This window comes from Lagopus muta, chromosome 7 (genome assembly GCF_023343835.1).
Source record: "Lagopus muta isolate bLagMut1 chromosome 7, bLagMut1 primary, whole genome shotgun sequence".
NCBI classification, from domain to species: Eukaryota; Metazoa; Chordata; class Aves; order Galliformes; family Phasianidae; genus Lagopus; species Lagopus muta.
Genome location: NC_064439.1, coordinates 24640846 through 24758872, shown reverse-complemented (window position 1 = coordinate 24758872; position 118027 = coordinate 24640846). Strand labels below are relative to the sequence as shown.

Here is a 118027-nt window from a genome sequence, read left to right as displayed (position 1 = left end):
CTGTGGGGCGGGTGGGAAGAGGTGGCCATGCGGAGGGGTCCAGAGGGCGGTTGGTGGACGGAGGGGTTCTCTAGGCCCATCTGTTCGGCTTTTCAGTCGGAGCAAGGGGCGCTCTGCCCTTTGCGAAGCTCTTTCCGTCTCTGCCGCCCCGCGAGGTGTGAGGTGGCTGTAAAGATGGCCTCCAGCACGCCCACACCAATCGTGTGTGACCATCAGGCGCGTGCAAAGGTTTTCTTTTCGCCAGAAGATCTTCAAATTTTAATTCAACATAGAATCGTCACCGCGTATAGATTTCTATGAAACTGATGAGATTTATTTTTTTTTTAACTTATGTCAAAAAATGCTTTTCGGAAAAAGTCAAGGAGGAAATAAAGTTTTGCAGTGGCATTAAGCAACGTTGTGGGAGAAAGAGCTCCCACTAGATGAATTGGTAACACAAGGGAGTGGGACAGAAAGAAAAGAGGCGTGTAACTTAATAGTTAGAAATCAGATGGCTATAAGATTAGAGAGATGAGTCGAATCCATCAAGAGCAGTTTACGTTGAATTTAATGTGAGTAGGTTGACGTAAGAGGAATAAAGGAGCAAGTCTTCCTTCTTGGGGGAAGTCAGCTCGATGTGCTGGCTTCTCAGATTCAAAATGCAGGTTTTAAAAGCAAAAAAGACATAGAGAAGAGATAGAAATAGAATGGGTAATGTTTAAAAGCTATGTTCTTATTGTTTGATACAGTAACGAAGCAGTAGTCTCACAGAATTAACTATATCCTTTGTACCTTTTCCAGTTATATGATAAACACAATTATCTTCTACTGCTGTGAAGGTTCTTACCCTTACCCTATACTGCCAAAGCTGTCTGTACCTATCCTTATCCTCTGCTAGCCCAGGAACTAGTGGATAGTCCCAATGAGAAACCGTATTCTAGGAAAATGCATCTATTCATGGGCTGTTAATGTGACTTTGTTTGCACTAGCATCATGTGATGCAGTCACCACGGTTATGTTACAAAAAGGGTAGGAATAATACACCTCACGTCCACATGAACGTGTGCTCAGGCAGCAGAGCCACTTGTATAAATTAATTTTAAGAAAAGTCAGCAACCGTATATTTTTCCATTAGTCCAGTCTTTTCTTCTGGGAACATGAGCCAAATTTGCTTCTATAACTGCATTATAGAGACTTTTTTTCCCCGAGGATTTAGCACTGTGCTTAATCACAGCTTATGAAGTCCATCTAGTTTGTTTTTTCTACTTCACTGCACTGGCATCAAACTCGCTGTAGAAGCCATTCTGTAGTAGTAGTAGTCTGCTCACGCTAGTCCTGGAGTATTTTAAATAGTAAGCACACTTTCCTATGTTTTTAGTTTTGTCAGATAACACTGCTGATACAGTAATGTCTTGTAGAGACTAAAAACCATTTAGGATCATCTGAGAAAAGGCACATCTTTGTCTGTGTAGGGCAATGATTAATACACTGCAGTTATTAACAGTGCTCAGTTACATCAGATTAAGGCAAAGAGGAACTAGCGAAAGACTTTAAAATTTATATGGTATTTAGACACTATTCCACAACTCCTGCAAATCACAGAATTACAGAATCTTTAAGGTTGGAAGGGACCTCTGGAGACTGTCCTGCTGAAGCACGTTCCCTAGAGAAGGTAGCAAAGGAAAGTGTGCAGGTTGGTTTTGAGTATCTCCAGAGAAGCAGACCCCACAGCCTCTCTGGGCAGCCTGTTTCAGTGCTCTGTCACCCTCAAAGAAGTTCTTCTCATGATCAGATGGAACTTCCTGTGTTCCAGTTTGTGCCCACTGTCCCGTCACTTGGCACCATTGAAAGTGCCTGGCTCCATCCATTTGATACGTGCCCTTTAGATATTTATAAGCATTGATAAGATCCCCTCTCAGGCTTCTACGGGCTGAATAGTCTCAAGTCTCTCAGGCTTTCCTCATAAGGGAGATGCTCCAGGCCCCTCATCATAATTCCATTACGTCCTTCCTCATCAAAACAAATAGAACACAGAAGAACAGGAAGAACTGATGCATAAAGACAAACTAAATCTATGACAAAAGAAAAACTCACATGAACAAGAACAAAAATTACTCCTTCCCACAATGATTGGACAGAGCACTGTAAAATATCAGTATTTCTTCCTTTCCAGACACCAAGATCTACACTGTGACCTTACAGTCCAAGTGAACACAGCCTTCAAAGGCTGGTCTGCTGGGGGCACTCCCAGCCAAATTTGCCAAACCCACCAACAGCTACACAGAGTAGACATTGCCCCCCACAAGTTATTTTCCTTTTTGTCACCACCTTAGCTGGAATTAGCATACATAGTAAAACAGCATCGCACCTTTCTCCCAGGAAATGTTTGTCACATCTAGGCCAAAGAAGATGAAGGATATGTTCTTCCTTATTTTTAAGTGAGGTGCCAAGTGCTGATATTTTCCATTAAGCGTTTGATATAGGTTTCAGAGTACTTCCCTCAGGGAAAACCATTGCTTTGTAACAATCAGGGGAAGGTATGACAGGGAGAGTGGAGCAAAAACTGAGCTCCTATTGGAGTCTATGTATTTTTCAAAAATCCACATCTGCCTTAAATACCTTGGGACAGCTTTTCAAAAGCTACATAAGTGTTTCTTGCTTCACATCTCCATGCACTTAGGGAGTTCACGTTGGAAGTAATGGGAAGTTCAGAAATTTAAAGCCTTTTGGGAGTCACCGGCATTCTTAGCATGGTTGGGAGAGGCATCCTGAATGCAGTGGAAATTATACATTAAAGCAAGAGCATGGAAACAAGAGAACAAACTCAAAGATCAGGGCAGCTGCAGGCAAGCATGGAGCAGAGCTGCACAAGTGTATCCTACTGTTATCAATTAATGGGTTCATCTCTCTGGGGCAGAAATAGACTTACTGAAGTGCCATGAGCCATGGAAACCAAAGAGGTTTGGGCAGTCATTAGGCACTGTGCATTCCTAATCCTTGTTAGTTTGCTCTTACCTGAAGTTTTTAAAGAGGAAAAACTCTTCAAGTCTGGATGTATCTTTTGTTTTGAGGCACTTACGTGGGTCTGAGAACATCAATACTCTGCTCTAAGTGTATCAGCCTGATAGCTTCAGTGCTTTTATATCTCTTTTATCTTCCTCTATCTACGTTTTCTTTGTTGCCATTGCCCACTCGACTTAGAAACAAGTCTTTCCTGACTGCCTCTGAGGTTTTCAGGCAATGTCTAACACAAAATAGCAACAAAAAATTGTGCATTTGTTTTTGCATATCTTCTGATCCATTCACTACAACCTTATTTTATATTACAACCTACAACCAATGACTTATTTCTAGTGAGCTTACATTTGGGATAATTGCATTTGGAATGGGAAAAATAATAAGATGAAGTGTTTATATCCAAGTGGCAGTCTGGATGTAAAATCAGCTGTGGCAGAGTACTCGAACAAGCCAAGGTGCAGCCCTTCAATGATGAAACTTTGTCTCCAAAAGTTGCACTTGAGGCTCCTTAGGCAGGAAGGGGACGAAGCCTCTGGTGCTGCCAGACCAGGAGTTGGGAGTTTTCCTAGAAAAAGTCTATCAGGCTGTGGGTGTTGGTTTGTCTTTTGGCTTGTTTTGCCTTAAAAAGATTCCTCTAAAAGAAGAAGAAGAAGAAGAAGAAAAAAGAAGCAGAAAATGTTTTGGAAAGGGGTAGGAGGGCCAGGCAGTTGGTGCTGTATGGAGCCATAAGATGAGCAGCAGAATCTCATGCTGTATTGCTCATTGTCCCATCTAGAGCCAAACACTCGGACAAGTGGTAGTTTTCCTCTCCTTATAGTCTTGATTCATGTCTATCCTAAATACTTACGGAGTATTTATACTGAGTCAAATTAGTACTTACGCATACTCACAAATTAGAATATTTTAGAATTAAGTTTCATGTCAGATTTCAACAAACAGGTATTGTGGTGCCGTCTGTTTAGTCAAATGCTATTTGTTACTGTGTTTCATTCAGCACATTAGAGTTTTGCTGTGAGTAAGGATTGCATAATGAAGAAACAGAGAAACTATCAAATAAGAACCATACGATTTTTCCTTAAGAATATCGAAAACCATTTTGGGTAATGCTTTTCCTTCCTGGCTGCCAGAAGCATTTTTTTTTTCTTTGTGGTAGTGGATAACTCACTTAAACGAGAATGTGCTCATTAACCATTATTTTTGTTACAACAACATTTTATCTCATCTGGAATCATACCTGCTGGCTGCATCCTCTTCTCATCTACAGGAAAACAGGACAACCACTGGGGAATTCTGAATTATGTATTCCTTGAGCATTTAGTTTAACACAAAGGCTGACATTCAACTCACAGCTAAAATCACCAATCCTTCTTCCTGATTTATTTTTAAGGCTTTCTTTCTGTCCATTGGTACACATAATGCTCAAGTCAAGAATGTCAGACTGTACACCGTGAGAAGCTGGGCTGCCTCTGGCCTGCAGCTCTGCCCTCTGGATTTCTTCTACCTGTCTATCCTCCTTTCATTTTCTCACCAACAAAGCCTTGTTCACCACCATCTTACAACAAGAAGCACAGAATTTTCTTTGGAAAGCCCCTTACCATTCCTTCACAGCCAGCTGGAATGCTATGAAATGACACGGTGTACTGCAAAACCACAGCTGGGAAATGAAGATGCTGTCACTACATCTTCAAAGCAGGAAAATATTCTCTTGTCAAGTAAATACTGCATTCTGGTAAGAAGAGTAAGAATAAAACGTATCACAACCTTTTTTTTTTTTTAAATAGAGTTTGCTTTGCTAAGGCTACATACCCTTAATAAATACGTTCCATTTTGAGATACTCTGTGCATACAGCAGGTTATGGGGTCAGAACAGAGTCACAGCACTGAGACAACATGCTGTAAATAATAATTCTAGGAAAGCAACGTGTTTGCCTGTGGAGCAAATACTTAATTGCAAATGTGGGTTGTTGGTGTGACATAAAAGCTACAGAACAAGCTTTAACAATTAGCCAAATGCTAATTTACAATAAATGCACATTTACATAACTCTCCAGAACAACCTGTAAGAACAAGGAAACATACATGTGCCACAGAGATGGCATCGTTCAGTGAAACAAACAACGTGCTTCTTTTTTGACTGCACGTTTCCTTAGGTTTATGAATTTCTGTCACAGCCTTAACTGCTTATAAAAGTAGGCTTGGGGAGATGAGTTTCCCCTGTAGCTTTTACATCCCAACCTAAAATAGAATGAAAAACTTAGGGATCATTAAAAGTGAGACAAAAGAAAGGGAACCGCTAGTAAGTTTCAGCAGCTGGGATAATCTCCCTAGGGGAGAGGTGGAAACCATATTCCATGAGTCATTTAATACCAAATAAACAAAACACCAGAGAATAAATTGCAAGGCATGATTTTTCTGTTGATGTTGCTCGTTGACAGAGAGAGGGCTAATTGGCTTAACAGAGCTTTTCCTTTTTTCAGCTCTGTAGTAGTAGGAAGTGGGGACAATATTATGGATATAGTTTTTCTTTATTTCTAACTTGTCATGCTGATTCTTGTTGTAATGGTAATAAGATACGAGTAACTTTAGCTCTCGTACTGTGAGTGAAGTAAAACTTTACATGCAAGACAGAGCCCTCAAGAGTTGCTCAAATTCAGGATTCCTTTAGAAAGTGGCCTCCACTGATGTAATTACATGGAGCTTTAATCACAGTTCTGTAAAGTTTTGCTGGCCCAGCTATTAATAGCTGTGCCTTAGTGACAAGGCTCTGAGGAGAGTAGCTTTGTAAGCCGTGCGTGCTGCCAAAGCATGCCCTTGGTCTCCAGTGGAATCCAGGACACTGATAGAAGGAAACAAATAACCCCTCTGCATCAGTACAATAGGAACATGCCTGTAATCAAACATAATTATGACATCACTACCAATCAGAGCTGTTACACTCAGCCTGTAATCAAGAACAGCATTATTGAAGTATTTATTACTCTCAAGAGTAATCTGAGATTTTATGAGTTCTTGGAAATAAAAGCATTAATTGGTAAACCTATTTATATGTGTTATTTGCCCGGAAAGAGGGCTTTTTCCTTTGAGAAATCAGGACTGTCCCAGTGATGTGCATCTGGATATTTCCTTCAGATTCTTCATATCTTTAAATGACAAAAAGCCCACATATTACTTTCACAAGTTCTTTCCAGGATTGTCATGTGGAAACTTGGGCTGGCCAGCCACGTAGGCACACATAAGGTCCCTGATACTTGAAATACAGTGTAAGCACTGTGACACAGGTGGGAATGTAACCACTACATTCAGATCAGCAGTTGAAATCCCTGTCATCATGCAGAAACTGAAATGTCTGATGTAATTGTTCAGTGATTGCAAGCCCAGCATGAAACATCTCAAGGGGAAGACCTCCTCTTACACTACTGAGTTACAGCTTTGGCTCTTCCAGCAAATGAAATGTCTCTGGTATGTGAGAGGTAGTGGTGAACAACAAATGTATCTGTGTGAAGAGCGGTAAGTGATAATTCATCATATGAAGTGCAGGGAAAGGGAGTAAGAAATGAAGTTGTTTACATCAGACGACAGAAGCTATCTCTCAATTTTGGAAGGGAGAAGGAAAAAGATTTATTCTGTAACTCCTAGCTCCCAAAGGAACGGAAGGCAGCTCTAAATTCAGACACGGATTTGGGTGGGAAAGCAACGAAAGAAGAAAAATCTTGTTACCTCAAAAATAGCTACCTCAAAAGATTTGGAACCCAATTAATAAATTCACCTCAAAGCTCCCCAGGGAAAGGGGAACGTAAATGACCTGTTGAGTTGCTTTGGAGGGCATGCAAACTGACACAGACTACTCCCATCCCAAGCGTCTGAGGTTAAGAGTCAACTCCTCTGTTTGTGTGCATGAGGACAGCTCTGCCAAATACTTCTCAGGTACAGAAACTTTATCAGTGAGAAGGATCTAGAAAGCCTTGCAAAGATAACACTGCCCATGGCATGTCAGGCCTCAGGAAGGGTGTGATTATCATTCCTATGGAGTGCGACATGAAGCTGTCTCTGATCAAATGTCGGCAGAGTACCAGGCAGACAGGAGTTCCCCACCTTGGGCTGGCTCTGATCAGCATCTCGCAATGAGAAGCTTTGGCTGAACACAAGGATTGATGAAATCTCTCAGCAGACTAGCCCAGTTCTATTAGAATACTGCTGCCAGCTGCAGCCTTGTCTTCACACAGCCCTGGTCCCCACATCTGGGTGACGTGGTACTTTGCTCCTCTGCTTGAGCACGTCTTAGAGATGGGATGCTGCCTGCTGTGTCACTTTAAGAAAACTTAAAAGTTGGATCAGGTCTGATCCAACAGGACTCCTGAAGTTCCTGAAGTCTTTCATGTCTTTTTTTTATTTTTTATTTTTTTTTCCAGTGGCAAAGATAAGCAAGTCTATCAGAGCAGTGATTTTTCCAACTATACTGGGTTGTTCTTATGCATTATAATCCAGGGAAAAAAAAATTGGGGCTTCTGAGGTAGTATTTGCAATAGCAATAATGGAGTTAAACCTGGAATTTACTACATACACACGCACACACAGAAAAATAATCTAATAAAAAATAAGGACAACAAAACACAAGCCTAAATAAGTAGCACCTCTATGACAACCACAGGTTAGCTTTTTTTTTTTTTTAAAACTGACCACTGCACAAAAGCCCCACTTCTCAGTGCTGGCTGCACGAAGGCAGGCACAGCCACAGCTGCAGCCACCTCAGTGCCAGAGTTGTGTCTGCAAGCACTCACTCCTGCAAAAAAACACCTGGTCATGCCTAATGAAATTGTTTTCTGGAAGGTTCCCTGAGCTCTGCCAGCAGAGATATATGCCTTGTCAGCGAGAGCATAAAGAGGCAATTCTCAAAGAGCTCATGGTTTGACTTCCAAAAGCTTTCCTTAAGGGCAAAATTAATTATATATCATACAGATCTATTATATATTCTGTTTATACAATTATAAAGCATTATGGCTAAATAGTTGTGGTACAGGCTCCTGACGCAGAATATGGCTAGAGAATAAACAAGACACTCAGCCAGCTGCAGCGGTGGCTAACAACCTCCACTTTCATATCACCTTTCACACCAAACTCTCTTGAAGTGATTTATAAATTATGCAATTCAGTGGGCTTGTGTTACTGGTTTTACACAAAATGAGAACAGGCTGATTCTGGCACGACCTGGCTGGGATTGTCACACCTTTAAGAAACTGAATTTAAAATATTCCCCAGCCTTCTGGAATTGAACTCTTTTTCCTGTTTACTGTCATAGCAGCTGGGTGACCAAGTGATTAATCATGAAACTACTATGTCTGGCACCGTAACACACACACAGAACTTAAGTGCCCCTCCATATCCTTTTACTCTCGTGATACACAGAGCTCTAGCTGGCAGCAGTGTGAATCTGCCTGTCTCAGTATCTTGTCAATCCGATCAGGTGTTCACCCTGATTCTCTGGACCAAACTGTGCAATACTGCACACATTTTCTTTTCTCACTACATTTTCATATTATTTCAATGCAATGAGATGAGCTGGCACGCCACACTGTGTTAATGCCTCAAATTATCACGTTTTAATTTAATTCACTTTTTACCACTACATCATTTAGTGCTGACTCTTGTGTATGCTGCTACAGGTGTCTGAGAAGATAAGGTGTTTGGGGAAATCTCATGATGTCTTGTGAGTACAGCTAAAAAAAATTATTATGTTGTATTATAGGGTTTTCTGATGGTTCTACACACCCAAAAAGCACAATTCTTAAAGCAAAGGAGGTTATAATATTTATAAGAGAACCTGAAGTAAAAAAAGAAGGAAGCAAGAATGAAGTTGAGTATATATTCAGTATAGACTAGATTTCTATAGGCAAAAATGTATCACAAAACATATTTAGAAAGCTACAAGTTAAAGAATACATACCCCACTGAAATTGCCCCAGGACAATATCAATTCTTGTTTTCCTGAACGCTTCACGAAAGCGGTAGGATTTGAGATAACTTTGTAGGAAAGCTGAGAAGTTTTTTTGTTGGTTTTTTTTTTTATTATTTTTTTTTTTACGGTGTGTTTTGAGTATAGTTTGCAAGAAGAAAACGTGAAAAAAGGGAATGGCAGCACTTTCTGAGAGGATGCATGGGCAACTGAAAATGGCATAGCCAGCTCAGAACAAAGAACCGCATAGTGAAATACAAGATAAGATTACAAACAGGTGCCCAACGGAGGGCCCTAATTTGTATGGCTCCCATTTGTATTCAGAGTCACAGGAGAGAGGAATGCCAGGAAAGGATACAAAAATAGGCTGATAAAATCATAGCAAGAATTCAGGAAGGTTATCTTGACTTCAACATTTCAGTCTCAAGGGGAACCAGGTGTGTGTAATGAAAAGCAAGGATTTGTATTGTAGAGGTGACAGTTGAGTTAATGTAATCAGAAGAAATCACCTGAGAAAACGCACAAATCAGTGAATGGAGGTAAAATAGAGCCTGGTGAGATTTTTTTGAAAGAGAAATCTTGGCTGGAGATCCATTGCTGAAGGAAAGATTAAAGAAGTTGCAATGATTTGGAAAAGAAAACAAGAAAAGATTCCGTTAAAACAGGACAAGATTTCAGAGTTACAGTAGGATCAATAATGCTGCAGGCAAGAAGTCCTGAGATTCGTTCACATCATTAATAGTGACCTCAGAACGGCCGCGTGGAGCACACATAGTAGAAACTGAAGATGACTTGAGAAAAGGTGAAGTTGGCAAGAAGCCATCTGAGGTGATTGCTGCAGGCAGTGCATTATTCTATTTGAGAAGTTACGTTCAAGGGGAAGAAAAAAAAAATCGCAAAGCAAAAATGAAATTAAGTGTATTTCAAAAACATGGGTGGAACAGACATCTTTCTATGTATGCTGGGATCACCACAGAGGGAAGTGAAGAACAAGGGAAAATGGCAAATAGAAAAATATTCTGTTACTGATACAGAGGAGGAGTGAAATGAAAACATGGTAAGAACTGTCAAGAACCGTCAAGAAAAGTGGGAGAGTGGTTGAAAGGAAAAAAGAACACAGATTTGTTGCTAAGATCCTCTCTTGAAAAACAAGAACTGGTAACACAGATAAGATGATGGCAGAGGTGTGAAGTTGATGGCAGATTTCAAAGATGTTACTCCATGGTATACATTAACAGATACTACAAGTACTTAAAAAAACCCAACAATTCTTATTCCCGTATTTTATGCATGTAGAAGTCTACTCCTGCTGTTGCTGTTTTCCCAGCTCCCAGGCTTTTCTCCTATTCCTTGATATCAATCTGATAGATAGCCCATAGTGGGTATTTAAACATCATTTGTAGATCTGCTTTATTATTCTTGCATGTGTATAAATCAAAATTCTTGCAGCTTAATTTTTGCAGCGCCAGTGATTAGGCACATGGGAGTAGAAAAGATGTAGGAGCTCAATTTATCTACACTGTGTTTCCAAAAGCTGGAATATTCCATCCATGCAAGTTACCAGGTAAAACAGCTATTCCTCTTTCAAGTGGTTAACTTCCCAAATGAGAATTCTCATTTACAATTTCCTATCTATGTTTATTAAATTTAAATTTCAATGTTTTATAGCCATTTTGCATATATACAGGTTCACTAATGCTCAACAACACTAAAAATATCACACTTTATTATATGCAAGTGTAGAATTTTAATTGGTGCTATCTTTGTATCAAGGATAGCGGTACAAGAACCTTCTACACAAGCCACTATATAAAGATTAAATATAAGATTGATGAAAACAAGGGTCACATCAGTTTAACTTTTACAATAACATTTTCAGTAATTTATCCAGAAGCTGCAGCGCACTCGCACAACCATTTGGATCCTTTGATCTCAGCACCAGGCTAAACAGAAAACATGGATATTCCTGCAGTTAAGAAAAAATGGAAAATCAGTAGCTTGGTTTTTGCTGGTGTCTCTTCTGCATTACCCAGCTTTGATTCTTGAAAGCAAAGTATAGCCACAACTCACTGCAAATGGTCATCTGCAGATGAATGGCTGCTAAAGCTTCCCAAAAATCCAGATCTGAAACAAATCCTCTCTCCATTCTTTTTTTTTTTTTTTTTTCTCAAAGCAGATAAAAGGCTTAGGGAGGAGGAAAGGACATTTAGTTCAGAAACTAAAGAGACTGCAGGTAATAATAGCATTTTAGGAATAACTTACAAAGATACACGCATTTCAAGCACTTCCCACCTGCCTTTAAATTATAGCTTGTAGTGAGTGCATCATTTGCCTCAGTGGCTTGCACACTTGGTACAAAAGCACAGGGATGAGCCTACGTATAAACTAAAATTTGACATGTTCAGAAAGAAGCATAAATTAAAGTACAGAGCAAGTAGTTAGAAGACATTTAGGCTTGTCTGAAACGCACCGTTGTCTCTCGAGTTCTGCAGCATTCTCGTGAGCACACAGCAGCACTTCCAACAAACATCATCTGCTGACATCCCAGCTTTCCTAGGTGCGCTTTAATTAAAGGATTCAGCAGAACAAGAAAACCTAAATCTGTAGAAGTAAAGCACTTATTATAAAAGTACACCGTTACAAATTCACATGCCTTCAGAGAGAATGCAGTGATCACATAACAGAATTTTCAGAAAACCTATCTAGGTTTGTACAAAGCATACAAGCGGTAGATGAACTGCGCAACTACCTGAATGGCACAGTGGGACTGAACAGCTCTGCTAAACCATGGCTTCTAAGACAAACATCACTGGCAGCAGCAGTTAGGTCCATGCAAGGAAGGAGCATGATGGAGTGCCATGCAGCAAAAGGGACCCTTTGTGCAAAGAGCCCACAGACCCTTCCTCACACCTAGCACTCAGCAATGGGAATGAACCCAAAATGTCTTTCCCCCATCTAGCAGCAGCTCTGACATCATGCATGTCACCCATTATCCAAAGAGTGGTTGCTACCCAAGAAACTCGTGTTACTCCTTTCTGGTTTTAAGATTTAATTTTCACCTGCTGTGGAAAGATAAAACTAATTCCAGCTTAGCCTGAAGATCCTGCCTGCACAGGTGTGCTGCAAGAACATTGCTGTGACATTCAGCTCGAATCTGGGTGAATGCTTCAGATGACTGCAGTAATTATCAGAACAACCGGGTTTAGTTAACTGGGTTTAATCTGGAGCAGATCTGCCCGTGTTTCTTCTGACCTTTTCCCTCAGATAGATAAAGCTGGAAGAAAAGGAAAGGCTGGAGGAAAAGGAAAGGCTTGGCAATTGATTGATTGATGTAGAACATGAGAGATGTGTATTCAAGACTGCACTCTTTGTGGAACTGCAGGAATTAAGATTTTTAATTTAATATCTAAATTAACCTTCTAATCGCCATGTTTGTCCTGGATGGGCTCCCCAGCCATGGTACTGGTGTGCCATCAGTCACTGCCCAGAACCTTGTGGAGGAAGGCTGGGAGGAGTCTGAGGAAACCACAAGGAGATCAGCACAGGCAAGGGGTTGGAGCCAATGTTTATTGCTTTGTATAGAAACTACTGGACACACTGTCTCCCTCCTGCCCACCGAGACTGGGGAAGCTGTCCAAAACTCCTCCAGTTCTTCCACGGGCTGGAGAGGAATTCACCCCAGATTTTTGTACCTCACTAAATGATGACTATGCAGCTGCTCAGCAGCAGCAACCCATGACTCCAGGTTTCTGGGAGCCAAGCCCATAAATAAGACATCTAACTTCCCAGCCAATGGAAAAATATACTCAAATTGCAGCTGTACAATTAACAAATGTACAATTCAGAGTAGCATGGCTAAAATGGTATCTTACAGGCTTTATAGTTAGAAAGATTATCATGGTGAAAAGAGACAATAAAAAATGAAATGCTTACCCATATCCTAGGCTTACAGTAAAAAAAACTCCAAAGGGAGAGATCTCCTGAAAGAAAATCTTCCCCTGTGGCAGTCAGCTCTTAAATGGGGTCTAAGAGTCATACAGATGAATTGCCTTCACCTGTGCTCCCGTGGCTGACTCAGTCCTTGCCTCAGGTGATCAATCAGTAGTTCAGGAACTCAACAGTTCCCTGAACAGCTTTCTCACATTTTGTTTACATCGAGAAAAATGGAAAACATTTTTTGTGGGTCAGTCTAAACGAATTTTAGTTTAATTTTTTCAGTTTGGCAACTGATCTAAAACTCATTAGCACTGTTCCACTGCTATCACTCAATATTTTCTATGAATATAGCAAGCAATTTGCACACTAAACAGAGCTTGTACAGGAAATTAAAAGAAACATCAACAACAGAAGCCACACAGCTAGGACACAGAGGTACACCTGGGTTATTTCTCTGTGTGCTAGCAGTGTGATTGAAGCAGTAATCACATTAGGCCATCAGTAACATTTTTGTAATCTGCAATTTTTGAATTCCCATCCAGGTACATCTATGCTGCTCTTTTGTTTTCAGGGGCATCGCATAGGATTAACAGCAGAAGGAACCTAGTCCTCAAAGTTAATGAAAATACTGTTGGTGAAGGTCAGGAAGGCATGTTCATAACTACAGGTGAGGAGATTTAGATGCTCAGTGTGGGGCAGTTGTGCCCAGGCTTCTGAGATTCTTATCTACAGAAGAAAAATGCCTCTGGGTCCTGGCAGTGCTGAAGCCCCAGGCAGGCAGAATGAGGCAGAGCCCTTCTCTGGAGGCCCTGTCTTCTCAGACCAGTGCTCTTACATCTTTAATAAGATCAATAATCTTCCCCTGGTTTAGCGGCTCCATGAATTCTGATTAAGCCCCATGACAGTGGCTGTGTATTAAGAGTAATAGGCAAGAAGAAGACTTTAGTGTCTCAATCCATGAGGCATTAAAGCTCCTTCTTTAGGCAAACCGCTATTGATTTGGTCTTGTTTTTTTTCAGCGTGGCCTCTGTAAATAAAGCGCTGGCACACAGCACACTTACTGTGCCACTCCTCATCCCTGCAGACCAAGTGTCTCTGATGAAAACTTACTTTAATTGTTCCATGACTGCTGACGTGTTTAATTAAAGGCTTACATGGCTACATCTTTGGTGACAAAATGTGAGGCGATCACAAGGATAAATAAGGTAAGAAATCACAAAGGTATGCTCAGAAGCAAAACACTCAAATGCTCTCTAGTGCAGCCTTTCAGCAGAACACCAGCGTGTGAGTTTCTGCCTGACAGTTCAGTATTTTGGGGGGAGAAAAGACCAGCACTGACCGAATAAGTCATCTGACCACAGGAAGCTGTGTTGACAAAAATTCATACAGTAGAAATTGGAAACCCATGCTCCAAAGCGTTCTTGTATTAACAGCTTAATGTCCAACTCTGTAGTATATAATTTACGAGAATTCTCTAATACAATCCAGCCTTGCATATTTTGCCATTTATTATTCTTATTTAGAAAGTGGTAAAGACCAAACTATCTCTCTGATTCCTCAAGTCTTTTTTTTTTTTCTTTTTTTTTTCTTTTCTTTTTTTTTTTTTTTTACCATTTTTAATACATAGTGCCCATGGTAACTTTCCACAGATTCCACTGTTTGCAAATCCCTATTTTCAGTCCTTAGTGATGGGCCTGTTTGGGCTCGCTTCTTTTTGCAATTTTGTGGGGGTTTTTTGGAGATGGTAAAATTTAGGGAAATTAGATGTTTGCATGTCGGGTTGAGGCTCTTGAGCAGAAACATGGATAGAATTATATCGTTGCTTCATTGGTTTTTATGAAAGTGGCTTCTAAATACAGCTCTGGACTGACTCCTGATCTCATCCGCTGGGATTTAATCTAGGCAAAAGCATCCATAAATCCATACTCGGAATGTTTTGCTTTCTATAGACTCGTCTTGGTGTTTTAAAAGTAGATTTCTTTGTTGGCTGTGGTCCCTCTGTGACTATAACAGCACCTAAGCATCTTGGCGTAATAGTGTTATGTTTTTTGTGTATTGAAACCCTTTTGTTTAGGAAAAGGATTGCGTGGAAAAGTGTCCTGAAAAAAACTTGGTAAGACCCATTTTGGTTTTTAATATCTGCTACTCGTTACGAGTGCCCATTCCCCTGGGAGCCCTGGAAATATGTTAGATGCCAAAAGCTGCATATTTGAAACTGGTCCTATTGTAGAGCAAGTAAATATTATCAATATGCTTTATTTGGGAAGGATTCCTTGGCCAAATAAGGACTTTAAAATCTAGAAAGAGAAGAGAGAGTCTGCAGAATATGAAGATATTGATGAGGATGATAAGCAGTGTGTTACAGATTAGGTATCCATGAAGATGAAAGGAGAAGGAGCAGTGAGTGAGCCCCATGGTGGCTGCTGCAGTAAAGATGACCACATCCCTCAGAGCCTCTGCATCAGACGGGAACACAGATATCCACAGCCTGGGGAACAGCAGGAGGGGTGCTCTGCAGAGATGGAGCTGGGGGAAATCAAACCCAGAAATGGGGAAACTGAAATTTGTCTGATAGGGAGAAGGAAATGAATAATCGGTGCATGGAGACTGAAAGACGGGCTTTTAAAAAGTTATTTCAAGATGCAAATGCTTCCTCTGTTGTTTCCTTTTTGCATTTTAAAGTATTTCAGTATCAGAGCTGAGGCATCTAGAGAGGACAAACCTGCCTCGGGTCAGCTCAGAGGTGACACAGAAGAGTATTCAAAACATGTTTGTCAAAAAGGTAAGCCTCACCAAAGTTTGTTTTCAACTTGAACAGTCTGTTGCTCCAAGAACTATTTGAGACTACTCTCAATGAAGAACAGAGATGGAGGGAAAGGTTGATTTTTTTTTTTCTATGAATTTTTCATATGTACATATTTTTGCAATGCTTTTTAAGAAAGGATACTTCCACTGATTGTTTGGGTCAACAAGGAATAAAAAATATGGATTTAAAGAATGAACGGCACAAACCTGAGTACTCATCACTGCTTTTAATCCCATTGGAACAGAGTGACTCTCGAGCCGTGCCTTGGGTGCTGTTATGACAGCAGGCAGTGAGTGCCCAAATCCTGCACTGATGCTATGGCCCCAGATGAAGATCTCACCCAATGACCCCAACCTGCTCCCACATGCTCTGACTCACAGGCAGCCAGTTCCACACATACATACAAAAGGGCTTTGCCAGTTGTGCCATGGTGCAAAACAAGGGAAATCTCCCTCTTTGCCCGTTATAATGACTTGTGTGTTTCCAGCCTATTCTACCTCACAGCACAGCGTATGTGCAACAATGCTTAATTACAAAGAGGCCACGATGAAACCAGAGGAGCCCAGTAACCATGGAGATCAGTGATCAATAATATAATACTATTTGTTTATAAATTATCCATAGTCCCTATATCCTTCTGTAAAAGGCAAGTGAGATCCAGGCAACATGTTCAATTTATAATTATTGCCTAAAATAAAATGTGATTCTGTGGGTGAACACCTGCCCATTAATAACATTATTTTCAGATTGTTCGATATGATATGGATCGGTGGAGATAACTGTGTTTGGAGGAGAAATATAAAGCTGCTCAATAAAGTGGTGGCTGTAAAGATTCATCTGAAGGCTGTGATGTGGAAAGTACTGCTTTCAACCAGAAGTCTCAGTAGATACAACTGGGCTGTGTTACATTTGTGGTGCGAATGGGGAATGACCTAAAAGCGTATACACCAAGCACAAAACACAAACCATGCTCCCAGTTCCTTTTCCAGGAACAAAACCCTCATCGTGAAACTCTAAAGGTGGCAACTGTTATGTGAAGGCTGTCTCAGACAATGAGTAACACGACTCTGGAGGAGCTTTCAAATCTTTTAGCTGCTTTTCCTTTTGGATAAATTAAGATAAGTTCTGAGTTTTTTTTATTCCCCCCCCTGCTTTTATATAAACAACTTGTTAGTTCTACTCAGTAGTTTCCATTGGGAAAGCCAATAGTCATCAAAATTTGAAGTTCTCCGTGCTTTACTGTTCTGGTATATTGGGGTGATAAAACAAAATGATTTTCATCTCATTACTACCTATTTCAATGTTTCTGTGGTATTTCCACATTTTTAATATTTCTAGTTTCTTTTCAAAACCACTTTGTTAAAAAATGGATATGAAATGTGGAAATGATTTTTTTTATATTATTCAACAATGTTATGTAATGCAAACCCATCAATGACCTGCTTTGTGTTTCACTCCATGATGAGCTTTTTTTTCCTTTCAGCTGGGAATGATACTTTAAGAAATCTTCCACAGAATATGAAATCCGCCTCCCCAGCAGTATGAAAGGCACAGCGTGGGGAAACAGGAGCCATTTCACCACAATCTACTGTAGTATTTTAGTCAATGTAGAGAATGAACAAATATAAGGGACGGAATGATATTCCAGAACAAAAATATAGTTATGTGATCAGCACTGAGAGGATGAGAATTAACTGATTACAACGAATCCCTCTTTTGTAATGACTACGTAATATTTATGTAATTGTCATAACAAATCCCATTTTTATGGCTCCTCACAAGTGAAGTGAAAGCACTCCCACTGCTGCTGAGTGTGAGCTTTGGGGACACCCAGGGATGCAGGGTTCTGGTGGACGAAAGTCTGGACATGAACCAGATGTATGTACTTGCAGCCTGGAAGGCAAATGGTACCCTGGGCTGCATCAGTGGAAGGGTGGCCAGCAGGGAGAGGGAGGTGACTGTGTCCCTCTACTCTGCTCTTGTGAGGCCCCATCTGCAGTACTCAGTCCAGTCCTGGGGCCCCAGGGATATCTCATCGCAGTCTTCCAGTACTTGAAGGGAGTTTATAAACTTAGACAGATGATAGTGATAGCACAAGGGGGAATGGATTTAAACTGAAAGAGGGAAGGTTTAGGTTAGCTGTTAGAAAGAAATTCTGCACTCAGAGGGTGGTGAGACACATGAGCAGGCTGCTCAGAGAAATTGTGGATGCCCCATCACTGGAGGCATTCAAGGCCAGGCTTGATGGGTTCCTGGGCAGTCTGATCAGGTGGTTGGCAACCCGGCCCAAAACAGGGGCATTGGAACTAGATGATCTTTGAGGTCCCTTTCAACCCAAGCCATTCTATGGTTCTGTGATTCTGTGCCCAAGATCCCCTCACATCGGCTCATAGTGCCGCCCTGCTGGGGCTATCAGCACCATGGGGCTTCAGCATCCTAACCAGATGGATGGTTGAACCACGCAGAAAAAGGCCCAGAAAACAACACAATGAATGTCTGCTCAGCAGAGGAGAGAAAAGGTGAGACACTGTTGCCTAAAAATAGAGATGAGCTACAGCTGTAGGGCGAGCCCTGTTGATGAGAGCACACCAGTCGCACTCAGGCTGCTTGGCAGGCGTCAGGCACACACACAGCTTGTTGTTAAGCAGCATGGAAAGCAATCACGAATGAATAGACTTTCTCCCTGTCCATTTTTAGTCCTACTGCAAAGAAGAGGTCACCAGAATTCCTTTTCCCTGAGCTTCAGTTTTGGAAATAGCTGAGCTGCTAAGAATTGGAGGAGAAAAAAAAAATAAAGAAACAAAAGAAGGAAGGAAAATAAGAAAGGTAGGCAAGTGTAGACAAAAGATGTGAACTGTGTTTAGACATGTCTCCTTACCAAGAAGGATCACTGCTCTTGACCAGATTTTGTCAGTTCTTTCATTATGATGATTTTCTCCACATTCAGCACTTAAAATCCATCACTGGGAGAGGGATGAAGATGGAGAGCAAAGGGAAGGCAGCAATGAAAACAATAAACCATTTGGTTCCTGCTGGAGAACATACCTGTGTATAAGGGGTGAGAAAAATGCAATAGTATGTTTTATTTTGTGTTCATGAAATCAAGGATTTTCATGCAAATTTAGTACCAATATTCTAAAACATACTTTACAGCACAGTAGGAGGTTTCGTAGTTAAGATGGTACCACATTTTAAATTGGAAATGTGAATGTAATCCCTTCAGTTAAATGGAAAACATTTAAATACTTAACCTGATTGCTGCCAACTGCCATTTCGTACAATAAGTAATTATGAGGAGAGAGAATGGTTCTTAAAGGCACATAGTTCACATGAACCTACCGGAGACTCCGATCTGGAAATTGCACCTTCATCTCTGTGTATTGCCACTTGTCATAAAATAGTAATAATAATATGATGAATGTCAGAATCCTTTCTTTTTCTTCAGATGGACTATCTGGTAATGGAGTTATTGACAGCAGATACGGCAAAATGACAGGATTGGAGTCAGCATAGCCACATGAAGTATCTGATATCTGAATTGAAAGGACAAAAGAATTTTTTTCTGGTAAAGCTGAAGAATTATCATTTTATCTATCTACCCACCCCTCCATCATTTCTGTCAATAAACCTGGGATTAAAACACACTTCTGCTAAAATATCTCCATGATGAGGACAAGGTACAGGTGCCAACTGGCAGCTGAGTGTCATGAAGGATGTGTGAGCTCACAAGGACACCTTCCTACACATTTAGAGAAAGAAGCAGATGAAAAAAGACTGGGTGCTGGCCTATAACAAAGAATTCTAAATAAACCCATTTCAGGAAGTGGTCATTATAATTATTATAAATCCTGTACACCCCTGCTTTGAAGAGCTGCTCACTGCATAACTAAAACTGCTCTTACGGAATGACGTTCTCCCGGAATGCTATGTGTTCTGATCCCCACTGCTCCCACCGCGGCTGACAACAGAACAGCTCTTTCAGTATATTTGGAGCAAACACTCTACTGAACCCTTCCCAGACCGTGTTTTCAGGACTTAAAACACTGAACAAATCAAAATACTTATTTAAAAAATAAATGAATTCTCAATGACAGGCCTGATCTCAGCAGGAATCATTCACCAGGAGAGAAGCAGGACAACACAGCCCACTTCCAAGCACTGAGCTGAGGCCATGGCACGGCAGTTCAGTCATTCCTGGCTCCCATCAGCCAAAGCGAGGCTGAGCTGGAAGGGATTTCTGACCTTAAAGTTGGCTGAAGAGCTCCTCCTTCCCTTCTCTCCTGTGTGGATGGAAACAAGGATGACTGGGATTGTAATTAAGCACACTGGCACAAAGAAAGCATAGAATGGAGATGTGTGTCGGAGAATTTTCCTCTCAGACCTTCTGGCCTGGGTTGAGCCTGCAGACCATTAAGGCACCTAAAAGTTCAGGTTGGATGCATATGGGACAAAAAGTTCAAGGGTGGAAATTCTCAGATAGGGATCTCCCCTCTTCTCTGTTTACTCCATATTTCATCATCTTAATAACATAATAAACAGTGTCGAGAGACTGTCTCTAGGTCAGAGGAGTTTAAGATCAATAGATATATACAGGGGGAAAGGTAAACAGAGTAATCCAAGTGTTACTGAGTTACATGGACTACTCTGTTAGAGACTGACAGATTACTGGGTCCCAATCTCCAGACTGAAATATCAGAAGTGAATGGTATTTCAAAGAACTTTTGTACTATTTTCATTTAAAAATCCAATGGCAAGATCCAGCTTTGAAGTAGTTACTTTAACTTTACCACTGTGAGTGGATGCACATACTGCACAGTAGATGTATGTAGGGGAAGTGATTGTAAATCCCTCTATTAATTCAACATCCATTGCCCCTACAACAACTTCCCAGTTTGCCTGCTCCCAAGCCATGAGTTAAACTACAGTATGAATTAAACTACATGAAAATACAGTGAATATGTTAACCTTGCAGATAAAAATTTAGCTGTAACTACAGTAAGACGGATCTGAAATATCTACAAGTACTGTAATGCTATTTGAAATAAAATTTGGCAACCCTTTTTGGGATAAATTTAATGCATATGTTCTACTCCATCCTAGCAAGTAGGAGAAGTGTAAATGTTTTTTATTTGAAAGCTTACTGAAGGAGAACTGACCAAACTACAAAAGACATTAAAGTCAAACAACAACAAAAACATCCTTTGTCTCAGTGGGTAAGATAAATATTACATATTTGACAAAAGCCCTATCTAAACATATAATAGTCAAAATCAGAGCTACAGGAACCTAAAAATGTCTTTCAGAGCAGAGTAAGCCAAGCAGATGCACCAGCAGTTTCTAAAAACAGCTGAAAAAGGAAATTACAACATAGTTTCCAAAGCACCACACGTTGCTTGATTTTCTTGAGCAGAACAGACAAACAGCAGATCTCTTCACAAAAAGGGGTGACACTGTGCTCAAAATGAAGTCTCAACATCTTCTGCGGTTCTAGTCAGTATCAGTTCATTTAAACAAGTAGTTTCCTTCCCTTCCTGATGGCCCATTTCACCTGAGCCTATTTTCTGACCCCATCTGCTTCAAACTTCTTTTCGCTGTAATTTAGAAGGATGCCCAGATCCAACCCCTTGAAATAGTTAGATGAACATTTGGATACAAGTGGCTACTCTCATCATAAAGCTGATACCCACCCACAGTTGGATGAGGGATGTTTATAATTCGATACTCATGGGTTTTTTCTGTTGTTTGCTTGTGACCAGTTTCTTTTATGTTCTGTTATTGAAACGCATGTGCTGACTGACTTAAGACAACAGCCTTGTAAATGAGATCTTTGGTCTCAAGAGTTTATTTTATCTTTGAAGAAAGAAAAAGTGAGTTGAATTGGCTGGCAGAACCAAAGCCTCTCTTTCTTCTGTTCTAGGGCTGTTCCATCCTTCTGGGGTCATCATTACTTCCACTCCCACCACTAGATACTCTATTTTGTCCAAGGAATTAAAAAAGCTTCTCCAGTATCTCACCATAGCTGGCAGCACAAGGCCTGAAAGCTCTGCAGCTCCCGGTTCTTGTAGGAACCATGCAGCATGCTCACACAGTTTTGTTTTTGTAGGAGGAACACATTTGACAAACTGCTGAGCTCTGATATAGCAAAGCTCTTTGAGCAACTCTGATGTCTCATTAGAAAGTAAACTTTAATACTCATTGCCTTTCTGTGGTGAAATACAGACTAGAAAGGCTACAGCCTGGAAGGCTGCAGACTGAAAACAAGCACCAGCTCTGAGATGTTGAAAGGAGTACGCAGTTGTTACTCTACGCATTACACTACCTGTAAACGACAGAGGCAGTAACACGAGGGACCTTTCTCCTATCTGCTGCATGTACACAAAAAAACACAACACTGAGCACGATACCAACACCAATTTACTTCCCATTTGGATCACCAATACAATAGTGTTGTCAAATTGTTAGCATCTGCATTTCATTCAGTTTCTGCATTTTCCTTAAAGCCAGTTTCAGCTACTACAACAAAAACTTCTTTACATGTCCTTGCCACCCTTTTCCCCTTTAGTTTGATTTAATTCCACCATGTGTTCTTTGTTCCAAACAACGTAAAAAAAACAAAGGAAATATGAGGACTCTGCCATTTCATAGTAGGTAGATATTTGTACAAAACCAGTAGTTTCCAATTGCCTCAAAGTAATTGCATGCAGAACAGCCAGGCTTAGTGAAGACCTTTAGCACTCCTCATGAAAGCAGGAACGTTTGCCACTAATGCACTAATTTGAACGAAGCAGGCCACTAATGTGCCTCAGAAAATAAAGTTTGAAAAATTATTTTTGAGAGTTTTATTAATTGTTTAAACCATTTATACATGGAGGAAAATGCTTCCGCATACAGAATTGCCTAAGGACTTCATCCACAGAGGTCAAAGCAGTGCTTTGGATCTCATTGCTTCTTGGATCTTATTCCTTCTCAGCAGGCTCATCGGCACGTGCTGAAGAATTAAAACAGTCTTACTCACACAGAACAAAGGGAATATCAAACACAGAAATCTAAAATTTGCTCTTTAGAACTAAGCAGTGAGGCGCCATGCCTTGAATTTCCTTCTTAAGACTCATGGAATCTGAAAATGATGGAATTCCAAATTGATAAAAAAATCAAGTTGTGCTTTGTGGGCAGCAGTGCTTCCGAATTAGCTGGCTGTTAACAGGAACAAGGTAGTGCCTTTTCTCCCCTTCCAGTAGGAATGAATACTTATGTTGCTTCCTTTGGATGGCTCTGCTCTGATTCAGCCAGAAGGAAGGCTTGTTAGCAAAGTGCCTATGCAAAAAGGTCCTCTTTGCAGAACGAAGGCTGGGTCTATTTTCTGGAACAGTCTAATCTCTGTAAAAGATATTGAAAAGAAATAGGCAGTTCTCTAGAAGAATCAAAGGAAGAAAATATCTAAGAAAGAATATGGCCTCAGTGAATAATGGGTAGATTCACAATGCTACTTCAAGGAATGTGACACTGATGGGAAGAAATTAGGCCTGATGTACCTATGGCTAACTTTGTGAGCTCGTTATGCTCATGGAAATTCATCACAGCAGATGGACTGAGCAAATCCAACATGGCTTATTAAACTTTCCTCTTCCTTTTGTGCCCTTTGGCACGTAGAAGGAGACTGCCTTTGGGTTTTAAGGACTTACTTGCCAGGCTCGGCCTCTGTTGCTGTAGCAGACAAACTCTGGCTTTGAAAGGAAATCTGGTTAATCTGGAATCGCCTTGTCATCAGAGGAACTGTTGCAGTTACCTAAGAAGGGAAGGAGTTAGCCCCTGTTAGTTGCAATTCTGGTTCCTCTCTGTACTCACTAGGTTGAGAAAACCCAAAGCAAGATGAATGATTATGTCATAACAAAAGGGCGGTGGGGAGGAGAGGAAAGCAGTTTCTCAAGCACAAGCTTCATGCTATTGTTCTGAGCAGCCCGTTCGTCCCACACAGGGAGGCTGCTTCGGCTTTTTGTGGACGTGACAGGTTCTCCAGCTAACAATGCAATAAACTGCATATTATTTTGAGCTGCTGCAACTAGCATGGTGAATACACTCTTTGCCTTTCACCCTTTTTTGTTTTTTTGCTCTAGGGTCAAAACCTCTCATCCGTGACCACACAAGCATGCACTGCCAGCTGTGGTAACAAGGTTCAGGTCGTACTTTATAGAAAACAACAGAAAGGGGATCTGTAACCATCTCCTTGACTGACCTCCTTTGCACAGTGTTGTCTGGTTCCACTTCTGAGTTTGTCACCAGGGAGCTGTCTGTAGGGATGGGCTCACACTCAGCCTTCCGTAGAGCTGCTCTGGATGCAATTATACTTTGATTTACCTTTGAACATGTGGGCTTTGGTCTCCTTTTTCTACATTTAAAATTAGGCTGTTCCAGAGGCCTGTATTTACTACTTTTCCAGAGGAAATAAGAAGTGTCTTGTTATGTTTGATTTATTAGAAAGCTCCATAAGGAAGCCATCACACAAAGCAGAGTACATCTTTTGCAAGGAAAATGTACAGAACTACAAATGAAACTCAAAATATGCCACGAACCAAACTCTACTTAAATAAACTATTTAATAAAAGAGAAAAGGCCGAGTAAAGTGTCCACTAATGGCAGTAGCAAAGCTCCCATTTACAGCATTCCACCGGCACAGGATCATACCTCAGGCTTTCATCATTAGCTCTGGAGTTGGCAACCTGTCTTAACTCTGATGTTGCTGATATCAGCTATGAAATATCTTTCAGTTCAGTCTAAACAATTTACATACATACCCATAACACAATGCAAACAGCTTTATTCCAGTTCTTGTTTTAATATACAGAACATATAGAAAAGACTGGCCGGGGCGTTTTACTGCTTAGATCTCAATATTGATTATATTATAATAGTTTATACTTCCATTTTTTAAAATCAGTGGCCTAATGTTTTAAGGACAACCATTCAGCTTTTGCTGACAGTGACTGATAGGCATTTACAGTGCTATACACTTTTATATGAATTAAGACTGTTTGAAATCTTTCATTTTCCAGAGATTCTGTACCATCTTCACGTTATTAGCAGGCAAATCCATAAATCTTGCTAATTTATAACAGTCTAAGTGTCTTTTTTCTTATCCCAGTGGGAAGAAGTTCACCTTTGTGGTCTGGATACCATTAAGCTTCAATCTACTTTTTATGGATGATGTTAAGCAAGGGAAAGCCTCAACCCTTGCTAAAGAGAGGGCAGCGAGGAGACGCACTCCAGTACCCCTGCTCGTTACAACTCTCGCTATGTGCAAATTTTCATCTTTATGGAACATGGCCAAGGATGCAGGCCAAATGCTTAACCTACCGGCCATATTTCTCACCATGGGTGAACGCAACCTCGTCCTCACACTCTTTTGCATCTTCTTTTCTTTTAAAAGGACACCTTACCGGCTTGCGAGCACAGCAGAGCATGACTCTGACAAGATATAATTATTTTAGATGGATTATCTAGCTTTAATCAAAAACAAATGCAAAAAAAAGTTATGTGCTGTCAGCTGACAAGGGAAGAACGAGTATTGTGAGTTTGCTGGCTTCTCAGCAGCATCGTGCAAGCTCTGCTTCCAGTCCAGCTGAGCTGGAGAGACATTTCAGGTTTGAGATGAACATCTTGAACGGAAGCATTCTGTTTGCTGAATGGTTAATTTTTAAAGGAGAAATATAAAACAATCATGGAAATTAAACAGTGCTTCAGGTATGTTCTAACTAGAAAAATAGCAAACAAAACAGTTTTAAGCAGCTTTGTAAAATTAATTATTTCCTCTGAAAGGTCTGAGTACTCCCAGCTCACAGCAGCAGTGTCCTCGGAGCAGTGTATCAATACCAACCAACCACTGCACATCACCAACACAATGCACAAAATACAGCAGATGAAGGTGTCACAGTCTCACTGAATACCCTGATTCTAAAGTGACACTGAAAAGATTTTCTAAATTGAACAATTTCAAGCTCCCACGAAGTCTCAATGGTCACTGGTACAGAAAAAAAACAGGTCGAGCCAAGTATTAATTGTCACACATTATTTGACAATTATTTATTGGTATGCAGTACACTTACTTTCCCTGAAGCAAGTATTTCAGAACATTTAAGAACACAACTGTTAAACACATACTAACAAATACACTTATATACATACATTAAAAAAGATTAAATCTTAAACACGAATATGTAACAGCCTAAGACATTCACAATGCAATTTTTCCATCATTTATGGTATTTCTCTCAAATACCTGCAGAATGTAAGTCTGAAAAAATATATATTTTGAGCTACCACAGAGCATAAAAATATATGGAATTACCTACTAAGGTTTGGCACGATATAAATACCCCAAGAGAGAAAACAAGTGTAATCTTTTGTGCAACACAGAGCATTATTCACACAAATCATAGTATTACATCAGAGAGCTGCTGCTCATACAACAGCAACTCTGGTTTTACTTGGAAAAAACATGCTGGAAGCATGTGAGCTAGGGACACAGTGGTCTGTGAGAAAGCATGTTTAGGTACTTAGCCATCTAATTTAGCTGGATAAGAAACAATGTAATGTTTTCCTGTTGTTAAACATTGCCATCTGTATCTCTGGCACACAAATTAAAAAAAGGAGGGTGTGACCATTAAAAGTACGTGTCCTGAGATTTCCTTCTTTAGGGGGCAAAGAGGTTAAAATGGAAAAGCTGATCCGTTTATAAATCAGGAACACATGTGGTAGTGAGAACAAACAGCAGCCAACAGGCAGCCTTATAGGACTTCCCCAGGCAACAGGAATGGCACAAAACGAGGGCACAAAAATACCATCCACAGGGAAGAGAGTGGAGCAACCCATGGCCACCTTTAAACTGGTAATCAATCGTACCAAGTACTCCAAATTACTTCAGCACTCAGAATTAACTCTGAGTTTCAAAACTTATCTCTTGGAAAACTCTCTGTCCAGTAGTACAAAGAAGCATGCTTTACTATTAACACTGGCTTCTATCTGCAGAAAATCAAAGGTGATCTAAAGAAACACGTATAGCAGGATCTGCATGTTTATAACCAGAACGGAAAACAAAACAGAGCAGTTGTACTCAGACTTCATCTTTATGAAATGTTTGTGTCTACAGCCTACCTACAAGAAGCAGATACCAACATCCAGCATCAAACTGAAACAGTTCTGCTTGATTTCTTTGTAGATAAACAGAACCTTAACATAGTAAGTTACAGTCCACTTAGATCTAAGGAATATAACACAGCACTGAGTAACAATCCTTTTGATCCAATGGATCTTATATCAGTGGTAGGCCCCCCAAAAAATTAAGCTGCTCAAACTAAATCTTTATCTTCACATTCAGACTTTTCCCTTGACACACAGAAAAGATCAAGAAAACATTATGGCTCACAAAGAACAGAATTTTCAAGCGTAAAGTCGTACCAAAATCTTGATAAATTGTCATTGATGTTGTAGGTGAGCAGTCGGTCAGGAACATCATTATGGGTGCCCTGCACTGCTAACACATGTGGTGCCAGGGCAAAGGGTACATCGCTTAGAAGGTCTGACATGAAAGGGCTGCTTTCCAAATTTTGGCTCCTTTCATTTCCCACCTCTGCTCTCGATAGAGTCAATTCCGATTGGTGCCCTGTATTTATCTGAAGAGAACAGAAGAACAGTAATTTAGATGCTACACATCAGGCAGATATGGCTTCCTCTCATGAAAAAACAAAACAAAAAGTAGTTCCAGAGTTTAGTTCAGCTAGATCCGAAATAGCAAATCTTAATGCACATTGATAGAATTCTTTGAGGTAGGTTAGTTTGAATCAAGGCTGAAAACAACAGGTTTTTTTCTTGTTTTTTGAAAGATTATCATAATTTCTCCTATTTAATGTTACTCCGCCTTTAAGAAAATCAAGGCAGATGGAACACTGTCTTCAAGTTTAGGGGAAAATACACAATTCCATTTATGAACTGACAAAGCTCCTTTTTGGATAGAAAGTTATGTTCCTTGTACCCTTCTATACCCTTTCAGAAGTCATCTATAAATGTAGGACTGTTTAAACAAACAACAAGAAACCCGAATTACCAGCTCCTGCTCTAGCTCTTTCAAATTACTACTGATCACGATCTCCAATTTAAAACAGAGTTGTTTCACTGACTCGTAAGGTCTGCTAACTGTGCTTTATAGAGCATTAAAAAAGCACAGTAAACAAAACTATAGCAGACAAACTAAAACCTAACGTACAAAACTCATAAAACAAAACCAACAATGAAATAAAAAAAATCCTGACTTACAGAATAAGTTAAGGTAATTTATGGAAAATGCCATCAGATTGAATGGTGAACACAACAGTCTTACAAGCTTTGATACTGGCTTACCAGAATGACTTTAGTAACCATCTATCCTAAAACTTTTACCATTTTAAAAACAAAGAAAAGACTGTTTACTCTGCCTCTGAAAGCAAATCTAACTTATTCTACTGTTTCTGTCAACCAAGTGCTATTCAAACTAACAGTTCGCACACAATCTCGAAGAATAAAATGATTGTCATGGGGATTTCCATTTTATATAAGTACACATAGAAAAATATTCCAATTCGACTCCTTCCAAAGTGCTTAACAAGTCATATAAGAGCCAAAACCATTACACGTTGATTTCTGATTGCAGTCTGGACTTCTTCCTTTCAACCCTCCATGCTCAGCATACATTCAGAAAAATCTGTGAGTAGGGAAGAGAAAGTACTGAAAAACCACAAACCGTAAGACAGTAAGTTCAGGAAAACTCCTACAACCTCTTGTATTTGTCTCCTGTAATTAGCAGAGCTATCTGCAAATTGAAGACCAGCAGCTCTCGCTTTCAAAGGGATCTCAGCTGCTGTAGTTGATGATCAGTTAGCAGCACTTAAGTCTTCCTTCTTAGTCTTCCTTCTTGTCATGGCCAAGCAAGCTTAAGGCGTTGTAACAAAACTCAAATCCATTTTTCTGATAGAGACAGACTGGCTTACTAAGAACACTGTTGAACACACAGAACATTTCTTTATAACAGTAGTTATACTTACCTAAAAAAAAAAACAAACCACCAACAACAAAATCCTTCACCACACTCGAAATATGTACCTAAACTCGTAGCTGCTCAAAGTTTCAAGACATCCTACACTGTTCTGCTCTGCTCAAATCTGTTAGACTCCTTCCTGAAAGAACAAAGCTGTGGAGCTTTCACTGAGGTGCTGGTATTTGCTTCTATTACATCAGTCTCATATTCTAAAGAAGAAAGTGGAGCCAGAAAGGCCCAAATGGAAAACAGGAAAAGGTTACATCTAGGAATCAATTAAACCAGATCTTCAAAGAGCCTCCCCCACTCATATGTTCCAGGGAAAAATGATCTCCTGCCGTCTATTCCCATAGCTTGGACAATAATTTGAAATCCCTACAATCTAATGTTTATTTTATTTGGCAAATTATGCTTTTAAGAACATCTTTTTCTGTCTTAATTGTCCTACAAGCTGGATGAACTCAATTTACAATGGAAATCAGAGAATCAGCTGGCAAATCTAACTTCAAGGAGAAAAAAACTGCACAGTGCATAAAGCATCCCACATTTTCTTCTTCTTTTCTTCTTTTTTTTGTTTTTCTTTTTGTTTCCAGAAGCCTTACAGTTGTTAGAAGGGTGCCAAATGGGAACCCCCACAACTTAGACCCCTACTGCACAGAGAAACAATGTACTGATAATAACAGGACAAGAATGAGCTTCCCTCATTCTCAGCCCCGCTTCATGTTTCAATGCAAGATTGAGTAAGAAAGGATAAATTAGAAATATTTTACTCTTAAACATCATCTTACGGCACTTAATATCTATATACTGGTTGTAAAGTTCTTTGCAGCTTATAGATGCTAATACTGATTGAATAGTCAAAACAACATCATAAACAAAGCCTGAAATGGAACATAGGATATGTAAGCCAGGAACAAAGGGGGAAAAAAAAGGCCAGTCAGTGTAACAAATGCCATAATCTGACCTCTCATTCAATAGTTTTTTGGTCTCAGTCCACCCATGCCCTCATAAGATCTTGGATGCAGTATCACAACATGAGCTCACAGCAGAAATGAGAAAAGATCTCAAGATTTCCTATTCCAGTTCCACACATCAACCACTACTATCTTTCCCAAGAAAAACAAAACCAAAACATGCCTAAAATAGTTTAAAATGTTCACATTCACAGAAAGTCGTATTTTAGACTGTCTTATTGTACTGATTCACCAACAAATTATACAATGCAAAAGATACATGACCTGGGGAGGATGGCTGTGTAATACAATCTGCAAAACCCACGGGTGATAGGAAAACTCCAGCCAAAGTCAGCCTGGCCATACATCCCTGCTGCCATGCTGTTCAGAGAAGAACAGCTTAAAAATGAGAGGGAAATTAAAGTATGCCACAGAGGTGAGGGAGTGAGGCTGGCCCTTCTGCCTCCTTATCTCATTCCAAAAGTACAGCTCCAGGGTGCAGAGATGAAGGCAGCAACAGAGACAGCAAGCGATACCTTGCCCTGAAAATAGGCAGCTGGAGAACTGTTATGTTTGCAGTTTTAATCCTTGAATACTGTGGATCTCATCTTTTTACCTGACGTACAGTGTCACATGCACTATGGCAGTGTCTGTTATCTACCAGCTATCTAAACAAAAAGAAAAAAATGTTCCTGTCCTGAAAAATTCAGGGTGAATAATTATCTGAACCCTCTTACGATGATATTCAGATAATGGCTTCATGTGCAAGATGTTATCAAGCTAGATACAATTTTGCACTTCATAGAATCATAGAATCACCAAGGTTGGGAAAGATCATCCAGTCCAACCATCCACCTATCAACAATATTTCCCACTAAACCATGTCTCTCAGTGCTACACCTCCATGTTTCTTGAAAACTTCCAGGGACGGTGACTCCACCACCTCCCTGGGCAGCCTGTTCCAGCTCCTCACACTCCTTTGGAGAAGTTTTCCCTAATGATCAACCTGAATTGCAACTGGTATAACTTGATGTCATTCCCTCTCGTCCTATTGCTAGTTACATGTGAGAAGAAACTGACTCCCACCTCGCCTCAACCTCACTTCAGATAGCTGCAGAGAGCAATAAGATCACCTCTGAGCCTCTTCTCCAGACTAAATAATCCCAGTTCCTTCAGCTGCTTCTCATAAGACTTGTGCTCCAGACCCTCACCAGTTTAGTTGCCCATCTAGGGCACGATTTTCTAATTATAAAGACAGCCACTCCAGTTAAAAGTCTTCAGTACAGCCAACCTGACCAGCAGGCTTTTACAGCATCTGTGGTAACAAAACAATGAACTGGACGCTCCAGTAGAGAACATCAGGCACCCACCAAGGCTAAAATTGCCCAAGCTGGTTAGAATGCAAACACCAGCACAAAGCCACGCTGCACAACCAAAAGTCAAGGTTATGAAATGGCTCATGTTTTCATGCATGCATTCCTCAAGCACACATAGAACTGCAAGTCCTAGAGAATTTGATATCCCACATTAGTCACACTGGTTTCTGCTTAAATGTCTAATTTATTTATCCCAAATACAATCCATTCAGAGCGTATTCTCTGGACATTAGCTAAATAAAGCACTGCCAAATGCTATGACACACAATCCCACTATGAGAAATATTAATTGAATGCACTTAGAATATCATCAAACAATTTACATTTCAGCAAGCACCAGGGAGTTGAAAAATCAGTTAAAATTACAGAAGGTATAGTGCTCAGATTCAATTCCAATAAGCAAGGTGCTCTCCTCACTCTTGGCTTGGAATCCAAATGAAGAGGGGATAAAAGAAACTGTGTGTAAACATACATGGTAGTTGGCTACCAGATACCAACTGTGCTATGACAGCAATGGCACTGTATGTTATTTCAAAACCAACAAAGTATAAAATTATCCTCTAAAGTAAATTCCTCATCTTATGCTCTTATATTGTTACTTTTCGTGTTCCTCAGATGCATTTAAAAACATCCAATTTGCTGCAGCTACATGTGCTAACGACAAAGTCTGCCAAGGAGTCTCGTAAGAAAGAAAATTCATGGTTTGCAGTGTACTTGGAAACCAGATTTACAGTGCTCTGAAGAAGAATCAAAGATCAGTGCTAGCATTATTATTATACACATTATTGAACAAGCTTTTCTACCAAGAAATGATTTACCTCAAGAAATTTGTACTTTCTGTAAAAGAGGCTTTTTTCTTTTTTTTTTTCCCCAGAAGCAGATCCATTTCCCTTAAAAAGCCAGCCGTAAGAAACTATCGACAGGTTCCATATTCCAAGCTGTCTAGTAAATATTCAGCAATATCATAACTCTGCAAAAGACAGAGACTGATAACACTGCTGCTGATACAGAAATATTTTCTTCAATTCAGGCAATTTTGCAGTATTAGGGCAAATAGTGTATCCTAATGCATCTTCAAACTTCGGTAGCATTGTGCAGTTAGCTCTGACGTATCAAGAAGGAGAGATTGTCTTAGTGGATCGTTCTTCCAATTGTGTCTCAATTGATGCTTTTATGATATTCATTGGGCCTTTTTAGAAAATCTGTAGGGATTCCAGAGGCATCACCACTAATGACAATGAATGGCTTTGCCATTACTTTTTGTATTTGAAAAGAGGAGCAGGTGGGAAAATAAAAAAACACTTGAAAGGCTTGTTTGCACTTTGTATTCAGAAGTTTAAGCTTGAAATAAAGGGCAGGAGGGGTGGAAAAAGTGTACATGACATCATAGTTTCTAATGTCACAAGAATGCAAACCTGAACAACAGCAACAAAAAACCCCACACCCTGCACACCAGTAAGTTTGTGGCCTATGTCTTCACAGAACATACACAGACCAGTAAAACAGGAACACCACTGAAATGGCACAGAAACCTCATGTGAATCTTGAGAGCTGAATGGCTTGAAGGTTTAACGGGCTGTTGTGCTGTTTCTACCATGGGACAACAGAAGTAGACAGAGGGAAGAGTGCAGGACACCTCACACTGGCTGCAATACCATAATACCTGGTGTTAGCAACGGTCAGAGAATTTTTTAAGAGGAATGCAGGCATAACCATAATGCTAGTGGCCATCTGACACACAGAGCCAGGATGGAGTTCTCTCAGAGGCTTTTAGAGCTATGGTTGCTGTCAATGGAAATCAGCTTCCCCGGTCGGTTTGGGCTCTTGTTTCCCAACTTTTTATAACTCCCATTCTGTAACACAGCACTGAGCTGTTTGTCCTAAAGAGCTGCTGCAAAGTTCTTGTTATGAGCCTGCCCCAGCCTGAGCATTCAGTGTTTAATAAGTGTTCCTTGTCCCTTCCAACAGCTAGAAATGATAAACAGAGAAAGCACTGCGGGACTGCTATCTGAACTGCTGATATCCTGAATGTTCCATGGTTAAGATACATTAGTTTAATGGTCCTGGTAAATACTAGAGATGCTTGTGAGTTTTATTTATTAAATACCTGTAAAATGTGATTTCACCCTGGAAAGTACTTTTAAGTACCACAAATGACTGCAGATCTGGTGTGTAACTACCTCATTTACTCATGCTAGAGGAAAAACACTGTTTTCTTAGTTAACAGTTTTGCAAACTTCAACTGAAACAAGATTGAGCTTCTGTTTTACTCGACTTCCTAAAATGCTGATTCAACACAAGAAACAGCTGTCTCAATGTCTTAATTTCCAAACATAACTACAATAATATTTGTGTCATAGGAATTCGGAGTACCTAAACTTTTAAAATGAATATACCTAGATTTCTATGTACCAAAACACCATCAAACTGTATAAACCAAAAAGGCAGAACTGCAAAGGTCCCAAACCAATAACTGATCTAAATGAGAGATGGCTCTGCTCTGAGCTCTGCCATAGACCTGGAGCTCTGCCACTCAGCATAGAAAAATGTCATGTAGTCAAAGAAGCCTGATCTTCAGCTGAGCATTACGAGAGGTTTGCAATACCAGGCACAAAAGCTTTAAGCCCTGCACTAGTGAGGCAGGGCCCCAATTTCTTTTTTCTTTAATAAAATTCATTTTCTTTTACCCCTTTCCTGGAGCCAGGGGCATTCTTGCACACAAATGATTTTGCCAACAATAAGACATCAGAAATCAGTCTATCTGGGAGCAGTTTGGCACTATATCACGAGATCCTTCTAAAGCAATATGTTTTATGATAAATTCTTTGAACAATTATAGTTGTTCTGGAAGCAGAACATCATTCCTGTCCTTATCCCTCCTTTTATCCCAGCCCATTCTGGCACTCTGTGCTACTTCAGGATGCTTATGGGCTTTTATGCCCCTCAGAGCAGGGTTCCTGCTCCTGCTGCCTCCCCATGCCTCTAAGTGCTCAGGGCACTGTCCTATCAGGTGGATTTTGAACATTTCCCCCTCAACGTGAGCGCTGTGATAAGAATGATCTTAGAAGTGAGAGTGGTTCAGCCTATCAAGTTCCCCTGTTCCTATGAAGCAGCACACAAGCTATTCATAGCAACGATCTCACACAGCACAATAAGCAACACCAACAATATTCAGCGTGCCGTGATTGTGCCGGTGCCAGGAAATGCTGCTAACTGGGCCAGATCATGGCTGTATTTTTTTCTCTGTAGTGTGTATGCTGAAAGATTAAAAAGGTCATGAAAATTACTACAGTGAGTAAACGGTGAGCCAGAAGAACTGTGATTGAAAATACAGGCGGCTCTAAGCACCCAGCTGTGCATCCCACAGCCACAAATCTGAAGTGAAGGACAATATGCTGCAACGCAAACAGAGGAGGATGATAAATGCTGATGAGGGATTTCTTCTGCGACTTCAGTGCAAAGGCACAAAAAACTCAGATTTATTTTGTTACCCTCGTTCCTGACGTAATACTAACCTCATACTAACTACTAAAATGCAGTCATCTGCTGAAGCAACTGAACCATGAATGAGTACTTTGTATGTGGGGAATAATTTCTGAGTAACTGGAATGCAAATATTCCTCTAAAAATACTCTTTTAGTAGAGCTGAAATGAGGAGCAAAGGTTGTGTTTTAACTGTTCATTTCTTCATATCTTCTCAAGATATATTGATTTTTCTATAAAACTGATTGCACATTTAAGCAAACAGTATTTAAATAATGAGTTTAAAGTTAGCAGCTACGTTCAATCTCTGTGGTTAATGACAGGATCTGAGTTTCTCCACATTGCTCTAGGTAAAAAAAGAAAAATTCTGAAGACTTTTGGGGCAGCTGATGTCTGACCAAGAGAAGCAGATGGAGTCCCTGCCTCCATGACTTTATCTCTTGTTCCCAATCCCTGCAACAGCAGAAGCTCCAGAATGGCAAGCTAGAATTACAGGAGAAAGATAAATTTCCTCTGAAATAGCACATGGTCATGGAGCAGAGCCTCTAAAAAGGAGTGACAATGCTGCATTTTGCTACATTATTGCATGTGTATGAAAATGCAAGGACTGGAAAGAGTAAGGAAGAACTCTACCTGAGAAAAGAACGTAGAAAAGTTAATTAAAAAGAAAAGGTTAGTAAGAAAATATTTAGCAAGCACGGTTTTACTAAAGAAGTCAGTAATTTTGTCAGCAAAGTGAACCAAGAAGGAAAAGCTGCCGAAATCAGAAGTTACAATGATGTTTTCATTTCAGAAGAAAAGTAAATCTCTCCATGAGTCTAGACAACGGCATGCCTCCCTACAAGGTAAATATCAATGAGAGGGAAAATACAGATAGGTAACTGGCATCTACAACAAGAGGAAAGAGAAAGGGAATGACCTTGAATTTGGCTTTCTGAAATTAGTAACTGTCCATAGTGATTACAGAAAAAGATTAGTAATTTGAGCCCACGTGAAGCCTTCTCCAGTGTAACTGCAAATCCTGTTATCCGTGGTCCGTCCTCAAGTTCTGTAAGACAGCTGATCCTCTAGGTCTTCTCACCAGCATCTCTCCTCAGTTTTAAGGCATTTCAGGCAGATATACTAATGCAGTACTGTACTAAGGGCTTTACTCCAAGGTTTTTATCCTGATGTATAAAATCAGTGTTTGTGGCAAGTCTAGCAATATATTGCAGCTAAAAATTAAAAATATTCCAATGCTAAAAAAATGGTCAAGTATCTACTAATGCAACTTTCTACCTGGTCTCCCTACAGAGATTCAAGCCAATAGAGAAAGGAAGGATGGATATCTGCCTGTAAGTTATGCCATGCACAGTGTGTAATGGTAGCACCTGTCAAGAGCACCTTCTGCACAGAGAGGGCTTATCCAAAATCAGAGCTCACAAAACAACAAAGTTGTCCTCAGCACCTACTGCTTAGGCTTTTGTGACACATGGATGAGAGCAAGATGATTTTCAGAGAAGAGGAATAAATAAGACAAAAAGAAACAAATACTGGTCATTTCTTTCAGCTCTGTGGACCTTGTGGTTCTCTGTAAAAGGAAGATAACTGGACCACAGTGAAAAGAAAGGGCAATTTTTCAATACTTAAAATAGATTCATTTTTATCAAGCATTGACAAAAATTGCATTGTGACACTAGAAAAGTATTCTAAACATTTATGATCATGTGGAATCAAACAAAAAATTGCAAACAAGCCCATTTTATCTTCATATATAATTAAAAAGCACTTCAAGACAAATTTTGCTATGAGCTACCCAGTGGAGAGTCTTTTTAAATTCCAATACAGTGAAGGAGTGGTGAAGTTTTGAGAGAAACTTTTTAAGGTACAAATTAAAGCAAAGGCACGCTGTGGCGGAAGGATCAAATCACATTGATGGAAATTACACAAAAACATATTCCTGTATTATCAATACTTGCATTTTGGACTGCAATAGGGCAGTTTTCACATCATTTTTTCCTTTAAAACAGACTGGTTACTGCTGGTTTTTGTTTTATTTATTTTTTCCCTGATAGTGGCAGAGAAACTAATCTAAGGACACTGCTACTTTCCTTACGTGACGTTTAGAGTAATTATTAATAAGCTGACCCATACTGTGGTCTTTCAGCCACCATTTTGCGCTAATGCATCACACTGTAAATATCACACTTCCATCAGGCTGTGTTAGCACATTGTTTCATCAAGTGATGTATGATCTAAAATGTATTTTAGATCAATTTTAATATTTTGAAAGCCCAGAAGGGTTACTCCCAGAGGCAGGATGACTGACCAATCAATGCATTGACAGCAGCAAAGTGAACCAGCATTACTGGCTTTTAGTCCAACCGCATGCGTTTGGGCAAGAGATACAGGGTAGGCAATTGTTTTATCTAGGGATTAAGTCAGTCAGAAGATTTCAAAATTAGACAAAGCCTGAAAATGTAAACCATCTGGGCATCCAATTTTAGCATCTCCTTTACAACTAATAATCCAATGTAACTGAATAAGCACGCAATTACAGTAAGCGTACAATGAATCTTTGCCCAAACTAAATAGCAAGGTATGCAAACTGTGTTTCTGCATACACGTGCCTTAGTCATCATATGGAGCATATGTACCTAGCTCTCACAAATGCAGAGGCTGCCAATCAGGACAATTTTACTATTTCATTAACTTCTACATGTGGGTGTATATGGTGCTCATTATAGGTACTAAACAACGAAAATCTAACACGGCTGTGTGCCATTCTTTCCCTCCAGGAGGCAGTTCTCCCTCCTGTTGCACAAATCCCACCGATGCGCAGATCAATCCCATCCCAGCTCCCAGTTCCAGCATGGCAGTGGGGATCCCAAATGTCTCTGCTGGGGCTGTGCTCCAAGCTACAAGTGTATTCTAACCACACAGAATGTTCAAAGCTTCTTTTGAAAAGAATGTTAAGTATCCTCAGTTCTTGTCACAATGAAACCGCAACATAAGTTAAACAAAGGGACTACATTACAAGTAGCACTAACTTGCAAAGTACCACAGAAAAGTGTTTTGTAATAAAGCTGCATTACTTTTTTTTTTTTTTTTTTTTTTTTAATGAGAGGAAGCTGGTGGCAGCCACGTTAATTCACACCTCTCCATTCCCAATCCAGTTCCCTAGATCTAAAAATATAATACTACCCTTTAAAAAAAGGACACTGACATCATTCTTGACATTACTATAATTACTACAGATCTGAAGTAACCTCCATTGTCTATGATGATATACAGATGAGTTTAACTAATCACTTTAGGATTGAAAAAACTCCTAGAAGGCAGTACTCTTCTAACACATGACCAGCTCTTACTGGTTGACTCTAGGTCACTAGATCCTGAGAGTTTATAAAACACTGCTTGTGAAGCCACGGTAACTTATCCTTTGTGATGCGCAGAAGCAGACTTTCTTATGGATGATCGTACTGCTTAAATTTTATGCATGCATGTATACATAATACATTTATACATAACACGTACACACCCACACACCTGCACCCCCCAGGTTGCCCACCTGTGGATGGCAAGCAGAAGTCCCCTGGTCAGTACGTTCTGGAGATCTTCCTAGTATGAGAAGACCCCTTAGATATTTTGATTATCAAGCAGGCAGCAATACAAACAATGTAATTAAGCTTTATGAAGTACAGATGCTATTAGAGTGTAAAAGCTGATTTTTAGCTGACTGGGCTGTTTACCTTCTTTCCCAGTAAGATCTCAACCACGTAGTATGACTTCCTTATCATACAGTAGCTCTGCTTTGAAGGGATTCTCAATCTGTGTATGCACAGTAAATGCAAGTCCTCCAGCTGCGTATCATACACGCATGGAATGGAGGGAGCTACGAACAATGATGTCCATTGCAAAGCATCAACACTGAAAACAATTAATCTCTTCAAAAGTTTGTAAAAACTTCACTTCCTATAGCTAAAACTCATACACAAGAGTCGCGTAAAGCAGATCTTTCTTCTGAAGGCACCAGCATTCAGAGAAAAGTATGCGCTTGGTGACCTGATGTTACAGTCTTATTCCAGTCCCTCCTAAGAGTGGATAATTTCATTAAGCGATTACTGCTTACATGCCCAATTAAGAAGAGAGAAAATATGAACCAACACACTTTAAGGGCTTTATAGATGAAGAAGAAATACTTGTAGTTAATACGACATATGACAAGCAATTAATCTAACCAGGACACAGCTAGAATCCCAGCTTAAGAAGGCTTTCTTTTTTTTTTCCTCTTTTTTTTTTTTCTTGTTTTAATAACATTTTTTATAAACATTAGCATTTGTCAGAGTGGAGCACACTAACCACAAACACTGGCCAATAATTGTAATGATTTTGATATATCAACCACTTTCTCTAAAGCAAATGTGGGGAACTTAAAATGATGCAGTAAAACTGACCCAGAACATCCATTTTGAGCCTTTAAATGCAGGAACTTTGAACGGAAAACTAAGAGCTGGGTGACTAAATGAAGGCACAATCAGTAATACCTCGTTTTCTGCTAACTTGTAAAAATATTCATGACAGCCAGGGTTTAGTAAAAACTGGACAATACAAGGTCTGAAAGAATGAATTAGTACACACATATATTAAAAAGGAAAAGAAGGTAACATTAGCATTATTCGTATCCTGGAATTCTATCAGACAATTGCCAGGTGATCTGCTCTAAAGGAGATCTTAAAAGTCTAACACATTCAGCAAGACTTGCTATTTCTTCAGAACAGTAAAAGTAACAATAAATTCTTTTCTGTTCACTTTTTTACTGTGCGCACAAGCTCCACTATCTCTTCCTTGACATTTTATATCTTCTGTCTTCCTCATTGACAAATACAGTCAAAGAAATTGCTATTTACAGTTATGTAGAATCCTTAAATAGCAGAGCTTTAGAAGGGATCAATGTAATGAGGATATTATCTGCAAGTTCTGATACAAAAGTTTGGGGTTTTTTCTAATTTATTTGGGAACTCAGCCAAAACAGTGCACTGTGCAGTGTCTCCGTGCAAAAAGCCATGGAAAATTGTAAATTTACTTCAGGAAACGTGGCCCTTCTATCTGCTACATTCCCAGTTTGTAATATTAAATTATGCCAAGAAAGGTCACAAGAGCTATAACAGAATGACTGCAATTCATAACAAAGGCTATGTCCTATGAAGATAAGTATCACAGCAAGGTATATAATTAAGAGTGGCTATAACAACAACATATAAATTAGGTACTTATGGATTAAGCAATCCCTTGGAGGATTCTCTCTTGCCCTAGAAAGCGTGTAACAAGCTCCTTAGATAGAAGGCAATAGCAATTGAGTATCTGAAGGAGAAATAGGACTATAAAATAAACCAAAATCCAACACGCAATAAGAGAAAAAATCTTAATTCACAATCTAAATGCAGCTCTCATTTTTGGTGGTTTATTTTAATACACTTACTGGTATGGTTTCCAGCCATTAAATCTGCTGACATGTGTTGGCTAAAGAGCGTACGTCAGATTATCCAGAAGTGCCATATCAAATAAACATGAACTGCTTCTTAAGGTGACAGTAGGGAGATGCAAAACACTGCAACTATTATCAGATTTTTTTTCTTTCTTGCATCAATGTAATAATCCCAGGTGCCCTGCACACCAGACATGCAATAATCTTCATAAATCCTAATTCACAGCTATACCATCTGTCAAAAATATTTTTCATGCCTCCTAATAGACACGCTATATAATTGCTCTCACAGTAGGACAAAAACACACGGTTGCACTAATTTGCTCTACCAGTGGAACAGCTCATTACAAAAAATAACCCCATCACATTACGGGGGCTTCTAGCACTCTGCATATACAAACCTATACACTTCCATTTGGTTACTTTCTGTAACCTTGAATTCCCAATGAAAGCAGATAAAGATTGAATTATCTGGAATGGAAAACCCACAAGCATGAAAAAAACAATCCATAATCTCTCTTTCTATCGTGATGGTGTTGCAGTTACAACTAGATGCTTTGCGTTTCACTGTCACAAAGAGACAAATCTAAGTTCCCAGTCCTGCAGAGCACTGAGCACTTTGGCCCACATCCAGAAAAGCACTTAAACATGCATGCAACTTGTAGTCCACAAGCCTGAAGCAGCTTCTGTGGGATGGCACATGCTAATGGGGATGGTGCACACCTGTGGGTGCTGTGTGCTTGACTGTGCCCAGAGCACTCATTACCCTGCCTGACCTCCAAGTTCCCTAGGATTAAGTGGGCATCAGAACCCTTGCAAGCTGGTGATGGAGAAGATGCTTTACGTGGGACTCTTCACAGCAGGAGATTCCGTCTCCACTGTATAGCAGAGTGAAGCTGGTCAGTGAAAACACCAACAAGGCTGTAGATACCTGCAGTTCCTCTAACAGCACCACACGCAACATGGAAACCTCACAAAATAATGCAGATTGCAGGGACTGCCACTGCTACAGGAGCTTCTGTTAAATGTTGCAAGTTGCAGCAAAACAGTCTTGTCTCAAGATTTAATTTGTGCATTAGTTTTATATAAATACAGCAACACTGCACAAACGTATGTACTTGAGAATTCAATAGCTGTGCAGAAAATGAATCCAGTAGTACCTAAATGGGAAATTCCAAGGACTACAATGGTTACAAAAACATACTCCAGAAAACATGTTCTTCAAAAATCAAACGCAACCTCATTTCCTTTTCAGATAAGGAAGTGACCCATAAACAAAGCATGACTTTATTCTTTAAATCATATTTCTAAAAGAACCTATTCATGTTCCACAAAGTCAACACCTATTAAGTTGTCAAATGTATAATGTGTTAAAACAGAAGCAAATTTCCAGCAACTTTACTGTTCAACTATGCATGGAAAATATCTGGTATTACATTGCAGCTTAACAAATCTATTTCAACATACTGTACTATGTTTCTGAAGTATTCTTGTTTTAATGATAAAAAGTTTATTATTTCAATTAATGTCCCACGCCTCTAGGACATACTGAGTATATAAAACAACACTTTTCCAGTTTTCTTAAATTGGCAGATTTCTCCCACAAATTTATAAAAATACACTCACTGCTGTAAACAGAAATATTGCTTTCCTAACAGCCAAAACTATCAATTTCATTTCCATGGTCTCTATTCAATCTGAGAAATTGAGAACTCCTCCAAGTAAACATGAAGTTCAAACACATGAAATCCACAGACTGGAATTAAAATGCTGTCTCTCAATTTAACTGGCATTGATTCATACAAGCATTTTGGTGACATGTAAGCCTTTCAATATAAAAAATAAATATTTGTTCTATTTTCATGGTAACACTTGCTATTTTATTTTGAAAACTGCTTCTTTCCTCTAACTCGTAAGCACGCAGTTCCTACTCTGAAGCTCCACAGAAGTGCAGTCACTGGCAGCTCACAACACCTAGTGAGAACACCACAATAAGGGAAACTATGTCTGTGCAGTCAGTAACCACAATACCATGGCATTTTACCTCCTCAAAATGCCAAAACACTTTGCTCAGATGTCCCTGGATTCAGAAATCAGACTAAAGTTTTGCTATTAACTCGAGCTGATTTATAATCCTATGTTATCAAAAGGCAAAGCTTTCACGGATGGTGAATGAAAAATTTCCATATAAGGCACAGTTTTTAATTAAAAATTAAAAATGAGAATCTAGAGTGCACCCCCACAGGCATTGCCCAATCTTAGATTAGCAACAGTGACACACACACCTCTGATACTCCAAAGGCTTACAAGGGCTTAGCAGTAATAAATGCTACAATGGTGCTGGGATGAGAGAGAGATATGGTTAGTTCTGATATGAGAAAGAGACAGGGAAATAATGGATTAAGGGGAAAAAACAGTGCCACAAAAACAACAAAAAATAAAGTGAAATGTTATCTTGTAAATGTCTAAGATTATGTAGCAATGGAAAACAGGCTCATGCTTATTGCAAAAGCACTTTTAAAGCAGAAAAAAATGCGTGTAGGCTATATGCTGAAATCTTTTGGAAAGGTATACATAGATTAAATATTAAATAAACAAGAGGACGTTCATATTTACAGTCACACAGCACTGAAACAGAAAGCAAACACAGTGAAGAAAGTCCATTATACTCACACGTTTACAACACGTGAGTTACAAAGGTGGCTGTGGAAATAACTTATGTAAACGTCTGACATTTTCCATCACTGCACTACTACTTGTACACAATTCATTAACACCCTAGCCACAGTTCCATTGTTGCAAATCTCAAGTATAAAAACAAGATACACAGCAATAACCACACAGTCCAGCCTTATACCTGCATTTTTTTCCATTCCATATTGGTGGTCATTACAGTATTACCATCTAAATTTTAATGCTTCTTTTATGATGGATGGCAAGAAAGGCTGAGTAAGCACTTAATCAACATATATCAACATGCTGAAACCTTCTACAGCACACTCACACTTCTCACATGAGCTGCTATCAAAGCTTCTTCATGCATGAGTAAAGTAGCAGTCTCCTACCTGTGGAGGCTGGTTGTACACTGGTCTGGTCTCAGGAAATGAAGCTTTGTCCTTTGCCTCTCTATTTTGGTCATCAGCTGTGTCACCTATCAAAGTCAGAAAATACCTATTAAGTCACTAAAATCCTTCATCTTAGGGAGGAAGAAAACATCTTAAGTCTTCCTAAAATCAAATTGCACAATTTCTTTAGAAAGGGAGAACTCTGCTGCCCAAGTTACATTTTACACTGAACACAAGCATTGAGAAGCAGTCTCTAAAAACTGCGAGTAAATATGTCTCTAACAGTTAAAGTGAAAGTTACAGAGAAACAAAGAAAAAGAAAGAAAGGGAGCAGGGCTTTTCTTTTTGAAGACTTTAGGACCATTAAGTCCTAACAGTGGCAACACCTCAAGCAGAGGAGACATAGCAGTGGGAGGATCTGGTGTAATGGCCACAGCTGAGCATGTGTCAGTTATGTCTCAGGCCCAGGTCAAACTAGGACACGTGTGGCCACTCCATTCTCATGTACAACCTAGGCTCTGCACAGGGCATATCTGAGCACGAGTGCCAAAACAGAGGCGTAACGCATGCAGAGCATATGCAGATCCCTAGTTTTGTCCATCCAGGAAAATTACTGGAGGACAGGCTGGCCACTACTTTTCTCCCACGGCACGGACATGGCTACCTCTGCCCAGGATGGCACTGACAACACAGATAGCAGTTTACTTAAAAAACTGCAGCTGGTGCCAATCGCAGGTGAGCAGATCTCAGCAATAAACTAGTGACAGAGTAATTAAGTGGTATTAGAGAGAGAAGTAACATCAGTAACTTTTTCAAAAATGTGAAGGCAGTAAAACAAATCTACCAATAAAAAAAACAACCCAAACCAACCCACTCAGTTTATCTTCTGTAATTGTCTTTGTCTGAGAGAGGCTGTACAAGAAACTGTGAAGATCCTGTGGTTTATCTCCTTATGCTGTTAGTGCTACTCAGCAAATAGTTTGTAAGAAACAACGTAGAGAGATGAAAAAGATTCAGCTGCATAATTCTGGTTTTGTTTTTATTTGAACGGATGGTGCTTTCTGCAGCAGATTATTTTGAAAGCCTGCATTCTTAAAAAGAGTCCTGCAGCCACAGTTCTAAATGAAAAGGTTCACGTTACTTTAGTTTTACTCCTTTGGTAAGCCTGTGCTTGTGGCTTTGCTAGAAGCAGGGCACCTGGAAGAGCCCATCAGGACAGCAGCCAGCTTCTGCCCATGCCCAATGAGCCTGGAAGCTGTCATACACCCCAAAGGACCCTTGGGTACATTGCAGTACCTAGTAAAATATCTTATAAAAACAAGTAGAGATATTTAGTTATTGGGTATGCTTTTAATGTGTTTCAATAACTGTAGGTCACTAGTCCATACTAGCTCCATTAATGTCTAGGCTTGTCACAATCCCTTCTGGAACTGAAAAATGCTTCTTGGTAAACTGGTAATTCTCTATATAAAATACTCCAAAGTATTCACATTCACATCATCTCTTCTAAAAAAGAAAGGTAGTGGGAGGAGTGGAAAAAAAGAGAACAAAGGAGATTAGGAGTCAGTTCATCTGCACATCTTCCCCACAGTACTCCAAAAAAACAAAATTCATAAGCACCTATAATGATATAAGTAATGGCCATGAAAATAAACTGCATCAGACCTTTAGTTTACATGCGTAATGAAGGAGACGACTGCAAAGAAAAACTAACTGTGGCCTTGTAAATGCTACCTGCAATGAAATGTTGCAAAAACTCGAGGAGGCATGAAAATAGACAGCAGATGCAGGAAGGAGAGACTGAGGGATGATTTTGATACATTTGCAAACAAGTTTAAACTAGCAAATTTAGCAAGATCAGCTTCACCAGAAGCAAGGCTGCTTAAGAATCAACTACCTGAGGAAGCAGCAGAATGTCCACCTCTGAAGGATTTTCAAAAGAAGTTGAAGAAACATCTGTTATGAATGCTTTCAGTCCTGCCAACACAAGGAGGATGAATGACCTTTTGTGCTCCCTCCCAGTCCTACATTCAATAAAAGATGCAGGAGGAAAAACACAGGATACCCCTCCCTGAGATCAGGATTTGTCAGGGGAACTTGTGCTGGCTGCAGGGAGCCTCGTGAAGATGTGAGCAGGCTGCAGCTAGCTGGACAAAGCCTAATCTGGAGTGAAAGGGCAGAGCCGGTTAGCCGGTCAGCAGCAAAGGGACAGCTAATTGAGATCAGTGAGATGACTCACGTTGGGTACAGTCGGGTGTATGCAGAAGCATAGCAAAAGAGTGTTACAAGGGAAATTCTGTCTCTTTGTCCTTACAGATCGTCCTTAGAAAGCGCTTGAAAGTTTTTATACTCAAAGAAACTGAAGATCAATTTGATATGTGCTAATGCCATCTGGAATATACTCTTTTTCCTGTGATTAGATTTCCTTAAGATGAAAATAAATGATAGCTTGAAATCAGAACCAGAAAATCAAAAATGTAAAAATGATCACAAGAAAAGAACAAGAATAGCTTACTGGGAGAGAAAAAAAAGTATCTTTTCACTTCGAACTCTGGCATCCAGCTCCCACAGGTGGCAAGTTCATACTATCTACGGTTTTTCACAATTCAAGCTGACTTTGTAAAATGAACTTTAATGCAGATCTCTTGCTAAAACAAAAGTGCAAATGGGAAAACCTCAGCATCCTTCCAAGTTTTCAGTTATACAGTCCTGCAAACATAACACACAAATATTTATAAAGATGAGTATTATTTGAGTTACTGAAATTATAGGCAGCTCTAGATTAAACTACCTAAGATGTCCATGAGAATAGAACAGTCTTCTGGAGAAAACACTATGTCTGGTTTTCTTCTTTGCTTGGTTCCTATTTCAAGTATCCAAATAGATTAATCATCCTAATTTCTATTAGCCCAAGTGATTAATTAACTTTCACATATCTGCCCAAACCCAGGCTCTCCTAGCTCTATCAGTTCCCAGCCTTATCATGTTTGCCATAACCAACCCATCCTGTTTTGCCACCCCCAATTTTTTTGCTCAGCTTGCCTTGGTTTCCCATTGACCTCAGTTCTAATCTCTTCCTTAACTGCAAGTCCAAGTTTCTCTTCCCTTGCCAGTCTCGCTTCTCAAATGCTTCCCTCTGATCCGATTTTCCCCTTCTCCCTACAATTTCTTCTTGTCCACCCAGATGTTAGGAAGGTGGAGGAAGGTGAACCCTAGACATCACATGAGAGCAGACTTTTGGGAGCGGGACCTAAGACGGGTAATTTTGAGCACCTTACAAATTAAACTTTATAGTCCTTGGCCTAAAGAAAAAACACTCTTACAGATTCCTGATACAAGTAGGTATGTAATTATAATTTTGCCAAACTAAGCAATGGAGATCTGGCTCTGAAAAAAATCAAGAACACACAACCTCAGTAGGCAGGGCTATCAGCACTCCCCATCCAGCCTTTCATCAGAACTGAATGGTAAATATGTTGATAGATAAAGTCAGAGGGACCACTGTAATCATCCTGCCTAACCTCCAGATAAATACAGGCAATAAGATTTCTTGAATTAATTTGTTTGAACTAGAGCAAGTTTAAAGCTGTATTTTAATGAAGAGATAACAGGCAAAATGATTCATTTTACAAGACAATTAGATTCTGGCTCATATATCTTTTGGCTTAAAAGCATTATGCAAAGTTTTAGTCATAAAACTCATATTAAAAAAACTGAAGTCATGTATTTAATACATCATGTACTATTTTGAGAATCTAAGCATTAGTAATGAAGGATGTTGTGTGCAATGTAATTTGGTTTAAACATCAGCAGCATAATTAGTGATATACAGGAGATCACTTGGTGAATTTATCAGGAAAAAAATCATGCTTCTTCCTGAAAAATATTCTCTTACTAAACAATGGAAATATATCTTCACATTTGAGAAGAGAGCAGTAGACAATTATCTTGCTTTCCAGACACTCTCAATTCTCAGCCTTGGGAGGCTGTTTTTAGGTTGTATTAAGCCTCTTTTGGGTCCAAATGAATGATGTTGCAATTGAAGGTCAGACACAGGTTTTTCTTCCTCTCTTTGCTGGATTCCCCAAGTTCCACCAGTACCTTCTTCTTTTCCACAAACTGCAGACAGGTGTTGACCAGGAAAGAAACACCCAGGTCAGTTTGCAGTATGTACAACCCCCTCAGATCTCAGAATTTTTGGCATCATCAACAACTGGCTTTTAGCCGCCTATCCAGACCTCAGAAACTCTTGTATATAAAGGTTCAACCACAAGTTTGGCTTCTACTCAACAAGGAAGTGGGGTTTCTATTTATACTCTTTCCTCTCCCAGCATTTTGTCATCCTCACGCTGTGTAGTCTCTTGATCAACAGACAGCACTTAAAAGTCTATCCCACCCTCAGCCCAAAACAGAGAAATTACTGTAAATACATGTTAGAGCCTTCTTTAACTTAGACTGCCATTTGGCCTGGTGTGGATAATCCAATAAGAAAGTGAACCATGTGTAACACAGAAAGCAGTAATCAGATACCAAATACAAAAATTTCCACCTTTAGCTTCAAAATGAAGATTGTTATTTTCCATTATACTCAGTTGTTTTAAATATTTCCTGCTTGTCACCACTTTTTCTTTCCTACCTAAAAAATGACAGGAACAAATAGTATTCTGACTTCTGGTTGGAAATAAAAAGACAAATAGCTCTAAGAGAGGATTAGTAGGATCTGAAAACAGGAGATGCTGACGGTATGGAAGCATAGAGATTTTACTGCAGTTTCTCACCCCTTTTTCCTACTCCGAAACCTTCCCCTCCTTCACGGAGACAGACAGCAATTTTAAGTCACTAACAGAATGTCAAATTTCAGTTCATTGACAGATGCAACACTATCATGGTATGAATTCTGGGGAGGTATTCAAGTACTGTAAATCCCTGTCTCCTCTGAACATATGACTCTCAGGTTATTCTACAGCCTCACTTCTGTGCAAAGGGGTCTGATAGCACTGCTCTTCTCCTGCCTTATTCTGTAGCTTCCAGCTTCTTGAGCATCCATTTGCTTCCAGTCTAACTCCATCCAAAGTGATTTACTAAAAAGTTCCTCTTCCTTTCCTTGTGAATATAGCAGACAGGCAACCAGCAATGGATGCCACTTTGCTGCCGTTCTCCTCACCACTATTTCCAGCCTCAAGCTCAACTGCTGTGGCTCCTTACAAGAGAAGTCCAAAGCCATATTTAGTGCCAGAGAAGAGTTCTGAGCTGCCAACCTGGAATATCAGTGAAATATCTTTCCCAGGTACATCCTGCCCAGAGTGAGCTGCGGACTGTAGTGGAGTCGTTCCAAAGAACACAGATGGCAGCATCCAGAGCACAAAACTGCGCTGATTTTGTGGGACCAGGACTGTTAAAGAAGGCAAAGGAAAGAACTTTAGAAGTATTTGCTAATGATCATGCATTGTATAAAAGTACAGCAAACTGTAATAAATTGTAAGTGATTTGACACTTTCCATTACAGATTAACATATTACTCACTGATCTATTTCAGTCAAATAAGGCACTAGACATGTGCTGTCTTCTTCAGTGGGAGAGATGGGACACAGATGGATGGGTGGTTCTCTTCTCTTAAAACACAACTACCAGTTCGTACAGCATTTGTGCCATGCAAACTTCACATTAATTCTCGGCAGCTTCTATATGCATATGACCAAGACATAGTAGACTCATAAGAATATATATAGTTGGCAAAACAATGAAGTCATCTTAGTTTCAGATCATCTGAAACCATCCTGGTTTCATATTAAAGCTTTTCATATCAACAGCAGTTTCATTTCAACAAGCTAATAATACCTCCTTAAAATCCAATATATCAGCAAAAAGATTCTCCACAGCTGCAACTTTCAGCAAACCAAAAGTTTAAGAGTTCATGAAGCGTAAAAGTGAATGAGAAGGAAATCTGTCTAAGCCATCCTAAGGCATAGGTCTGTGTTAGACTAAGCAGGCCCACAGTAAATCTTTGTCAGCCTTATACTGAATTTCAACAGTGCTTTTATAGCTGGTATTAAGATACCTATAAATGAAGCTTTTGTAAGAGTAAAACTTACCAGTATCTTCTGTAATTCTGATGAATCATAAGAAAATGTATATAAACACTGCAGAGTGAGGATTCTGAAAAAATACTTTCTTCAAACTTGTGAAAAGGGAGGTGGAAAAATGTAACAAGGTAAACATTATCATAAGTGTTTTGCATTTGCAAAAGGTCCAGACCTTAGTAAGAGAAAAAGCAATCATGATACCTCCACACCAAGCAAAAAGAAACTCTGGGGATCAGTCCCATTCCATTTTACTGGTCTGATGCTTCCATGCATGTACCTTCTCCAATACATGTTCCTACCAACCTTTCCCAGTAGCCCACACCTTCCTTCACCACTTTCAGCAGACCTCGCTCTTCTATTCCGCTGTTTGGAAATCCTGTTCTTGAGTTCATTACTTTATTTGCTGTCACACCTTCCTTATCTTAGATTATTATCAGAGTCTTGCTATCCAACACATCTTTAGCACTGAAGCAACCAGTGCAGTACAGATGTGAGTAAGGGCTTACAACGGATTCAATCACTTTATAAGCAAGAAGTTGAAAACACCAGTGACGCCACAGAAGTGTAGGTCCTCCAAGTCACCTGGCCCAACAGTCATGCTTATCTGGATATGTGTGCCCATGCCTAAGGGAGAGCTTCCAAACTCTTCACTACTCATCCCATGCTGAACAAACTGACAGTGCTCTACACCTATGATATGCTAATATTTTCCGTGAACATTGTCTCTAAAAAAGTTTTACTTGATTTCCTGGCACACACAGACTAGATGCCATAGGTGAACCTGCACACAAATTCAGCTGCTGAATCTGAAATTACTAAAGAATCTACAGTCCTCCCTGTCATCCACCTTCTCTGTCAATAGAACGCCTCTTCTTCATATAAAAACAAACACAACCTTCTAAGCCCAATTGAATCATACTTCACTGGGGAAAAAAGCCACTTAATGTACTTTTTTTTTCCCCTCTTGTTTTTAAGAAAGTTTTATAAATTAATTAGTTTTACTTCAGACTTACTGAATAATAACTAAGAGCTTACTGCCATGGTCATCTAAACCAGCTTAATCATCCCGTAGAATAACTAGATTGTTTTCAGGTTAAGAATAAAACAAGAAGCCCCTTAAATTTTTTAGATGTTTGGAAAAGTTTAGACTTAAACTATATTATCTCTTTCCACCTCATTCTCAAATCTGCTTCCTGGGTAGTGACTCATTATAATCCACCTTTGTTATATGGATAGTCTGGTATGCAGCAATTGCAAAAGAAGTGGTTTGAAAGCTCTCTTAGGGTTACAGTTTCTTCCTGGATCCTTTTTGTTTTTCCAAGAGAGGGAGGTAAAGATAATATTCTCTGCCTTTATTTGCTCTATTTCTCTTGCCTAACTGCATCTTTACCTTTTATGAGGATATGAAAGTCTACACAATCTCTCTTGCATTTTCTTACTTTGATTGGAAGGATGATAAAAAGTTTAAACTCAGAACAATAAAAGTCTTTACCTCCTCGTTCCTGATGAGCAAGCAGTAAAAGGCTATGTGGAAACAGTAACAACAACAAACTTAGCTGAAGACAATGGTACAGCTCACAGAGTACAGAGCTAGCGAGCAGCAACCTTCTCTTAAAAACATTTTAACAGCATTACTTTCATGCTACTTGCTCAACTAACCTAGAGAGAAACATTTATAATAACGATCAATTTTTCACAATGAAATTAAGATTTTTTCACTGTCCACATGTCATCCTGAGGCTGAAGCCTCCTCCTGTTTTGTTCATGGTAAGGTTCATTCAGCCTGGTTGGAAGAAAACAGCGCATTGGAAGCCACCTTGGTCAGCATAAAAGAGCTTCTCCTAGCATGTAAAAATCTGCAGTATAGACTCCCTGATCAGTCTTTTGGTTACACTGTAAAACTTCACACCACTAGATCCAGCATGTATTAAAATGATTTGTCTATCAAAAATTTCAGTGTGAATAGTCTCATATTTGCATGTGAGAGTTGCTACATAAATGCAAATCAACAAATATTGCAAATTTAAGCTGGTTTCCTAAGGAATTAGATTTACATGACCAACTTCTGTCCCTGATAAGGAAGAAAAACACTGTCAAACATGACTGAAATGGCACAGAAGAATAAGATTTTTGCAAAACATAATCATCTGTAGATGGGCAGTAAGATGAGACCAATTCTTCTTGCTGAAGAAGAATCCCACTGCTCTCTATTTTTCTTGGCCTGTTGGCAGCACAATTAACAAATACTGCTGTGGTTGGTGACTGCAAACGATGACAAGGGAAGGGTAAGAAGCAGAAGTCACTACATAATGCAGAGAAATATCTATGGCTATTGTAGAGGGATAGGGGGACTAGGAGATCTTCAAGGAGCTCTTTGAGAAACTGAGGGTTAGGATTATATGGATTCACCGATACGCAGTTTGTATGTGAACATGTGACTCACAGGCACTGATACATCTGATGACAAAAGTTAAGTCATAATATCAAAGCTTTTCTTCAACACGTTTCAGACAACAAAGCTTACAGAATTCTGGCTCAAGAAGTTTCCTACCCTTCATTTTTCTAAGTGATTTTCTAGAAGGCAGTCTTACTGCTGGGATCAATCTATGTATATAATGGCAGTTGTAAGGGGAAAACCTTATGTTACAACCACTGTTGCTTTTGCATTTCAAACATGTGTCTGCAGTATATTTATGAGCATAGCATACTTTGTTTTCCTCTAAAAAGAAGCATAAATGCTATGGAGTTTGTGTAGTAGCAAATACATGCTTATGAATACATCTAAAGGTCTCACACAGTGAACATGAAAGAAGCAAAACCTCCATCCAAAAGCAATTAGAAGACATTATTCAGGCACCTCTGCCTCTAAAGCTCCTTGATATATTAGTCCTGGTTTACAACATTAATTTCATTTTATTGCTACAACCTTCTGAACTACCTCAGCCTCAGGAAGGAGATCTAAAATCTAAAGGCAAACCAACAAAAGAGGCTAAGAATTAGGCAGTTTCCACAGAAAATAAAACGTAAATCCATTTACTCTGTCCTCAGAAGAGGAAAGAACAGTACAGCAGCTAATCTTCAGGCAGACTTCTCTCATGAACAGCCAGCTTCACAGATGATTAAAAGGACAACACTATTTTATGTATTTATTTATTTATTTAGAGCACGTAGGTCAATAATGTGGATTAACTTGGATTAAAGTGTTATTTTCCAATTACTTCTGTGCTTTAAGCTGGTTTAGTATTTCTAGGAACTTTATTTTAAAGCCAGCTTTGTAGGAGAAACTACACTATGGAACTTCTTGTTTGCCTTTGACTTGTATGTAAACAACATGGAAATGTCAGCTCTAACACATTACCAGTATGCTATTTCATTTGAAAGGCAATGAGACAAACAGCATCAAATATTCACAAATTTTTAATATGCATGGCTTCAGCGCAGTAAAATGTTTTTAACCACTGCTTGGATCTTCAATTACATGACAATATTACACAGAGTTGCATCAATTTATAACAATTTAAAGCATCAGCACAACAAAGCGCAGCAGAATTCCTTAAAATCATGCAGAGTGGAAAGTAGAAGCCATTGTGGTGGACAAAAAGGGACAAACCAGAATTTCTGAAAAGACAAAGAAGCTTAGTTCACATAGTCTAAAAAAAAACCAACAAAAAAAAAGAGCCACACTAAAATATCCATTTACAAAGATAACAGATCAAAAGATTTGGCTGTTATGCTTTTGCATGGGTTTTCAATGAAACAGCAAAACATTCGCCTGCACACAAAAAACTGACACAAACACTGCTCACAAAGCAAAGAGAAAAAAAAAATCAAAAGAATTGTGCAATATTCTTTTTTTTTTTTTTTTTCATTAAAAAAAAAAAATTGCTGGGGCTTTGTACTGCATTCTTATCACAAATGGAAAAAATGAAGAAAGGCCACAGCTCCTTGTAACTTTTATTATCAATTGCTAGTGCTGTGTGATGGCAGTGATCAGATATTCCTACGCTGTATATCAATCCCTTCCCAAGGGCAAGTTCCCAGGAAGGAACGCCCAACACATGGAATTTTTCTGCAGAAAGCTGCCATACAACACAGAATAGAATGAGTACCTATCTCAAAACCCAGCATAACAAAAACAGACAAGGCCACCGTACAAAAACAAACTACGCATCTTTAGCAACTCCCTCCTGGCTACCGTTTGAAGAAGTACTATTCAGTCTGCAGTAACATCACTACCCCAGGGTGAGTTTTCACAATGTGGCTGAGTCAGGCTCACAGCTCCACGTGCCAAAAGAAGCAGCCCTGCCTCTCCTCTAGGTGAAATATTAACCAACACGTATGGAAGGTTTGCAATTTTGATGCATTTTGTTTAAGATGCATTGAAATGAACCCTGAAGATCAAGAATTTTAAGAAGGGGAGCCCAGAACAATCACAATTATACCGTTTCCTGTTTCTAGCCATGTTCCTAGCCATTTAAATTCTGAATTCAGTACTCACAAAAGCACAGACCAACAATATCATTGTGCTGTTTACGTATAAGACAAGCCCACAAATTAACCCAGCCCACACACAAAGGGCTGCATTATTGGATCCTATTCAATTGGCTGAAGACTAGCAGATGAAATTCTAGGTCACAAAGACCTGAACGTTTGTGTATGATTGGCAGCTGCTGTGGTGGATTAATGATTCTCAAAAAACAATACCACATCCAATTTCCATGATGCAGTTACAGCATAACACATACTCTACTAAGGAACATATGCTGTATTTGGAACCTAGAATTCTCATGCCATAACCTGCCTACAACTATTACATAGCCAGGTATGCAATGAGAAGTGGAAAAAAGAAATACAGGAACGTAAGCACAAAATGACACTCCTTTGTCCCCCAAAGAACACAGCTTCTGCTCAGAAGACAACTGATTTCAAGTCTCCTTCTAGGTGGAGGTGGGGAACACAGGCTGGGTAGCAGGACAGGTCCCATACGTGGATGTAGTCAGAACAACTTGCCTGGCATAATGGCCATCCATTCTGGACCCAGTGAAGCTTCCCAGGGCATCAGTGCAGCTCTCTAGTCCAGAAGGACTTCTGGCTGAATGTGCTGTTGCTCTAGCGAGCAGTCCCAGCTATCGGGTACCTTAACAGTGCTGCCTGATGAGAAATTAGGAGGTGATCCAGCAGGTCACTCATGTCTTCCCTTCTCTATCACTCAGCCCCTTTGAGCCAATTCACATTATTAGGAGAGCACAACAGTAACACAGAAGAAATACAACTCACAAAATTGCAGAAAGCCAAACAGCAAGACTGTACAGTTTGCAGCAGGATTAAGGACCTAGCCTTCCCTAAGGAGGCCAAAAAATTCAGCCCAATTAGCCTAAGATGGGGAGAATTTCCAGAGGGAATACTTCTGTGTAAAATGTAATAATTTGCTTTCATTTATTTATTTTTTGCCTGGATAAGGGGGAAAGCCTGGGAAGCCACATGAGGCCGTTTGCTTCCCCTGAGGTGAATTCCTCTTCTCTCTCCCTGGAAGGCCCTGCCCTTAATGTGACCTAAGCCAACAGAAATCCACCCACCTTTTTGTCTGAAACCGAACTGGTTCACACAGAAGCCCAGGGGACACTGGAACTGGGGAAAGGAAGATCCACTGGAGCAAAAGTAGCACCTTCGTTTTGGGAGGCAGCAACCTCATAAAATCAGATTATCCTCTCTCAAAATCGCTCCTGGCCAAACAACTCTGAGCAAGGTCAGACATGGGAGAAGATAGCATACAGGACTTTGTCTTTGAGATATCCCACTGTAGTAACCATTAAAGCTTTTGTGGTTAGACAAAATTCCTTTGCTTCACTGTCCTGCCCCAAAGGGATTAATAAGGGACTAAGGCCTAAAACCAGTCTCCACTTTCTAAGCACCCTGGAGGTTAGAAGACAATGATGGTTTGGAACTTGCTAAAATGTAGGTGTGTACATAAGCACAAACTGGAGGCTTGTTTATTGGAAAGGAGCTGCAATACAGGCACTGAAGCTAGGAGACCAGGTTCCCCATGCTGCTACTGCCCACAGCGTTCCCCAAAAGGTGGCAACTGTACACCTGCTTCTCACGCAGGGATGCATCTTTTCATCCTGTGACTAAATTGGAAGAACCACTCCCAAATGAAGGTGCCTGCAGCTAAACACTCCTGTAAGCAGTATTTTCTGCAGCATTCTCTCCACCTGAATGCCTCCCTGTGCAGCCTGCTGCAGGGGGGCTGCTATGCAGAGCGTTTTGTCGACGATCTCTGGACGTCCCTTCCAGCCTCTACAATTCTGTGATTCTGCAGCAGAAAGGATAAACCTAACCTAGGCAGCTCTCATGAAAGGCTACAATCAGAAGAAAAGCTCTGAGACACTGACAACAACTTCAGATGAGGGTTGTGAGTGTGTTTCTACAGCCCTCAGCCACTAAAGTGATTTGGGAAGAAGAAAATGCTTCAGAGCACAAGAGATGCTCTATCCTGCTCCAGGTACCAGAGGTCCATCCCAAATTGCCGCCACCCCACATGTGCTTCTTTTTATGCATCAGTGCAGATAAAACAAGGTCTGCGGTGAAAGAATGAGCTGCAAATATGAATCTCTGTCTAAATCACAGGAAGATCCAACAAACAGCAGGAAACAGAAGCAGATGCTTGCTTGGACTTACACCTTTTTCCAATTTTATGCATAAAAGAGGGACTCTAAGTTTCCCTTACTCGAAATTATTTCTAAATTAATAAAAAGTACTGTAAAAAGTAACAACAAATTGCTCAGAAGCATGACTTCCTTCTCTGCATCTGAAGCTTTAATCAGTTTCCTTAGCTGCAATCAAAAGTAATGAAAACACGTTACATCTTGGAATTAATATCTCTTTAATACTTTCCCAGAACCATAAATTAAAATCTCAGGACAGATCAAAGGAACATTACCGCTGTGTTAATACGTCACAAGAGATGTCAGATTCAAAACAGGGGCTCCCAGTTGCACAGACCCTGCACAGAGTTGCCCAGCTATGCAAATAATGGCTCTTTCATCACCTTACTTCTAACGTACAGCGCCAGGTGAGCGCAGCCACAGCCTGAACCCCAGCAGCACAACAGAACCGAGTTCAGAAAACAACCCGGCCGTCCTTCTACATGCCAGCTAAAAATATCGCTGCCCTACCAACACTCTCAGTGTTCCCAGGGGTCCAGCAGGAAAACAGGATTATTTTCTTATCTCAGCCCACATGGCATGAATATATTTACCTGCATTAACCTACGACCAGGCTGCTCTCATCTGAGAGCCCTACCTACCATCCTCCCAGCCTGCTCCCCCCGAAACCAAGAGTCATTTGTGATAATTGGTGCTAAGTGAACCAGAAATAAGAGAATGGTAGGGATTCAGCTGACTCATTAATACCAGTGTAACGGATTAACCCTTTTACATTGTCTTCCCCACCCCCCCCAATTAGTCAGCATCAAAGAGACTTGAGACTGCACTCATTGGAAACATAAAATGGGACAAAGTGTTTGAAAACAAAGGAGGACATCGAGGAGCAACATAACAAAGACTGCTATCTTCAGGGATCCCTTCATACAGCTGGGAAAAGTATTTTAAAAAAAAGTTAGGCTAAATGTTATGGGAAGGGCAGGGAGAGAATGACACTGCTGGTCTGGAAAGAGTGGAATGCTCTGGTCTGTACAATTACCCACAGCTCCATAGCAAACTGGTCACGTATATGAGGAATGTACAGCGCAGCACGAAACACACAACTGGCCAGCTCCAAGTACAAGCTACTTATTAACTGTGACTATGAAATTGTTGACGAAATGTTTAAACTCGACCCTTTCTTTATTTTTATTTTCAAACACGTGGGCAGCACTTTCTGATTTGTGATGCGCAGCAAGATATTTCTGGTTTAGTCAAACAACACTATTTAGAAAAGTCTCTTCTACAGCAAACTGTCAGTCTGAGGTTTTACATCAGATGAGATGGAACACTTATTTCCCCATGTTAACTTGCTTTAAAAAAAATTCTTCTAAACGCATAACTGCCATAACTGCCACTACAGATTAATGACTGCCCTCGGTGCCTCTGTTTGCTTCTATTTCATCCCATAAAATACAACCACTTTTATTTGTCAAAATAAGCATACGTAGAGAACTGTGACAGATGCATTGCCATTTAGACAAACGTCCCAGACAATTTAAGAAAAAGACCTCAGCCAAATTAGTAACAATATTTTGGAAGAGCGCAGCATTTCTCACTGTGCAGTGATGCACACGTGCACCATCACCAAAACCTGGATTGCTGCACACGGTAACTTGTGTGCCAGCGCCCAAGACTTCAGCTCTGTTTAATGCAATATATGTAAGAACATTGCTTGCTTTAAAATGTTTCATCATGGAGTAAATTCCTGTCTGCATAAGTGCTTCTCATCCTTTTAAAAATTCAGTTACAGTTTAGTGAGTACTCCGCTCTTAAGACATCCATTGGGCATTAACATTTGTTTCACACAGTCTGTCTCAATTATACTGCAGCTGTCTCCCAGGGCAGAGCTGGCCATCTCCATCACCAACAGCCACTGCAGAATCTGAAGTTCTTGATTAAAAAGCGAATGGTTTTGTGAGCAGAGCTAAAACTACCGCAGCTGCTCCATTTCACAAACCCAGCACCATTCAGCCAGGAATAATGGCACCGACTCGGAATTGTTCTTCCTGAGAGTTTTCACAATAAAAACAAACCACACTACTTCCAAATTGTCAAAGACTTAAAAAAAAAAAGAAAGAAAGAAAGAAAGAGAGAAAGAAAAGGAAAGGAAAAAAAAGTCTCCACTATTCTGGAAACAAGTGTTTTCTTTTTACTCTGGGCTTTTGATTTCTACGTCAGTGTTCCTCTATGAATTAAGAAACAAACTGAACACAGCCCCTCCCCCAGGCACGCACACACACCACGCGGGTTCCTGTAGGCTCCCTTAATAACTGTTTACAGCAAGTTTGCAGATTTATTAAATGAGAACTGCAGTGCTCCAACCTAAACAACCCCCCCCACCCAATAGGACTATAGGCCCTTGGGCTAATTGTTGCTCATGCTGGTACGTACCAAATTCAGTGACAGGATAACTCAGGGAGATATTATGATAATGATTATTATTCACATACATTGATGCTACAATACAAACTGTAATTCCCTTCACAAAGGCAAAATACAGCTCAGCTCCTGATCCCCTGCACTCCAAAAACTTATCTATTTTTTTTACAGCATATGAAACAAAATGTCAGTATAGAAAAGTGCATCTAAGTAAGCCAGAATACGCATTTGAGAAAAAAAGTTCTATTTGATACAACGCAGTGCACAATTTTTGTATGCCAACTCCTTTTCTTTTAGGTAACTGCAGCAAAATGTAACGATTCACAATAACAAAAAGTACAAGCCACCAAAACACAGCCACTAAAAAGGTGGAGCAGAATTTTCCAGGTTTGTCGAAATGACTTAAAGGAAATATCAAAACCAAAACCCTTACATAGGTTTCATACAACATCCTAATACAACTGTCTTAGTAGGCAACCTATCATGTGTCCAGGAAAACACAGCTAAATTACACTTAATGTTTCCAAAATAAGGCATGGCCAGTTGGATTTTTAATTTTTCAGTTATCTGGCTACATGAAATCCATTTGTTGCCTTTGTAAAAAATAAGCAGCATGCAGCTGAAAACACTTTCTATTTGATTCAAATGAAACTATTCAGGAATTTCCCTGAAGTTAATGCTGACTGACACAAAAATCAGAACCCTTTCATGGTGTTAAAATTCCCTCATTTCCCAGTTATGTGAAAGAAAAGTTGTGCTCCATTGGAGAATTTTCTTTAAAAAATTGCCTATAACGTCCCTGTCACCACTTTATTCAGGTGTAAACCTTTATCCCTTAGAAGTATCAGGTTAAACACAGACTGGACATTATAAAATGCTTCAGAACGTTGCCTTTTCAGCATAGAAAAAGAGGAAAAAATCAGAAAAAACAAATCAGATCTACTTTGCTTTTCCTGGAGCTGAAGAAGGGTTGGTTTTGTGTGGCCAACTAATGAGGACAGTTTTTAGGCTATAGATATCACTGCACCGTTTTTAGCAAAATTAATACTCTGGCTGCCTTTTAAATTCAGTCTGAGAGTGGTAACTGAGGATGATAAACAGACACCACTGGATATCTTCTGAATATTTCTTTTTAAAAAACTCACCGTTTGGAAAAGAAAGGAGGTGGGTGGGTTTGGCTTCACAAATCAACACCTTGCATCTGAAAAGGTTATCAGATTTAGAATTTGTTTCTGAAGTTTGTTGGTTTTTCTTTTTGCCCCTACTGTAAACAAAAAAGACATTCTGAAAGATGAAGAGAAACTGAATGTTTATCTGCAAGCAAACAATAATCTCAGATTTCAGTGGAAAGACTACTTTAATTCTGGAAACCTTACACGCCATGGCACAGAACTGATAAGTTGGAGCTCTTCTGTTTATTTGTCCTTGATATAAATGTTCTGCCCCTATGAAAAATAAGGATTTCAGTGGTCTAACTGCAGCTGCTGTCACAAAGCCATTCTGCCACTTTCATTTTTGAAATCTCTTCCAGGTAGTTAAACTCAGCACAGATTCTGAACTCCTTTAAGCAAAGCTATTTTTTTTATTTTTTTTTTTTACTTTATTTTTAAATCTACTCCTTAATAACTGTCAAACAGTATTTCCACCTTAGCAGGACTGCTTGCAAAATAGAAATATGAATTCTCAATACTGACAGTAAGAACGAAGGCTTACAATTTGAATCTATGTTTGATTTTTACTCCAGGATACATATTTATCTCAAGACAGATAAGAATCCTGCTGTGCATTCGACTTTCACCACTGCTACTTCAGAAGACAAGGAGAACACAGACTATGTGGAGCCCACGTGCCAGGGAGAAGACTTAAGCTTACCATGGCAGCATGGAGTCCAGTCCCAGCGACCCAACATGCTGATGTTCCCCAGCCTTTTCCATACAAAAATGCTGCTGAATTTCTGGTTTTTACAGAATTATACACGCTTCCTGATACACTATAATTCAATAAAGAGACACAGCATTTACAATTTTCCCCAAAGCAGGGCTTGCAGTAATATTCGTTCCAGTTTCAGATTGAAAGAACCAAATGAAACCATGTACAATGCAATGTGTGTGCATCAGCCTCTACTTCAAGGTGGTCTGCTAAGAGGAGCAAGCAACTCAGTGCAACCAAGTGGCACAAGGATGTAAGTCTCAAAAACAATTACATCTTCCCAAGTTTCATGAACAAAACAGATGGACAGACAGAAATGAATCCTGACTGCAGAAAAACTTTCAGACAGATCTTTCACTAAATGATGGGATAAATCCAGAAGTGTTGGGGCTGCAATGATTCCGAAAACACCAATGTAATTCCCACTCTCAACTTCATTATCATTATTATTTATTTGTGCATTTTTAGGTCATGCACAACGAGCAGAGGGGAAGAAAGAGAGACTGCCATGACCTACATACTGAACCCATATTCCCTTTTGAATATTCACATCCTTATCTCCTCCAGCTCCTCTAAGGTGTTTAGAAAGAGACCAGGGTACTTTGCTGTTCTCCCATTTCAGAGCTCAGGTGAGAGCAGGGAAATTGTCTCACTTGAATTCATCAAATGTGGGGGTGGGATGGAGAGACAAATATTACAAGTTTTTAGTGAAAAATCCATTTGATGTCTGTCATGTTATGCATATTGCATGGCAACATTTTTACACTCCATGGATTACTCTTATAAAACTGACTGTTTCTGAACAGGGAGACTGAGAAAGTTAAGAGTCTGATCTCTTTGTTAAATTTAATAAATGCTTCATCAAGAAAATTATGTAATCAGGAGGCTTGGAATCAAATGAAATGCAGAATCATCACTGAGATACAAATTAAATAAACTTTTTTTAACCGTAACAGAGTATTACAAAACTACTATTGTAGTTTTTACTTTTGGAAATACTCTCCAATTCACTCAGATGGAAGACCTGCTACTACAGCAATGTCAGTAAGATAAATCAGGTGACATTCCTTAAGGGCTCAAGAGAAAGCTAGTCCAGAGTGTGTAAACTGAGGTCAAAAAGGAGTCAGCCTCAAACAAGTCTTGAGATGTGCCATTTACAAACACATTCTTCATAAACAGCTACTTCAAAAGGAAGCTAACAGTGGCCAAACATTTAGAAAAAATAAAAACTAAACACGATCAATATATCTTTATGAACACGAAAATGTGCTACACATCCACAGCAGTTAGTGTTAGATATTCAGCAGGTGCAAAAATTCGTATTGGATATTACAAGGCTAAAAAACACCTCTTCTGAAATCTCAGCTATTTAAGACTGATAGGGATTTTGTGAGCAAATGCCAGGTACAACCTGCAAAGTCTAGCTGAAAAATAATATCAGAATCAGAAATAAGTTGACCTAACAGTATTCCAAGGGGCAAGAGGGAGGGTGTTTGGATTCCGTTCTTGCTCTGTTAAAATACCCAGAGAGCAATGGAATCACCTGGATACCATCATAAACTCTGTTAGGAAGTAAATCTTAATAAATGTTTTGAACAAGCTACGTACATTGTCGCTTACTATGAAAAGCAGTGAAATGCCAAGCGTTTTTTCTTCCCACTTTGTATGTTCTAAGGTGGAATTCTGACTGAAATAATCCTGGATTAAAACCATTCAAGTCACATGAACTCTTTGTTCTCAATAATCTGCACTTCCTTTAATTTGAAAAAGGCAACACTAATACTGGTGTTTGGAAGAGTATAACACTGTTGGATTCAAAATCTATCACAAATTTTTTCCATTACAAAACCCCTGATAAAAGTCCTTTCCAGTATGGACAACTGAAAGACAATTTCAAGAGACAATGGATTAGCTTCAGTATTACAAAACAAACATTAAATATGGGTGGATATACACTACAAAGCAACACTAATATCTTTTTACTGTGATGGAACACTTTCTGTATTCTACAAAGTTTACCCTTACTGTTACCTCATTCCGTTACTCTTCTTCTACTACAGCTTTCAAGACATGGGGGAACAACCTAGAGCATGGTTGTGTAGGATGTACTTTTACAGTTTGCATTCTTTTCTTACTGATTATGATAGGTGACAAAATTTTGTTTCTTCACATCGCATTGACACAAGTTTGTCCTGAAAAGGCAAGTCAGTCTGGAAGCAGGCAGCGTGCATGGCAAACTGTGGAGCTGGGAGAAAAGACTGAGAGGCTGAAGTCAGTGACACACACAGCAGCTGAAGAAAGCAAAAGCATACAGTTTCAGCCCATGTTATCAGAGCCACTGTGTAGTCAGGCTCCCACTGTTACAACTCAGAAGGACACCCCCAGTTTGCAAAGTGACCTCCTTTCTCAGCCGAAGATTGAAGGCCAAAATGCTTCAGCAAACTTTCGGTCCTATTTCTTGCTAAATGTGTATCATTTCAACAAATTGGCAAGGGCTGATTTTACCACTTGAACACCTTTGAGATTAGAAATAAAGTTACTAGAGCACAGAATCAGCATATCACAGTCTGCAAGCTTCTATTTAGGTAATGAAATATTTATTTAATGGTAATATATGTTTCAAATCTCTTCAGCCTAAGGAATCAATGTAAACATGAAGTTACTGGCTATGAAAGGGTTAAATGTTTAAAAATTAATTTAGTTATGGTACAGCAGAAAATGTGCCATAATGCAGCCTGGGTCCATTTATAAGTCAAGGCAAATAGGAACCACCATTTGGGAGGGCCACGCTCCTCTGAGCTACCAGACACTCCCCAAGCTTACATCAGCTGCTCTCCATGGCAGTATTCATCTGCCAGGGCCATTGGTAGATAAACAAGAAAGCCATCCCTTGGTTCGACACCTTCTGCTTGACTTTGCACTTAATGAAGCCCTTCTGTGCATTTTTATCTCCCTGCTATGCCACTTCCTTTCTATGCTCTCGTTACTGCTTTCCACTTTGTTCAGCAGCAGTACAACGTCTCTGCGTTTTTACTGCAGCTCCAAACACGTGCCCTCTGAATGGTATCTCAAGCTGATTTCACAAGGCATTTACGTGAAGTAACCCAATTTTGTTCCCTACAAATGAGGCACACAGCCATCCCCACAGCTGGGCCAGATGAGGGCCTCAGAACTGGCTGCAGTGCTGCTACTTTACCCGATGTTCTGCTGAGAGCTGGGTTTGTTCAGCAGGCAGGAAACGCCAACACGTGTGTGTGCGGTGTAGGAGGGAGTGCCTTGTTTTGTACCAGCTTAGTGAAATGAATCAAATCGTCAGAAAAGCAGACAAGCCACTAGACTGGTGCTAGGTGCAGGAAGAACAGGCCTGCAACCACTCTAACTCAGTAGCCCTACCTGCGCCTGAAGCAGAGGCTGCTTGGGTGAAGATCTGTGAGCCTGGCCTCCACTGGTCACTGATCTCACCTCTTTTTTTTTTAAACAGAAGACTGGTGTAAGAACAGTACGTGAAGCTAGAGCTGGGCTGTGCCTTGGAACTGAGGCGAGTGTGGGTACAGGAAGACAAGTATTGCAGACGGTATCACTGATAACTTCAAAAATTAATAAAAAAACAGCAACGCATTGAGCTCAAATATTTCATCACCTATCACACATTAGTCGTGGAACTTCATTACACAAGGTTTTATTATGCAAACGTACCAGTGAAAAAGCACCATTTCTTTGGTGCCATTTTATATGCAGTATATTTGTGATGGGTTTCTCCAGGGGCAGGTACTGTTTTCAAGTTCTTCATCTTACTTTGAAATTATCCAGAATTAGGACATTCTTTTAAAAAATCTTTAGAGCAGAAGCTCCTGGCGTTTTGAAGTTACAATAGCAGAGCAGCACCCCCACGGAGAAAAAGAACAAAATGAACTAAGGTGATTGAAAAAAAAAAATCACCTTATGCTTGTCCAATGGAATTTAATGTTACTTTAAGTTGCAGCCTGGGATTTAGTTCAAAATGCTATGTTGTGCATACCCTAAATTTCATTTGCTTTTGATTCTACAGGATACTCCACAGGATATCTGTACATTTCCAAACAACTATTTTAGGACAGTCACAATTCCCAGGATGTTTCCACTGTTGCCCAGAATTTCACTTTAATTACCTCCACAGTGGACAAAGGTCTTAAAACATCGCAGAAGGGAAAAAAAAAAACCAACTCAGAAACAGTTATAAGTATGCAAACCAGAGACAAAACAGTGAAGTTAAACATTAACTTCTGGACAAGGTTGGCATGCTCTTACCTGATGGCAGCGTGTTGTGCTATGCTCATTGGGCCAGACTGCCCTGACAAAAGACTACCTTCATGTAGCTGCACTGGCTCAGAAGCAGATACAAAATACACCCCAAGCCTCTGCAACTCAGACATATTTATTTGACTTCTTTTTGTGCCTGATTTCCAACAAGCATCTATTCTTGTGGGCAACATTCCTTTCCGGGTAAAAGAAACGATGCAGATCAAGTTGTTTTCCTCCCACTTTGTTCCCTCTCCATCCAGGGTTTCTGGAGTTGATTTACATTAGAATTACATTTGCATCTCTCTATTTTAAATCAGGCCCATTATTTCCTTCCTTTTAATTGTTTATGGTGGCTGAGGAAAGAGGAAGGATTTATTTTTCTTTTTTTCCTTCTCAGATAACTAGAAAAGTACAACCAAGTAATGTATGCTTTGTAATATAAAATTTAAAATCACCAATTAAACAGAGTAAAGAGCAGCAGCATCAAACTTCCTGGTATCATTAGAAAACTTAGTACATCTATCAAAATTCTACTGAACATCTATTTGGCATTAGTCTTCCTGAAAGCAACTCCACTACAAAAAAATGGCCATGTAATTCGGGGACTAAATGGAAATGTGCTCCTTTCCCAAAAGCTTTGACATGTGATGCTTGGAAAAGCTGCAGAGGAGCCAGAAATTCCAGATAACAGAGCTCTTCCACATAATGTTACTGCTTCCCTTAATTGTGTTTCCCTTAAAATACCTTTGTATCCTCTCATGGGGTTTGATACTGGTCCTATGAAAAGCAGTTAGCTTTAGCGATGCAAGATCAGGCCTACTATAAGGAAAGTTCTACTACCCATATGCTGCAAACAAGTTTGAGACAGATAAACTAGATGATGCAATATAAGGAATTCAATGAAGGTACCTAAATTAGAGCCTAGTAAGTTTATATGGTTACCAAAACTATCTGGGGGGCAATTCAAGGTATTGAAGCAGAAACACAAAATGTTTTGTAGCAAGATTTGACTTTGTTACAAGAGCTCTTGATTTGTTTATAACTGCTTTCTCTCTGAATGTAACACAACAATGCTTCTTTGCTTCCCTGTTTATCCAACTTAGATCACTGCTATTATTCTGGTGCGGAGGAAAAGGAAAGGAAGAAACATTAATCACATCCTTACTTGCCAACTTTGAACTGATAGTTTGAAAGTAATTAGATTGAATAAGGATAGCTGTACCTAGATCATCAAGCCTACAATTACATTGTCCCTGCTATTTACCACAACACACACACAGCTAGGTATGTACTCCTTTTATACAAAACAGTACCACTCGTCTGTTTTGTTGCTGTTGTTGTTTTAATCTATCAGTTATCAGAACATACAGACAGATTTCTTTGCAAGAAAATAAGATCAGTCTCCTTCCCCAAGCCCCCTCTTTTTAGTTTAACTTCATGACTTCTGATCTATTAACTGCCTCAGTTTTGTGATTCTTTGTATAGTCTTTATGCTGCAGAGACAGATGATGTTTCTTTGTTAAATGCTTTGCTGTTTCCCGTTGTGAGAAATTAATTGACTGTTACTATTCAAGTCCTAACAAACAGCATTACTACTGTCCTTTGCTAATTACGCCATGCCTGTGTTTTACATCACATTTCACACTACATTTGTTTTTCTACTTTATATTTTAGGGAAGCTTATTTGTAAGAACGTGCATTTTTGTTCATATTATCTTGACCTAGCAGACCAGATCTGATTGCTTTTTAAACGTATGCTAATAATTGCCTTGGAAACAACAGACAAATACAAGTGCTGCATTCAGCGTGACTGCAAGAAAAGTTAAATTGAGCTGCCACTTTGAATAAGCTCAACTTGCCATTTTTAAATGCATATTTTCCTATGGTCCCAGTGATTATATAATGGATCTACCTCTGTGGTACTAATGTCTGATGATCTCACACAAAAAAAATAAGCCTAGCCTGTTGGAGAACTCAAACAGTAGATTATGGCGACCATAAAATGGCTGGTCAAGAAAGAGTGAAGGGTAAAATAGCTAAGACAGCCTCTTAGTATTGCCATGCACACTACTCAGGCAACTAGCAGTAGTTTGTCAAAAATATACAGGATCTTTCTACTATTTTTGCAACAATTAATTCATATGAATTCAAAATAAAAGTACTAATATACGTAACTGCTAAAAGATCAAGTCATAAAAAAGAAATTGTTCTGGCTTTCAGACAAAAGTGTTTCTGAAAATTAGCTTCATAACAGGGTGCTGTAAGAAAAAGAGAAAGATTAAAAGGAATGTATTGGCCAGATTGAGGAGGAAAAGCAACAGACATCTTTTCCTTTTTGAAGGTTAGATCAAGAATCAGCAAAGATTTTGACTATATGAAAAGACTGGTTCAATGCTGTAACAAAAGTTCATAATTACATACAGTCTTATCTAAGACACATCTTTGATTATCACAGTGTATCTTTTAGACCAGGATTTTGGGGTTTGTTCTCTCAATTTTAACATGGGAAAAAAAGCTGAATCAGTAGGCCTAAGTGCTCGCTGAAGTACAGAGTACAAAAAATTTTGGTAGCTGTTAGAATACAATAAATCTGTGTTAATGGACAAATAACAAGTGTCTCTTAAAAATAACTGCAGCAGTGGTTAGCTGCACTTGTAAAGGCCTAATAACTCGAGAAAGACAAAGTCTACATGCAAAAGTAGGGTAGACAGCCAGAGCAGGCTGACATATTAGGCTTTGGGTCACAGAAGCCCTTTGATACTGAAACTGGAAGCAGCAACTCTGAAAACGAGTGACAAGTGTTAAATTATTCTTTGGAGCTGAGTACAGATTTGCACATTGTTCATAAGAGGTATTTGTTATTTTATCTGATGGACATTAAAAACCATGGCTTCAGGAAAGTTCTTCGTTTTACAGCAATTACAAATGACTCCCTCCTCCCTACAAGACAATGAATCCCTGTCATCTCTCCTCCCACCACATCTCCTTTAAAAACATCAACCATCTTTTTTTTCTTTTCTTTTTTTTTCTTTTTTTGTCCCAGAATGGTTCATTTTACCTACATTTTGAGACACTGTCTCAGCTCCTATCTGGCTGTGGAGCAGCAGCTTTGATTTCCACACCTGAGGAAGGACTCGTCTCTCCAAAAAGCTGTTCTAGTTTTCTGGTTATTAGAAGATATTACCTCTGCCTATGACAGTTGCCCTGCCTAAAGGTCTTCTACCAAACAAACTCATAAAGTAAGTAAAATAAAACCTAAATGAATAAGAAATAATTCTGAAAGACAAACTCTATGCCAGTTGCAGAGAGATCAGGTTACCTCAGAGTTACAACTGTTCAACATTTCCTTTCCAAAGCAGAAGCTTCCAATACATGTAAGGATGTTTTCATACACTGTGGTTTACTGAGAGAAAATCTGAAGTAAAAATTCAAAGACTAATCTGCTTTTGAAACACAAAGCAAATTTAATGAGATATCTGTAATTTTGAGTTCAAAGATGTTAGAGTGAATAGTCCATAACATACAGCAAAGACCATTTTTAAGGACAGAAAGTGACATAAAGGTAGATCTTAAATATTCCTATCTGAAAACAGCCTGCTGCCATTAATTAGAGCCATTATTGTGATGTGCACAGACAAACAATTAACACAGTGTAATCAAGCCTTAACTTCTGCATTTCCAGAGTTCAGTTCTCAGTTCCATAACTGACACCATCTGGCCCAAGCTTCGCATATCGTCTCTCGCCATGTCACAGGACAGTAAGCTGATCTCCTTCTATGATAAAGTCACCCGCTTCATGACCACGGCATCAATTCATATGCTAATTCTGTAATCAAAAAGTCTCCATGGAATGCACAAAAATTTTCAGTTCTGATCCCTACGCTGTCTGTGTGCATAGCTTGAACATCATTTCAGCTGAGACCATGACAATTTGCTCTAGATAACTCAGTGACTAATGCCAAAGTCATTCTGAACTTTTCTCACTACACCTCAATGCTGCCCTTTCCACATCAGCTCTTTACTCCGACTAAGCCTTCACCGTCTTCATTGCTGCTATTTTTCTTTCCAAATTTGTTAATGAAAATAACATCATCAGGTTTCTCTGTGATAAACTTCCTGATGCCATCAGCCATAAGTGGGAAAAACTATAAAACAAAATCCATAACAGTTTTCAAGACAGTTCCCAAAATTCTGCTACCAAATTGCCAACCGACAACAACCACCACAACTTTACTTCTGAAAAATCAAGCAAGCAAACAACAACAAAAGTTCATATTTCTCTTTATTATGCAACTCATCTATCTTTCAGATGACGAATTCTTGGGACGGGGTCTTTTGGTGATACGTACTCACCTTTCATAACATAGCATAAAGAAGTTAGCTACTAGACAAAACCAGGCCATCACCAAACAGGAATGACAACTACACGCTGGTATTATTTAAATAAGAACTGCAACATAGCTTTTATTACAAAGACTAATGGAATGGGATGAAAAAAAGAATAAATAACTGCAGCTATAATTTTCTGGAAGCTAGGTGCAACGTTTTTTATTGCATCCCTGAAAAAGGAAAAGTGTCTGGCTTTAGCCTTTAACACATCCATGTCCAATAGAGAAATTAAGCTAGTTTAGCACCTTGTATTTTGCCTAACGGACTATTTCTGCTCAAGCTATAAGGCTCTGCACCAGCACAATAAGATTGTATTTAAAAAAAAAAAAAAGTAGAAAAAAGAGTTTTGTTTCAGCAAGGACTTCAGAATAAGATTCTCAGAAAATAATCCAATATCTGTTCCTCTAATGACTAGCCAGCAGGAGTATTCAGGCACAGTGTAATCACTCCTCCACCATACCCAACACTACTGCATTAAACTGTAATTCAGTTGACCTGCTGCTGAGAGTCACTTTTTACATTCGAGTTCTGTGGATGATGATAGTGCACTCAATGACGCTACAAAACAAAGAACATGCCCTTACCAGCTGGACATATCTATCTACTACATAGATAATGGGCTTGATGCTTGATAAACATGAAGATTACTTCAGCAAAGCTCTACAAGAACACCGTTTATGCAGGAAAGTGGTTACTTTTCTTTCTCATTCTGTACTTTCCTTCATTTGATGCTTGCATTTTGTCTGAAAATTGGACTGCTTACAGATTTTTAAAGTACACGTGCACATCAAAGTGAGATTGAATTACTGACAAACTACAACATAATTTTTAAAATTATGTCTGCTGAAGTCTGAAATATATTTTGGTGTCAGTATTTGCATGGCTTCTTTAGGTTAGTGAGCAGTGACAGTACCACGAGTAGTTGCTCTGAACTGCCCTGCACCCAGTGGTGTGTTCTTTGAACAGGGCTTGTGAAGGCTGAAGTTTTATACTGATCAATTAAAGCTGTATGGGTGTCAAATAAAATCAGCTTTTTTCAATTTTAAGGAAAATCTTACTTTAAAATGCACGGGCTTGGGGTTTTTCTTAATGTTCTTATTTCATGTGGTAATTGAATGATGGGATTCTCACAAGCATGAGTGAAGGAACAAATTATTCTCCGCTCCAGTGTGTTGCTTGCTTCATTTGAAATTAATTAGCTGAAGCCTAGATTCTAGATGTCTTCTCATAAAGCACCAAGTGTCTTTAATTGGCAGACTTCATTCTGTTTACTGCAGCATAGAGTCCGTACTAAGTCACCAAAACCACTTGTGCTATTACCAATGTAAATATTGAGCCTTTACTGCACAAAAAGCTCACTCCAGCTGAGTCCTGACTTGTACAGACTACAGACAGCTTCAAAGTTTAATATCATGCAGAGATTTCAACTTCAATAAATTGATAAGACAGAAATCAGAATTTTCAACATTATAATAATTATTTTCAAGAGTACACTGCATGGATGTATGATTAAAAGCCAAAACAGACCTTAACCCTGTAGTAACACTACAATGACTTACCGAATACAAAACTCAACCAGAGATCTCAGCAAAGTCCATTTACTTTTAATACATTATTTGGGACCAGCTGAGCACAAAAGTGAAAGAAAAGATCATAGATGAGATTCTTTGCTAGCTAAACATGCTTATCACAGGATGTAGTAGGAAATTAACCTGGTTCACCATGCAAATTTACAATTAAAGCAAACAAACAAAAACGAAACCATCAACACTCATAAATTAGGATACAATTCTAAAAGGAAAACAATTAGTAGTAAAAGTATGGATTTCCCCATACCTTCCGAGTTGGTAGATGCAGTCCTTAATGGCAAAAAAATAGATAACAATCAGACAAGCTCTTTAGCAAACATTTAGATGGAACTATTACAGACCAAGAGTACAACCTTTCACTGCAGCAGACTTGTGACATTTCGTGAGCAAACAAAGAAAAAAATCAAAACCAAAAGAGAATCATTCAAAATATTCCACATGTGCAATTTCAGCGGCTTTCCCAAAATCAGCAGCTAACCAGAGATACGATGGCAAAAATCAAATGTAAATATATCTGACAACAATTTATTACATGCTTTACCTATTTTACCTTTTAAGTTGACATCTACAGGACTTCCTAGTTAATGGAAAACTTCTCATAAGACTTCTAACATCCAGTTCTGCCAACCTGGTTTATCTTGCTGTGTTTTATTAAATACAGTGAGGGACAAAAAAATGCCATCTCTCCAACTTTTTTGTGTGTGTGTCAGCTACTAATACAAAACACTTTCCGACCATGACAAAACGGAAATGACAGTGGTCTTAATGTTAACAGTGTTAAAATAAATCTTTACAGAATGTGAGAGCACCTATGGCTAAATAAATACTCCTAAGCATCCCCATTCAGCTCAGGTTTTGAACAATATACACACAGTCATATTTTGCTATCAAAATCACACAGCAGGTCTTTCTGAATTCTCTCAATCAAGAAAGTATTCATATTCAGTATATTCAGCTGTAAAAATCAGTGACTTTCTTTTTCATTTGGTTAAAGAGGTTTCCTCAAGAAGTCAACAAATCATTTCATTGGCATGTCCCCAGATCCTCAAATGTTTGTTTCCATCCTATTCTGAACAATCTCTTTATCTGAAGAGTGGGCCAGAACTGTAGATGCCGTTACTGTAAGAACAGTAAATTCCAAGTAAGCACAATATGAAGAATAGGAAAAGATATTCAGATACCCTGCCATATGCAATGCTACAGAGTGCCTTGATAACATACAAGATCTGTCAGTGAAGATCTACAACTAGATCTACATCTATATCAAAATAGATCTACATCTATTTTTTTTCCATATCTTCTGTTTATGTACAAATAGGAAAGGAGATGATTCTAGATGGTGTTCTAAATCAAATAATCTGTCTCTGATCACTTGATCAGTGATAAGCTGCAATATAAAACCAATTAAACACAACTTTGCTTCAGTTTCTAGAGTGGGACTTGGACACACAACTCAAGGAAGAAAGTCTATAACAGTATATGCTTTTTAAGGATGGCAAACTTTGTAACTGTTCGAGTTAAATACTAAGCTTTAAGGAAAGCTCCCAATTTCCATCAAAATGCTTCACTAAAAATAATCACGACAGGGAAAATGATAATGATTGAAAAGAGATTTAAGTGATCATGTTACTAAACCAGCAGGTTTGGATTGGGGGTTTGATGTCCAAAGAAGGCATTTAATGTGAGTTCCTTTCTTTGAACATGCTTAAATGATTGTAAGACATGTGACCTGCAGTTCAAACACAGCCTCCCTGTGTTATATCTTACAGGACTGACACTATAAAGTAAGGTACAGTACAAATTTTGTAGCAGTTACTAGTCATAAATCAAGGTTTTTTAAGTTCTACTGGTCTTATGAAGAGCCCTGTCATCTCTAAAGTCTTTGAAACCACCTGGTTTCCAGACACAAATGAGTTACACATTTGCCCTTGAGTCTGAGGATGTGCTGATATAGCTATGTACTGGCAGACAAGCTCGTTTGCAAACCTTTCTACACAGGCAGGAGTCAAGGCAACCCCTACTTGGACCAGGTAGCTCCACTGCTGTGTCACTGTGCCGAGGTAATCCAAACCTTGCTATCAGCAGGGCAGCAGCTCAAGCACAGTTCCAACACTGTTGCATTTTAATAAGTATGGAAGTCTCATGTACAGAAAACCTGCCTCCAAAATGAACTCAAATCTATCTGGACTTACTACATAGATAACCTAGAGGTAAGTTAAACTGACTGCAAAAGCCACAGGCCATTCAGGAAGAAACACTTTAGAAAATCCACAGCAGTATCACTGTTATTCTCTTTCCTACAAGGTTTTACTAGACCAAATGTACAGCAATAAGAAGCTTAAAAACGCAGCCATGGCCTTGCTCTTTGCTTCTCAGGAACAACCCACAGCTTCACATCCTGGTTCTGATACGTATGAGTAGCAATAAGGTACTGTACTCAAGATGTAAGAGGGCTGGCCTAGCCAAACCTGCTGACATGCTCTTCTTGCAAATTTTGGTGTTCATCTCCCCCTGGTGGACTACGTGCAGAGAAGGGGATCTGCTCCACCAGGGAAGTCCTCTCCTACAGAAGTCCTCTAGAATCCACCTAACTCCACTCATCTTCCAGTTATTACAGAATCTTTGACCTCAATTCACCAACTGGCAAAACCAGCAAGACCATCTGAAGTAAGCAGGTTCTGAGACATCAGCATGGTCAGCATGTTGCCAAGAGGAAAGGGGTAGCTCTTTTTCTGGAACATACACGTGTGCTGAACATGCAGAACAATTATTCTAACAAGTACAGATTTCTAACTAAGAAATCTACTAACAAGTAGATTTCTTCAAACTTATCTGCTGTGGCACTGGAAGACTGAGTTCAGTTTATGTATGGATGGGATTGATTGGTAAAAAATAACGCCCACAATGAGTGTAGACATATGAGATCTGGATCAATAACACAGGAGAACAAACAGAACCAGAATTCCTAATAGATTTACTTGTATATTCTCTGAAAGATGCCAAAATACTGTGCTTCCAGTATTGTGCAAATGCTACAGGATACTCATCAACTGAAGCATGTAAGGACAATGAAAAGTCAATCAATCTTCCTCAGCTGATAACAGCATTAAGCCTTCGCCAGCACAGCCAACAGAAGCTGTCTATACCAGACCTACACTCAATTTCTAGATCTACTCAAGACAATCAATCTCATTAACTTTTTGCAGCTCCCTCTCTTTTATGCAGAACATTTCCTTATATTACTTTTCCTCCATATTCCCTGCAATCCCTCAGTGCTTCAGGTGAAGGAGCTGAAAGAGAACATATGGCTAAATGCTAAAATTAAAATTAAAATTAAAACTTTTGGAAGGCAGCAAAATAAGAAATCATTTTTCTTTTTTCAATTCTCATGTTTGGAAAAATGAGGTTCAACCTATCCATCTTTTTACATGATACATCCAGCAGGACTTTCTCTAGGTTCTTCTTGCTTTGAATCTACTAATAATATGAAGATTTCAGACAATGGGCAATAGTTTTTGGCATTTGCTCTGCCCTTATTCAGCTATTTCCAAAAACCTACCTTCAAAGTGTGGGTAGCACACTTCAGAGCGAGTCTCAACTACAGTCAAATCTGAACTTACAGCAGACAGTGCTTCATGCTTTCATTCTGCATTTTTAAGGCCCCCAAAATTAAGTGATGTTTACTTACTAGAAGGGCTTAAAAGCAACGTAGACAATGTAATGGGTTAACTCCTTCAATATCAAACTAGGTTTATTAACCACACTGTGTTATTCTTACAAGTCACCATAGTGAGCAGACAGTAGGTATCCCCAGTCTGAGTTAGCACAAGCTAAGACTTTCCATTACAAACTTTCAAGGTGACAACTGTTCTCTCTAGTCAGCACTTGTGAATTCCTAAGTACTTACATTTTATTAAAAATAAATTTGAAGTCACTATCTGTACGCAATATTAAACACCTTATCTCAATGTGTCAAGTATACAAAACTGTTTAACTTTCTACCAACTGCCATTAATCATATCAAGCCTTTGCAGTTCTTAGTGAAAGCTAACTCAGTAAACATGGAGGGAAAAAAAAAAAAAGGAAGTCTGTATATGAAGAACAGAAATACAGATGACTTCATTTTTTCTGGAGATTTACAGATTTTTTTTGCAGCCTGACAAAAGGTTCCAACTTCACCTGAGTCTGCTGACAATCAGCTGTCTTTAATACCAGAACCAGAATAAGTTTTCCAACCTTCTTCAATCTGAATTCACTGTGGGACACAGCACATGAACTTCATTCCTCTGAAAAAGCCTGCTTTCACTCCATTTGTGAGAAAGTTCTGATTTAAAAAACATGCTTTTTTAAATGTATTAAGGTGATGTAGTAAGCACTTCAAGCATACCAGTAAAACCACCTACACTTCAGCTGAGAACACCCAGCTTGAACACCAAATTCGTAATGGGCACACAGATGCATCCGTAGACACGCAAACATTATGTCAGTATTTTCATAAACATCAATCTATTTAAGGATCCGCTTGCTTTGGACATTTGTCTTTTAGTTAGGTTGCTCTGAAGCTTCCAAACAATAGACCGGTCTTTATTTTCTACTACGTATCATAGAATGATAGAATGGTTTGGGTTAGAAGGGACCTTTAAGATCATCTAGTTCCAACCCCCTGCTATAGACCAGGTTGCTCACAGCTCTATCCAGCCTCTCCTTGAATGCTTCCAGGGTGGGGGCATCCACAGCCTCTCTGGGCAACCTGTTCCCAGTGTCTCAACAAGAACTTTTTCCTAATATCTAATCAAAATCTACCCTCTTCCAACTTAAAACCATTTCCCCTCGTCCTGTCACTACTTGCCCTTATAAAATGCCCCTCTCCAGCTTTCCTCTACTGCTTCATCCACCTATTCTCAGTAACCGCCGCTACAATTCCAGGTAGCAATGTGTGCTCTCACAAAAAGGCAGTGACATTCTGCTCCTTTTATAGGACTTCTCATAGCCCATGCTTTTTTTAAACGTTTCTCTTTTATACTTATTTTTTCTCTTAAAAGACTCACTTTGAGATCTCAAACCATCCAGACACCTAGCACAGAGATTTGCAAAAGCAAGCAACTTCCTTCTTCTGAATGAAACATCTATGAAACATCATTGGCTTACCATACACACAAGTCATCTTCCAGCGCATGGCTGCTCTAACATAGGTGGGCTCAAGTTGCTCCTACTCAAACACATCCACTCACCAGAGACAGATTATGAATTCACCTTATGTTTTTTAAGGAGTGCAAAGCTTTTGTTTAAACAAACAAACACAAACCCCCTCCAAATATACTGAACCAATACAAAAGAGGTGGTATCAATGCACTATAACAAGATTTCACTTGTGCTTGTGAGATAAGCTTAGCTACAGCTACTCGAGATTTTGTAAGCATAAAAAAAGGATCTACCAGGTCTACCAACTGACATACACAATGTTGTTATAGCAATAAAAGAACACCTTGCTGAACCACCCAATTTTAAAAGAAAAATAACATAAGCTCAGCATGAAAATCTAAGATTTTTTGGGTTTTAATAAAGTTTTATGTAAAGGCTACAACGAATGAAAAGGTTTTGACAAGTTGAGAACTGCTCCTAAAAGAAAAAGTTAGCTTAGAATAACAATACGTACCCTTTCACAGGTACAAAAAACATAGGTTTTCACACTTGTGTGGCTCGTGTGTTTTTCTTTGTTACTCATTAATAATTTTATGATTGCTGTACTAATTAAGCTTCAGGGAAGTTTCAAGAATAGAGCTGCTAACCCAGCTCCATGCAAGGAAGGGTGACATGATTGAAGCAGCCGCTCATGCCACTGTTGCCCACCAGCAGCCCAAAGCCAAGCACTTTGCTGGGCTTATCCAAGAGCAACTCCTGAGCTACATTGGTGGCTGCATGATTTCAGACTAACCCATCCCCAGTGTGACACCTCTCAACCAACTCTAAGACCAAATTTAAAGGAGTGATCTGAAGGGGGCATTAAAGGACTGACGCAAGGAAAAAAAAAAAAAAAAGAGAGAGAGAGAGAGAGAAATGAGCTAAGGTTAGTGAGGAGAAAGTCAGAGAAGACCAGGTTTTATCAGTTTTGCTCGTAATGCAGCTACCAGCTACTGTGAAAGGGGTTCTTCCTTTCAGAGCCATTGTCCATTGCTTATTACTGTAGACTGCACTTGTGTTACTGACAAAATACATAATTTTCATACTATTTAAAAGCAGGCAAGCTAATGATTCACTAGATGATGATACATTTAGAAAGCATAACTGTCCTATTTAGAATTTCAACTTTTTCATTTAGAAATGAATATTCAGATAGAAATACTGTACAAGTTTACGGGTTGTTTTTTTTTTTTTTTTAATTTATATCTAATTAGCTTTCACTGGAAATAAAAACAAATATGAAATGTATAGTTTTTCCTATCAACAAAGAAATATACTATTTAGTTTCCAAAATCACTTATGTTTCTAGCCCAAGAATATATCGCATTTCTTTGTGAATGATCCGTGGAAAATTATTTTCCTCCTTAAAAACCAATGAGCAAAACATGCCCAATTCTTTTGGATAAGATAAACTTTATTTTGTACCACAAGGACTGCTCTGAAAGTAACATCCATTATTATGTTAGTCCACGACATCAGAGGCAGATGTCAGTGGAACAGCAGTAAGGCTGCAACAGATGGCAGCACAGGGGCAGCCTGACAAAATGGCGTCTGACATGGGAGCGTGTACAAAGCAAAGGTGTGGAACTGAATTTCTCCATATGGAAAAAATGGCACCCACTGGCATTCACCGATGCGTGCTGAATGTTGATGGAGAACAAACAGTGGATGTGAGCACAGTAAGGTGGTGGGTGGTGCATTTCAGGAGTGGAGACAGCAAGAGCGGGTCACTTTTGCCGGTGCAGATGTTCGTGAGTGCAGCATGCAGGCTCTTGTTCATTGCTGGCAAAAATGCACAGCTAATGGTAGTGATTGTGTTGAAAAAGAATGTTTTGTAGCTGAGAATTTGCTCTGTCTAATAGTGTTGTTGTGCTCTTTGTCAATTCCATGAAAATAAAGAGGAAACTAATGCCTGCTATGTATTTTTCTCGAGTACGGGCACCACTCAGTGCCATAACTCTTTTTTTTTTTTTTTTAGATAAATACGTAACATTCAGCTCTCATTACATCACACTGATTGTTAAAGAGTAAGGCATATGACATAAATGTGAAAAGGAAACGAAGGTATCTTCTAGAACTATTTATAGTAATCCAGTCACACTGAACTGATGGTATTTCCTCCTGTATTGAAAATGCAGACAGCTGCATGCAAAATAGATAGCACCAACTTTCAATTTACACCTAATGCAGAAAATAGTACTGAATCCTACTAGTACAGAAACTTAATATTGCTTTCAGTTTACAACTGGAACGAAAACTTTACTGTGACCAAATTTTGCAAGTAACAATCTGTATGGATAACCATATATTTCTGTGGAACATATTCACATATAAAAACTACTAACAATTACATTCATTTTCTTAAGAATAAAATTTTAGCATTGGTAAAACATTTATTTCAATGAAAGCACTTAGATACAAAATAAATTGTTGGCAGAATGAAGTTGTTTTGTATTTTAATTAAAAGAAGCTGTAAAGCAGGGTTTGTATAACACATCGTTTCTCCCAAATGTCTGGAATCCAGCCAACAGCTATTGGTTTCTCTAAGATTTAAGTCTCCTGAACAGCAGAAGTTGAATTCTGAACTGGGAAAGGTAATAATTTGCATCATGTCTTTGATAAGTTATGCTTTTTCTACCTGTCTACCTACTCATTTTAAAATTTGTTAGCTTTAGGGTCAAAAGGGCACTCTAATTTACATGGACAAACTAATCTAGTGACAGGCCACCTGAAATTGGTTAGTTCAAGAGTAAATTAAAGCCATACTGGGTCCCTTTCACATTTCTTCTCATGTTCCAAAGCATTTACAAAGAATTCAATTCCAGTGGTTGCATCATATGCAATATTTAAAGAAGGCATTATCGTGGAAGATACCGACACATCTCACTACATCCTAGTATGCCTATTGTGAACACCAGAAAGAAAAGATGTTGTGACATTGGATCAGATATTTCACCTTTTTCAGTCTTTTGCTCCTCTGCTTACATATTGTTTGACTGTTCAAAGATCTCCCCTAGAAGATCTCACAGCAGCAAGTCTGAACTGTGAAACTCTGGTTTGCTTCATTACCTTTGAATTTACCTTTGAACCTTTTCAGCTTTTAAGACTGTGCTGAATCCTTCTCCAGTGCATACGCATATTTTAATTTAGACTATTCCTTCAATTCACTGTTATGAAAATAGTTCATTAAACTCAGATTGGGAACTAAAAATCATAAACATATGGCTCACTAGAAATATTCTGTTGAGAAGCAGGTGGTACACATGCAGCAAAATTTTAGTAATGTTCCATGAGAATCAATTCCACAATGTAGTATTTCCTCCAAATTTTATAAAACAGGAAAATAAAGGCAAGAATTATCCCTCCCATGCTAAGATACAGCCAGACTTTAGGGGAAAAAATGTAACCAGACAGTCAGTTTAGAATAAACTAAACATAACAAAATCTCTCCCATCCGAATGCTGTTTATTCAATTTGTATTTACTCAAGCCATTCAATACATCTATGTTGAAATTAACATAAAGATCCAGGACATCTGGATGTTTCAACCATGACTGTATCTCAGATTGTTGTCACCACTGAGAACCTCAAGAGCTCTACCAACTAAAATAATTGCACATAAGGCCAATTTGGAAAAGTAAGAAGGCCACAGACATGACCCTCAACATGCACACCTGCAGCATTTCAAGGAAATCTACAAACTGTACCTAAACTTCTTAACAAACCTCTCAGAGAAACGTCCATCATGCTTAGCTTTGAGGTGCACTGTAAGTACAAATAAGATATCAATACACGACTCCATTTAAGAAGGAAAATTATTTTGTATTAACTAGTATGCCAGCAGAATGGAAGGAGTATAATTTATACATACATAGGTTATATACTTTCCTTTGGATAGGTTTTTGTCTTCAAGTATAAAATCTAAGACTCTTTTATCTATAATAAATATCTATAATAAATCTATAATACATACAGCAGAAGCTAGAAATATGTAGAAGTAGACAGGATTTAAACAACAGGGACTTTTGCACATTTCTGCCTCTGCCTGACTAGCATTCAGCATCTTATGGCCATGTTACTTATTTTGAATACTTGCCCATTTTACTACACAACTAGGTCTCCTACAGGTGATTCAATTTATAATTCAGAATACGCACCCCAGTTAGAAGTGCTGGGTGTTGTGAAGGGAAGAAAGATGGACAAGATTCATGCTATGGTCTACTCTGGCTTGCAGATTATTTCTGGATGCACTTCATATTATATTGATCTGTTTAATTACCTTGAAGAATACACTCTCTTAAAAAACAATCTTCCTGTTTATTTCAACACCAGTTCTGTTCTTCTGAGTGGTTTAACAGCAACAAAAACTATCTGAGACATAGAGTAAAAATAAGAGTCAAACAACTACTCAACAGTACACCAGCTATCATCTGCTTGCAGAACATTGGTACAGTGCATGGCTCAGTTCTTTCAAAAGGGGCAGAAGACACAGGACTCCTGCCTGACACATTAGGTGGACACACTGGCCCTTAACACTCCAAACACCACATAAAAGTACTTACACTATTTTAAGTCACACAGACAGACAACATAATTAATTGTAGGTTGCTCTTCATTTGGCAAAGATAATAGACTACAATTGAGGAAAGTCATCAGCAGGAAAGTGGAAAGAGAGGCTTTAAAGAGGCCCTAAAAGCATGTTCTTTATATCTCACTTTAAGCTTGATCTTCAGAGCCTAGATCAAAAGTGCTGGGACACATTCTCACCAGAAAGGTCTTAACTTCATAATTCATTCTCTGCTCATTAAGTTCATTGACTTTAGGTACAGAACATAAGCAAACAGATGTCTTATGCTGTCAGGAATGTGCTGATGACTTAGAAAAATGTAAACCCACAGGGAGCAGAGGATTCAGAAGTTCCACTGAAACCAAAGGAGGGTGCAGGAAAAGAAAGATAGCAGACAGCACTTAACACGTATGACACCTTCTGAAATCAGAACACAAAAGAATAGAGAGAACATCTTCAGCTTTGAGTCGATGCACCAAATCTAGAGAAAGGAAAGAAAACAAAGTCTTTCTTTTTCAAGAGCAGCTGCTACGAAGGTAAATGCATAAGATAGGGAGCTGAAAGATATTTGTGCTTAATGTACCTGCTGCTCAATGTGAGCTCGTGTTGCCTAGCCAGTAAAAAGTACCAGGAGAATATCTGGCAGGCACAGTGAAGCTCTTTTAATAATGGAAGGAAGCCTGATTCTATTTAAAAACAACTTCCACAGTTGTTTTTAAGCTCCAAGTTTCAAAAAGCATAAAGGAATAAAGTTTATTAAAGATTTTACATTCTGAGGTTCTTAATAATTTCTTCAGAACAAACAGAATCAAAATGTGCTAAACAGCTCTTATTTATTTTCTTATTTAAACACCAAAGATGACCCCTCTTCCTTATAAGCCTCGTTGTCAGCTCTAGTGCCCGTGGAGAGGAAGAAGGTCCATGCTGGTTGGGTCACAAAACCAGTGGCAGAGGGAGCACAGAGGAACTCTGCTGCTTGGAAGCGGTGCCTGCTACCCTCCGCCCAGCAAGGCTTATTTTAACCAAGCTTTGATGGATAATAAATGTGTTCACAGCTGTGACAAGTTGAAGATCATACGTCTGGGTGATATGCAATTATTTTGCCTAAAGTTCTCCCCCTTATTACTCCTAAAATTTTCTTAATATTTCTAAAATGTTAATTTAGTCTAGTAGCAAAGATCTGCGAGTATAGAATTTGACTGCAGTTTAATACTATTTAAAATGAAAAGCATATTATAACAAACCATGGCTCATTATCTTCATGCAGTACACATTTTGCTATCAACAAAAAGATTAGAATGAGTGCGATGTCTGGAAAGGCATATCCAAAACAATAATCTAAAAAAGCAGCTGTCTCAGAAGCCACAAAATGCATTAGGGATCTAAATTCATTAGCTGTAGCTTCTGCAGATGAAAACAAGCATCCCAGATCTGAGTGGGAAGCAGCTTAACTCCTGCCTTCCCATGCAGCACGCTCCAAGCACAATGGGCACCTTCTCTTGAAAAGAAAAATGGGACCCTAGAGCAAATCCCACCTTCTCTCCTTCATCTTCTGACCAGCCTACTCAAGATGCAATGAACGTGAGCTTTGGGCTCCACAGCCTGAAGGTATTCTCCAGCTCCTGTTCATCACAGGAGCCCTCCCAGTCAGCTATGCTCACACTTGCTTGAGGAACCTTTCTCCCTTCCATTTGAAGCTGGATCTGGTCCTTTCACACAGAAAGGAAAAGGTGCCTGGAACAGAGTTAAACCATCAAATGTAATGCTTACAAGTTGGCAGCAAGCACATGTCTCTTCGTGCTATTTATGTTTATTTTTAATCATCTCCATTAAAGAAAACAAAAATCAAAGAGCACAACAGACACAGGGTAGGGAGTAGACACCAATATTCCATTTTCCTTACTCCAAGGTCACTGCAATTCGATGATTAATGCAGCGTAACAGAAGCTCATATATCTTGCACTACTGGAGTAGAATCACTGTGCAGCCAAAGTAAACAGAAGTGGTCCTTCCAACTGGACTGTTTCACACGTTGATGCTAGAAGATGTGCTAAGCCCATGCAGAACTAGACTTTGAGGTTGTTGGATGAACGCTCCAATAAGCACAAGTATGCATTTCAAGAAGAACATTCTGTAACTTCAGGTTTTGTTTTGAATCAAGTAGACGGATGTGTTTGACATACAGTGCTTTGACTCTGACAATTCAGCTCCACAGCACACCAAGAATACAAGCTTTCTCCTTTGCTAGTGGGTCATCTTAGGCAAATATGCTCAAAACATTTTGAGAACTGGATTTCAGAAATGCTGAATTCAATTTCTTGGATTGGCCTTCCCTAATTTTGTATAATGCAGCGCACAAGTTGGAAACTGCTCCTGGTTCTCAGCTCCAGTTTACAGAGCAGTAAAGTAGGAGAAAATTTTTCTAAGTTCATAGCCAGTACACACAGCTGAAATTTATATCCAGTTCCCCATCCAAATGAAGGGTGCACTGGTATGTGTATTTAATATCCATGTTTTAAAATATACTGACTGCTTTCTACAATATCTGTACTAATGCTTCAATAAGGCAAATCTTCCTTAGAAACAGCATTCCAACACTGCAAGACTTAAACTTGAAATTATTCAGGAGGAATTCAGGCAGGTTCCCTTTAAAAAAAAAAAAAAAGAAAAGAAAGAAAAGAAATAACTGAATTCCCATTCTCTGCCTCTCAAAAAAGGGGAAGAAAAATCATGAAAACTGAAAGAAGAATAAAAATTAATCCTATGGGTTCTAAGTTGTTCCTCTCCCTTACTCACCCTGTAATAGGAAACCTATGAGCTTGAGCTCCTCAATAACTGCATGTCTGTACAGGTCTCAGTAAAGAAAGCTTTAGAATGATATGGTCTATCAGACCAAATCCTCTCCCTGCCCCCCACTCCCCTAAGGAAAATCTCTGCGACTCTGAAACATTTTAAGGAAGTTTGCCTGCTTTCAACTGAAAAAGTGAGTTTATTTTACATATGTAATGGTAGACAGATGCTTAAAGACTTGGTCATTAGTCTGGAGGCAGCTGGAGGAAAAAAGAAAGACAGACACTATGCCCACTCTCCCCTCCACCCCCCTCTGATCTCCCCATCAAAGCTAACCAAAAGACACCCTCACAACTGATAGTACTACTTTGAGCTCCCTCTCCAGTTTGTACTCATTCTCATAGACAATATTAAAAAAAAAATAAAGAAAAGAGTAAAGAAAAGAGTGAAGTGATCGTGGGCACCCATCCACCGTAAAAATAACTGCGGAACTGACATCATGCACCCCTAATTTATAGGGGGGAAGTGGCATGAAAAAACTGAAGCACATTCAGCTGCTCGAGCAGTGATCAGAAAGCACGCTGTATTTTTGGCAAGCACCAAAGATGTGTTATGGCAAAAGCAAAAGACATAACACTGAAGTACAAAAGGAGGGATGTGTGTAAAATCAGCTCAACATAACTTTTCCTTCACAGAAAATTAACACTGATTAACACCTGTGTCAGGCTGAATGACTTCCACCAGACAGCGACTACAGACACCAATACGAGGGACCCATTTGGAAAGAAAGATCTCTAACTATGCTGTAAATTTCTAAAAGACAGACTTTGATCTGAATTTATCATTTGCCAGGATAGCAACTTAGACTCCTGCAAGACATTTTCCACCACTCTGTTTTTCAGTTGTAAGTTCATCTTACAGCCTCTTGAGTCCAAGTCTGATTTTCCTATCCACCTTCAACACTTTCCTTTGCATCATAAAGCAAAGAACTTTTTACTCCTATGAGGGATTTAATGACCAGTATAAGTTGGGAAACAAAGTTTACAGCCGACATCTGAATATCCCTACTTTTGTGTTATATTTTGCTATTCTAGGCAGCCATTATTTTTATTTCTTACATTCCAACCACAGATTGCTTTAAGAACGCATTACAGACCAACTGACTGAGACACTACCTATGGGAGTAAAGCTGTCAGAACTCAGGTGTCAACAACAGTCACAAATACTATAAACAAAGGTTAAAGAACACTGGTGTCTATGCAAATACATCATTGCAGAACAATCAGGTCCAAGGAATGCCTTGATCTTTCCAGAGGAGAAGTTTCTTGTAGGGTAAAGAGGGATTAAGAAAAATAAATAAATCACGGGAAAAAAAAGAAAAAAAAAAGAAAAAAAAAAAGGATTTTCTTCATCTGTATATTCTACTGCCATTGCTATTTACAAAAGCTTTAAAATCAGTAGGGTGAAACCTCTCAGGAGCATTCAGGAGACGGGCATCCATAGAAAGTGACTATTATACATCAGCTTGGAAGGCAGTTAATATGAAAAACAGGAATCCAACTCCAACCAATATTTTCTTACAGGGCTAGCAGCAAACTGTCAGATGCATGTGTGACCTCAAAACAACCTTTTGCCAGATGCCTCTTTAACCTCTTACAATTACATCAATTTCTAAAGAGATTGGTACGTTTTACCATTTTCCTCTTTTGGTTATGCAACTTAAAAATATGTGCTTAAAAGACTGACTAAAAATGCTTCACTCTGCATTTTTTATCTACCTTAAAGCTCCAAAATAACAATCTCAAATACACTGGCAAATATTTTAACTTTTTTTTCCCACTCCAGAAATAAAACTGCTATAAAAGTTGAACACAAGAAGTCTTTAGCATTTTTGGGGCCAAGAGAGTATGAAGCCTAACCATCAATTTCAAAAAAGCATTGTTTTAATGTCGTTTTAAATAAATGCTTACCATTAAAAAGTAGATTAAATAACCTACATTTAAAATGAGTAGAACCCAACACAGTGATTCAAAATTTGCCTGCATAGAAACATTTAAGAAAGGGCATTTTGGTAAATTTAAGTCATTTACAGAAAGACTTTTTTTGCAAATTTAAACTTTAATGAAATATAATACATATCATGAATGTGTTTTCTGGGGCTCGGGCCTTAGAAAGCATAAAGACAAATGTAATAGAAAAATAGGTCGCATACACTGAAGTGCTAAAAATTCTAACGTCTGACTTGTGGCTGAGATAACTATTTGAAAATCTGGAGGTACGTAAATAAGCAATTAAAAATGCTCTGCCAAAAGAAATCCACGTTTTGATGAAACAGTAAAATGGAAAGACTGGCAGTACTGCACAAAATCTAGAAAAAATATATATATTTCCTTTGAGAAATATACCTACTTGCACAGCACAACAATGAATTTCAGTTGTTCTGTAACCCAGTTCCTTTAATCTGCATAAGAGATGCTGACTGAGTTCACTCAACCAAATCACTACTGGCTTTCAGAATACAATCAACACATGCTTTTCAACAGTATTAATATAGCATGAAGCTTGTGCTCCTAATTATTCATGTTTTTGCATTCTGTTTTTCCCCCTGCTGTAAAATATGCAAATTTACTTCTTTGTATTATTTAGGTCCCACATGGGCCTCAACAGATCAGCTTGGAAAGAATTACAAGCCAACATCTAGATACATGCTGTCAACACTTCAAGCTTCATTATTTTTATTAGACTGGAATTCCATTATAAATTTGATATTAGGCTTTAAAAAGCTTTTTATACATCTGATGAAAACCTACAGTCTAATAAAATGTTGTACTGATAATTACTATTACTCGACTTTCTGTGTGTGTGTGTGTGTGTGGGCAAATGAAGGAGAAAGAGAAAAGCACAACTAGGAGATGCAAGAGAAATCACCATCTAGTGGTACTACTGAAAAATGCAGTTTGTTTTTGTTTAAAATTAGTACCCAAGAGAATTAGTTTGACTTCATTACTGAATGAAGGGTAGCCATTACCTCCTTATGCAACTAAAGATCAGTAACAGGAGAGGACTGTTTCTTCTCTTTCTGAATTCTCCCACTCCCTTTTCAGTCAACTCTGACTGAAAAATTCAGTGCCCAGATGAGCTACCACCTCTTTTTTTCAATATAGAATGCAGAAAGCAGTGATTTGAAAAACAGGTTGCTTAATATAATCAACACACACTCCTCAACAGTATTAATACAGCATGGCATGCACCAAAACATTTACTTACATTGGCACAGGCTAATGCATATATTCTTTAGAAAAATATATGTGTGTATTAGAATTCCCCAGAAACCTCAGATTGTCTCAAAGTTAACATTAAATATTTTCAAACCTTCACAAGAAAATGAAATGGCAGCTTGCTTATTGGAAAACAGCAGGGTTGGAAATAGCTACACAAACACTAAATGCAAAAAAAAAAAAAAAACCCTTAAACCCACCAATGCAGAAAATGAAAGGACACTGAAACCTTCTTTTCTCCAATGGGCACTAAGCCTTGTGGATTTCTTAAATGTAACAGCATATTATTTTAAAATACTGCAGCATTCCAGTCTCTGTGACTAGCACCACTAGAAGCTCCTTAAATATTAATGGCCAAACAGTGTAAAGATTCACAGGATTGTACTACAGATTGCTATCAAGTCACAGAAAAACCAGCAGCAGCAACATTAAGGTCTTACAGATCTCTTGGTGCATTTCCTCCTTGAGGTACGTGCATGCAAGAGAAAAACCAAACAGCTATGTGAATTGCACTAATCAAGCAGCAGGGATGCAGTCCTTAGATTCAGAAGGGTCAGTATATCATGTTTCCTTTTCAAAACATACTTAATTCTTGAAGATTTTAAAACTGCAGATTTATCTCAGAAGTTCTTCCAAATATACAGAGACCTACATTATTGACATGACCGTATAAACAGTATTTTACTTATGTACTTACACGTCAGGAAACAACTAGGTGTACTTTAACTCATGACAATTTATCCAGTTTTTCCACAGCAAAAAGCACCCCAAAGAATATCTGTATGTGTAATACATTAATGGAACACGAAATGGACGGCGGGGGGAACAATACGTGAACTGATCTTCAGAAAAACAGAGCCAAGAATTTCCAGAACTAAAGACTGACTGGTGTTGATCATTTGACTATTTCATATCTTCATCACACAGCACTTCCTGATTAAGCCCGTTAAAGCTGAGCTTGGTCACTGCCACTAGACCTGCTCTGCTCTCCTTACTCAGGCAGCACAGTACAGTGCCTCTCAGAGCTGAGGTCTCTGCCTCGGCCTGTCTGCCCTCACATCACCTTCCCTCCCCTGCAGGTTCACCTGCCTTGGGGTGCAGCTGCCCTTGCTGCTCCCGCACACCTGGCTTGTTTCAAATTTTGCTGGAAGAATAATCAAGACTCTGCACATCAGCATCTTAAAATATACCTGAAAACAAAATGAACGTTGAACAGTAGTTTTGGAAAAGCACATCCAGGGCTCCATCCAGGACCACCCAAAATTCAAACCATATCTCTGAGATCAATGTTTGCAGAGTTTCTGATTTGCTCACCAGAATTACATGAAACCAGCACTGCCTCAATTTTTCAATGCCTGATTTTTGACAGAAATTACAACTACGGATCACATGCATCTTTGTTAACTGATGAGAGATTTTTAACTGCGTTTAAAACCAACACACTAGCATTAATGTGTTTTCTTCCACACAGCTACCAAGAATCATCAAAATGGATGGTAGACTGGAATTCATTTTGCAAATAAATTGTAATTTGATTATTTCTTGATAGGTCTCTCTGAGACTTTTAGTAGGGTTCCTGAAGGCCCTCAATTAATGGTGCATGGTATGAAAAACCTTGAAAAGGATTTGTGACAGGCAGGCTTCTCCTGACTACAAAAAGCTTCTGTGGAAATCAGAAGCTAGCATTCTCTAAAGATGTATTTTTTTTCCTCTTTTCTCTCCATGAAAGAGAAGCAAAATGCTTCCTCTCTTCTCCACAGAGTATTAGTGAACAAGGCTATTGTTTTTTTTCTTTTTTTCCTTACATGCTTCAAATGAAAGACTGGGTTTAGAAAACAAACTGAATCACACAACATTTAGCTCTGACCCCCCGTTAAGACTGTTTGTTCACTGCCTAAGGCAGTATTCACACTTATAACTTAAAGATGCAGTCATAAGAACAGCTTTCCTATGATTACTACTAAGATAAGACTTCAGTACTGATGTTCCAGAATGCTTTACATCTCATTTTGAAAAGTTTCAATATCTCCCATCCAAGCAATAAAAAACAAACTAGGAGAATAACTATTCCTAGACAAAACTTCTACGTAAGTATCTACTTAGGTACTAACCTATAACTCTGCAACTGCTTCTGACCAGCAGCACAGTGATATGCTTCACTGACAAGACAGGCAGTAATTGTTCTGCCAAGTAAAAGTTCAGATGAAAAGACAATGTGCTATCTCATCACAGCCTGCAAAATTAACTGCGATTCAAGAGAAAAGAAATAGTAAATAGAAATAACAGAAGACTCATGCATACTTGATAATTCTTCAGTTTATGTTTAAGAGATTACTTTAGTACGGATTTACAGGAATAAAGTTTAAGTAGTCACTGACAGTATTTCAAGAAAAGGGAATGAAGCCAAGTTAAGTACAAAACTGGGGTGAACGGTTGTTGCAGATAAGCAACCTTTATATGCAGAGCTCTCTTTCTGTTGCAGAATTTGAAACTCTGGTCTCCAACCTTTTGGGAGATGATTGTGGTCTCTCCTTTAACCCTTCCACAATGCAAGTGCTGGAATTATTTAACGTAGTCATCAAAACCAAGGTGAGTAGACAAGTCCATATGAAGAAAATCCAGTGGAAGACAACTGTTCAACATAACAGTCACATATGTGAAACTGGATCTATTTTAACAATTGACAGCTAGCTGTGGCTATTTGTTTTAAGAACGTGAGTAAGTTATCCTAAGAATGAGCTCTAGTAGTCTCACACTGTTAGATTTTGGTAACTCAGCAGCTCTCCTTACTTCAGAATGCTCAAATACCACTTACATAGATTCCTATAAGGTTCCTGAATATAACTCAGTTAATCAGAGCAACAGAAATTGAACACTGATGATGACAGTTTTACAAGGAGAAAAATACAAACTTTCAGAAGAGGAAGAAGAAAAGGATCAGTTACAGCACTACAGCAATAAATTCTGTTTCTCCTGTGTGCTTGAGCCATCCTACAGAACTTGTGACAGAACTTACTTAATGGTGTAGATTTAGCCTGGCCACAGACAAGTACACTTCAGATTAAGTTTTGAATAACAGAAAGACTTGGAAAATCCCAAACTGCTTAGTTTTCATCAAACTAATCAAAAGTCATATTCTGAATCAGAACATTCACCGTGTGACTGGCAATACACAGACACATCTTGCCTTCTAGTTTAAAAAGACTTTGGGGATAACATTAGAAGGAGGGAAGTTAGAAGCTGTAACAAGATATTCTCTCTGCAACTCTAACCATAAAGTTAGTAACTCTGAGGTTTCTTGTTCTGAAAAGAAATAATGTTTCATTGTTTAAAACATGAGGGGAAAATAAGAAATTGGAATTTCCATGATCTTCAAGAAGAGCTTGTACCTATTAAAAAAAAATAATAATAATGTGAAGAAATAAAGCTTTAGCTATTTAGTCTGGAATAGTGTAGGCTTACTTGTGGAAAAGCAAGAATTCTGAGTTGTTTTTGTTACGGCTTCTTTTAACTCTTTTTCTCTTAGTCTAAGCATCTCAAAGACCTTTTTACACTCAAAGATTACAAGAATCATTATATACAGAAGCGTCGCTTACCCACAATAACAAATCCATCTGCTTCTCTCTCTTGCACTGTAATTTTCTTTGAATCTTGACCTTTCCGGAAGAAGCTGAACATAGTCTCTTTTTCTCTTCTTCTAGCTTGTTATCTAGAATGAAGACAATTTGTGTTAAATACAAGACAGCAGAATTTAGCATAAAAAGTTCATACCACCCCAAATACCAAATGTATGGTATTACAGCTAGATCTGTATTACCAGATTTGAAATATCAGGCATTAGCATGTTAGATAGAGTTCCTTGTTGGTATAGCAATTGACTTCAATAAGCAAAAAGTTTAAATTACTAAAGGGTTTTTTTTGTGAAGAATGGAATAAAACCATTTAAAACAGACAAACATCTTCCTAGTGGAAAATTAAAGAAGAAAACTCTCTTCAGCATTTATTAAGCACCTTTCCATATTCTTTTGTGTTTCTGAATTGTTGTTACACAAATTTTCCCACCAGAGTTTGCTCTCAAGGTTTTAAACCCTAGAGCCCAAAACATGATCCTGAAGGAAATGTAGTTCTATAACATAGCAGTACTTTAATTAAGCAAATCACACTGTATTAAGTGTCTGTGCATCAATTACAAAAGCACAGATAAAAAATAAAAACATATACAATAATAGCATAGCATCCATTTTCATTTTTCCAGTTCATACCCTTACATACAGCTTAATACTTGGGAATATTCCCCTAAAAGAAAGCACAGTACAATGAAGCAGCTTCTTTGGAACAATAAGCCATTTTATGATAAGAACCTGCCAAACAGACTGTAACTATGACTTCACATGAGCTGGAACAAAACAGGTAAAGCATAACAGTAATGGGATAGTGGCAGCCGTAAATTATTGTGCTCAGTATCTCAGGAAAGCAAGATTTGTAGCAATTTTAATAGCTTAAAGAGGACAAACTCGTCTGGAAAAGCCTCACAAGCATTAGTCAAAAGACAGCCAGATGGGCCAGCTATGAAGCACACCATATATTTGGATAAAGCAAAAGACATCCTACATAAATTATCTAATTATTCTGAACATTTAAGATGTAGAATCAAGGAAGGATCATTCCTTTAAATAAATAAATAGAACACAAAGTTATAAGAAAAGTTTCATTAGCAAGTCCCACTTCAGCAAAAACTGAACAACAGAATCACATGAAGTATGCATTTACAGGTTTGACTTACTTAGTGGACTATCAGTACAGCATCACTTTCTATTTTCTACACAACACGCACCACCAAACACAGTAACCAACTCTCACCATCTCCTCCAGCAACAGCAGCTCCCATCTACGGAGCTGTTGCAATGGAAGAGGAAAGCAGCACTGCCCAGCAGCCACCAGCTCAACATCTGCTCACCTCCAGTTCCCTGAGAAGTGCCCAAGTGGCACCCTGGGCAATGCAGAGCCACACAGCAGCGTGTGAACGGACTGGCTAAGAAGTACTGCATCAAATAGAAGTGAAGGTAAAGAGAGGTGCAAAAAGCTTTTCTCTACTGAAATGCCAATACAAAAATGGCAAAGTCAAATAATGCAACTTTGAGTCCGAAGCAGAGTTTGAGGAACTGAATCCTGACTTATTTTGAAGATATGGATAGAGAAGGGGCTGACAATCCAACAGGAGTATATAAATCCTAATATATACACCCAGGAAGAGTCAAGTCTTAAGAAAAGAGGTATACTCTAGAGATAATATTATTTTAAACTAAATATAAATAAAAAAGAATCATCATGAGTGAAATATAGGAAACTACAATGCTAGCTTTTTTATTTAAAAATTAAAAAAAAAAAAAAAAGGATTAATTATTTGCCCAAATTCCTCCCTTCCCATCCAAGTATTTGTGATCCCATACACAAGACTCATTGTGCCCTGCTCAGTGACCTGCAGTAATTTTCTTCACAACCAGCCCTGACTATTCACCACGTATGAACTGCCCCCGCTCTGCTGTTACAAGCATATCAAATCCTTCCACGGAGCAGAGCATACAGAGTCCTTTATGAAGTGTAAGCGTTGGCTTTCAACAACGGTATATAAATAGAATGTGGTCAAAACCAGCAGTGATTCAAAGCGTGGAGTGATACCTCTGAATGAAACTCAGAGCAGCCCAGAGGCCGGCCAGCTACAGCTGCCTTACGCTGACGCAGTGGAATTTCTATCAGTCAAATAAACCACTCAGATGCATGCAAGAACACCCCAAGCCAACCAGCCTCAGATATGCAGTCATACGAAAAATGAATGTTACTTATGTGCATTTGATTCTTCTGTGCACATTTCCTTACCTTAGCGTGTGGAATACTGGTGTTCCAGTCCCATGGAGGTTACACAGCAGAAACCCCCTAATTGCCTCCTTTCCCCCACACCCAGGCTCAACACATGGCGCCAGCAGCATATTCCTTTTTTTAGCCCTTAGGGAATAAGTCTTCTCCTGCTACCAATTAGGGCTGTCAGCCCCATAGCTCAAGCGGTAAAAACCTGTGCTGCAATGCTCAGGAGTCAGGTTTCTGCTCCAGTGATGTATGAAGGAGAAGCAGTTGTGGAGCAGTTTTAAAATGCAATTTTACCTTCTTCCCAAGCACACAACAACAAGAAGAGAAATCAACTCGATGTGTAAAATCTCACAGGTAGCTCTGGTAGAGACTCCGATTGCAGGCAGCCGCTCCAAGAGCTGCAATTGCTCCATTCCCTTCTTTTTCCTCTCTGACATCTGCATTATTTTACAGTTTCCAGCTCTTCCAAACAGTGATCTCCTTTCACTATTACTCACACAAAGTAAAGCATCTTACTAAGTGCATACATTTACACAACAGTGTTATGCAGGAAAATATGAGCTTATCTGCTTTTAATTCCTGCACACATAAACATCAGTGCTTTAAAACAAACAAACAAACAAGACTGGAGGCATTTCAGTTCAGAGAAAACGAGCAGTAAGTACAATTTGATACAGCCAAATTAGCTTTACAAGCACTTTCACAGCCTGGATTTTTTCCCCCGTCGCTGACAGAAGGCAAACCTTTTCTGAGTATCCCATTTTTTGTTTCCTGTAAACCTGTAATGCCCTCAGGTCTGCATCAACGACTTCCCTTCTTTCAGTCTCTATCCTCAACACAAAGATTAACCTTAAATAAGAGCTTAAAAAAGAAGAGAAAAAAAGAGACAAAAAGCAGAGGCATATAAAGTGAGGCTTATATATAGGAGAAGGATGGGCAGCACTGTGATAGCTGTGATCTTTGCTCTCTTCAGAATTTTATCAACTGTGGTACTTCAAAAGTGAACATAAATCTCTCCAGCAATATGAAACGCAGACGTGAAGTTTCCTGAATTACATGTTAAAAACAGAACAAAGAAACACCGAATTGAATGAAAACACACGCGTGCTCTTGAAGATAAGAGCACTGTTTAAGCACTTGCAGAGTCAGGCTGAGTCTTACTACTCGTAGATAAGATGAGGCTTTATTACACAAAAGCTGAGAACAACCAATTTCGGCACAAATTTAATTTCAGAGTAAAAAAATCACCTTCAACGTTTGGAAATTCGGATGTATGGTCACATGAACTAGAGAGAAAAACACATGACATCTTTGCTTTTAAAAAGCTGTCAGCACAAAATCAGAGACAACACACCCACTATTCAGAGAGCGCCACATTCCTTGCAGTAATGCCTCCAGTGTAGCACACCACTTTCCTCTTTCCAGATGGGTTTAATTTTATTTCTATAGGAGACCTGAAAATTGAATTCACTGACTAGAGATAAAAATCTCCCTTGGAGGGAATATGCAATTCCCTTCCCCTCATGTTTCCCCCTCAACAGAAAAGGGGACATAATTTTTCCTTTCTCCAGTCTCATTGTTGGTAGTTGAAAAAATAACTCTTCTGGCACTGCTTCAGTCATTAGCAAGTAACAAACTGTGAAGTACAGCAATTCTGTGAGACTGTAAGAAATATTTTGTCTTTATGTGAGGCTCTGAGAACAAACACGGCACTGGACAACGATGAGTTGCAGAGCTGATCACAGGGGTTAATGTATGCCTGGTACACTTTGTCAGTCTGCTTTGACAAGAGGTATGGGAGACCTTTGAGCCAAACCAATACATTACATCCAACAGGATTTTTATATATGTAAGGATCCTAACCTATTTAGCACTACTTTCTACCATTTTCCTGCATGTTCACAAGTAACATGAGACGAAAGGTAAATTAATGATTAAAAAAAAAAAGAAGACGACGCTTGGGAATACAGCAAAGCAGAACTGTGATGAAAATACTGGTGCTTAGATAGATGATGAAGTGAGGTCAGAAAAGACACAAAGACTGATTTTAAAGAAAGAACCAGAATAATTTCAAATCCAGCTGTCTAAGCTGTAGAACCCACAGAAAGAGAAAACGAGACGGCATCAGAGCAGTTCTCTCATCTATATGAGCATCTGCTGTGATTGACTACTAAATCAGCAAGAAAATGAGTAACATGTTCACAGCCCTGTACAGCTCACTTATAACATGAAACCAACTAATTCAGAGTCAAGAATGCACATGTTAAAAAGATTTCCCTGTGACATCAAAACAATTTAAAAGCTTCTGGCCTAATAAAGGTTTGCACAAGAAGAGAAGAAAGAAAATCCATGATAAATCATTTCTTTATCTGCCACTAACTCTAGTCACATTCCTTTAGTTTATGGATTTGATGAAGATAGGTGTCAAGAGAAACACAAATACAGAAATGGGACACACATTTGCTAACATGCTAAAAAAGATGTAAATATATGTATATAAATATATATTTATTGACACTGTTCTAACAGAGGACCTGAATTACTCAGTGCCAACACAACCTCAGCTACCCTCATACAAAAATACACCAGGATGTGGAATCACAAACAACCACCACGATTAAGGTGACAAACAGAAAGCCAGGGGTGAACCAGGCATAGCCAAACTGCTGGCAACAATCCAAACGCTCAAGAAAGCAGCAGATAAGACAGAAAGCCAGACTTTCACCAGATGCAATGCCTAACTGCCTGAAAGCTAACTTCTTTCCCTGCAAACTCTAACAGCAAACCTCCATTGGCAACTGAGGGCAACAGAGATGTAATGCTACTGACAATAGCGCACAGGATCATACTGGTGCTCCAACCAGACACGACAGCCCCAGGAGCAGCCCTGCTGCACCTTGCGCTACCTTCGTGAGACGTCTCATTCACAGCTTTGAAGAGATGCTGACGTGACAAGGATCTCTGGCAAATTAACCGCCGCGAGGCGATCAGCGGAGCGACCCTGAGGAAATGACAGCGCTGAGGACAGCGCTTTGGGAAAGGAAATTAGAAAGACGTTCTATACACTGGAGACATTCACAGAGCACAGCCCGACACAGCAGCGGGCACAGAGGGAGCCTGGCGCCAACTCTGCCTCGCGTCAGTCGTTCAGTCGGTCGGTTAGCCAGTCGGCGCTGCACAGCACGCAGAACCGCGGTTCCCCGGGGCAAGGAGAAGCGGTGTGATTGCGCAGCGTTCGGGCAAGCAGCGGGCACGCGGCGCGCGCGCTCCCTGCAAAGCGAGCGGAGGGCTGCCGGCAGGGGAGCGGGAAAGGGATCAGGCTGCCATCGCCAACAACTGTAAGGGCTCGGGCCGCGGCGAGCAGGCCAGCGGGAGGACAAACAGCCCCAGAGCTTCCCTGCCGCCTTTCCCAGGGCTCAGCCCTCTTCCCGCCAGCCTCCCCGCCGCCTCCCCCGCCTCAGCCCTCAGTCACCCACCAGCCCGCCGCCGCTGCTCGTCGCTTCCGGCTCCGTGAGGCGACGCCACCGCCCTCCCCCCGGCTTCAGGAGACGGCAGCGGCGCATTCCCATGACGTCATAGCAAAGCGCCAAGCCGATTGGCTGGCGGCGGTAAAGCCCCGCCCCGCCGCCGTCCCGTTGCCAAGGATGACAGGGGGCGACTCCGGCGCAGCGCGGGAAGGAGGCCGGCGCCATGGGGGACGTGCACGAGGCGCCGCGGCCGCGCATCGCCGCCGCGCAGCTGGCGCAGCACATCGGGCGGCCCGTCTGCTTCGTGGGGCGAGTCGAGAAGGTCCGTACGCAGCCCTTCCCCCGCTTCTCCCCGGGAGGCTCTCCGGAAGCGCCGCTGCCCCTCCGCCGCCGAGTGCGGCCTCGCCCGGGCCGGCTGCAGCCTCCCTGCGGGCTGAGGGCCGTCCGCCCGCTCGTCTTTCGGCCGCCGCTGAGCGCACGGCGTCGTTTGTTTTGTAGATTCACCCGACGGGGAAACTTATAGTTCTGTCGGACGGAGAAGGCTGCAACGCGACGGTGGAGCTGAGCGAACCTGTAAGTAAGCGGCTGCGTTGTTGGGAATTTTTGGCTGCTGTGCAGACAGGCTTCGTTTCCCCCTTCCAGACACGTCCCTGGTTGGATGCTAAGGCTTGCCCTATTCGCTGCTTGTAGCACGGTGTGTTTCACCCCACGTCTTGTCTTACTTTTCCTTTCACTTTTTTCCTTCATCACTTTACTGACCATATTCCTGCCCTTACCAAAATGCTTCATAGAATCATAGAACGGCCTGGATTGAAAAGGACCTCAAAGATCATCAAGTTTCCACCCCCTGCTATGTGCAGGGTCGCCAACCAGCAGACCAGGCTGCCCAGAGCCCATCCAGCCTGGCCCTGATCCAGGGATGGGGCATCCACAACCTCCTCGGGCAACCTGTTCCAGTGTGTCACCATGCTAACCATCCTACACTTTGTGAGATTGATTGAAACAAACCTCAAGAATATCTTGTTTTTAAGAGTCCCTTAAATGGATATTTCATGTGCAGCAGTAATGTTTCCTTTGTGACCAAGTACCAGTAAAGGAGTAACTCCCAGGCATTTTCTCTATTTTTTTTTTCAACCTCTGAGGTATGTTGTAATTAAAGGATTACTGTAGTTGTGACACCTCCTGATGACAAATGCTATAGTTTAACTGAGGGTGGCAGCAGTGTTTCCATCTTTTCCTCTGAATGAGTTGTTAAATATACAGGCAAGTCTGACTCCATTGCTGTGAAATAATTGCACCAATACTCTGACTTATAAGAATTGAGTCTCATTCGTGTAAAATGCAATCTGGAGAAGAGTTTGGTCTTATAAATATGAAACTGTGTTCATCTCCAAACTGCGAGAAAATGTCTTTCCTGCAGGTACTGCCCTGTATCTTAACTCTCACTTGAGCTCCTGAAAAGGTTTCCTGTGTTGAGCTGTTGCAACTTAGGCTGTCAGCATCTCACCAATGATTCTCTGACTTTCCATGATAGAGTACATGGGTGAATGTCATAAATGCACAGCTGGATGCTGGGCATTTCAATCTGTGCTGCAGTGCTGTGTAAGGAAGAAACGGGTGTGTTTAGAAAGATCACACAAGATTCAGATACTGGAAGGGTATTACTGAAATAGTACCACAGTCTTCAAATGAATATACTAAAATCAAAGAGAAAAAGAAAACAAATGATTTTAGGGTGAGATGAAATTTTTAGCTTTACTATTTTTTCTTACTCAACCAAAGGTTTATTACCTAAGAAATAATTTTGGATGATAATCTAAATCCTCCTTAATCTAGAATTACTGGCACTGCTTTCTGGCACAAATGATAATTCCTTAGCTTTCATAGAGTCTTATAATCTGCAAAGTTTTGAATGCAGCTCATTCAAATCTGGATTTTAATTGTCTCTGTTGCCCTAGACCAATCTTCAGTGTTTAGACAGCATAGTTTCATACACCCTCAAAGTTCAGTCTTCCCTCTGCTGCTGCTTCATACCTTTTCTGTGTAGTACTGAATTGCCTTTACAAAAACTGTAAATCTGTAAAAGGTGCAAAGCTTGTTTTTGGTTTTTTTTTTTTTTTTCCTGTATCTTAATCCTCCCCTCTCCCCACCAGTACTCATGTATGACTTGATGTAGAACAGAATCTGTTGTAATGAACAAACCTTCAGAGAATTCCTGGTTCGAGTGCTGTGCAGTGGAAATAACAGCTAATTTGGTGATGCTAATTTCATTTCTGGTACATTCTGCAGCTAGATGAAGAGATCTCAGGAATTCTTGAAGTGGTGGGAAGAGTAACAAATCAGGCAACCATCATGTGCATGTCATACGTCCAGTTCAGGGAAGATAAAAGTCCATTTGGTAAGTAAGGATATGTTAGAGCAAATTGATTTTGTATTCTGAACAGTAAATAAGGAGAGCATCATTACCCCTTCCTCTGGAGAGGATCATTCTTCAAGCTGCCTAACATGGTATGGAAAATACATAAACAGACAATGGCATTAGAAAATACTATGTACTGAATACATTATTTTACTGCCAAACTGTAGGGACCAATTCAAGGCCTGAGCTGACCTAGGCCGTTGTCCCAGGCCTGATTGTTTCCCCAGTCCCACCTACACAGTCCTTTGTCCTCCCTGTCCTGTGTTGGACCTTGTGTGATGTCCTTTAGCAGGCCTAAAAATAACCCCTCAAAAAGAAAGCAATGAGACTGTGGCAGGGTTGGAAAACTGGAGAGCATGTAGGGGAGGGAGAACACTCAACTGTATTGCTTTAAAATTGGCATTGCTTTAATGCTGCAATTTGCTAGTGGGGAATTTAAGCTTTTTTCTTTTTTTGCCCTCTTTCAGATCTGGAACTCTACAATGAAGCACTGAAAATTATTCACGAATTCCCTGAATACTTCCCCTTTGGTACTGGGAGGAACAATTAATTCTTTTTAGAGCTTCAGCTGTGCAACATTACCTTGGCTGTCTTACCTGACAGCATGGTAAGACTTGCATTAGTTTCCAGCAGATATACTAAGAAGATGCTATTACACGTGCCATGTGTGGCCAGTGAAATATTTTCTTAGAAACTTTTCTTTGCATGAGCTTAGTGAGAAGCAGAACATTTCTGTGGCTATCTTACTGACTGTATATATTTAATCCTTCTGCATTCATGAGGAATGCTCTCTTGCAGGATTTGACTTGCTAGAAATGGACATTTTGTAGGTGTCTTTTCCATTGTCCACAGAGGCCCCAGGATACTTAACACAAAACTCATACTGAAGATGTTTGGTAGGGTATTAATGTAAAGATATCTCAAAATATCTTTTGCTTTGATATAAATTTGTTGAATGTGGGGGGGAAAATTTATTTTGCATCTTGATAATGGTCACTTCTCCAATAAACATATGACTACATACAACTACTAGTGGTAGTGTTATATCTACATAGTGCTATTTCCAATGATACATGGTGATTCCTATTCCATTTTACCTAACACAAGTAATTTAATTTTGACAATGTGGAGCACAAGGTACTTGCCTTTTGCACTGCTGTTAAGCATTAGAGAGATTTAAGTGTCTGATTAGGCTTGTAACTCAATCACACTTGAAATCCCCATCACAAACTTCATTCTTGGTGGATGTCAAGGCAGAAGTACCAGGACTCTGCTGGAATGTCTTGATGATTTTACTCAGACAAACTTCCCCACAGTCCAGGGGGAATTTTATTCTATTACAATCCAGGCTATTTAACATCACACAGCAGAATTCTTACCTCTCCACGTAACACAGTTAAATCTAACTTCTGAAAATTTTTCTGTGAATTAATAAAATAGTTAGAAAGCATTTTAAGTAAACTTTTTTTTGTGTGGTTCCATATTCACTAGCCTTTTCTAGCTGCAGTTTTTATAGCTGGATTAAAACCTTATTAAGATCATTAGCACTGTGCTTATTTATGAATATCTCCATTTTTAGTCAAAGAATCTGTTTTTAAAGAGGCCTCATTTATCAAACTTACTACAAACTGCAGCACTACTCTGATCGTTACAAATCCTAAGTGAATTAGTTCTTCCACCTGAGTGGCTGACCAGGTTAATCAGGTGCTTTGTTTTCTTCCCTCTCTGCTCAGAAGCTGGACAGTGACAGGAGGCGAGGGAGAAGGACCTGAGAAGTATGAGTCAGTCTCGTACTGTAAACCTGAACAAGAAGGTCCCTCTGGCATGACACCATTCTCTGTTTTATAGTACCATTACTACTGTATTTTAGCATTCAGCAAAATTAAATGTCATTGCCAACAACTACATGCTTGTTTTACTGGCATTTAACTCTCTAGAAAAAAAATCTATTTTGTGCATGTATATATATTGTAAAACATTACATGCAAATAGTTCTTTACACGGTTATCTAAGCCCAATAAAACGGATTCCACCACTAGATGGCTATAGCACTTTACACCGACAGAGACCATCCTTGGATATGGGAACTTGTGTGTAAATATTTGATCACATCTAAGTGATAAATGCTAGTTTTCCCTTGTCTGTCAAGACCTCTATCCCAGAGCAATGATACACAGCAGAACCAGTATCAAACTGACTGTGTGGCTTATACTAATAAGGAACTGTAACATATTCTTGCTATGAAAGGAAAAGTAATGCTCAGGCTCTGTATGTATTTAGGAGGGCAACAACTAAAGAAAGTGCAAGACATTTCACATATCAAAGAAATAACCATGGGGACTGCATTGCTTCCCCCTCCCCCCCACCTTCAGAATTTCACTAACTCAGTAAATGTACAAGAAACTGCCAGGGCTTAGAAACAATAAAGGGAAACGCTGGCTTAGTGGGTAACTCATGAAAGGGGAATCACAAGGGGAATCACACCATAAACACCAAGGGAAAATATCAGGTCAGCGAAACTGGGGCATGCTTTTCCCTGCTGTGGCTAATAAGTATTCTTCCTAACTTCAGCCAAGGGGTACTATACTATCCCACTGCCTTTTTCTCCTGGAACATCTAGTGTAGTTGGCAGGATCCTAGTCTGAGTAGGCATAATTGGAAAAAATGGATTTGAGTAGAGAAGGGATGCCTGCTGAGTGCACTGGGAAGCACAAATTGGAGAAGAGAGCTGTTGGAAATGCAGAGCAGGGGGATTGAGCAGCTCCCACGCTAGGCTCCCTTTGGGTACAGTGAAAAGTGAAGTGAACCATGGAATTGTTTGAGTTCAAAGGGGCCCTTAAAAGTCAGCAAGCCCAACTCCAGGAACATGGCACAGCTCAGTCAGATTGCTCAGGACCCCATCTAGGCTGACCCTGCATAACTCCAGGGACGGAGCATCCACCACCTCTCAACATCGGGGCAACATCTGCCCGTACCTCACCACTCTTATAATTTTTTTTCTTTATATCCAAGCCTTGTCAGAGGTGTCTCCCTCTTTGCCTCATGGTCCTTAGCCCACAGTCCTGGCCTGAGCTACACCACCTGGACTGCCTGTGCCTCTCAGTGACCCCAACCCGCTGATGTGAATGCCAGCCTGACCTCAGTCCTGCCTCATCACTGTGACTTGTCCGAGGAGTGCTGGACACTTGGATGATGTTAATCTCTGTCACCAGGCTTGCTCCGCTCTCCTTGCTCAAGCAGCACAGGACTGTGACCCTTGTAGGTGACAGTGACCATAACAAACTCAAGTCAGTTTGTGCTCATTTGCAAGCCTCTAATGCATAAGATGAGAAAGTGCTTGCACTTAATCACATACTATGAAATGAAAATAATGTAGTCAGCATGAACCGTAAGTTCAAAAAGGCATTCTGGCGTGCAAAGTCACCTTCAACTATTTAAATAACAAAGTCAAGAAGATAGAAAATAGTAAGTGTGAATGTTATCTGCAGATAATGAAATGTCTGCAGCCATACTTACAAATCAACTCGCCAAATCACAGCTTTACTAATTAACAAACAAAACAAGAAAAAAGATGATTAAGTACACCTCTTATAAGTTTTTAGGAATAGTGTAATTATTGGTCTGAAAGCTCAAACACCAATTACAACAGCAAAGGTTGGTACTTACACTGGACCAGAATATGTACATATTAATAACCTAAAACATTTCAAAGACATGCTGAACATCAAAGTAGGCAACTTATTTAATGAAATGATAGAAACTGAAACAAACAGGTATAGTCAAGTCAAAAAAAGTTAAGCCTTCTTTTTTACATTAAAAAAAGAGACATTTTTAAGCAGTTAGGTTCCTGGACATGGTATTTATCATCAAAATTTACTGATCAATGGTACTAGAGAGGAATAAAAATATATCCTTTGCACTTACAAATCCTCACTTCCGTAAAGCAAAAGTGTTATTGCCTGTGTTTATATAAATAGGGTATCATACATCAAACCCCAGTTTACATTTATTAATGGAGAACATTTTAAAGACCACTTCAACAGAAACAAAGTGTGCAAAAATACTAGAAATAAATATTCCAACAAGAAAAAAAAAAAACCATTAACCACTCCTCCATGATAGTCTGACTACAGGTATTAAAGTACCTTTTAGATTTTAACTTTATTTCTTTGTCAATTAGGCAAGAATTTTAGATCAGAGTAGGTATGGCAGACGTAGTACAGCATTAATCAGAAAATATGACTGGAAGTTCCAAATGCAGTCATGTACACCCACAGACACCATTTCTACTTTCTATCTTGTTGCAACTACATTAGAGCACTTAGAACCCGTGGTATGTTACAATATATTCTTTCTTAAAACAACAAATGTCACAGTCCTGGCAATATGGTGCCAGTTTATTGCTAGCATTCCATTTAGTATTTCAAAGCACGCAAGTAATAAGTAACTCATACACTGTTTCTAATAGTAAATAAACACACACCAAGTAAACTGATGTTATTTTCACATACCTTAAAACAGGTGTTTTTTCCCCCCTAATATGAATTTTGTTGCCTACAAAATCAAGGACAACAATACTGATTAGCTCCTAGCACAGTTTTAGCAAAATATCATTGACTCTCAAGTTAATAAATATACTTAATTCCAGCTGGTAACATACATATATGTTTTTTTACCACTTGCAGTCAATGACATAAAATCGTGCAGTCTTTAGGAGCAGACTGGTGTCCAGCAGTGACCTGAAGCAGGATTTAAATAGGTTCACTTCACACTTCCCAGTCTATTTCAGAAGTGCCAAAAAATCCTGATTATCCAAAAGTCCCAAAAATTCAAAATGCTTGTAGACAAAACTCAGTATGTAGTTTAAACCTGAAATGTTTACAAGTCTCCAGTCTTGAGATTTCAGATCTTCACAGTATTATGTTAAAAATAAAACAGTCGTATCAAACTTCTAATAATTTGTCTGCACTCTGCAGTGAAACTGACACGTGAGTTTTCAGGGAACTCTTGTCTAGGATAATCTCCCCAGACTCTTTAGCATTATAATTCACATCAGCACATGAAATAAGCTCTCAAATTGCAAAGGTATTGCTTTACTGTTAACAAAAGTTGAGAAAAGAAAGAAATAGGTTTTCCTGTAAAATAAAATTATTTAGAATATAATTAGCAGTGACATTCTTAATTGACTTACAAGGAAGTGATTGCATTCAATGAAGTGTGATCAATCAGTGAAAGGACACCACAGCATCATTCTGCCATCCTCTGAAGAACGCTGTTTCACCATTTGCTTTGAAGGTTTACTTTCACTGAGCACAACAGATAAACACTGCTTTATTTGGAAAAACTGATAAACTGATAAAAGGGCCCAAAATCATTACCCTGAATAAGTTGTTAAAATTCTTTGAGTTTCAACAAAGCCTCCCGGCCCCTTAACTGCTTAAATCCACTGGCTGAGGCCCATGCGATAAATCCAGAGGCTTATTTCCACATTATCAATTTCTACCATGCACAGTCATACACACAGCATTTTACTCATCTGATAGCAATTTATTTTTTCACAGTCAGTAAGTCACAAATGACCTCTGTCTAAAATGTATGCTTGGACTAGAATGGACATCCATTAGAGATCCTCACATTTTCAAGGAATATTTACACCTGAACAGTCTCTGCTGGAATAAGATTCCCTGTTGTATCCAGCTGCATACACTTACACGAACAGGCAGACACAGGACACTCAGTGTGGTCCCTAGATAGCAATAGCAAAGAAAAGGAAAAAGCAGATAAGATAAAGCTAACAAACATTTTGCAATCTGTAAATTTAAGTATGTGCAGGAACGCAGCATCACACAGAAAACTGCAGCATAGTAAGCTTAGCCTATGTTGTTGTTCTTTGGTTTTGGGGTTTTTTTGTTGTTTTTTTAAATACAGACACTTTAATTGCAGATACAACAAAGGAGACACGTTGTACTTCATGCAGCATACAGAAGGGCAATGCAAAAGATCTTAACATCAACTTACCTGAACCAACTGAGCATATGCCCAGCATGTCCACCATGCCTACAGTTGTGACACCAAGTAAACCAGTTGTTGAACTGGGCTAACTTCTTGTCTTTGCTAAGATCCACTTTTTCATCTGACTTGGATCCTCCTGCACAGAAGCAAACAACACAACAGATAAATGAAACATAATGGCTTAAATTTCAGTCTCACTAACACTGTTAAAATGAATTTGGAATTAGGAACTTCAGGTGAAGTAGCAACCTGATTCTAAAAGGGATGTCAATGCAATTATTGAAGATATATGAACTGGTGGAGAATCAAGAATTGTATTGCTTGGCTAATGTCTCACACCTTACAGACAGGCTGGTCTTGCCTATTAAATTTTGCAGACAATCTCTTTCAGTGATGATTTATGTTTCAGTGATTAATTTATGTTGCAGTGAATTATGCACCTGTTCTACTGTACATAGAATGTTCTGCTTTAAAATATGTAAGATTAGCAAAATCTTAGTTATGAGTTGGAATAATTCAGTAACAAGTCATGTCACGGAGCAGTGAAAGAATGAGAGAGATATAAATAGATGACAACTGTACAGCTGCTCATAGCTCTTCAACAAGACTGACCTAAAAATATGGAAAAAAATTAATTTTACTTAGACCTTGTATACTGCTGTGTTCAAGAATTCAGAACCAAGAGATTCTAGCAATAGCATCTCTTAGCTCTTCCAGCAGGACCCATACATTCTTTCACATTTAGTCACAGAGAGTATACATATACACATTACATTTATTTCCTCTTCCAATTAAGGAGCAGTTGATTTACATTACAAGATTCGTGCAGGCTCCCAACAGTTCATCCCAAGAAAACATATCTCCCAGTTCAATGTCAAAGCTCATAACACCAAGCACCCAATATCCAAATCTTTTTCTCCTGTTTAAGCTGTGGAATTCTACTACCAATATCACTGGAAAAAATGGCCAGAACGAGGTAACCATGCATACAGTCTGACACACACAAAAAAAGATATAGGCTTAATCAAAATATTGGATGGGATGTAAATGTGTTCTCTACTACAGTCTCTCTTTAATTAAAGTATTTACAGTACGAGTACAAATAAGAGGAAAAAGTGCAACAGAAGATCTTCTTTCAGGAACTGCTAATTAGGCCTCTAATGAGGATCCCAGCTGAATAACATAAAATGAGTACATTGTACCTGGACAACTGGAGACTGGAGTTCCCATATTTATCAAGCAAAGTGCACAGCGAGGAAGTGGCTTACGACAACCAGGGCAGCTGGTAACTTTTGACTTCGTTGGTGAACCACTAACCCCATACTGGCTGAAACCTCGCCCCTGATGAGGAATGGCTGAACAGCTGTAGGAGATTGATTTTCCACAGAAATTGCAACTCACAAACACCTAAAGAGAACAAAAGCCCATTAGTTTTTCAGTTTGTTTCAATTTCTACTATAATTATAAGTGAATTTGCTCAAGCTAGTGAAGATTTGATTTAGTAGATGTTCTAAAGACTGCGCTGGAAAGTCTTGCGAAGGTGTTGCTAACATCTTGGCTTATAGACTTGACATGCAGTTCTGAGGAATAGGCCTCAATGCTGCCCGTGTACTTCAACAGCACATAAAACCCCATAAAACTGTTACTGCTTGGAGAGATACCATTTAAGAATATAAGAAGTTACATGTCAGGTAACTAAAGAAACTAAGCTTACTCAGTCTACAGGCCTCTCCATCTTTCTACTCAAGTGACTCAGTTTACAGTCCACAACATGAGGATTTGCCTAATAATCTTTACCTGCATACCTTATGTCACAAGTTGAGGTATAATACAGGGAAAAGCATTACTTTCAGCTCTTTAGGAATTACTGATGTTCATGTAAGGCAGGAGCAGTAAATTCAGCTCCTCACTTGGAGCAGTATAGATGGAGTTCTCTTTAAAAAGTTGTGAAGAATGTGACTCAAAACAGCCTTCCTTAGAAATCCTTGAGTCCCCAAGGCTTATAATGCACATATTAGCAGGCATGAGCAAATAGGAGTTGCTGTAGGCAGAACATTTTGAGTAAAAACAGTACCAGATAATATTTGGACAGGGTGTCATTTTTCAGTTTAGCTTATGCTCTGAGCTGATAAGGAAAGCTGCTATTCACTTCAGACTCAAAGGCTTCACAGGTTGAGTTAAACGAGAACCAATTTGAACTGGTCCTGGTTTCTTTCCCTAGTTTCAGCACCATCCTCATCATGATGAAGAACTCACTAGGAAAAGTTTCCCATTTTGTTTTTCAATGCTGGAAGAAAAAAACCCACAGTTTCACACGAAAAAAAGTGTGGAAACATTACAGATTCTGAAAGATGAGTTTCTGTTACAGGAAAAGACTTAAGAAAAAACACATCAAATAATGATTGAATAAAATGGCACTTCCTAGATTAGAATGTATGTAAATTTGTTTACTTCCTTACTTCCTACTAAAACAGTTAAGTTCTTCCTCTGAACAACATTTTTAAAAATATTAACAAAATGAATAAAAACAACAAATAGAACACAAAACATTGATTTGGAGTATCCTTAATTGAAATCTTTCCTTTCCTTTCTTTTCCTCACGAAAGCCAAGATGCAGCCAGGAATTTATTTTTTTCTTTTTAAGTACCACGTTGCCTTCCTGAATTGGTCATACTTCATGTAAGAATCACATTTACCTGAGCTAAAGGTTTTGAACTGGGATCCAGCTTACTTCTGTGGATATCAAATTCTGCACGTTTGTGCCAAAACCTCCAAGCATCTAAAAGATTCCTATAGTTCTCAATCCAGTACTGAACCCTTTCATCCTTAAGTACTTCTGATGGAGAACCCTAAAGAGAAAGGAAAAATGGTCAGACATATACTGAATATGCACAACACAAGTTATTCACTTTTTGAAAAGGCTTTACCAGTACATAATACAAAATACAGGAAATAATAGCATAATTTGCATTGACAGAGATGATATTTGGAAATATTTAACACGAGTTTGATAAAAGTTTTCTTCAGTCTGCCTTTCAGGTTGAGAATACTCGTGCTGCTGTTCTCCTAAAAACTCAGGTTATACATTTCTGTAGCCCATCTGAGTTCATACCATTCCTATGGTTACATACGTAGTCAAACACAGCGCTGGTAGTAACTCCAACTGTGCCAGTAAGGACCAAGATAAGCTCAAAACAAAAACCAAAACCAACATCCACCCAAAGACAAAAAAAACCCTCTACCTTACAGCAGTTCTCTAACAAAACCCTGGAAGCAAAAAAAGCCTATTTTGAACCTATCAGAAAACACAGCAGTAGTTCAACTACTCAACTGCTCAACTATTTTTCTTTTCCTGTCTTCCCCTTGTCTTCACTTTCTCTGACTGAGACAGCTTAAATATATAAGTTTGTAGTTATCAAGTGTTTCATATGATTGCACAAAACCATCTGGCTATCTACTGTCAAAACTTACTACAGAATATACTTTTTAGTTCATAAGAATCAGTGCTATACTGCTAAATAAACAATGTTTAGTTCTCTAATGCAAAGATTCATTTTTGAGAGAGACACTAACCTGTAACATGCAATAGCTTGCTGTCTGGACATCGCCTGTTCTGTCAACGTAACTTTCCATTAAGTCCACACCATCTTTTGTCAGCCCTGTCAACAGTATTCCTTCTAAATTCCCAGCATCTTTCATTTCATTCGTCAGCTTCTCAATAAATCTGTTCAGCTATAAAAAGAAATTACTTAACTTTTGCTGTTTGTACATCCCCTGTAATTAATTTAATGCATATAGCAAAACTTTTTTAAAGTTTAAGAGTATCTTTTGCTAACAGTACACACTGCTTGCTGCATGTTGTACAGGAAAATGTGTATGGCTGTATCCACTATATACCGAGAATTTAAATATCAGTGTACTTTAAACCTCCTGATGCAAAGAGCAAAAAGGAGGAGATCACCAGTTTTTCCATACACTCCTGTATATTCAAAGGAAAACATTCCTACTGCAAAATAAAGGCTTTTTTCAAGAGAACGTAAATGTCTGGAAATAAATACCAAACACAAATACTGTCCAGTAAAGCATTTAGCTAATGTGATATGATTTTTAAAACGAATAAGTCTAGAACATTATTTACTTTAAAAAAAAATTAAGAGAGAGGGAGAAAAAAATATACCATAGCTTATATCCTACTGTGAGGAAAAACCAAATCCCTTATGATACCCTGCTTCACCCTCCCACCTCAAATTTTCATCTCACTAAATAAACCCCAGCTTAACAGTTTGCTTGAAAGTGTAACCATAGGCTTACCTGAGCATCATTGAGGAACTTGCAAGCAAATGCCACTCTGTCTCGTACTGCCACATTATTTTCATACTTAGGAGAGAAAAATGGGAATATCACCATCACATGCAAACTTACAAGATTTCAATACACTGCTTCTAAAAGTAGGATCATTTATCTTATTGTACAGCTAATATTATGAATTTGATTACGTACAAAGAATGCACCAGAAGAAAGCTAACACCAAATATCAACTGATTAGTTTATGCTCAGATATAGGCAGATATAGACTGAGACTGTGGCTACCTGGAACAATCTGCTCCTGTGGCAGAAAAGCCTGGTACAACACACTGTACGTGCTTTTTGAAACTATACAGTAAACAGAAGTTTTACAAATCACATAATTACAATCAGGGCTAGGCTATAGTGTTTCTAGCACATATAGCCAAGAGTCTCAATAAGTCACAAAAAGTAGAACAAACAACCCTTCTTCTTCCATATTTATAAAAAGCCTAGCCCCACTACTTCAGTTTTCCTAAAAGCACAACTGAAGAAAATAGTAATAATAAAATGACAATACCCGAAACATCAATTTCTCAAAAGTATATTGGCACCCAACATGCAGCATGCAACATTTACTTGCTGCTTTTTAATCCTTTTGCTACATCATGCACACAAGAAGAAAAACACCTTGATTACATTCACCCTGGTACTTAGCTGTGCCTATATAAAATCATTACCTAACACCCAGAGAACAAGAGCATTCTCTCTTCCTCACAGAAAACGTTTTCTCCTCTGGGATTCTTACTTTATTCTTATTTAATAGCCTAAATATATCATATTTTGTTATCCTTCTCTTTAACATTTGTGGGCCAATTACTCTTCTACATGTGGGTTAAATCAAGCATATCCATTATTCTCTAACTAAGGATCAAGTATGTTACTTCTCCAAAACGTGAAATATCTCATGATTACAGATTTAGCATCCTCTTTATATCAATTCTAGAAGATATAAAATTGTTTATTATTTCATCCTCCAAAAATATTTTAACAATTAAACAAGAACAAATGAAATACAATTCAGCGCAAAGACAGCATCACAAAAACTTCTCTGCACCTACTGTTTCCTGCATTTCTCTTATTAGAATAGAACAGTTCATAGAATCATAGAATGGCCTGGGATGAAAAGGACCTCAAAGATCATCCATTTTCAATCCCCCTGCTACGTGCACAGTCACCAACCACCAGACCAGGCTGCCCAGAGCCACATCCAGCCTGGCCTTGAATGCCTGCAGGGATGGGGCATCCACAACCTACTTGGGCAACCTGTTCCAGTGCATCATTATACTGTGTGAAAAACTCCTAATATCTGACTCAAGCCTCCCCTGTCTCAGTTTGAAACCATTCCCCCTTGTCCTATCACCATCCACACTTGTAAACAGTCATAAACCCCTCCCATTTATATGCTCCCTCCAAGTACTGGAAGGCCACAATGAGTCTCCCTGGAGCCTTCCCTTCTCTAAGCTAAATAAGCCCAATTCTCTCATCTTTCGTCATTTGGAAGGGACCTACAAAGATTAGCAAGTCCAACTATGTTGGGCTAATCAATAGTTAAAGCACACTATTGAAGGCACTGCCCAAATGCCTCATGATCACCAACAGGTGTGTGGCACCAACCATCTCACTAGGAAGACTGCTCCAGTGTTTGACCATCCTCACAGGGATGAAGTTTCTCCTTATATCCAGCCTGAGCCTCCCCTGGCACAGCTCTGTACCATTCCTGAACATTCTGTCATCAGTTCCCAGGAGCACAGTCCAGACCTCCCGCTCCTCAGGGAGCTGCAGAGAGCTTTTGGCCACCTCTTGGACTCCTCTTCTCCAGCCTTCTTCAGCCTCCAGCTCCCTGTCCACCTGGGACAACCCAGGTGCCTTCAGCTTCCCCTCACAGAATAGACCTTACAGCTCTGTTCCCAGAATTGATGCCTTCTCTGGATACTTTAAGGGACCTTAACATAATTGTCATATTGTGGAGCCCAGAAATGCACACAGTATTCAAGGTGAAGCTGTACTAATGCTATATGCAGAGGGATAATCACCTCTTTTGACCAGTTGGCTGTGCTATGCTTAATGCCACTCAAAATAGTTTTCTCCTTGGCTGCCAGGGCACACTATTGGCTTGTACTGAATTGCTGTCACCAGTACCCCCAAGTCCTTTCCTGCAGAACTCCTCTCCAGCCACTCATCCCCCAGTTTCTGTTTTTATCCAGCACTGCTCTATCCCAGGTGCAAACCTGGCATTTTCGTTTGTTAAGCTCCTTGCCATTGCTGATGGCCCAGTGCTCCCATCCATCTGGATCCCTTTGTAAGATCTGTCATCCCTCCAACTAGTCAGCAACACCTCCCACATTAATTATCAGCAAACTTGCTGAGGATGTACCTCACTCCTGCACCCAGATCATTAACCTCTCTCCTGCTTTTTTCCTATCAGCTTATGTTATTTTGAGAACACATTTCTAATGGCTTAAGAATTGCATGCTAAAAAAGATAAACAAAATCCCCTAACAACTGTGTGAGTTATGTTGGATGTTTTGACTGCCTCTGCATATTTCATATAATTTTCACACTGACACAATGCTCACTTTACTGACATCCACGTATTTATATGCATAACTATTATTTAAAGAAATTTAACATAAATTTACTCACCAAAACACCATCATATGAACCAGACTCACTTGTCAGAAAAGCAAACATAGCACACAGGTAGGGATTGTTCAACTGCAGTCTTAGAGTACTGCACATTTCTCTCCAAAGTGAGTTCTTCTCATCTGTATAGCCTGACAGAGCCATTGCTACTACATTAAGGTTCAGATCACCTGGTTTAATGAAAAAAATGAAAGAATATTTAAGTTCAGGATTTTTTTTAAAAAAAAAAAAAAAGGACATACAAGAGTTTGAAGTTAATACATTTCCTAAAATCATTATACTAATTTCATCTAAATACTCTGTCAGAAAATGTTTCCTGTTTTCTAATTCAAACAAAGCCAGACCCTGTTCTGAACCTTCTCCCGACCCAAAAAATGCACACACCTCCCCCAGCCTCCAAAAATATTAAAAACAGAAGAACCTTAACAGTTTTCTTCATCTCATACCAACATACTTTGGTGCTAAGTCACTATTTTAAATTTAATAAGAGAACAGATGCAAATCAGAGTCCCAGGAGGAACTAAAACTAGCTCTAAAATCATTAAATCCACCTTCATACATTGTCACTTTCCCAAACAATATTTCAGAACTAATGCCTTCTGTAAACTTTGAATATTTTATTTCAGTTATTCCAGCCACTGCACTGGCAGAAAGCTGCATACAGCCCAACCGAAGCAGACCTGACATCTGACCCACCTGCAATTACATTAAAAGAAAAAAAATCCCACCACTTTTGAGTGGGTTACTTTTGGGTGTAACGTTTTCTGTGGTACGTATCAATATTTACAACGTTTTAATTACATATAAAGCATACTACAGTGTGAGGAGTGAAGAGATAATAGGATTTGTCAGATTCTGAGGCTCCAATACAGCCAATTCAAATAAGTACTGTAAAAGACAGCAGGCATATTTTCCACACCACCTTCCAAAATCCTGTTTCCGTAAGCATCTACTCAGGTGATGTACCCCCAAAAGAAAGGACACAAAACACAATACAAACCTTTTCCTGAGGAAGCACCTTTATTTAGAATTTGTATTGCCCGCCGTATGTCCAAATTGAACAGTGCTACAGCAGCAGCTCGCTCCCAGTCTCCTTCCTGTTCCAATGAATTTAAGAAAGGTTCCACATCTAAGTCTGTTCCCTTCTTTATCCACCCACAGAGCTGCAAAGCCAAGGATCTCTCCTCACTCAGATACTGAATAATATCTGCCTGTCTATCAGATCCACTCCTGCTGTGCCTGAGGTTCTCAGTTGTTCCTAAAATGGGAACAGTATGTTAAATTATGCTTAAACCATAACCTAAATTGCAACTGCAACGCTTTGATTTCAATCATAAAACAGAACATAGAAGCCAAGTATCCCACTTTACTACTCAATTAACATCAACAGTAACTACATGGTAAGGAGCAGCAGATAGCAAATGATTTTATTCTGATCTCCTAAAAGTCACACATCTAAACTTGACACTTACTCCCTAAGTCTGTCTTTCTTTCCTCTTCACCCTAAGATTGTGGAGGTTCCTGTTACCAAGACAGGACTGATCAGTGCATTCAATTTGAAAATACAGTCAAGCACCTGCTCTACCAGTTCTCCTCAGCAAGCATCAATGTGCTAGAAACATTCCCAACACTCAAGAGTTGCTTTTGTTATCCTCCCCCCTCCCCCCCCTCCCCCAATCAAGCAAATCAAATATTAATAAGACACCTAATGAATAGAGAGGAAAAGATTCAAGTAAGAATCCCCTAAAAAATAACTCAGCTTAAGAGGCGTAATGTGATACACAATGAATGACTGCCACTTCAAAATAATGTAGCCTCTCTAAACATACAAATGTACTTCGGCTACAGTAAAGTTAGCCTTTAGAACTATACTCCCATGTAGAACTTTGAAAAATACAACAAATAGTTATGCAGGGAGCAAGACCTTTTGGTGCCATAGTCAACAGCTAAATGTTTGAAACAGCTCAGATGAAGTTCTACCTCTGAGGTTATTTTGTTCTACTGATGATCTTCAAAGAAAACAAACAATTCAGGAAATCACTGTAATATTAACTGTTCACTTACATTTCTGTATTTACGATATATATTAAAATACAGACTGATGCACTTTATTTCTGCAGCCTCCTTCAACCATTTTTAAAGACAAAGTCGTGAGTGCTTCATTTTGTAAATATACTGTAATATAACTTATCAAAGTTAGAACATTCTTACCCAAAGATGACTTCACAATTGACTTAATGCCAGCATAAACTAGGGGACCTTTGTTTCCTGTAAGTTTTTGATCCATATCTTCAGTATACTGCTTCATAAGTATTTACATGTATAGGAAGCTTATTTTTTTCCAAAGAATTTGAAAAAACACTTCTTCAAAGTTAAAACTCATATTCTCTTAACACAGGCCTTTCACAGGACACTGCATTGTATTTAGACTTTTACACACTTCACACAACCCGTTCATGCTTAAAGGGGTGCATTACTTCTTTAAAATATAAACCACAGTAAAATAAAGGATATAGTGCAGAGTGTACCAAAGTGATTTCAGCTGAGGATCTTCATTTCCAGCTAGAAGGTGATTTCTCCAAACTTGTTCAGTATCAAGGCCATACCTTGATAAAGCTCGGAGCCGCATTTTGGTCGCTATATCCTTTTCCAAGGAGCTGGCCTTTCCTTCTTCTGTACACTCATATAAGTGTCGCCCACAAGCCCACATTAAGGATGTCACTGGACTCCATGCAAGAGAAATTCTTTCAAAAACTGTAAAGTCAGACATAGTTCTATTGGGAGTCACTACCACCATTCGATTTTGACTTGTGGGATGCCAGGCAAATGAGGCAATGTAGTTTTCACATGGTTGGACACTTCTTTCAATTATTGTAGGCTCAGTTTCATCTCCAATAGGCGTGGGAGTATGCTGCATATCATACAGCCTAATGATATTACTATCCCTTGTTAAAGTAGCTAACAGTCCTGTCCTTGTTGGACACCATGCGACTTTTGTTAAAGGTTTTGGTTGCTCTGTCAATGTCAGAACTGGCTTTTCAAACTTTCTTAAATCCCATATGGCAACTTGGCCTTCATAGAAGGAAGCTACACGATCATGGAAATACGGATCAACAGTCACTCCTTGGACAGCCTTGGTATTTACAAATATTTTTTGGCTTGTATTCCTCAGATCAAAGATAGCCAGATTGCGATGCATTCCAGCTAAAAGAAGCTTCTGATCCCGTGGAAGCCAACAAAGGGAGAGACAAGCATCGTTCTGCCCTAACTCATAAAGTGGCTTTGTTACCACTAGTCCTGCTTCCGGATCTCCTGTTGAAAGTCTCACTTTCTCTGTAGCAACTGCAGTCTCTGGAGCATATTTGCTACTGATATCCCAGATCAATACTGAAAAGTCAGCCCGGTGTTTATCTAATCCAGCAGCAAGCCAGTTACTATCTAGTGGGTTCCATGCTAGAGTGTTGCACTGTCGCGCGTGCTTGGGAACAAACTCTTTCCCTATCAAATCTTTAGATTTTGAGTTGTGGTCTTGACCAAGGCTCGTAAGCACCACTCGACCATTGGCCTGTCCAACAGCAAGAAGACATTCAGGATCATACTTGGGATACCAAGCCACACATTTCATATACGGTGTATCCGAATTTATTGACAACAGCGTGGCAGTAGTTTCTTCGGATAAACGCAAGGACCCTGCCTTGAGTTCTGAACTTACAGCAGATTCAATGTGATAAAGGCTCAATTCTGAGTCACACACAACAAAACGGTCGACGTGATGTGGGGCCCAAAGAATATCAGGTTTGGAGCCACTCATGTTTAAGGTGAGTTCACAAACAACTTAAACTGCTGTAGGAAGATTCTGGTGACATCCATTCATACGAAAACTGTTAAGAAAATCATTTGTAGGAATGTTATCAAAATCCAAATTCCTTTTTCATCTCAGATCAGCATTAAAAAAAAAAAGAATATTTTTCTCCACTGCTTTTAGCCCAAGTTTATTGTGTGCACACATTTAAAGCCAAAACTAAGCATTTCTCACATTAAGCCATGACATGCCCTGTTTTTGCTAAGATACATTGACTGGGGCAGAAACCACACAGCCACCTACAAACCAACAGCAGTGTGTTCACAACCTCCAGCAATACCAGTATTGCTTATTATGGAAGAGAGCATCAACCAAAACATGATACATCGTGATGTGTGGGTGTGCTGCCAGGAAAGGGCCAATCCCTAAAACACGCAGTAGAAAATGTCTCTGTCTAATTGAAATGCACTAATTCACAGATATTAGAGTCTGTCTGCCTTGTTTAAAGTTCCATCTATAACCTACAAAGGCTTACCCTACTTGAAGATTTCTGTAACTATAAAGATTTACATGCATCACCTCCTTCTGCTGCTCCCAGTTCCACCTTCTGCCCTGCTGTCACCAGGTCTTTGCACGTGGCCTAGCAGCACACATAAACCCACGTTGTTGTCAGTTCCACTGATTCCTGCAGGAGCCCCACGTCCAGAATCCTTACACGCTCCTACATACAAAGGAAACGACCTTGTCATTCCTACAAATTTTTCTTACGGCTGGGAAAAACAAAAGATTTACCGTATCGGGAAAAGGCAGAAAGAAGCATCACTTGCTGCCACCGGGCCTCCTCTCCACACCCGCTGTCCGCTCCCAGCGCTCCCCTCCTCCCGCCTCAGCCCAGCCCCTACTCGGTCCGGAGTCCGGCCCGCCTTACCGCCGCCCCGCTCTGCGGGAACGAGGAAGCCGCCGAGGCCCGCAGAGACGTCGCGGCAGCAGGGCCAGCCCGTAGCAAGAGCAGCAGCCAACCCCCACCCATCCCCGGGCGCGGCGGCCGCTCACCCACCCGCGAACGCTGCGACACCGCCGTGGCGCGACCCGCGGCCAGCCGGAGCCTCCGGCCGCGGGGACAAACGACGGCAGGGCTCCGCTTCCGGCTGCGGAGCGGTGAGGAAAGGACAACAACTGCACTTCCGGCGCGCGATGAACGCCCTTCCGCACAGCTCCTTCCGGTGGTCGGGAGCGCGCTCTCACTTCCGTGTTGGGAGTGTTCTGGTGATTGGTGTGGTGACGTCACGCAGCGGCACCACAGCGCCCCCCCTCCCAGTGGAGGTGGGTGCGCTGCGCGCCTTTGCTGCTGGGGCGGGCTGTTCTAGCTCTGAGTTTCTCAGTGACAGCAACATGTGAGTAAATCCTGTCCAACTTCCCCGAGCATGCGTCCTAAAATGTAGAGCGTCTCTGAGCTCCATCTCGTGGTCTTTGGATGAAGGCTAGTAGTCATCCTCACTGTCAACTTCTAACTTTTAATGAGAGGTAAACCAACTGTGTTGCACTGAGCTGAGGCATCTGTTTGATGTCTTATCTTTACTTGACACCAAATTCCTTCAGCTCCCACATTCTTGTTCTTGAGCTTTCATTTACACAAGCATTCTGTCCTTCAGTTTATACCCACTGTGAGAAAGTGTTATTATGTGAAAAAACTGTTCACTGGTCCCTGTCAACACCAAGCTGTGTGGTACAGCTGACATGCCCGATGGATGGGATGCCATTCAGAGACCTAAACAGGCTGAGCAGCAGGCCCAGGTGAACATCATGATGTTCATCAAATCCCAGTGCAAGTCTTACACCTGTGCTGTGGCAACCTGCACTATCAGTACAGTCTGGGGAATGTTAGGACAGAGCAGAGCCCTACCGAAAATAATAGGCATAGCAGTGGGGTATGAGCCAGCAATGTGTCCTTGGAGCTGTGAAAGTTAAAATTGTGGGGTTTTTTCCCAACCTCATATACGGGCTAGGGTACTCCTAGACAAACAGATGAGCAGATAGTGAGAGGCTCAGCTGTCGAGATTGGGGAAATGGATGGGACAAACACAATAAGCAGGAGGTAATAATTTATGAGGCAAGAATGAGAGAGAGGTCCAAGGTTGATGGGATCAAGCTGTAAATACAACAGCAAGTGTCAGGTAGATTGTGAACCTGGAGTACTCAATCAGCAAGGAAATGGGAGGAATTCTTGGTGTCAGTCAATAGGGGATATAAGGCTGTGATTTTTTTATTTTTTTTTTTTTTGTGGTTGTGTGCTCCTGCTTGCTGGATGTCTGCCATTGCAATCACAAGTTAAAACTTCTTCACAAGAGATCCGGTCTCCGAAAAATCATTTGAGTTATTTCTCACAGTCTGGGAACTCATTCAGTAGCCATCACCTTTCAGGGGTCTCTGGCTACCATGGATAGGAGAGGTGCACCCTGCTGAGTTTAGCGGACCTGTCAGGGGCAGTGGGGCACCTCCCCAGAATGGCTGACAGGAGGCCAAGACTGTTTAGAGATAGATCATGAAGGATTGAAGAAGGGGAGAAGGTACAGGCACAAAAATTGATACAGGGGCCTGGAAACTGCAAGTATAGATCAGAATAAGAGAATTTTGGCCAAAATACTGGACAAAGATTAGGTATGTCAGACTTTGAATTCATGTGTAAACAATATGACTCCTTTCTCTGAAACAGAATTGGAATTAGTTTCTCTAACTTCCCTCTTTCCAAGACATTTTCCCCATTCCAGTTGGAGTTGTTTATAACAGGATTACATTATTCAAGGGATTACAGTTTGAACATACAGAATTGCATATGAACTAAAGCCTGTACATCCTTATTTTACCTTCTTTTTTCTCCTCAAGCCATGTACCTTCCAAAGTATACATCTCCAAAATACGAACAGTGAAGAATTTCTTTTTAAAATAATGTTTTTAACCTCAAAACTCCTCACCCACAATAGCACTCTCTTAATTGTTTTTATATCTTCAGGGAGAGCCTTGCTCTCCTGGTCTTCGTGGTCCTCTAGGACTCCCCACCACAGGGAATCATGAGCCTAAGGAACTGGTTGCAGTATGTTTCTATCTGAATCTTTCAAACTATGATTTTAATAAATATGCTCATTTTCTAAAACATCAAATTCAATTTCCTAAATTTTGAAAGTAAAACTGATGTGATTCATAGATTT

General features: G+C 39.5%; 3 protein-coding genes and 2 long non-coding RNA genes across 8 annotated transcripts; 2 read left to right on the top strand and 3 right to left on the bottom strand.

Annotated features, from left to right (window-relative positions):
- Window positions 1-10656: 10656 nt before the first annotated feature.
- LOC125696325 (uncharacterized) lies at window positions 10657-12971 on the bottom strand. Its single transcript, XR_007378279.1, has 3 exons — window positions 12881-12971; window positions 11418-11548; window positions 10657-10913 (listed from the first exon to the last, which is right to left on the bottom strand). It is a non-coding gene; the product is annotated as an uncharacterized LOC125696325 (long non-coding RNA).
- Window positions 12972-13976: 1005 nt separating this feature from the next.
- Window positions 13977-19237, top strand: LOC125696326 (uncharacterized). 2 transcript variants are annotated; one of them, XR_007378281.1, is made up of 4 exons: window positions 13977-14088; window positions 15566-15665; window positions 16436-18747; window positions 19135-19237. It is a non-coding gene; the product is annotated as an uncharacterized LOC125696326 (long non-coding RNA). The 2 variants fall into 2 exon arrangements; XR_007378280.1 differs by having other exon boundaries at window positions 15566-18747.
- Window positions 19238-27096: 7859 nt separating this feature from the next.
- Window positions 27097-95703, bottom strand: UMAD1 (UBAP1-MVB12-associated (UMA) domain containing 1). Of its 3 annotated transcripts, none has more exons than XM_048951846.1 (4): window positions 95608-95703; window positions 89863-89975; window positions 43097-43182; window positions 27097-27355 (listed from the first exon to the last, which is right to left on the bottom strand). In XM_048951846.1, exons 2-4 carry the CDS (start codon window positions 89942-89944, stop codon window positions 27098-27100), a joined length of 426 nt encoding a protein of 141 aa, XP_048807803.1. In that variant the 5' UTR covers window positions 89945-89975; window positions 95608-95703; the 3' UTR covers window position 27097. The 3 variants fall into 3 exon arrangements, with proteins under 3 accessions (XP_048807803.1, XP_048807804.1, XP_048807805.1); XM_048951847.1 differs by lacking the exon at window positions 95608-95703 and adding an exon at window positions 95038-95174; XM_048951848.1 differs by lacking the exons at window positions 89863-89975; window positions 95608-95703 and adding exons at window positions 70698-70720; window positions 70804-70844.
- A 65-nt stretch (window positions 95704-95768) lies between these two features.
- RPA3 (replication protein A3) lies at window positions 95769-99043 on the top strand. Its single transcript, XM_048951849.1, has 4 exons — window positions 95769-95920; window positions 96097-96171; window positions 97888-97996; window positions 98485-99043. The coding sequence occupies exons 1-4, from the start codon at window positions 95822-95824 to the stop codon at window positions 98565-98567; spliced, it is 366 nt and encodes a 121-aa protein (XP_048807806.1). The 5' UTR covers window positions 95769-95821; the 3' UTR covers window positions 98568-99043.
- Window positions 99044-101588: 2545 nt separating this feature from the next.
- Window positions 101589-116009, bottom strand: MIOS (meiosis regulator for oocyte development). The gene is made up of 12 exons (XM_048951833.1): window positions 115879-116009; window positions 115401-115542; window positions 113534-114900; window positions 113231-113329; window positions 112020-112277; window positions 111020-111189; window positions 108341-108406; window positions 107603-107761; window positions 106726-106878; window positions 105232-105436; window positions 104036-104165; window positions 101589-103763 (listed from the first exon to the last, which is right to left on the bottom strand). The coding sequence occupies exons 3-12, from the start codon at window positions 114828-114830 to the stop codon at window positions 103667-103669; spliced, it is 2634 nt and encodes an 877-aa protein (XP_048807790.1). The 5' UTR covers window positions 114831-114900; window positions 115401-115542; window positions 115879-116009; the 3' UTR covers window positions 101589-103666.
- Window positions 116010-118027: the final 2018 nt, after the last annotated feature.

Bases quoted from the DNA above. Each gene is read 5' to 3' on its own strand.
- UMAD1 (XM_048951846.1), bottom strand. From the start codon at position 89,944: ATGTTCAGCTTCTTCCGGAAAGGTCAAGATTCAAAGAAAATTACAGTG. The intron at 43,183-89,862 runs GTAAGCGACGCT...TGACTTTGATAG, and splicing joins AGATGGATTTGTTATTGTGG to GTGACACAGCTGATGACCAA. The intron at 27,356-43,096 runs GTAGGAGACTGC...TGTTCTCTTCAG, and splicing joins TGTACAACCAGCCTCCACAG to ATAAATACAGGGCACCAATC.
- RPA3 (XM_048951849.1), top strand. From the start codon at position 95,822: ATGGGGGACGTGCACGAGGCGCCGCGGCCGCGCATCGCCGCCGCGCAG. The intron at 95,921-96,096 runs GTCCGTACGCAG...TTTGTTTTGTAG, and splicing joins TCGTGGGGCGAGTCGAGAAG to ATTCACCCGACGGGGAAACT. The intron at 96,172-97,887 runs GTAAGTAAGCGG...TACATTCTGCAG, and splicing joins CGGTGGAGCTGAGCGAACCT to CTAGATGAAGAGATCTCAGG.
- MIOS (XM_048951833.1), bottom strand. From the start codon at position 114,830: ATGAGTGGCTCCAAACCTGATATTCTTTGGGCCCCACATCACGTCGAC. The intron at 108,407-111,019 runs GTGAGTAAATTT...TTCTCTCCTAAG, and splicing joins GTTCATATGATGGTGTTTTG to TATGAAAATAATGTGGCAGT. The intron at 106,879-107,602 runs GTTAGTGTCTCT...CTTTCTCTTTAG, and splicing joins CAAGCTATTGCATGTTACAG to GGTTCTCCATCAGAAGTACT.